Here is a 117,778-nt window from a genome sequence, read left to right as displayed (position 1 = left end):
GTGTACACGATATCTCGAGTTCTGATAAATGAATCAGCTTAAAAATTTAATTATATATTCTCTGTAATAGTGTCTCTCGTCTGACATAGGATTTTTTTGATATCGTTATTTGTTAAATTGTTATAAACAATAGTAACATCAATTTTAGGCAAAAAAAAAGAAAAAAATTTCAAGAATTTTTTTTTCAACGCCAAAATTTTTTATCGACATAATCCTACGTCAGACGAGAGTCAATACTATGTATATAATAACAATATTTTGTTTTTTTTGTTTTAGATCACCGAAACGTAAGATTTCATGTACACCGTTTAGGCACCTAAGAAAAGCGGACCTGCGCTTGCAGAAGTGCCACAGCGGCCATTTTGAATATTTTGACTTAAAATTTTTTTTTCAAAAACTTAAATATATAATAAAGATGAGAGTTTAAATAGATTTTATGTACGAGCAATATTTTGTTAGAAATAAAATCCGGAAAATAAGCCTGTTTTTTCCCTTGTCACAGTAGACTTCCCCCTTAAAGTAAATTATGTTCCTTTATTTTTAAAATTTTTATAATTTTTGTTATTATTTTCTTTTAGCAAGATTTTTTTTAAATATAATTTTTTTGTTAGACATTTTTGGAAAATTTTGTTTGTTTGTTTATAATTTTGAGAATAAAAATATCAAATAGCAAGCATACATATTATAAGGATGCTTTCTGTGACATGAGTAGATGCTGGTGTTCTATAGCTGCAACTTGAGCGTTGGTTAGTTTGGTAGATGGATCTCTCTGTAACACCTTTCTAAACCGTCTCTGCACTTATGGGAACACTTCAAAAAGAATTTTGCATAAAACATACGTATAAAATTACGTTGAAAAGAAAAAAATAAACTCGATAAAATAACACATTAAAGTTCGTATACCCTTTTTGGGGAGTCTGCATTTCATTTCCTTTTTATTCATTGCCAACTTCAACTTTGTGATTTCGAACTATTTGTTTTCTGTAAAAGGCCTCTGAGATTTTCGATGTGGTTCGGTATATCGGTTTCTATACATTGTTTTTTCGCCGCCGTGTGCTACATTTCAGTTCGTTGTCCTGCTTATAAATTTTGCTAGCTAATATATCGTCATCACAATAAGGCGGAAATATTTATGTTGCTGCTGATCTATACCATTCTCAATTTATGTAACGCATCTACTCCAGTAACATGCCTTGCGCTAAATTGAATGAATTTCGATGAACGAACTCAAGATTTTCTTTTCAACGAACGTTTTTTTTTTTCACCAAAAGAAAAAAATTTCATTTTACTTTCTGTTAGAGTCTAGAAACTGTACTTTATTTTAGACTCTAAGTGTTTTTTGTGATTTTCAGAGACTTCTTCCAAGAAATAATTTCCCGCAGTTGTTTTTACGCAATTTCCTTCTGTTTTCACTGCATTGCTCAAAAACACTTTTTTTTAGTTTTCGCACTTTCCGTTAAAAATCAGGACATTGCTGACGATCTTTTTTCCCGGAACAATTTCTGCTCATATAAGTTTTTTTCAGCTACTGCACAGCGCTGAAAATTATCGCCGTTTAGACATAATTTAATTGCATATGGGATTTTGCTTATTGAAAACTCTGAAAAAATATGAAAGTTAACTTCATTGAACTTACTGAAATACAGCTTTTCTCCATTACAATAATTTTCTTCTTTTTTTGTGTGTGCATATTAAGGTTCGCAAGAAAGTAGAGAATCGTATCACTTTTCTTTGGTAACTAATGAAAGGAAAAATCATTGATAAATGGAAAATTTTTTGATATTGACTCTCAATGTTAAGGCGAAACGTATTTTTTTTTATCAGTTTATTAATTTTTCTTCAGAAGTTATTTAAAATTTTTTTTTCCCCCAAAATCAATGGTCGGTCGCAATAAGTTGAGATATGTGGTTTGGATGAAAAAACTGGAACACCAAAACTTATTGAAAAAAAAATTCTGTATAAATCTAACCATACTCAAGAATAAATTTATAGATTTAGTTTTTCATTCTAAGACTCACTTCTTATTTCATTTACTATCCAATTCATAGGTAAAGCTTCGATATATTCGGTTTTACTTTTTGAAAATTTCCAAAGGTGTTATTTAGAAACAAAAACGAGAAATGAAATAAATTTCTACTATTTAGTATAGTTTGTTAGAATTTTCTTCAGTGCCTATACATACATATTTGTTAGTTAGTCAACTGTAGCTATTTATATACCATATTTGTCCACGTATATTCGTTAAACCGTTAAATGTCAGCATATTGAACCCTAATCGATTTCTTATTGTTCAGACTAATAACTGCAAATTATACTTTTGCTTAGTCATTTGTTTTGTTATTGCTTTTATTCATAAGTGAATTTTGACTAATAGTGCATAGTATGCTTTCAGGCGCATTTGAGCACACATTTAATGATTCCAAAAAGTAGTCTTAAACAAAAATTAGCCTGGTGCTTATGAAAGAAAAATACAAAAATAAAATCAAATGTGGGGTGAATAACGGAAAAGTCCAAAGAAACACTAGTATAGGGTAGCCCAAAGAAAATTGTATACATTATTTTCTTTGAACAGATCACTCAATAAATGCATTAGGTCAGCATTTGGATATTCACACGCTGTCATTAAGTTCGAAGGAGGCTAAGCAATTTCTATTTCAATGCACATATATATACACATTGTCAACATTGATAAACATGAAACGACGGGACGCCTGGAGACTAACGGTAATCATAACTGGCTTTTGGTCTGTGGGAAAACAAGCAGCTAAAATGGGCAGCCCTCACAACACATACAGTCACAGTTGTAAACAACCGGAGAAAAAGGAGACAATCTTCCATTTCCTCTGCGAATTCCCTGCCCTATGTAAGGACAGAATGTTAACCCTGGGTAAACCGCTGTTCGAGAGTCTGGAACAGCTGTCTGGCTTAGATGTCAACAACCTGATACGGTTCCTGAACTGCACAGACTGGATATAGTCATGCTGTAAATAACGGGTAAACAAGTTGGTAACGAGGATGTGGCAACAAAATGGTCTACGGCCTAAATTGCCAAGATTCCTTGATAAAAAATAAGAAGCATTGATCCTGCAGAACGCAGCATCGCTCACTTTAGATTTTAGAGTTTCTAAGAGACTGTGAAAGATCTTAGCTTACCTCAACTCAACGAAAAAAACGGCAGTACACGAAAGGATGTTAAAGAGTGCACGGGATGGAAAGTTGAGGAAAATAGTAATTATTCGGCACTATGTACTTTGTATCAATAAGTTTCAGAGTCAGTTTATTGACTCTTCACATTAGGTCGTATAACTAAGAGAAGAGAAGATCAGTACTGGAGAAAATGGATTTACAAGCCATTATTAAGTTACTTACTAAGCAAGAAAAAACAATACAGCTTTTTTTGGAAAAGGAATCATCAGATATACAGGGTTTGATTGAAAAGTACTGAGCCTTCCCGCGCGGAGCGTCTGCCAAGCGATCAACCGAAGCGGCTGGTGGGGGAAAATGATCGTTATCGAGGAAGCGATATTTTTTCCACAGCGCTTTGAGGGAATGGCTTTGGAACTTTGTTAAAGTGGTGCTTATCAGCGTTTCAATCCGAAGGATATCTGTCTGAGACCATTTTATTACTCCAAACGAGTAAGTCAAAAGAGGTATGGCCCAGGTATTAATTGCTTTGCATTTATTTTCACTGTTTAAACTCGTTTTTAATACAGCTTTCAAACGTGCCTCAAATTTGTTAATGAGACTTTCCTTTACTAGCGTGTAGTTGAATCCTTTACCTATGCAAGTTGCCTATAAAAATATTTGTATCTACTGCGTAGTTTTCTTCGGTTTCATCAAGCTGACCTCTAATTAGATGTATTATTTTGCGCTTATCTCTCCCAAATTCCATTCCTACGTCATCACTGAGAGCTTTGGTGACATCTATCAGCTCATGAAGCTTATGCTTTTTGTTTGAGGAACAGTTTCAAGTCGTCGACACACAGAAGGTGATTGAACGTATGCTCTCTTACTTCTATACACTCTTGAGTATAAAGCCGTTTTGTTTATATGTGAGAAGCCTGCTAAGTGGATTGAGACCAATGCAGAACCATAGGGGGCTTAAGGCATCCCCTTGGAATACACCACGTTTGATTGAGATCTTTTTTAAAACAGTTCCATTTAGAACCAGTTTTGTATTGCACTTGCGCATTATGTGGCCCAAGAGGGCAACAGTGACAGCATCGATTTTGTTTATTCTTAATATTTCTAATAGGTAATCATGCGGCATTGAATCAAAAGCTTTTTTGTAGTCAATAAACGTGACGCTTAAATTTCGCCTTCTTCTCAGAGCTACTCCTGTGATTAAAAAATAAATAAATAATTGGCGCGTACACTTCTGTTAGGTGCTTGGCCGAGCTCCTCCTCCTATTTGTGGTTTGCGTGTTGATGTTGTTCCACAAATGGAGGGACCTACAGTTTTAAGCCGACTCCGAACGGCAGATATTTTTATGAGCAGCTTTTTCATGGCAGAAATACACTCGGAGGTTTGCCACTCCTGTGATTACAGTGTCTATAATAAGCTGATCTTTACAGCCCATTGTGCGCTTCCTACAACCTTTCTGTTCTTCGCATAAAATACTTTTAATTTCACAGTGTTCATATAGTCGATTAGCGATAATTTTCGTCAAAAGCTTGTATGTCGTGCTCAAGCAAGTAATTGGGCGCTATTTTGCTGGATCAGCAGATGGTGCGTCCTTTGGTAGAAGATAGATTACTCTGGCAGTGAGAAATTCTGGAATGAAAGCTGTATTTTTCAGTAGCTCGTTGTAGCATCTTTCGAGTGCTTCATGCATTACTGAAAGCTTTTTGAGCCAGATGTTGTGTAGCTGGTCTAGGTCAGGGGATTTCCAGTTAGCTGAAGTACATATATTATTCTTTATTTATTCTGCTGTTATGTCGCAGAAGTGCATTGGTGCTACGTTGCCCGCTTTTTCTTTTTCATTGGCTAACCAATTCGCATCTGCATTGAAGTGTTTTGCTTGTACCCATATATTCTCCCAAAACTGCTCTATATCTTGTTGATGCGGGTGTGATGTCTGAGGTTCTGCATTGCTTTTTTGTTCCATATTTCTATAAAAGCTTCTTTGATTTTTGTGGAAAAGCTGGTTTTCCTTCCGTCTCTGATTGCTTTTGAGGTACCTTCTTAGTCGTTTTGAGTACGCGACAAGTTGTTGTACTTTCCTATCAATTATATCCGATAGTTGGTCAAGATCTACAGTATGAGGTTTAAGCTGCACAATGATCCTAGATATTTGCCTGAACAACCTTTTACATCTAGCCGCATTTTTAAATGAAGTAAGCCTCCCTATACATCTCTTAGACCGGCAATTCGTGTTTCGAATCTTCTTTGCCCCATGGGAACTACTGGTGTTTTTTCGTTGTTGTATTTTTAAATGTTTGTACTTTTGGGTGCTTCCCCAGTGATCGTACAGTAGTGAGAGCGGAAACATAAAAGAGAATGTTAACATATTCCAAGTTCGTGCTATTGGCGACATATGCTGGCAGAATTTTCGAGTTAAATGTTTTTACTACTTCGTTTAACTTTTCCGATTCGTCTTAGCAAAGGATCCAAAGGATTTTATTTTATTTTAATAATGTACAGTACAATTAATCTTACCAACTAGACAAAAAAGTAAAGAAAATCCAGCCAAATTTGCCAACTAAAATATTAGCAGTACCAAGATATCTACAATATTAAACTAACTAAGTTTAAAATGTTTACAACATGAGATAAAGCAAAATCAAGCAGGCTGAAGTTGGATAATAAATTACTTATATTCTCTAATTGCGCGCCGTCGTAGCCGAATGGGTTGGTGCGTGACTACCATTCGGACTTCAAAGAGAGCATAGGTTCGCCTCTCAACAGCCAAAGGCATGCCTCCGAGTGTACCATATTTCTGACATGAAAAAGCTACTCATAAAAAATATTTGCCGTTCGAAGTCGCCTTAAAACTGTAGGTCTCTCTATTTGTGGAACCAGTTGATCAGGACGCACGCCACAAATAGGAGGAGGAATTCGGCCAAACACCCAAAAAAGTATGTACGCGCCAATTATATATATATATATAAATGCAATAGGTGCGTTACTCCAAAAATTTAGTCTATAAGTTTTTCCCATAAAAAGGGGAAAAATTGCGAAGGTTTTTTTTTGTGGAACATTACTGCTTAACTGCTCACCTAGAACTGAACAGTCGACGATGTCATTAACAACACTGAAAATAAATGAAAGTGAAATGACTGGCCTTCTTTTTTCTAGAGATTCTAGGACGGAACTGGGGCCTCAAATCGTAACGCGTAACACAAATCGTCGAAACGCGCCTAATGCTTGCTTAAGAAATACTTTTTGAACGCGCTCAATTCTATTTATCAAAAGTTGGTCGTCGGTAGTGCGATTCGCTAACTTTTAACGATTCGACAATTGTTAAAAAAGTAAAAAAAGTATTCAAAAACAAAATTAGATGGTTAATTTTCCGACAATACTTTTGTACAATACTTGTTACCCAGCTAACGCGACGTAAATATTACGATGAAATTTGAAAGCACAGTTATTTATTGCATCGGTTTGAAGGAACAATGTATGTATGTACTTGTATGTTTACTTAATCTTATATAAAAAAACTTTTACTTCACTTTAATAAGGCTTTCTTTCAGGAATTATGTTTTGATTAGAAAATCCTTTTTTTTTCTTTTTTTGAGGCTTGTAAAGCGTTTTTCAGTAAGAGCGCTTCAACTTTTTTTTTTTGAATAAAACACAAATGGTTTGACTTTTTTAACTAATTTTTTTTTATTATCGAGTTTGAACATATACATTTAAGTATGAAATTCGATTTCTTTTGCATGACCACCGTACGTTGTACGAAATCCAATCGTTGAACCCAATTTTCGCCCACTCTTTTGCATAAATCGGCCGAAATTCCAGCAATTTCGCGTTCAATATTGGCTCTGAGCTCACAAATCGTCGCCGGCTTGTTACAGTAGACCAATGACTTCACACAACCCCAAAGAAAATAGTCTAGAGGCGTCAAATCACACGAGCGCGGCGGCCATTCGACCGGTCCATTTCTGGAAATAATGCGCTCATCGAACTTAGTCTTCAACAAATCAATTGTAGCGTGTGCTGTGTGGCTTGTGGCCCCGTCCTGTTGAAACCACATGTCGTCTAAGTCCATACCATTCAATTGCGGCCAAAAATAATCGTTTATCATGTCGCGGTATCGATTTCCATTCACAGTAACGTGGCGATCGTTCTCGTCAACGAAAAAATATGGGCCAATTACGCCGCCGGCATGTAAACCGCACCAAACAGTGATTTTTTCGAGATGCAACGGTGCCTCATGAATCACGTGTGGATTGCTTTCTGCCCAGTAACGCATATTTTGCTTCTTGACAAAGCCATTGAGCCAAAAGTGAGCTTCATTACTGAAGATGATTTTTTGGAAAATTTATAAATTATTTTCATAAAAAATTTGCACGATTTGCAATCGCTGCTCAAGTGTGTAGCGTTCCATGATGAAATGTATTCTAATGAAGTTTGCAAATGACAAGCGAAAAATAAAAAATATTGCGTCGTTCGCCCTCCCTATCGGAAAAAAGTTGAAGCGTACCTATTGAAAAACGCTTTACATGTACGAAAATTTCGAGTAAGAAACCATGCAAAAAGAGAGTTGGGTGTATAAGGATCAAGAATTTCAGATGAATTACGACGAATGAAGCCTAGAACCGAGTAAGATTTTGAAACAGTTCTTATGCGTACTTTTTTGCCCATCCATAAATTAAATAGTAATAGTGGTTTTGTTAATTCAATTTATTTATCTTCTATATATTCAGACAATAGAAACATTTTCAAGCACAGTGTTTATGCACTATGTTGTATATGTATTTACTTTGCATCTGTATAATTTGTTGATAAAAACTTAAGATCAATTCGAAAGCTATGATTTGTTTAAAATCCTAATGAAAATATCACTACAATAGCGCACAAGCAGTACGAACTAAATACATACAAAACATACTCGTACAATAAATATTCATATGATATGTATGTAAATACGTGTATTATATAAGTATGTATATAAATTAAATACCTATAAATAATTTTCTTTTCGATTTTGGTCACTGTAAACCATACAAAATAGATATTGATGATGGGTACGCGCCAGCTTCATTTGCTTCCTTCATCCGTTGCTAAGTGTATGGGATTGCTAAATTCGATGTGATCGCGCATGAGTAACTCTTCTGAAATGAAATGGAAACAAGAGTGAAAATTACATTTTTATACTATCTTCGATCAGAGAATTTATTGAAAAAAAAAATTATATATACAACGCATCGCTTGCATCATTGTAACATAAAGTTCATACAGTATACAACAGAAGTCTTGACACCATACCGCTACGAAGATGTTTTACAAAAAATATCACGAAGGTTTTTGACTATTTTAATATTTCATTCAAAATTAAATAAATCCAATTATTCCCGTGTAAAATATAAGAAAATATAAAATATAAACTATCTCATTCTCAAATAAGAAGGAAAAAACCATAGAAAATCTGAAAATTCGCACAGCAAAAATGTTGATACTCTTGCAATAAGGTATTTATGTATAAAAAGTTTAATAACAATTTGAGAAAAATTACATTAAATATTTAGTAGGATATTCTGGTAATCGAATAACGTCTTTTAGTCGGTCAAGCAATGAGTGATTCAAATTTTTTGTATAATCCGGATTCAAATTTTGCCATTCGACTTGGAGCAATTTTTTAAGTTGATTTTCGGAAGTTACATGGTGTCTCCTTATTCGTTTTTGCAAAAGATCTCATAAATGCTCTATAGGGCTCATGTTCGGACTCTGTGGATGCGTTGATAACAATTGAGGTACCTTATGTAACGGGTGATTTTTTAGCTATTATCTTTTTAAACAGTTGGTTTTGTTTCACTGTCAAACATCTTCAGTTTGGTCTATAATTTAACCATGAATCGTCTTACAAACTAACAACGTTTGCAAATCATTCAATTTTATTATAAAAATGCGGGTTATGTTAAGAAAGTTCAAGATCCACTTTTTTAGCGAAAAATTGTGTTCAGCAATGAAGCTCATTTTTGGATCAATGGGTACGTAAATAAGCAGAATTGTCGATTTTGAAGTGAAGATTAGCCAGAAGAATTGCAAGAGCTACCAATGTATCCAGAAAAGGTCACAGTTTGGTGCGGTTTATGGACTGGAGGTATCATTGGAACGTACTTCTTCAAAGATGCTGCGAATCGTAACGTAACTGTGAATGGTGAGCCCTACCGTGAAATGATATCCAACTTTGTTTTGCCCCAAATGCAGGAGCTTGACTTGCATGACATGTGGTTTCAGGAAGTCGATGCCACATGCCACACAGCACGCGTAACAATGGACTTGTTGAGAGGCGAGTTCGGAGAACATTTTATTTCACGTTCCGGACCTGTCAATTGGCCACCCAGAACGTGCGATATAACGCCTTTAGATTATTTTTTGTGGGGCTATGTTAAAGCTCATGTCTATTCAGACAAACCTGCTTCAATTAACGCATTTATATGTGAGATACCGGCCGAAACATTGGAAAGAGTATGCCAAAATTGGACTAAGCGGATGGACCATTTGAAGCGCAGTCGCGGGCAACATTTGTATGAAATAATTTTCAAACATTAAATTATATGGACTGTACTATCGATTTAAATAAATTTTAAATTTTAAAACGTTCCTATAGCTCTTAAAAAATCACCCGTTATTAGCCACACCTTCACTATATGCGCGGTGTACTCAGGAGCGTTGTCCTGCTAAAAATAATCCCATTTTTTCAGCGCTTTGTAAGAAGGATTTTTAAATATACTTCTTTTGCCATTATTTCATCAATAAAAACAAGATTTCCAACACCTGATGTGGACATGTAGCCGCAAAATGTGATGCCTTCACCACCATGCCTGACCGTTTAAATTATATTTTCTGGATTTAATTCTTCACTTAGCCTCCTCTACACTTTGAGTCGCCCATCATATCCAATTATATTATATTTAGACTCGTCGGAGAAAATTATTATGTCCCAAAAGTCAAATTAGTCTTTAAGTTGATAAGCTCTGGGCAAATTCGAATCTTTTATTTCTATAAGTATTGCTGACAAAGGGTTTTTTTCTAGCATGCCTTATATCCATTTCTTTTGATTGACTTTCGCACTGTAGCCGATGGAATAATGGTGCTTAGAGATGTTTGCAATACAGTAGCTATATTCGGAACACTTTCGAAAGGATTTTTTTCTATTGTTCGCTTGATAAGGCGCTCATCTCTCTCAGTTAACTTCCTAGCATGGCCTGATCTCTGCTCATTTTCAATCCTTTTCTCATTTTTTAATCTTTGTATTACCTTTGGCACTGTTGTTTTACTCCTGCTAATGGTTTTCCCGATTTCTGCATATGATTTTATGTCTTTATGCATGCGTACAACAATTTTTCTCTCCTCCAATGTCAATTATTTTCGAGACATGAGGACACATACAAAAGTAAACACAGATACGCAAAAATGAACAATGAACTTCATCAGTAATACTGAAAATAGTCTGCCAACAAATATTATTTCGAAGCATCGCAAATCAAAACTAGTGTTATTTCACGCTTTGGCTACTTCAAAAGGCGAGCGTATCAACACTTTTGATGTCCGAATTCTTACTTACAGTTACATTTTTGCTTGCCATTGTTGATGCAGCAGACAAAGTTGGTTCTTCTGTTTTTTGGTTACGAATAAGTACAAAGTGTATTATTCATATATTAATAAAGTTTTTCAAACTCTATAATAATGTGAGAAATTTCTTATAATTATTTTTAGAAATGGTAGGTCATTAAGATTTATGCCATGCACTGTAAGTAGTACTCATATACACACATATGTTAATATTCATTTTATTTTTTATTTTTTATTTAATTTCCGAAATCAATAAATAATTGCAAAAGTAACTTTAAAAAATAAAGTTAAATTACAATACAATCCTTATCAAAAAGTTACATTACAATAGACAGTTTAATTGAGCAGAAAAACATAGTTTAGAATTCGATATCTCACTGAGTTCATGAAGAGAGCGAGCAATAACAGTATTGCAGGCATAATTCGTTCTGAACCTATTCAAATGGAACGCATAATTATTCCATAAAGATCAGGTAGGAGCCGAGAAGTTAATTATTTCTAGAAGAGAGGAACAGTCAATTCCGCCCCTGATAATATTAAGCAAAATAATAATATAATAATATTAAGCAACAAAATCGATCGTCTACAATTTAGTTATTTGAGATTAATTAGAAGTAGACGGAGCTTATATGGTGGGTCAGGATCAGCAAAAGCCCATAGCTTTTAAAGCTCGCTTTTGTCGGTTTTGAGTGGTAAGAGGCTTAATCCAATAAATTCCCTACAAGTAATATATAAGCACATCATTCAAAATTTTCACCTTTGATTTGAACTTTTTTTGTTATTATTTAACCTTTCCATGGCACCATTAATAATTTTTCTTGAATAGTACATACGATATTCAAAAAAAAAATTATTGTATTGTAAATTATAATAAAGTTCTGGGTAATTCAGTAATTTTTCTTATACATTTTTCAAGTTGCTCAGGTTTCTACAAAAACAAACTTTTATAAAAAAAAATTATTTTTTTCTTAATAGTAAAGAAAAAAGAAACAAAAATTTCATAGTCAGCAGCCAGACTCGGAAATCGTGTCGACCTGTATTATACTTGCACTAACCACCCTAGCGACTACAAGAACAAAATGCATTAATAGACGCAGCCGTAGCGGCTATCATCATCTAGTTGTCAGAGTGCTGAACAATCTGAAATAGTCGCGGCGGCGTCGAACAGTTTCAACTATTGTATTGTACAACAAAAACTCATCATCAAATATATATAAGGTATAGCTCTCTCTCTCCTTTTCCTCTACGTTATATCTTTTTTCTCTCTCGCGGAACGAAAATGCCCAAAACGTTGTATGGCCTTGAAATTTTACTCTCCATTTTCGCTCGTCCATCGACGCCTAAGAAGTCTCACTTCAAAAACATTAAAAATACATAAGAATTCAATAAAATGTCAAAGTTGTAAATAAGTCATTCAACGCAGTGTATATACCCAGGTAATATTGAGAAAAAGTGTTCTACATCATCTTCAGTCACGACTTGGGCATCCCCACTTTTGCTGATCGCTCGCCACTCTTTTTTGCACTCTTGTGATTTTAATTTCTGCTCGTATACACCTATTTAGTTGCAAAATTATAAACACACTACTATTTTTTTATAAATTTATATTTCATACAACAGCAAAAACCATATAACATAACCGTACAAGTTGCAAACTTTGTAAAAAATTTAAATTAAAATTTTCAAAAATTTCTCAAATTTTTCTTTATATTTTATCAAAACTTTCAACTTCTTAACCAGAATTCTCAGAATTTTTTTGGGTATGCAGCTTTATAGCCTAATGAGTTTTGGGACTTTCAAGTGGCTATAAAATACCGTTGATTTTTGACAAATTTTCTTCGGTGAGATATCACGCCTATCTTCCATACTTTCAAACATGAAATAATAATATAGAATAAAAAACTCAAATATCACCTTGTATAGTAGTATCATTTATAATAATATAATAATAAATAAATCATCACGTTCACATTCTCTTACCTTCCACATGCTCCTGCTCAAAGTCTATTATACTCCTGACAATATTATTTATAAAATCTTGTGTAATCGTCTCCGTAATATTAACCGGATCAAAGTAGAGATAGCTGCGCCGCTGCCGAGCACTGGATTCCGCCGTCTGCTCATCCAGCACGGTTTGCTGTGCTGGCAAAGAACGTCGACTTCGAAACAAGGCCAAACTGATATGCGACTGCTGCAACGGTATATTGTCTGAGCCAAATTCCAAACACTTGCCATTAACGCAATAACGCTCCTCTATATTCGAACATTTGGTGCCAAGTGGAAAATGGCCATATCGGCCATTGACCAAATAGAAACGATATTTTATAAATTCATCTTGGCAACCAACACGACAACTCCTATCTGGCTCGTCAACACTCGCCGCAATTTGCGTGCCATAGCCGGAGAGGCCACGCACCTTTAGTTTGTAGCGGCCACAAGTGTTTTCCGCGTGTTCGGTGGCCGTCAGCAAACGCTCACAAGGCTGCAATAATTCAACCAAAATTAATTCAACAATATAAAAGAAAATAAATTTGAAAAAAAGGTATGTATGTAAAAGAAGTGAAAATTTAATTTGCACAGAATTTGCGTACCTTGGCGGTGTGCGTGCACAGTTGAATGTTGTTGGCACCAGTACGACGCGAGGTCACCACTTGAATGCCCTTCGATTTGGCCATACAACTCGAGTGACAGCCCGATTTGACAATCCACTCCGACTCCGGCGACGCCGTTGCTGCTGATGCTGCCGGGTTCACGAGTACTAAAGAAGCAGAGACAGGGGGTGGCGGCTTCGGTGGTTGTGGCTGTGCCACAGGTTGGGCTGAGTCGCGTAGCGGATAATTGTATTTATTCCACGGTTGATATGTGTCCGATTTACGTTTGTAAGGCGGTTCCCGCTCCTGTCCATGGAAACTGCGCACCGCCACCTCTAAAATAAATATCGAAATACAAATGGTGCGAGGGAGACAGATATGAATTGAAATTCCACAAACTAATGAACCCACTATAAAATAAAGAAATGCAATGACTCACCGTTCTCGTATTTACTGCGATATGTTGTTGGCGCATAGATGTTATAATTTGGTATGTTGTTGTTGCCACTTAAATTTTTATAATTTACCGTCGGACTGCTAGCAGCAGTAGCATGCACTGTATTGTAGCGGCGACTCTCCGATTCCTCTGCCCGTTTTGGCGGCTTGCGTTGCTGGCAAAAGTTCGGATCCAATTTGTAGTAATTTTGTGTGGAATTATCACAAGAAAATTTCTCGCAACGTCCGGCCACACAATAAGAAATATCTTCGGGTTTGTAAAGTATTGAACGACAGCTGGTGCCTTCTGGGAAAGTCCATCGACGCGTTTTGGTGCCATTTGATTTCGTGCGACAATATACTTTGCACGATTCCTCTGCAATAAAAATTTATGAGCTCATATAAATTGCTCGCATAAATATTCAAAAACTTTTGTTACCTACCAATATCGCCAATTATTTGCATTCCTTCGCCCGTCAATTCCGCGTCCGATTTTTGCGCTCGACTGCATTTGTCATAGGCGAATTCGTCGATTGTCATAACGATTTTCAAGCTGTAGCAATTCTTGTCTTTGCACGTCTCATACTTAGCGTTGCTTCCAAGACAACGCCTACGATGATCAACGCATCTACGCGAGTACGTTCGCAGACCAGTGCTGCCTTCGAGTAAGCGACGAGAGGGTCCATAAAGGCAGCCGGACGCACATTCGCTTGCTTCGCTCCACTCACTCCAACTTAAGGGCTGCGTTTAAAGTGAAATATGGGGAATAAAATGAAATGTATATTTAAATTTAACTTCAAAAATGTTGTCATGAGTAAAAACTATTATTTCGAATACAGATAACAATAAAGGGTGGTTATTTAGGGCCTCAATAAAACGAATGCCAAGCATTAGTGTCAATGTTTGGTAGTTAACTACAAAATTTTTTAACTTCACCTGATCACGATTTTGTTTTTTAAATTGGAATTTAAATTTTTTGTGCTAAGACGGCATTAATTTATTTTAAAAATCTTATATTTACATTAGGGGGCACACAAAAGAAGAGTATACAGTTATTTTATCTGATATTTAAAATTTATTATATTTTAAGACTTCTCTTAAAATATTTCGGAAAATATTATGATTTACGTGGGCTGGGCCGATTTAAAAATACCTTTTTTATAAATAAAATTTGTTTCTAAGCACATTTTTCTCAAATAGTCACCTCAGACGATGGAAAAATTTAAGTTTAAAAGGTCTGCATAAAAATGTTAAAAATTTTTTCAGTGTAATCAAAGGAGCAGTGGTGCGTTGTTATTTTCTACAAAAAAAAAACAATTGAGGCGCGAATCGCTTAATTTTCAAGAGATGAAAAGAGTGAACAAATTTATCCAAAATGATGTCCTAATTGTTATGGTCATTCTACAAATAAGCCAGTATTCAGAAAAACTTAAGACCATCTCCAAAATAATTGGATCACTAAGAATGGAATCACTAAGGTTTGAAAGTTTCAGAGCTTCACTATGTGGGGTTATGGGTAAATTCGTAGGTAGTGGCTGAAGTACCAGTCTAGCACTCCCCAAGTAGCACTAAAGCGCCGTTTTGGTACCATTTAAAATTCTATAATGGACAGATATCTACAGCCAACCAGAGCTGTTAATGTAATGTGATTTAGGTTGGAGCACTGCACAGACTGTCGAAGAAATAAGCACCTTAATCGTCTGGCTGCCAAACCTGTACATTTACAGGGAAAGTGCTCAAATGTCTCCCTCTCTGAAAGGTCCCCACAACCTCGGCAATGGATATTAAATGGTAAACCTACCTTTTCTGCGTGTGTGCCGATCCCCCCATGGCTAGTAAACATAGCTAACAGTTTGGGAATTGAACAGCATGGACTCCACAGAACTTTCGGCGTCCTATTTATTCTATTATACTGGGCCCAAAGGGTTTTCGAAATAGCACACGAAGAAATAGAGCTCTATTTCTTCTGCGCTTTACTGAGAAATAAGTTGTGCAATTCCCCTTTAACCGATGATACCTATGACCGGATGGGAGACCTCTGAAACCAATTCAGTCAGTCCCTTCGTGGCAAGCTCATCAGCAATTTATAGCACAGCAATATTCGGCAGATTAAGCAAATAAAAAGATAAATTGGCTGATTTAGAGAAAACCCTGCTTCGACTCCAGATTCCATCTTGGAGCCGTCAGTGAAGACGTCGATCTAATCCAGCATACTTGGAAAGATTACCATGGCACGACCCTCAAACTCCAATTTGTGGTAAATTTCTACTAATATTGTTTTTTTTTTCGGAAATACAAGGCGAAGTCCAAAATTAACAAAACTGAGCCAAAATAGAAACGGCAGGAGCTTTGTTCTGATAACTTGGAGTTATTTATTCCAAATAGTCCCCTCTGGCCTCGCTACACTATTTTGCACGATGTAAAAGCTTTTCGAAAGAGTGTTTCAGGTCATTGACCAGATTGTTCTTCAGTATGTCGGTACAAGGCCTCGATGGACACAAAACGTTTTTCTTCCATGGCCAAATGCAATTTTCCGAATAAGTAGAAGTCACAGAGAGCCTTATAAGTGAATACGGTGAATGATTGCTGGTTAAAATGCGATTTGTAGTCAAAAAATTAGTCACAAGAGGGGATCGATGAGTTGGTGCAATATCATGCAATAATCGCCAGCTTACACCTTCGCGTTATTCAGACCGAATCAGCATCGACTTGATTTTTGACTCCTCCAAACGCGAGTTGTTGGGTGGTGGCTTTTCTGGGACCTTCCATTTGGCACTTTGACGCTTAGTTTCAGGTTCATGTTGGAAACACCACGTTTCATCACCAGTTACAATGTTTTAAAGGAAGTTCTCGTCTTTTCTCGCCTCTTTAATTAGGTTTTTCGAATGTTGAATTCTGAGCAATTTTTGGTCCTCAGTTAACTTGTGCGCAATGAAACATGCACAGACCTTTCGTGAGCCTCAACGATCAGTTAAAATGCAATAAATCGATGTTTTGGAGATATTCAACTTCGATTCCATGAATTTCTGATACATTTTCATTTTTGATAAATTTACAAACGATTTAGATGGAGTTTTCGATGGTTACTGATTTTGGGCGGCCCGTGTCTTCATTATCATTTATGTACTCACAACCAACTCTGACCCGAGATAGACAATCATCGCCATAGGTTTTTTCATCAATACAAATATTTCGGTAAATATTTTACCGATTTTTAAACAAAATTCGATATTGGATCTTTGTTCGAAACTCATTTTTGTACCGATGACACAAACATACTAATACTTTAGACGGAATAACTTCGCTTCCACTGAACCGAATGTCATCAAGCTTTCAGTGGAAGTCAGCCACGGATATAACTTCCAATGCACTAACCCATTAAAAAGATGGTGCAATCAAAAATATTTTTATGACGGCAGCTTTGGTTATTTTTTACTTCATTTATATGCTAAGCATGTCCACTTTAGATTGCAATACAGTTCTGAGAGATTATAAATGTTTCCAGTAACGACAACAATCCCAGGTTTTTCTTAAGTGCTTTTTCACACTGAATACCTATCTAATATCAAACGGGGCGAATCACGGCAGAATTTTCATCAATTCCAGATCAAATAACCCAGACTTTTTTGTAATAATGTATTGTAATTTTTTCAACAATTTTCGTTTTTCAAAATTGTATCATGTGGTACGTTTCTTAAGGCTTCAGCTTCATATTTAAATGGTGATTTAAAATACTTTCAGAAAAAGTTGTGAATATCTGCCCGTTAAACTTTATAAAATAAAATAAAAAATAACAGATAAAAAACAAAACATTTAACTAACCTTATTGTAATTGTACTCATGCAACAAATGACCCATTTTACTGGACTCCAAGAAATTTGCTTTGTCGTAGCCCCCTTTGCCAGCGTTTGAGACCTGTTTCGGCAGATGATATGGCTCTATAAAAGCGGGACGTACAACACAAGTTCCGCTACGACACCACTAATAACAATAATAATTTATTACTAAAATAAAAATTTCGAAGCAATCTTCATCTACCATATTTTGTCCACACTCAGTGCCCTCCAAAGCCGGATGTGATGTCCAAGTATGACGTTCGCGCTGACAATGCAAATCCGTGCATATATCTGATTGCTTTTGATTTTTGGCACGCATTGAGTTGTGCCCATACTTTAGCATACATTGTTGATCGGCATCGAAACGCTCGCCTGGCAGTATGCCCTCAGCAGAGTGATCTAAATTGTTCGCAAACTGACCGTGATCGAATAGACAGCTGCCCAAACCTTTTCTGGAAAATAAATGGAAATGATTGTATTAAAAATTATTTTCTAACCTTTTTATAAAAAAATTAGTTTATTAAGGTTTTTTATTTTTGTGATTTTTAATATGACTTTTCACTTTCCCACCTCAAGAATATCTCCAAATAATCACGTGAACAATCCGACCATGTGGTCTTTCCACTGCCCAATGTGGGCGACATTATATACCGTGTGGGATCGCAATTCCGTTCGCTTATTGTATCATGACGCATGCCAAGGCTAAAGCAAAAAGAAAATTTAAAAACAAGCAAATCAAAATTTCGCCATAAAAACAATTTTACAGCGCCAAAAGGAATCTCAAACTCTTAAATGCTTTTTGCATTTCATGAAATTACTCACTTATGTCCGATCTCGTGCGCCACAACGAAAACACTTTCGAAATGTTTGCCCTCGTTAATAGTGCATGAAGAAGTGTTCGTGCACATGCCGGACACTGGTGCAAGACCAACCACCTGACTAATCTTCTTGCCGCCTTTATCTACCACATACAAGTCGAGACCTGAAGAAGTTAAAAAGAAGAAGTTAAGCAAATTAAAAAGCAGAAAAGGAATTAAAAAGTGGGAAGGAAATTATTACCGAATTATACAAATACATAGGTAAAAAGCATTTGTTCAATTTTCATGATCAGTAATAAAAGATTAATAGAATTATAATATTAAGTACCCCCTTGAAGAACTGCTCAGATCGCCCATCAAGTACTCAAAGATGGGCAAACGTTTTATTAGTATGTTATTACTATGCAAGCATGAAACATTACAATATTCAGCAAAAAAAAAGCAGTACCCGTATGAGCTGGAATAAAATAAAATTTAAATCTTATCTTTAAGTTAATTTTTACCACTAATCTGAAGGACTTTGCGACCATAGACTTCATAAATGAAAATGAGGAGAAAAAATGAAGACAAAAAAATGTGTAAATGAGCTGAATCTGAATCCGGCTTAATGATTTACATTTAGTTGTAATCCTAAAAAAATACCTCAAATCACTATAATTGTATCTTTATTACTTTTCTGCGTTCTTTGAGCCTAATCAGGCTATGGTAGAAGTCAACCAGGTTATAATTAAATTAATAATTTTAAAAACGACGAACCTACTGAGGTGGATTGTGCTGAGATATCTAAGCAAACTTAGGCACATTTGAGTAGAATCAGTTATTAATGTGGACCTGATCGAACGAATTTTTAAGTGTAGGTCCAGTATGCGAGCTAGATCGGAAAATCAATGGAATCCCTTGACCTCAAAATAAATGAAATAAGACGATCAAAGTTGACATGAATTAATTTCAAACTAAACTTTATTATCATAAAACGTTAACCCTATCAGATTATCTTCACCCGACTCGAAAAAAACTGCACTAAACTCCACTAAAATCCTTAAAACAGAACTCAATTCCACAAAAGGCAGAGACGAAGAGAGAAATGAAGAGCAAGAAAGAAAAAAAACTTTAACTTTACATAGATCTTTAGAATATAAAGACACTTAACCAGTACATGTTAAGCCCCATCGTTTGTAAATTGATTAGGGACCAGTGATCAATCCTATCTAACTAAAGATTTCGTGCCCTTTCTACTGATCGAATAACCAAATAGATTCATCTATCCGCGGCTTGCTATTTCTGTCCAGTATTTAAAGTTTAATAAAAAAATGCTGTACTAAGAATTTAATCAACCAAATAATAGGCGAGAGGGCAAGAGGTGCCCTACTTAGTGTTGCCCTCGAAGCAAAACTTTTTCTGTACTTCAGTAGTAGCTATACACTTGTACAAATACAGGGTTTGATTGAAAAGTAATGAGCCTTCTCGCGCGGAGCGTCTGCCAAGCGATCCACTAGAAATCATCGCTCCGCGCGTGAAAGCTGTTTTAAAAGTGTGTTAGGATTTTGCAGTGGCAAAAATGCAGAGATCGTTGGAGCAACGTTACTCGATCAAATTTTGCGAAAAGCTAAACAAAACGAATACCGAAACCATTGGGCTACTCAAGGAGGCTTAGGGGGGCCAATCTCTGTCCAGTGCCCAGGTGAAACGGCGGCACAAGTTGTTCAAGGAAGGCCGGGAGGACGTCGAAGACGAACAGCGATCTGGAAGGCCTTCGAAGACGCAAACAGACGAAAATGTGAACCGGCGCACACCGCCTTCCTCTACACTTCTGCATTGGCCAAGATGGGGGTTCCGGTGCTTCCCCACCCTGCCTACAGCTCAGACCTGTCCCCTCCGGACTTCTTCTTGTTCCCGCGCCTGAAAAGAAAGCTGAAGGGGAGGCGTTTCGACTCCATCGAGGCGATCCAGAAAACTGTGACAGCCGAATTGAACGCGATTCCGGCGGATGAGTTTAAAAAATGTTTCCTGCAGTGGAAGGACCGCTACCAGCGGTGTATTGATGCTCAAGGGTCCTATTTTGAAGAATATTAGTTGTATAAGCCAAAAGGTTTAATAAAACTGCTTAAAAAAAATAAGGCTCATTACTTTTCAATCAAACTCTGTATGTCGAAAAAAATTGTTTGCTTTCCTGATAATTATAAATGGCAGGTACAATTGGTTCAAAACAAATCAGGCTTCAGAATCCCTGAAATTAACTTCAAGAAAGATTTTGCGGTACGGAAAGAGAAGGAGACTGGTAGATTCGACATTGGAATCTACACTGATGATTCTAAGATGCACAGTGGTGTGGGAGCTGGCCTCTATTCGGAGCGAGTCTACTTATTAAAATCAATTCGACTTTCAGACTATTTCAACACCTTCCAGGCAGAACTATTAGCAATCAGAGAAGCATTCCGATCACTAAAATACTACAAAGAAATTATTGCACCATCTTTTCAGACAGTCAATCAGCTATCAAGGCCTTAGATTCCAATTATATTACAAATCTAAACAAGTTTTACAGTGTGGAGATGAACTAGAATTGCTCGGTCATTGGCTTCAAATTACTCTGATATGGGTTCCTTGTCATAAGAATATAGAGGGTATTTAGATAGTACATGAGCTAGCAAAAAAAGATTCCGCACTACACATAACAGAGGCGGTGCTAGTTGCTACCCCATACAACACAATAAAATTATACATACATTGCTTCACACGACCATGCTTTAGCCGAAAGAAGGCAGAAACAAATAACGAGTTGCACTACAGCAAGGAAAACATGGGCGTCATACAACATCCAGACGACGAATTACCTGTTAAGATGCTCTCTCAGGTATAACTGCAACTCGTATAGGTCACCGGAGGGTATGCGATCTTGCAGCCAGAATGGGGCGAAATAAAGTATTTTCCACTATTTATGCGAATGTCCACAGGAATGTCAGCTAAAGCAAGACTACGGTAAGCCTTCCTCTTTCGGTAAGCCTTCCTACAGCAAATTAATAAAATTTAAGATATCTCTATGTTTGCCGTAAAAATTTGTTGTTACACTTGGATATCACGAAAAGGATCTGACTCAAACAAAACAACAACAAGAACACGACATTACACGAAAGCAGTAGTAGTAAAACGGCGCTAGTGGCTTATTAGGATTATTTTAGTAAAAATACTCAACCATTTCAAAAACAGTAACAACAACAGTTGGTTCAACCTCAAGCTGTTCAAAAAAAGCGAAGAAAAGATGTGTAGCAGAAAATCACAAAATGATTTATACAGCTTATGATAAAAACCAGGATCAGTTGACGACCTTTTGCGGAATTTTCATTTACTAATATACGTTGACCCGCTGACAAACAATCCCAAATACCCTTACTTTCTCCACCGCTACAGGGGCCTAGGTTCCTTGTAGCCGCTAGAGTGTTGAAAGCGAGCAGTAAGGCATAACTCCTATGAGGGACTTTAATTGGAGTTATATAAAAAAATAAGTGTTTTCCAAAGAATACAAAAAAAAGTAGAATAGTACAAAAACTAAAATATAAAGTATAATTTTTTTAAAGTATATTTTATGCTTAAAAAACATAAAAAAAACTCTATAGCATAATTTTTATCATTGCGTAAATCTCAAGCTTATCAAATTATTTTTTTTTTAACTTTTTTCAGTTTATTTCTTATTATACTCAAGCCTGCAAATAAACCGAATACTAGCAAAGAGCAGAAATGTGCTGCTCTGCCGTTACGGTAAAAGTTCGAATTAAAAATAGATGAATGATAAGATGTAAATTTTAAATAAGCATTTATATGATTGGTATGGATTTACATGGTTTTTGTTAGACGAAAAGCTAACACACGTACTGAAAAGTCCCGGGCCTAACAGAGAAAACACTTTTTTTGTTCAAACTTAGCTTTATTCATCAACGTAATTTCCATGAAGAACAACGCAATCATTCCAGCGCTGTTCTAACATTTCAATACCACTTTTGTAGAACGATTTATCTTTTGCCTTAAAATAATCCTCAGTTTCAACGATAATCTCTTCATTCGATCAAAATTTATTACCGGCGAGCATTTTTTAGGACTGCCAGCCAGGACAGTTAGTAGTCGCTGGGAGCCAAATCTGGCGAATACGGTGAATGTGGACGCAATTCGAAGTTCAATTCATGTAGTTTTGCCATTGCTCAGAATCATCAACACGTTCCTGTTTTTGATCAACAGTGAGCAAACACGGCACACACTTTGAACGAGCTTTCTCATAGTCAAATGCTCATGCACAATGAAGCCACTTCACTTTTCGATCATTCGAAACGGTTTTGTGGCTTTTTTTATAATATTTTCTGGTGTTACCGCCTCATTTGGACGTCTACTGCGTTGAAAATCATCGGTGTCGCTACGACCACATTTGAAGTTAGCAAACTATCGTTTTATTGTTGCTTCTGATGGAGCAGAGTACCCATAACACTTTTCAAGTCATTGCTTCGCTTGAACAGTATTTTTTCTCATCAAGAAGAAATGTAAAATTAAAACACGAAATTCTTTTTGATCTATTGTTTTGAAAATAACAAAAGTAGAGTCACTCTTAGCCCGACAACCCACGACCTAATGAATAGAATATCATGAAATTTGAACAGCTGTCCTTTTAAGGTATGAACTAATTGAAACAGAGGTGAATGCAATGAAACTAGTGCCATCTATGTGTTAGGCCCCGAGCTTTTCAGCCCATGTGTTATGCTTTGATAAAAAATAATGTGCATTAAAAACATAACACTAGTCAAAATGTTGAAATGGTATCGTTTTGTCGCGGGGTGTATGTTATATACGAAAGAATACTAAGTTACACAATAAGAAATTGACAGATAACGAAATCAGAGAGTGTGAATTTTTCATCTTTGCTTTGTGTGCTAAGTCCCGCTAATGGAGTTTGACCAACAACAAACATGTCAAATACAGAAACAGCAACTTATAAAAAATTGTTCTTTTGTTTTCAAAACTTTAATAGTAATAAGAAAAATTTGTTTAATATTATTAAAGCAAAGTGATAGGAAACACTTGAAAGTTGTACGGCAAGAAAGCAGTAATCCTATTGAATGATTAGTTTTTGATTTATTGCAGTTTGAAAACCAATTTTATAATGTTTTAACACATTTTGGCTTACATGCACGCTTCTTTTATAATTTAATGCAATTTATGTCGAAAAAACCTTTCAGGAAAAATTATCTCTAAAATATGTATCAAAAAACTCGTGCAATTCAAAGTATTCTGAGCGAAGTTATTAGCACACACACATACATATTTTCGGACTTCACTTTGTAAAGCATGGAGATAAAAAAAAAATATGAAAAGAAAAAGAAATTAAAATAATTTATAGGTTTAAATTTTAAATACGCTCGTAGCCAAAACTTCCCGAAGTCAGAGGTGAAGATTTTAAAACTTACAGCTGAAATTATAAATTTTCATCTCAGAAATTATCGAATTTTCGTTGCATATACTTGTGGTCTTTATATAATCATTTTCCTGCAACAAAGAGCCACTTCAAATCAAAAACAAACAACCCAACTTCATCGCTACTCCTCACTACATCAATTTCACACACCCACCTGTCAAGATTACCGCGTGGTCATAATGCATTGTGTCGGTATCCAGCGGCGGATTTAAGCGTTGTTGCCACTCACAAAAATTACTCAAATACGTATCAATATCATCGGAGCGCCGCAAACTAGCCGGATCGTTGTAAAGTATCTCCAAACGTTTTAATACGAAATTGATGCGACGCCCCAATGAACGATCATGATACAACAGCTGTACGGCATTTATCATTGCTAATACGAAACGTATCATTTGGCTTTCGGTATTATCGGGAAAATTCTTTGACATATGCTTGAAGAGATCACGATCGACAAAGATCGCCGTCTCAATGTACAGATCTTGTGGTATCTTCGAATTGCCAGAGGCAATATAGCGACGGCGGCGACGTCGACGTTTTTGACTGTTTTTATTGGTTTCACGGTCATTTTCATTGTTGTTCTTATTGTTTTTATTGTAAGTTGTATCGTTGTGCTCAAGTGGTGGCAATGTTGCATGCGATTGTGTATGGTGATGTTCTTTTTGTTTTCTTTGGCGTTGTTGCAATTTATCTGACTTCGGTTTATTCATTTGTTGTTGCTGTGAGTGTTGCCGATGCAGATGCTGCAGGTGTTGATGTTGGTGATTATGTTGTTGGCGCCGCTGCCACTGCCACTGCTGCTGTTCTACGCTGTTGTGATGATAGTGTGGCTTGTAGCGTAAATTTAATTCCACATATTTTTTTGATTTATCGCCTTTGCCTATGTGATGGTATGTGTAGTTATGTGTTGCTGCTTGTTCGTTTCCTTGATAGAAATCATAATCGGTATTACGTGGGGGACGTGAAGTGTTTCCCAACACAGTGGACGCTAAATCGAAATCATTAATCTCGTTGAAGTCCTCCTCTTCGGGCTCAAAATATAGACTTGTGTTGAGCGCAGTTGCTGCCAGAGGCATTGAGATGGATTCCCTGAAGTTCTTAGGTGGCAAGTGATAGTTGGACTCGAGTATTACGTGGCTAGAGTTACCAAAACGTGCTGGCAATGGATGTATAATATAGTTGGTGGAATTGTGATGAAAGACACCGCGCTGAAATGTGAAAACGAATTTTTAGAAATGGATCATATTAAGCAACTTATGTATGTATAATTATTTACTAACTCTGTATTGGTGTGACGTATTTGTTCTGTATATATAAAGGCTTTTTAGGTAGTTATAACAAAAAGTTCATTGTAAATATAAAATAAAAAAATAATTGCGCATTTGGTCATGAAAGGCTTAAGTTGAGGGACTCCTATAGCTTTAGGTATTAGTACTGAGCGATTTACAACTGATACCTTGACAAGCCACTTGGCAAACCTACAATTGAAGGTTTAAAATCAGCTGCCGGGAAAATTTTGTATTACTTTAAAAGGTCAGAGAAAAGCTTCTGAGTAGCAAAAAGCTTTTTACAATAATATCACAATTTTATATTAGGACATGAAAAAACGACCACGTGCGAGAAAAAAATTGTAAATAAACAAAAAAAAAATTATAAAAAATTACAACAAAAAATGTGTTTTAAACTTCTTAATTAATGTAGGAAACAATTTTTCAAAGCTAAATCACAAAAAAAATCAAACACACAAATTACCATAAACACATTTTTTTACTTCTTAAATATTATAAGTATATGAATAAAAGTTTCAAACATAATTTGGTATAGGAATAAGTTTCCGTCCTCATAAAAGAGGTGTCCCTACTGATCCTATTTTTATGTTCGCTCTAATAATATACTAATGATTTGTCGGGTCTCGATCGCAGTAGTTGACATTCGTTTGAAGCGTAAAGATCCTTTTTTATCTGACGTCAAAAATGTCTACGTTCATTCCGAAAAAACAGCATTTGCGGGAACTAATGTTTAATTATTGCCTTTTAAAAAATGCAGCTAATCAGACACTCCATTAAATACAACGCGAAGTGAAAAATATGGAAAATACTCAACTACAACAATTATTGGATGAAGACGCATGTCGAACCCTTGATGATATCTCTAAAGAGTTGTATGTTGACAGATCAACCGTCGGTAAAAGTTTTCACGTGATGGGAATGGCAGGTAACTGGGTGCCACATCAATTGAAGGAGAGGGATATCGAGAGACGTTTTGTGACGCATGAAATGCTTCTTGAACGGCAGAAAAAAAGGTGTTCTGCATCGCATGGTCACTGGCGATGAAAAATTGATCTATTATGATAACTATAAGCGTCGAAAATGTTCGAGCCTGCCAGGTGAACCAGGTCCATCGACAGCGAAAAAAAAATTAATGATGCTTCAAAGATTATGTTGTGCATCTGGTGGGATCAGAAGGGTGTCATCTATTATGAACTCCTTAATTCATCTGAGACCATCACTGGCGATCGTTACCAACTGCAGCTAATGCGTTTGAATCGAGCTTTCAAAGAAAAGCAGCCGGAATGGGACGGTAGATATGACAAACTGATTCTGCTGCATAATAGCGCAAGGTCACACGTTGATTAATCGGTCGATAAATATTTAGATGGACTGAATTGGGAAATCTTGCCCCACCCTCCTTATTGCACAGACATTACACCTTCGGATTACCATCTGTGCAGATCAATGGAGAGCGGTTCACTTCTTACGAGAGCATCGCAAACTGGCTCAATGAATGGATCAAGTCAAAAAAAGTCGAATTTTTCGTCAGAGAAATCCGTATGCTGCATGAAAGAAGGAGTAAAGTTGTAGCTTTCAGTGGCATGTACTTCACATAATATCATGTATTATTAAATTGATTAAATAATTCAAAACTTTGGCTAAGAAAGGATGCAAACTTATTTCCGTACCAATAAATTTTTTTTTTTAATTCCTACAAAGAATGCGTTGTGTCAGCTTCTAAAGGGAGGTGTAAGCTTCTTAAGGAGGCAGCTCCTCCATACAACCAGTTTACAGTCATTTTTGCGAAAAACTGAGAGTTTTTATTTTCTGAACATAAATTACATATTAATATTCATGCTTAAATAAACATACAACATTTTTTTTAATAAAAAAAAACTGTAGCGCCCAGCTGCTCAAACGCGGCTCCGTTAATTTGGGCCGTGGAATGTGCAGCCTCTTGTAATCAATTGAAATCAACCAGACAAAAAATTTTCAATAAAATAAGTTATTCTGCTTCGCACATACCTATTTTTAACAAAAAAAAAATACCAGTCTAACGGTTAGACGCGAAAGAAGTGAAACCTTCCGTAAGACAAACTGAGAGAGAATAAGACGAAAGCAGCATTAGGAGCGGGATAATTATAGGTTCATTATAATATTGCTATAAAGTTCATATTTTATTTTCTTCATTTTATATTATTCATCCTCAATGTTTTCAATTTCAACAAATGATACGAGTGGCTTATGATAGATAAAATATGATACAAATGCTTTGGTTTCGATGTTGTCAAAAAAAATACCCAAACGGACCGAAGAAACAGACTTACAAATTTCTTCCATTTTCGTCTACTTGTATTCATATAAAAATTTATGTCTCTTCCCACCAAAGCTAAATGTATTAGTATATTTCTTCTTGTATTCATTCAAGGCCGAAACCCCGGCGGTACTGCAATACCGGGCCAACCCGTGGCAGAGGTGGAGCAAGCCCCTAAAACACTCCGCCCATTTCCAAAAATCAGTTTAACATTTGTTGTCCTCCGACGGAGGATCTATCAGATGTTAAGCTGATAAGAACAGATACCACACTACCTAGTCAATAGATTTTCTAATAAACCTTTTGAGAATTACACGCTCACAAAAATTATTTATATCAACATATAATATAACGCTTCGTAACTAAATAACTTTTAAGCCAGCGCCCACAGCATGGCGCGGTAGCCGAGAGACTAGCAATATGGGGTTCCGATACAAAATCCTTGGTTCGAATCACAAGAAAAAATAAAAGTTATTTTTAGTTCGTCGCTACGTTTATATCAACATATAATATAATGCTTCGTAGCCAAGAGGGTCGCTTTTTCGTTTCACTTTTTCCCAAATCACTCCCAACGATTCTAAAGAAGTTTTCACTTCAAAAAGGAAAGTGAAAACTTGAAATGCAAAAGAAAAAAAAGAATTTTTTTTGTTTTACAAACAAATTAATCAAAACAATACTATTAATGATAACTAATATAAAATTGGAGGTACATGAAAAGGCCAATATATTAAAGAATAGAGTCCTGGGAAATTTTAAGTTGATATCTTGATTACTTTTTGAGTTATATTCGACAGCGCGGAAAAAACCATATTTCGAGAAAAACGCGTTTCTTTTTAAAGTTTTCGCTCTTATTCATCTGTCGTTCCACACTCATCTTTTCACTGACTTTATAAAGCCCATTTAGACTTTCTATTACGCTTAAAAAGATGAAAGATTGAAAAAATGTTCTTTAGATTGTAAATAAATTTTAAAAGTAAAAAAAAAAATGGACAAAAAAATATTACAAAAAAAATTAGAAAAAGAACCATAAACGAGTTCACTTTTAACTTCATAATTACTATAAGAATAAAACTAAAAAAAATAAATTTAATTAAATTCTAAAAAAATTCGATCAAAAAATGTGTTCTCAACTTCTTAATTAATGTAAGACACAAATTTCCAAACATAATTTACAAAAACAAATAAATAAAAAATTACCACAAAAAAATATTTTTAACGTGTGAATGAAAGTTCAAAAATATTTAAAAACAATTTAAATGGCATTTACATAGACATTTTTCTTATTAACTTCGTACTTTTAGGAGAATATTACCTATATTTTACATTATGGGGTTAAAAATAAAACCAAACTTTTTCAAATTCTCAACAAAAATTTTGCAAATAAAAATAAATGCTGAAATTAAACATTTAGGTATATATTAACATGGTATTTATTTTAAATATTTTTTTTATAAATACTCACATAGGAGTCTTTTTAAAACGATAGGACTTCCTTAAACTAAAGTAACATTTTTTTCCATACCGTTTTTTTCTTTTTTTTTACTTATTTTAAAAGGCTCAAAAGTCAAGTCACCGATAAATCCTCTGCTCATGACGAAAAGTTAACTTCAGGATTGCGAAGTATAGAAAATTCAGAAATAATCTTAACAAGAGAAGGTTTTCGCATGGAAATTCACCAGCCTTTTTGGATAATGAAAGTAAATTTGCATAAAGTGTTCCACCTTGAGCCATGGATATATAGAACGCAGGCAAAAAAGTTCAATAAAAAACTCACGGATTTGTATGGAAAACTATCTTCTGAAGTTTCAATAGTCTACCATCACCAGGATCCCAAATACAAATAACTTTCCAAACTCTCATCGATCGTTCTCTCAAAAACGGAAGTTCAGATAGACCCGACTTGTACTGCCAACTCTCAGTGCAGCTATAAGATTTAACATAGCATTTTCATTATTTGCAAAAAAATCGGTACTGTTTTTTCATCGAAATTATAAAATTTATTATATTTTAAGACTTTTATCAAAACCTGCAAAATTGAGCTGGGCTGATTTGAAAATACCTAAAGAACTCCGGTTATGTCGAATGCTTTAAACTTGTTGCAACAGATTCAAAATAATGCAATTTTTTGTTTTTTGTTTTTGGAGCACAAGTTTAAGGAAATCTTATATAACTCAGCGAAATCTCAACCTATCTAAACTTCAAAGGTATCATTGGAAAGGCATTTTTCTACACATTTTATTTCCTGCCCATATATGTCCCAAATTTTGTTTTTTAAACATTTTTGTGTAGACATTTTAAGCATAAACTCTTTTATCATCTGAGGAAAATTTTTTGACAAATTTCTTATAAAAAACTCGATTTTTGAAGGTATTTTCAGATAAATCAAAATATGTTTCTAAAATAAATACAAGTTTGGGGAAAAAGAAATCTATTATTTTTATATTTTATTTTGCGCAAAAGGTTTAAATATAATATGTGTTATGGTCTACCTTTAGCTCCTGGGCTATTAACATTTCGGTCAACTTTGATTGTTTCTGTGATTTTATCGACATTTCCGACCTTATTGACATTTTCTTTCACATCAAAAATGCCTGGATGAAATCGACGAAACCCAATTTGCACATAATTAGTTGTTGCAGTATCGGCACCATAAACACTATTCTCAATTTCAGCGGTCTTGCTTGCATTTTCGCCTTTCTCACAGTTAAACTATAAAATGTACCGAATTTTCTCTTTGTTGACTTCCATTGTAAACGATTTTTTTTTTAGTGTGAAATGTCACCTTAATAACGAGCTTAAACTTAAAATTGTTTGGCCGATACTTTACGAAATATCGAGTACCACAACCATCTATCGAGAAAATAATGGATTTATTTTTCCCCTAACTAATATTTTGGCGGACGTCTTAAACTATTATATAATAAATTGATTCATTTCACTGAAAACCCCCAATTCTGTCAGTGAGGCACCCTGATGTGCATGTATGGTAGGAAAACTAGGCAGCCAATTGATTGCCTAGAAAATTGTTTCAAATTGAATCCCTTACATTTCTAGTATATTTCATTGATATTTTCCTTGTGCTGTGGCAAGTGACCCATTCACTCTACTTTCCACATGCACGCCCAACTGATGTACTATGCAAATTAATATTTGGCCACCTCAGCAACAGTTTACACGCTTGCGGTTTGCACGCCCCTGATCATCTACTCACGCATCACACCACAATTATTCCACCTCTTCGATTGTTGTCCATTCATCCTTTTATTTCTTTTACATTTTTTTGCTTCTGTATTTCATATTTTTTGCTACTTACCACATTTTCATCATCACAAAGGTCAAGTGCTGAATTTTCATTACTGTAAAAGCAACGCTCATACCGCTCTGCTAATTTATGCGAATCCTCAATGAACTGCGTCGAGTTGGCGTAGCGTCGAATGAATACAAATGCATCGTCGATTAGTTTCGGTGTCTGGCGTAGCTGTAGGTGCACCGATTGTTCGTTGTCTGCAACAGCAAGATGAAAAAATATGAAACAATTGTATTGAAAATCCACAAGGTAAGAAATAGAAATCTGCAGTATATAGGTTGGCAAAAAAAAGAAAAATTATGCAAAAAGGGGTTCAGAAGAAATAATGAGGCACATGGACAGAGTCAAATACAACTACGGTCATACAAATGCACTCAGGTGGTAAGCTCGAATTTCAAAGGTAATAGGGTGGCACAATTTGCGTAATCGCCGACGGCCGGATATATCTAGAAGAATCACCAGATAAACAAAGAATGCATTTAGAGACAGCCGAAGGCATTAGCGCAAGGCTGAAAGAGAATGGTACTACCGCAGTTTTAGCAAGAAGAATTAACCAAAGATTAAAGCAACTAATTTAATAGCGCGATATCTTATCAAAAGAGATGGTTGAGAAAGTACGGAAAGTTGCGCGTATCAACTCTTAGTGAATTTAGTAGAATTTAGTAGAATTAACTGTTGAAATGACGTAATTGTGGAGTTTGTTTCTATGCAAACAACTTTTTCCCATCTTCTTTCTTCGCATTGACCTACCTAGCTTTTAAGACTCCAAATGCGAATACCCCATAGAAAAGATTCTCAGACCAGAGTTATAGGGTGACAGTTTTACCATAATTATACTAACGGCTCAAAAATGGAAAATGACACTCGATCGGGAGTGGTCTCGGAACAATTATCCTTAAATTAAAAACAATAAGGCAAATGGACCTACTCCTAGAAAAACTTTACCATTTTCGTTGATAGTCAAGCAGCGATCAAAGCACTGGCTTCAGCGCATATCTATTCAAGATGTGTTAAAGAATGTAGAAGGTCGCTCTCGCTTATCCAACAACACAACATCACTTTTTGTTGGGTCCCCGGCCAATCTGGATTGGAGGGAAATGAAAGAGCGGATGAGTGTGCAGGGAAAGACTCTGAGTTTGATCTTCAGCGAGTGGTAGAGGGCATCCAAAGCGCTCTGGCCAAAACTGAATCTTAAAAGGACAAAATGTCTGTTTGGATGCAACAGATCAACTATCAGCGTCCTCAGGAGTGTTATAACGGGGCCCTACACTATTGACACACTAGCCAGTAGAATGATTGTACCTAACAATTACGTCTGCAGGAGTTGGGGAGATGAAGAAGGAATTGAGTCGGTGCAACACTTCCTATGCAAAAGCACCTCCAAGAAGCCGTGCAAAATATTTTGGGAATGGGAAATTTGCAAAATATGGAGGGACTAGTTACCTCTTAAAAGGATCTAAGTGGCTTAAGCAACTTAGTTCTTCTTCTTAATTGTCGCGTTAATCGCTTAAACCATTTTAGCCGAGTTTAAATAAGCGCGCCAGTCGTTTCTTGCTCGTGCTAATCGGCGCCAGTTGGACACACCAAGTGAAGCCAAGTCGTTCTCCACCTGATCTTTCCAACGCAGAGGAGGCTTTCCTCTTCCTCTGCTACCACAAACTGGTACCGCATCGAATACCTTCAAGGCCGGAGCGTTTGTATTCATTCGGACGACATCCCGACTAGAATTACAGTGAGGCATGTCGAAGAAGCAGTTAGGCACGCCTCACTATTACCTTACCAGGCCCACGTCAGGCAAGGCAAAGATTGGCATGCCAGAACAATACCAAATTTGGTTGTGGTCACGAAAATCTGTGGCAGTGTCGCACTTAGGCATAAATTGGAATCCCTAACTGATTTGTAGAAGGGCATCCGAAGTATTACCAAAGTTCGGTTTTTCGAACCTGCGCCTAATGAGGCAGATGTGTGGCGAAACCTTTCGGGACTTGAGCCTAGTTTGGCTGCCTTATTTGCGCCTAATCACCGCCTTACCAAAATTTATGTCTATGTCATCGTAAAGCTCATACAGCTCATCGTTTCGTCGCCTGCGATATTCGCCGTTGCCAACGTGCAAAGGTCCAAAAATCTTTCGCAAAAACTTTCTCTCATACACTCCAAGCGTCACTTCATTGGATGTTGTTATCGTGCACGCTTCTACGCCATACGTTACCAACTTAGTTAGAGGATAGAAATTTAATGCAGGTATCACAATGGGACATATAGTATGTTAGACAAGGTGTGTTTTGTCTTAAACAAGCAACCTGGCTAACCTAGTCTAGCTTTTCATTTGTGTTTAAAAGTCTTCGCTATTTCGATACTCTCTTATTAATTCTTTCACATGCCACATCAAATATTATGCCAGGACAATTTGGCTTTTAACCCGGGCTTTATTTGGCTATTTATTGGGCTATAAAACTGCATACTTAGAAAAATTCTGATAATTCTGGTTAAACAGTTTAAAGTTTTTATGAAATTTTCTTACAAATCTTCAAACATTGCGTTTCATTGTTTTTTTTATAGTAAGAACTAAATTTATTAAATTTTTTTAGAAAGTTTGAAACGTTGCGTTCCATGGTTTTTGATGTAGGATGAACTATATTAATATAAAAAAATGGTGTTTTTACAATTTTGAAACGGGGTGTATATGAGAAGAAAATGTAAGTGTGCTAATTATTAGGCGCAAATTTATTGAAAAGGAAAGAAACGGATTTATTTTTATTGTGAAATCGTGGAATTTTAATAGATGTGCTATTTTAAGGTTTCTCATGTACATATATGTTATGAAAAAGTTATTTTTAAAATATCTGAAAATTGTATTTTTCACTGGTAAACCGTATTTCTCTTCAGAGATGATCAATATATGAAATCCGAATAATTATTTTTTAATGATAAAATGTATTGACGACTTTTTACAGGCACTCAAAATGTGCTAATAAATGAATGAAAAATATTGAGCGATTTTTATTTTTTTATTGCGATTTTTTGTAGTCCACCCTATGATTTGCCTTACATTGGAACCTAGTATATATATGTATATGTATATATAAAAGATGCACTGTGAGTAATAGCCCTTGTTGCATACCACACTGTATACTCTTCAATCAATGCTGCACTACATCTACATCTCCTAATACATTGCTTTTTCCCTCGTCTCACACGCACCATAATTCAGTTGCATTGACCGGAATAATAAGTTTTGCTTCAGAAGCCGCATACAATAAAATCAAAGAATGCATTAAATCATTTGCGGTAATGAGCCAAGTGCAAAATATAGATAAAAAGTAGCGCCATATTCAGAGTATTTGAAATGAAAGGCTATGCAGCCAGCCGTAGTTTCGGCAACAAAATAAAAATATTCAAAAGATTTGAAAAGCAATGTGAACCAAAAAACGGGGATCATGGCCTTTAGGTAGTGGATAAATGTATTTGTGAGTTAAAATAGAATTACTGTAGTAGCCTACAAAGCTTCAGACAAAAATATTTATATATTTCGCGTGTTTGCTAAAAACTCCTCTACGTAAATCAATGGCCAACGCTTTTGAAAAAAAAAAATATGTACATTAGGATGGTTCATATTTAAATTTTATATAAAATCGTTAAAATATAACACTTAAATAAGGTTATTTATATGTGAACCTTTAAAAAAAAGTTAAAATAAATATTTAAACAATAATTATTAAGACTATAGACTATCGCAAATATCTCTTCTTGAAAAATATTAATTTCAATGATTCTCTATGAAGTTTTTTCCCATATATTTATGTAGATTAGGATGGCCCAAACAATTTTTTTTCTTGATGATCACACCTTAATATGATATATAGCCAAAACACTGAGATATCTATTTTTTTTATATTTTTTTATTTAATATTTACCCGTGCCGCCCCGCTTTAAAAATTAGTATTGAACTCCATGGGAAAATACTTTTTCCATTAATTAGGTTTAAATTTTTACAGATCTCCTTTAATTAACTTCGTTTACTTTACGATCTTTATACTTAAAAAAATTAAACTATAAATACAGGGATTCTGAAATCGCCCCGAGTTGAAGAAAAACTAAAAATTAAAAGTAATAGAATAAAAATTAAAAACAAAAAACACATTTTTAATTAACAAAAAAATAAAAAAACAAACAAAATTAAAAAAAAAAAATTTTTTAATTTTAACCTAATAAATTATGTTCCGAAATTGTTTACGCAATTTATTTGTTGACATTTGATAACTTTTTTCCTACCTCAGGGTTCCAATAAAAACAGTTTAATTTTATTATTATTGATTGGTTGTTTGTGCACTGCGACCTGAATAGATCTATTGTGCAGCCATGTAGCCTACTCGAACAGTTTTAGGCTATTAATAAATCCTAAAGTTGCTGTAGGCTTAATTTCTACCAGGAGGTTTGGATTTATAGCCCCATTTCTCAGGTAATTTAATCTGCGTCGTGCCACTGCTGGGCAGTCGCATAGAACATGTTCTGCTGTTTCTTGTGCCTCTTTGCAGAGTATACAAGAATCGTTTTCTATCATACCTATCTTTTTCATGTGAGAATTAAGTTTACAGTGTCCTGTTAGTAGGTGGGTAGGTAGATAAAATGGCAAGAGTACCACAGGCACACTTCAAGAAGCACTTACTTGCCGTTTTTATACCATAATGTGGACCACTCACTACCTATGCAAGGAAAAATTGTTTGGGAAGAGAAACCTTCTACAGCCATGAGGCAAACCTCCATCTGTCTTGCGCTTTTTTAGAAAGAAATTGTGTAGTTTCCCTTTAGCAGCGGACAAAGGGACACCGATGTCTGAGTAGTAGTTCAGTGTACAGTTTTATGTCCTTTCTGCTTATGTTAAGGATTGCTTCTGCCTTTATCCGTTCTGGATCTATGAGTCTTTACGATTGCCGCATGTCCGATTAGGCTCTCCAGTAATCGATTAGGCCTCGTTGTTCTTGCTCACGTAGAAAGGCGCTTTTGAAGCTGTTATTTACCCCGCAGAAAGGTTCAGGACCTATGAAGGGAGAGTTTGCCCCCTTTTTCGCTAAGGTATCCGCAATTTCATTTCCTTCATGCCCCTCATGTTCCGGAACCCACATCAAGGCAACAAAGTTTCTTGATGCCAGGGTGTTGAGGATTTTAAGACATTCCCAAGCCAACCTTGATTGAAATGAGAAGCTATCCAGCGATTTTAGAGCTGTTTAACTGTCAGAGAGAATGTTAATATTGGCACCGCGCGTGCCTCTCCGTAGACAGTTTAATTGTTATTATTGTTATTTTGGCCTGGTGTACAATATTTGCACATTGAAGAGAGGATAATAATAGGACTATGAATAAGTTCGTTACGGTTTTACAACAGATGGCGTAACTTGATTATTATTCCATCGATCCACATTTCCAAACATTCATTGGAGAGCTACTGTCGTAAGGCACAAACGTCAGTATAAGTTTTTTATTTGAAGCGTAAACAACAATATTTTTACCACACTTGAAAATGTCGAATTTCGTGCCAAATAATGTGTTTTTGCGGGGAATTCTTCTTCATTATTTTAATATGAAGAAAAAAGCAGCCGAAAGTCATCGTATCTTGGTGGAAGTTTATGGTGAGCATGCTCTATCTGAGCGAACGTGCCAGAAGTGGTTTGCACGCTTTAAAAGTGGTGATTTTGGCTTGGAAGACGAAGAACGCGAGGGTGCGCCGCCAAAGTTCATGGATACCGAATTGGAGGAATTGCTCGATCAAGATCCGGCTCAAACGCAAGAAGAGGTTGCAAAAACTTTGGGAGTTGATCAATCAACCATTTCCAAACGTTTAAAAGCCATGGGAATGATCCGAAAGGTAGGCCATTGGGTGCCGTATGAATTGAAGCCAAGAGACGTTGAACGCCGTTTTATGGCATGCGAACAACTGCTTCAACGGCACAAAAGAAAGGGTTTTTTGCATCGAATTGTGACTGGCGATGAAAAGTGGGTCCATTACGACAATCCAAAACGTCGGGCAACGTATGGATACCCTGGCCATGCTTCCACATCGACGTCGGCGCAGAATATTCATGGCCTGAAGGTTATGCTGTGTATCTTGTGGGACCAGCTGGGTGTTGTGTATTATGAGCTACTGAAACCGAATGAAACGATTACGGGGGATGTCTACCGACGACAATTGATGCGTTTGAGCCGAGCACTGCGAGAAAAACGGCCGCAATACGCCGATAGACACGACAAAGTTATTTTGCAACATGACAATGCTCGGCCACATGTTGCACAAGTGGTCAAAACATACTTAGAAACGCTCAAATGGGATGTCCTACCCCACCCGCCGTATAGTCCAGACCTTGCGCCATCCGATTACTATCTCTTCCGATCGATGCAACATGGCCTGGCTGACCAGCACTTCCGTAATTACGATGAAGTCAAAAAATGGATCGATTCGTGGATTGCGGCAAAACCGACCGAATTTTTCACAAAGGGAATCCGTGAATTGCCAGAAAGATGGGAAAAAGTAGTAGTAAGCGATGGACAATATTTTGAATATTAAATTTGTAACCATTTTACGTCAATAAAGTTTCAAATTTCGAAAAAAACCGCACGAACTTATTCATATTATATCACATAGATAATCTCGATCTTTAAACATTTCATACCAAATTTACGGAAAAGTCCATTTTCCCGTGGGTATTCAATAATAATTTTCAAAGCGATGGCGGTAAGGATAAATACCAAATAAAAAAAAGGTGGTGCTATTAGCCTAATTTTTTTTGTTACATTGGTACACTCTTGTTAGACATATGAACGTATATGAAGTTGCATTTCAATCTACCCATTCATTCTTTATTTACAAGACATTTAGTATCGACGTGTCACAATATTTGTAATTTAGAAAGTTTAACAACAAAGCAAATTTGTGAACGAATGTTGAAAGTGTCTAAAGTTGAAAGTGAAAGGGGGTTTCTGAATATAAACGGCCGTAAAAGCCTTGAAGACGATCCACGTCAAAGACGTCCAAAAACAGCAACAACACCAGAAATCATAGAAAAAATACAGGATATCGTATAGGAAAATTGTCAAGTGACTGAAAGAGATTGAGTAGAAGCACTAGGCATCTCACTGGGTAATGCAAGATATATTTTGACTGAAGTATTGGGGTTCAGAAAGCTGTGTGCATAATGCCGCATTCGCTAATAATGAAACCAAAACACATTCAAATGCGACTTTGTCAGCAACATTTAGAGCGTTTTCAAAAGGGCGAAATGAGTTTTGTACATCGATTCATCAGATGGATAAGACTTAGGTCTATCGCCATGATCCTAAATCAAAAGATTAGGCTAAAGAGACGTGTGAGCCTGGTCCTTCGTCTCCGAAACGAGTTCGTGTCCAGAAATCGGTCAAAAAGGTGAAAGCATCCGTTTTTGTGGGATGCGAAATGAATTTTGGTTGTGGATTACTTACAAACTGGTATACTTGCAATCAATTTTGAATATTATTGTAACCTTTTAGATCAGCTGAAGGAAAAAAATCGTGAAGAAAGGCTCAGTTTGTAAAAGAAACAAATTCCTTTTCATCAGGACAATGCACCGTGTCACAAGAGCATTTTGACAATGGCTAGAATCCATGAATTAAAATTCGGATTGTTGGAGCATCCACCGTATTCACCAGATTTAGCCCCTGTCGACTTCCATCTGTTTCCAGACCGAAAAAAATGCAAGCGTTTTTCATCAAATGATGAGGTCATAACAGCTGTGGAAGCGTATTTTGCAGCCCTTCTAGATTTTCACATCAGGGATGGAATTCATAAATTGGAATCTCGTTGGAACAAGTGTCTTGATGTTCAGGGAGACTATATTGAATAATAAAGTGTATTTTAAACCATTAAATTTTATTTTTCTTATCGAACCACATAACTTATTGAACAACGTAGTATGTATATTCAAGGTTTAGCTTTTTGTGGAACACCCTATAGGACTATGAATAAGTTCGTGCGGTTTTTTTTCGAAATTTGAAACTTTATTGACGTAAAATGGTTACAAATTTAATATTCGAAATATTGTCCATCGCTTACTACTACTTTTTCCCATCTTTCTGGCAATTCACGGATTCCCTTTGTGAAAAATTCGGTCGGTTTTGCCGCAATCCACGAATCGATCCATTTTTTGACTTCATCGTAATTACGGAAGTGCTGGTCAGCCAGGCCATGTTGCATCGATCGGAAGAGATAGTAATCGGATGGCGCAAGGTCTGGACTATACGGCGGGTGGGGTAGGACATCCCATTTGAGCGTTTCTAAGTATGTTTTGACCACTTGTGCAACATGTGGCCGAGCATTGTCATGTTGCAAAATAACTTTGTCGTGTCTATCGGCGTATTGCGGCCGTTTTTCTCGCAGTGCTCGGCTCAAACGCATCAATTGTCGTCGGTAGACATCCCCCGTAATCGTTTCATTCGGTTTCAGTAGCTCATAATACACAACACCCAGCTGGTCCCACCAGATACACAGCATAACCTTCAGGCCATGAATATTCTGCGCCGACGTCGATGTTGAAGCATGGCCAGGGTATCCATACGTTGCCCGACGTTTTGGATTGTCGTAATGGACCCACTTTTCATCGCCAGTCACAATTCGATGCAAAAAACCCTTTCTTTTGTGCCGTTGAAGCAGTTGTTCGCATGCCATAAAACGGCGTTCAACGTCTCTTGGCTTCAATTCATACGGCACCCAATGGCCTACCTTTCGGATCATTCCCATGGCTTTTAAACGTTTGGAAATGGTTGATTGATCAACTCCCAAAGTTTTTGCAACCTCTTCTTGCGTTTGAGCCGGATCTTGATCGAGCAATTCCTCCAATTCGGTATCCATGAACTTTGGCGGCGCACCCTCGCGTTCTTCGTCTTCCAAGCCAAAATCACCACTTTTAAAGCGTGCAAACCACTTCTGGCACGTTCGCTCAGATAGAGCATGCTCACCATAAACTTCCACCAAGATACGATGACTTTCGGCTGCTTTTTTCTTCATATTAAAATAATGAAGAAGAATTCCCCGCAAAAACACATTATTTGGCACGAAATTCGACATTTTCAAGTGTGGTAAAAATATTGTTGTTTACGCTTCAAATAAAAAACTTATACTGACGTTTGTGCCTTACGACAGTAGCTCTCCAATGAATGTTTGGAAATGTGGATCGATGGAATAATAATCAAGTTACGCCATCTGTTGTAAAACCGCACGAACTTATTCATAGTCCTATAAATTACTACTAAGAATTGTGAACGCTGGTTAAAAAATATCTACTATAGAAGCATAATAATTAAATATTTAATTGCAATGAAAAAACTTATTTTAGTAAATATTCTATTCATACTCCACATTTGCTCACCAACAGAGTCGAATGGCAGCAGTCGAATTTCCACAGTTTCCACAAAAAGGGAAAACTTATTAGTACAACTCTACTAAATCGAATGTAATATTCCAATTTGACTTGCTTTCTGATATTTGCAATTCCAAGTTTTCTTAAAAATTTTTGTTTGGTCAAAAAGTTAAACAGAAGTTCCGCTAACTATTTTTTGGCAGAGTAAAAAATGTGTACGGCAAAAACTGTGAATTGAAAAGTCATTTCGCTAGCAATTTCTGATCGCACCTTTACTGTGGCTTTTACATACAGTTTCAATCCAATAACACTTATCAGTAGATCCATACATTTGTAAATACATATATTATGTAAGTGCTCACTAAACCACTCCAGCACACACCCCAACTAACCTTAAACTCTCATTTTTATTCACGAACCTACGAATGCATTCACGCAAAAGCACATTCCAATTGGAGCAAATAATGCAATGTGATTGCCGTCGGTTTACCTTTTATTTGTACAGAAACAATCTCTTCACTTTGGCTTGCCGTTTGCGCTTGGGCGCCACTTTGACGTTCTGCGGTGGCGCTGGTGTCAGAACGTTTGACACGATGCCAGGTTTTGTGCGCTTTTTCTTGTTGCTCATATTGTTGTTTTTGTTTTGCCTGTGTTGAAACAGCAGCACCAGCACTGGTTGCTCCATCGACTGCATTGGCATCTGTTAGATGTTGCAAATGCACCAATTTCAGTGGACGCCCTGCAAGCAAAGATCAATGTTGTAATTATTGTCACGCACAAACATGTGTATACTTTCATGTGATAAAATATAAATAAAATACAAACATGTATTTAGTAATAAATCCCCATGGAAGCAGAGGTGTGTCCACTGTCTGTCGGTATTTGCTCTATTTCAGCTTCTATCTATTCTACGTACTCATACCTACATATATGTCTATGTACTTGTCTGCCTTTCTGTCGTTTTTTTTTATCCGTTTGTCTATTCGAGTGTACCGCCTTTAGCAGCTTGAAGTGTTGTTAGTGATTGCTCGCAGCCACTGTTATTGATTCCACTTGGAATTCATAGTCAGTAGTGCAAATTGCGATGCTGTCGATATCGAAGATCAGATATTTTAAGATTTATTATAAATGTTTATGTACGATTATTATAGAGTGCATTAGGGTGCCACACAAAACCAAGTTTCGGTTTTCCACCGGAATTATAAAATTTATTATCTTAAACCAAAATATGTCGTGAAAAATTAAGCTTTTTGTTGAGCTGGACCGATTTGAAAGTACCTTCAAAAATAATTTTTCAAAAATAAAATTGGTTTCTAAAAACATATTTTTTAAAACAAATGCTATGTGTACTTTATTACATCCAAATTCAATGGAATATAAAACGGCGAACTCGAACTGTAAATTCTAATGGAATTCTGATGGAAAGTTCTTAATTTTTTTTTCCTATTTGCACAAAGTTTGAAATTTTGATTTATATAAATGGTCAAAACTTGTCAATAAGACCATGAGCTATAGATATAAAGTGCATTTCATGTATACCTATGTATTTATATGTATGGATAAGTTCAGTTGAGTTGGGTAATTTGAGATTGAGGTGAGTGCGTTTAGTGCATTCAGGTGAGGTGTGGCGTTCTGTGTTTTCCGATTTGCCAAAACAAAAAAAAATTAACTCACAAACAAATCTTTATTTCTTGTCAGAAAAATCTTATGTAAGTAAATTACGTATGTACGAGTCATGTCAGTAATGCACTTCTCTGCACATGCAAATAAAAAAAAATCAAACATTTTAGTACCAAATTTGAGTTAGAAATGCCTTTTGATTTGGGCTCGTGTCATATCTTATAGCTTAGACAGACGGCGGTATTAATCGGGTGCATCGGCGCAGTTAAATCAGATTAAAGTTGTAGTGTGACAGACAGCTGTTGCGGATTGGTAAACAGGTGATTTGCTTATTGGATAGTTTTGCCAGTAAAAGACGGGAACAAATACGGATATTAGGTGCCCTGATAATAAAAAATAATTATTTATTTAAAAGAAATCTTAAATTGCAATTTCTCAAACTGCTCCGAAATATCAAAACAATTAATCTAATTTGAAACGTATTAGTGCAAACTAGCATTGCATCTAGTCTTTCTTGTTATTCTCTTTGAAAGCTTCATTATTTTTCATTCACAATAGACATGAACTGCCGTTTTTCGGCAATACTTCCATCGAAAACTCCCCTAATCTGCTTAAAGCTTTTAAGAAAAACGTTTTCTTCACACACCAACTAGTTGCACTTTCTTTCTGACTTAATTCCGAATTAAGTCCTTTTGTCCAAGCCATTAAAAAAGTACCTAGAGTACATAATCTACAAAGGCATTCAAACTTTTCACTGTTTACTGGTATCCAGAGGATTACCTAAAGCCCTGGGCTCTTACGTTGTAATACAAGGCAAGGAAGGCACCCTTTAATACGACAACCGCACAAAAATTTTCAAATTTCGCACCTTATATCTCCCTTTCGCAAATGTGGCGCTATGTTATGCGAATGTAGCTGTTAAATGACTGCAATATTTGCAATTTTTCATCTACAATTGAAAAGCAAACGGACATGTGGCAGTGGCAGACGTTCTTTAAATCAACTCTCTTAGACCGTTGCCGATCCTGTGTGATAATATACAAATATAAGTAAAATGCAAAATATTAATTATAAATCGTTTATATTAAGCCCTTGCTCCTAGCCTAGAAGAGCGCCTATCTAACAGCCAATGATCGGTGACACAAGCCACGACCTTCGAGATGTTTTCTCCTGAGAGGTTGATCAATTCTGCTGACCTTTTTTTATCTCTTTGCGGTCAAATTAGGTTGCTTTTTAACACAAGTATTTTCTTCTCTCCATGACCTATCCGCCTTCTGGGGAATTTTATTTTTTATCCTTAATTTGCATGTTGCCTTAGAAATTCCAACATCGCCTCTGTTTTCAAACAATGGAAGATTAGTACTCTTTCTGATTAGCCCAGCGGACTTGCAATTTTCTTCAATATTTCTATGTAAAGGAACCCATTTAAGACTAGCCTTGAAGACGGTGCTAAAATCATTTAAAGCTGCCAGGCATTATTGAGCAACCTTACTCCTTCAAAGAAATCTTCACACTCTTGAAAATTAGCGGGAGACTGTAGGCAGTCTTTGTCTCCTTGTAAAGAGAATTAGTTCAGTTTTATCGGGGTTTACATATTATACTAAGTGTGACCAAATTAGAGCGCAGAATATACGTGAGTGTGTTGGGGTACTTGCCTTTAACCGCGATTGCCAAATCGGGAGGGTAAGCTGTGACGTGGCAACACCCTCTCTCTAAGATCAGCAACAAGGAGTTCACTGGCAAAATCTAGAGGAGAGGGGAGACCTCTTCCTGAAGAGTTCCTCTGAAGACCTGTATACTTATTATTGTTTTACCCAATCTGGCAATTAACCTTTCTTCTGACAAATATAGTCTCGATCAGAGTGGCAAGAGCACCCGTTATGGCGTATTTATTAATATTATTAAAGGCTCCTTCAATGCCTATAAAAGCTTCCAACACAAACTCTTTTTCTGCAAGGCTTTTTTCCACGAACCCAACAAGCTAGTTTAAAGGCGTTTCTGTAGATATGCCTTTTATGTAGGCATGGAGAACCTGCTGATTCGTAAAAGGACCCGTAAATATTCATCGACAATCCTTTTTAGAGTTTTGAGGAGGAAAGACGTGAGCCTTATAGTTATTAATTCTTTAGGATTAGTGTGTGAGAACCTGTCTGACTTTAGTATGAAGAAGACTTTCGTCTCCATCCAATACTAAAACTAAACCAGAATCAGTCCATAACGTTACAAACTTCTGAAATATAGCTTGGTATGGCTTGTTGCACTGGCCATGCATGCCGATCATGTCCAATAAATTGTTGATATACACCTTAGGTAAGAAATTTTAAGGTGGTAAAAAGTTACACCATATCAGAGACTGCGATATTCGACTGTAGATCTTTGAGAGCATTTTAATTCACTTTGCATGCAGTCCAGCAGGTACTTAAATGCTTCTTTACTCAACCGAACATTTTTTGCACAAAACTGAGGTTTGTTTTTAAATTTGTATGCAGAGTAAAAAACGCCAACATTGGGGCACACCTTTTATCACCTGGGGTCATTATATTCGAGTTATCTCGCATAGTTCTCTTCTCAACCCTCTCCTGTCTCAGAAAATCATCCCATGAAGCAAGGGATTTCATATGTACATAATCAATCTGATTAAATGTTTTTATTACATTCGTTTTGTTTCTATTTCTTTGACGTTTCTCTCAGTAATACCAATTTGAGGAAGAATTAAGCGAAAAAGTAAAGTGGGCCATATTGATAGAGATTCGAAAGCAATAAAGAGTGCGAAGTGTCTCCCACATCGCATTTAGTTTTCGAATTGCATTGCTTTGCGTATGGAATTACAGAGTAACCCCTCAAAGCAAAAGCATACAAAAAAATTTACAAATGTGTTTACAATTTGATGGCAAAAATGCAGTGGCTTATTTAGCCTCTTTAGAGCAGTAAAACCAAATTAAGTGAATAGTCAATAAAATCAGGCATTACTTTTGAAAACAAATGTAGTATACTAGGGAAATACCCTTTTTACACATAGATTTAATCAGTTATCTGTTCATGGCAAAGTTGAATGAAACTTGCGTTACCAACGTCATTCACATCAAGTGATTGGCAGGCTTTTAATTTTTAATAAACATTTTGTAATTCAAATCATAAAATCAGCAAAATCATCATTTTCACTTTTAGACTAAAAAAGCACGATTAAAATTATTCACAAATGTATGTACGTAAATAAGTATGATTACAATAAATCAATATTAGAAATTTTTACTTTTTTATTTTTTTGTATTATTTTTTTTTTTCATTTCTATTTATTATTTTAAATATTTCTACGTCTATAAACGTGTTTAAATTTTTGCTGATAAAAACAAAAATTTCATCAAACACACAAATGATTCCGTTCAAGATTGAAGTTTTTAATAAGCAATTCTACTATAAGCAAATATGATGTTCAAGTGGCGCAAAATTAATAATTTGGTTTTGAAACACTTTTCACTAAATAAAAAAGTTTTTTTGAGTGATGGAAATATTTATTTTGACCTTTATGCGCTCCCTTGCTTGTCGGTTTATAGACTGCAACTATCTAATATAGTTCACAAGAGTCAAATATGATTGATGTGTGAATCTAATTGTGGAGCTGTAAAAAGTGGGTGTAGGAGGAAATATAAGATATAAGTAGATAATTTCTCTAATACTCTGCAGGAAAACATTTCCTAGTGAAATAAATTCCAGGCTCAATAATATTATTATGTTCATTATTCCATAAATCATCCGCTGAAACTTATTGTCAAACACTCTAAGGGCTACCTAATCAATCGTCCAACTCTCTGTGTAGGTATAATGAGGTGTGATTTTGATAGGATAAGAGTAGCATTTATGTTAATAGTCAATTGTATACTCAGTCTAAAGGAGCATTTTTTGGCAAGAGAGACTCCCTATTTGCAGTTTGCTATTTTTAACAGTGTTAACGCTGATTCTCAAATAAATTAATAATGCAAAATTATAACAATCAATAGGTGATGTGAAAGCTGAGCTGTGACAATTTGTTTTTTTTTTTTTTTGTTTTGGTACAGGAAGACTTCGCAGTATCCGCATTCCCCAATACGTTGCTTCTTTATCCAGTTAAGGAAAGGCAAATGTAACGGCATGGTTAGAGAGACCGATTATGTCAATATTGTCGACAAGCGCCATTTAAAAAAAAATATGTTTCAACTATACAGTTTGTGCAATCATTCCCATCGTCAGTTTATAGAATGCACACGATAAGAGGGGAACTCTGTCTACGAATTTGTTGGGTGTCGTATGGCTTGAAGAGGTCGTTCTCAATTTGGAAGGAACTAGGAGTACTGCTCAACACTCTTTTACACAGCCAGAATTTGTTTTTTTTTTTACTGACTACAATATTTATTGCTCAGTTCAGTAACATTTACAATATTTGAAAACTTACTTAAAAAAAATTAATTCAATCGTAACATAAATACACAAAAGTCATGCGATTACCAACAAAATTATAAGCTCAATAGAGTAATTCGGGTGGGGTTTTTCTTTTAAACCTCTTATGACGACTGTGTTCTCTCATTAGACAGGATGTCGAAGAATTTGGCTGCAAGAATAATCTCTTTTCTTATAGCGGGCTGGTGTGTTTTTGTTTCCCCTATAACTGTCGGTTGTTGGAAATCCCAGTAGATTTGAACATTAGAGACTTACCACTGGCAATTTATTATCATTCTGAGTACTTTAGACTGAAATCTCTGTAGTATTTCGACATTTGAATTGGTTGCTGTAGCTCATAGCTGGATGCCATTTGTACAAAAGGGGTTTGAGAATGGTCTTATATGATACAAAAAATTGTATTATGTAGTGGCAATTGGGATTTTTTCTTTAGTAACCAGTCGAGAGAAGTAAGTTTTAAATAAAATGCTGTTTTTTTGGTGGGGATGTGAGCTTTCCAAGTGAATTTTGAGCCCATATGGATGTCTAAAAGGATTTTCCAATAACAGGTGTTATTGGTGAATGCATTGCGCTATCAAGAGATGATTAACGATTTTTTATGGCCGGAGTTGGATGGTATTGATCTGGACAACGTTTATTTTCAACAAGACAGCGCTACGTGCCACACAAGCAACGAAACTATTGATATTGTGATTTAACACCTTGTGACTTTTTTCTTTGGGCCACGTGAAAGAGAAGGCCTACGCCAACAGCCCAGGATTGATCCAAGACCTCAAAGATGGAATTCGTGAGGCTATCGCGGACATAGGGCAGCCACTTTGCAATTCGGTTATGGAAAATTTCATGAAAAGGATATTGTCCTGTAAGCGTAGTCGTGGTGGTCATTTGCCTGATGTTATTTTCCACTATTAATGGCATACCTTCCCCTTTATGATGAAATGAACATCCGATCATTTATATTAAAAAATATAATTTTTCTTTGAATATCAAAATAACACCTCTTATTGGAAAACCCTATATTAAGTTTCATTGAATTGTGTGAACTCGATGCCTTTAAGCTTTAAGGGAGGGGAGTGTATCACGTCTGGTTCTAAATGTCACCGATTTGGTCTCATTCGCTTTAATATGCCAGTTTTGTAGCCATTGGGCAATGTCATCGTATAATATGGAACCTAGGACAGAGCCTTGAGGTACACCAGCATTTATTTTGTGGAGATTGGTTACTTCATCGCCTTGTTTGACAAAAAATACTCTATCAGCTAGATACGAGTTTATAAAGGTAGGAAAATTTATTGGGAGCATTTTTTTACTTTGCGAAGTAGGCTCTTGAGGCACAATCTCTCAAAAGTTTGAGAGATATTGAGAAAAGCTGATGTGCTAAATTCTTTGCGTTAGCCAGAAGATGAATAGGAAACATTTCATGTTGCAGGAACTAACCGTTTTATGAATTAAAAAAATAGAAACTTTTGATCGATTCTTATACAGCTTCCCTCTCAGACTACCAATAATAAATAAATTATATATCAATAAAGTAGAGACGCCTAGATGTCAATGGTGAATAATTTGACATTTGGCAAGTAGACAGATGTAAATTTTTTACGTTAGAATAACACGTTAAAATTATTGATTGATCTTTAAGAACAACATAGCGCAAAATCCGTAATTTTTTAATGGAAATAATCATCCGAATGAGTCGGCACTTCAACGGTTGGAGAAAAATTTCAAGAAATTTGATCTGTCGTGGATAGAAAAAGGGCTGGTAGACCAAAAACTGGACGTTCCGTAGAGACTATTGCGGCTATAGCGCAAAGTGCAGCTGGACGAACTTTAACAACAACTTCTCGAAGTTCTCAACAATTAGGCATTCATGAATCGACTGTTTACGAATTTTACCTGTAGACAATCTTATGGTGAATATTTAAATAATTTAATTTTTTACATATAACTGTTAACTGCCGTATTTTGAATAAAAGTAGGTAAACCTGAAAGAATCTACATTTGTGCATATCTTTTAAAAGGCCCTTTATTTAATTCGTCTAATTTTATTTTTATTATTGGTAAAATTATTATTTTTGAATAATTTTTTAGACTTACTTGTTTTTACTTTACCGAAAATTAATTCCTTTTCATGCTCTGCCAAATGATCTGCGAGTGATTGTTCGTCAATCTAAAATGAAAGGAAAAGTTACAAAACAAGTTATTGATAAATTTTGACAACTTATTTATTTCTATTCTTCTAGTTTTATTATTATTCTTATTTTTTGTGCAAATTTAACATAATAAAAGCAGTTTCAAATTTGAATAAAAAATTTCACACTTTTTAATCAGAATTTTTACTAACAATTTGCAGTATGCAGTTTTTTAACCCATTGAAGTTTGGTATAATAAAGTGCAAGTTTGAAGTGGCAGCCAGCCAGATGAGACAACCACTTTTTTGAACTTTAAAAAAGACGTCACTACCACTATATGCGACACCCTGTATTTGAATTAAATAATAATAGTCTTGATAAGAAAAAAATATCACCGCAATGCACTAATTATCGTAGCGCACCTTTTTAATACTAAAGTATATAGTAATATAACACCGCGTTACACACATTCTGTCCTATGAACCAAATATACTTTTTCGGAAAGGGGATAAAAAATAAAAATACACGTGTATCGGCGATTTTCATGTACACGTCACAATTTTTTTTTTTTTTTTGTATTTTATAACTTTAAACGAGCAATTCTTGTATGCATATCTGTATAGCCACACGATCTCAGGATTAGCTTAACGGATTTGAATGAAATTGGGCACACAGATAGTGTATTATATTTCTAGACTTTTCACCTAGGTTTTGCCACTGACAATGTTTCACAGGGTTGCCACCTGTTCGAAATTAAAAAAGATTGCATGAGATATGCCGATGTGGGTATCAAAAAAAAGGTATTTCACTCCGCATTACAATAGAGATATAAAACCCCGAATTTTTTTTATTAATTTTATTGTATTAAAATTAAAAATTTTTACATTAAAAATTTTAATGATTTTAAAGAAACTTAGGCCTTTTATTTTTGCGTTTGTAAGCATTTGAGTCAGTATCGCGACAAATAGACCAACAGTATTCGCCAAGCATATGCGTAATGTATTGTCCTTTCAAGCGCTTTTCAATAGCCGCAATGTCCTGATGGAACCTTTCGCCATGTTCATCGCTACAAGCTCCTAAATCACCAGGGAAACAATCTAAATGATTGTGAAGGAAATGGATCTTTAGCGACATTAATATGCCCATTTCGCCATATGCCGAAATCATTTCTGCAACAATATTTTTATAATTGTCAGCACGTTTGTTGCCAAGAAACTGCTCAATAACGGGAACTGTGCCTTTCTAATGCACATTGTTCGATAGCATTCAATTTTGATGAAAATTCATAACTTGCAACTATTTTTTTTATCTGCGAACCTTCCATCAGTAAACTTGCATAAATTTCTATAGCCATAGTCGCACACGACTTCCGGAGTATACCACAAGTAAGGAACATAAGCAGTCTTGAATGTTTTCTGAAACGAATTAACCACTGTTTTCGTAATATTTTTAAAATTTTTACTTGGTGCGAATAAGCCACAAACGTAACAAAAGTTATTTCGAGTCGGGCGCTGCATTTTTCGTAAGATGAAATATACAGAAAGACGTTTTCGCGCAACAGACCTTAAAACAATTGTCAAAGTATACGTCTCCTAGTAGCGCAACTGTCAGATGATCGGAACTTCCGGAACTGTAACAAACACACAAACGGCACAGAGTGTGTTGCATGAAACAATAAATCAAAGGTTAATAGGTTGTTTAAAAATTTGGAGTCCCTTCAAGTTATGCCGAAAATTTAGAAAAAAAATTTTTTTTTTAGAAAAAAAATTCAAGAAAATCTGAGAATTGATAAATTTTTTTTTTTTAATTTTACATATTGTAATAAAAACATTTCCACGAGTCTGCCTGCAGAAATTCAGCGCGATTGGATCACGGAAAAAAGGTTAAAAATTGATCCAAAGTTTTACACACAGGCGGACTACGAGCTCTTTATTTTATACATAAAAAAAAAAATTCTGACGTATACATGAAAATTGCCGATACACGTGTATTTTATTTTTTCTCCCCTTTCCGAAAAAGTATATTTGGTTCATAGGACAGAAAAAAAGTTCGTTTTTGTAACGCAGTGTAATATTCAAATTTTTACGCAAGGGCAGGGCAAGAACATAGAAGGCGTTCTAGCGTTTCCCTCTCTTTCAGTTCATAGCAAAATCTGCAGTTATCGTCGTTTGTAATTCCTCTCTTGTATGCGTGTGGCCCTAACAAATTGTAGCCTGTCAGCCACGATAGTTCTGCTTTCCTATCTAGGGCGGGCTAGTACGAATCTGGCGTATTTATCTGCACTCTGTGCACACATGATTTTCGTGGTTTTACAAGTGGCTAGATTATTCCATCTCCTGTCTATACGTGTTTTCATGTCCACAGTGATGCCATTGTATACCATATTTAAAGGTTTCAGTATGTCGTTTTCTTGTTCAAATTGCATGTAAACAGCGCTTTTGGCAATCTCATCTCAATTTCATCACAATTTCGTTTCCTGTAATGCCCTTATGTCCGGGTACCCAATAGATGTGTAACAGTCTGTCTGCGGCTAGGCTCTCTATGGATTTCCTGGTCCTAAGAACGTTTTTAGATGAAATGTCATATGAGTTTATTGCCTTTATTGCCGCTTGACTGTCAACGTATATAAAGAGTTTTCCAATAAGAGGTATTCTTTTGATATTCAAAGAAATTTGCTATTTTGTAATATAAATAATCGGATGTTTATTTCATTATAAAGAGGAAGGTATGCCGTTAATAGTGGAAAATAACATCAGGTAAATGACCACCACGACCACGCTTACAGGATAATATCCTTTTCATGAAATTTTCCATAACCGAATTGCAAAGTGGCTGGGCTGTTGCCCCAAAGAAAAAAGGCACAAGGTGTTAAATCACAAGATCTCGGTGGCCACCTCTTCGAGAGATAGTCCGGAAATTTTTCCCGTGAAATATCAATGGTTTCGTTGCTTCGGTTCACCCAATCGTATTTCAGAGTCATATAGTCCGTATTGGTCAGATAACTCATACCTATCGAGCTATGTCCGGATATTTTACACGTAAATTTACCCGTTGCATTAAGTCTTGTGGCAGTTCAAGCTGCTAGACCTTCTGCCGCAATGTCAATCGGTGGTAGGTTGAGTATTCTTTCAAGTGCTACCGTATGAGTAGTTTTAATTGCCCCTATCGTACAAAGTGCACCAAGACGTTGAATACTTTCAAAGGTGTTTTGTGTGCGTTTTTCTCAATGCAGTCCACCCCACTAGAGCACTCTAGAGTAAAATTGGCCTTACTACAATGGAGTAGCACCAATCCATTATTGAAGGAGATAGACCCCACTTAACTTCCAGCATTCTTTTATATGCACATAGTGCGTTACTGGCCTTTTTCTTCCCCTCCAATATATTGTGCTTCCATGATAGTTTGCTATCCAAAATTACTCCAAGGTACTTTACGTGGTCTTTAAGAGTCAGTTCTACGCCGTTTAGCTCGGAGGGTGTCTGTGTGCCATGAATGTGAACAAAATTTGGCGTTTATATTCAACAGCACTAGTATTAGAATTATCATTTAAGATTTTTGGCGGTAAAAAAGCCAAAAGAATATCATTTGAGAAAAATTATCTAATGTTCCGAATATATTTAGGAATTTTGGAGATTTTAAGAGCTTTAGCGATAACGAAGGCTGGAATCTGGCCTCAGGTCGTTCACAAAGTGAATTATTTAAAGTAAAATATGATTTCATAAAAAAAAGAAAAGTCGCAGCAGCAGCGGAAATTTCTTATTTAGCTGTGTATCGCACTTTGACTGAGTTATTCAGTCGTAACTGCTTAACTATCAAAACACTAGCAGCTGACCTTAGCGGCCTTAAAGAACATTCCTGAAAAGGTGCAGCATTCGCTAACAACGGAACAAAAACACATTCGAATGCGACTTTCTCAGCAACATTTAAAGTGATTTCAAAAGTGATCCTTAATCAAAACAAGAGACTAAAGAGTGGTGTGAACCGGTTCTTTGGCTCCGAAACATGTTCTTATTCAGAAACCGGTCAAGAAGGTTTTAATATCATTTTTTTAGAATGCAAAAGGAAATTATGTTTGTGGATTACTTGCAAACTGGTAAAACAATAAACCCTGAATATTAAAAGATTCGTGAAAAAAGACTCAGTTTGCAAGAGAAAAAAATTCTTTTTCATCAGGACAATACACTGTGTCTCAAGAGCATTTTGACAATGGCTGAAATCCATGAATTAAAATTCGAATTGTTGGCGCATCCACCGTACTCACCAGATTTAGCCCCTGTCGACTTCCATCTGTTTCTAAACCTAAAAAGTGCATGCATGGAAAGCGTTTTTCAGCGTACTTTGCAGCCCTTCCCGATTCTCACTTCAGGGATGGAATTCATAAATTGGAATCTCGTTGGAACAAGTGCATTTTTGTTCAAGGAGACTATACTGAATAATGGAGTGTATTTCAAACCATACAACTGTGTTTTTCTATTCGAAACGCAAAACTTATTGAGAACTCTACACTGTCTATGCCACACATTATTACATTTTTAAAATTTACTTTTTTTATAATTGATTTACAAAACTATTGCATGACATTTTCCATTTAATTGCCCACTACAAGATTGGGAAAGTTGATTCTTGACGTAGTTTCAGATCACCAAGCTATTCTGCAAGTCTGCTGATTCAAAATATCTGCCTCTCTGGGCTTCATCGTCAAAGATTACATACATTTTATGTTTATAGAAGTACACATTTATACTTGCATACATATATATTTTTTTTGTTACTTAAATATATATATTTTTTTTGGAATTTATTTTTTTTTTTTACTTGCAATATTTTTTTTACATTTAAATATAATTTGTTTTTATTTTAATATTTCCTTTATTTAAATTTGAAATACAAGCTTTCGCTAACACTCTATAGATGAGGTTCCATTCGGCGTCATTAACACCCACGTACAAAAAATTGCTTTGAAATTTTACAAGTTTGCTTTTAATTTATTTTGCTTTTGTTTTTTTTTTATGGCAAATGAAATTGACAACAGCTGCCTGAAATGCCAAGTAAATGACGGAATAAGCAACTAATGACTGACTAGAAGAGTGACAAGCCACCAACCAGCAATTTTGGCGGTGATGCACAGAATTTCGGCAACATTTGAAGATATTTTGAAACTTCCGCACATCAAAACAAAAAAGAAGAAATTAAATGAAATAAGTTGCAATTTAACGCAAATATGCGCTCCAACTAGTTATAGCAGAAAATTTGCCACATAATTTGAAAATTGCTGAAAAACTGTAATAGCTGCACAAAGCAACGAAAGCAGTGGGCAAAATATATGCAACAACTGTGTTAACACTTTGACTGCCACACAGAAATTGGTAAAAAAAATTCGCGCTGTTGGAGCAAGTAGTGATGTGAAGAATAAAACTCGTGCACGTCGCTCAAGAACAGCCCAAAATATTGCTGTTGTAACCGAAAGTGTGGAAGAAACCCAGGTTTGTCCATTCCTCGTCGTTCTTTGGATGTTGGCATTCCACAAACGTCATTACATCGTATTTTGCATAAAGATTTGGGTCTTAAGGCTTACAAAGTCCAGTTAACACAAGAACTCAAGCCGGCCGATCATCAACAACGGCGTATCTTTGCTGATTGGGTCGTTAAAATGCATGAAAATGTTCCGAAATTTCACCGAAACCCCATCTTGAGTTTTGAGGCTCATTTTCACCTCGGTGGCTTCGTCAACAAGCAAAATTGTAATAGGACTATCAATAAGTTCGTGCGGTTTTTTTTCGAAATTTGAAACTTTATTGACGTAAAATGGTTACAAATTTAATATTCAAAATATTGTCCATCGCTTACTACTACTTTTTCCCATCTTTCTGGCAATTCACGGATTCCCTTTGTGAAAAATTCGGTCGGTTTTGCCGCAATCCACGAATCGATCCATTTTTTGACTTCATCGTAATTACGGAAGTGCTGGTCAGCCAGGCCATGTTGCATCGATCGGAAGAGATAGTAATCGGATGGCGCAAGGTCTGGACTATACGGCGGGTGGGGTAGGACATCCCATTTGAGCGTTTCTAAGTATGTTTTGACCACTTGTGCAACATGTGGCCGAGCATTGTCATGTTGCAAAATAACTTTGTCGTGTCTATCGGCGTATTGCGGCCGTTTTTCTCGCAGTGCTCGGCTCAAACGCATCAATTGTCGTCGGTAGACATCCCCCGTAATCGTTTCATTCGGTTTGAGTAGCTCATAATACACAACACCCAGCTGGTCCCACCAGATACACAGCATAACCTTCAGGCCATGAATATTCTGCGCCGACGTCGATGTTGAAGCATGGCCAGGGTGTCCATACGTTGCCCGACGTTTTGGATTGTCGTAATGGACCCACTTTTCATCGCCAGTCACAATTCGATGCAAAAAACCCTTTCTTTTGTGCCGTTGAAGCAGTTGTTCGCATGCCATAAAACGGCGTTCAACGTCTCTTGGCTTCAATTCATACGGCACCCAATGGCCTACCTTTCGGATCATTCCCATGGCTTTTAAACGTTTGGAAATGGTTGATTGATCAACTCCCAAAGTTTTTGCAACCTCTTCTTGCGTTTGAGCCGGATCTTGATCGAGCAATTCCTCCAATTCGGTATCCATGAACTTTGGCGGCGCACCCTCGCGTTCTTCGTCTTCCAAGCCAAAATCACCACTTTTAAAGCGTGCAAACCACTTCTGGCACGTTCGCTCAGATAGAGCATGCTCACCATAAACTTCCACCAAGATACGATGACTTTCGGCTGCTTTTTTCTTCATATTAAAATAATGAAGAAGAATTCCCCGCAAAAACACATTATTTGGCACGAAATTCGACATTTTCAAGTGTGGTAAAAATATTGTTGTTTACGCTTCAAATAAAAAACTTATACTGACGTTTGTGCCTTACGACAGTAGCTCTCCAATGAATGTTTGGAAATGTGGATCGATGGAATAATAATCAAGTTACGCCATCTGTTGTAAAACCGCACGAACTTATTGATAGTCCTATTAGGATCTGAGGCTCCGAAAATCCATGAGTTATTGTCGAAAAGCCTCTCTATTCTCAACCTGTGACTGTTTGGTGCGGTTTATGTATGGTCCGGCGGAGTCATTGGACCTTACTTTTTCGAAAACGAAACTGGAGCAACAGTTACGATGAATGGATTGCGCTATCGAGAGATGATTAAAGATTTTTTATGGCCGAAATTGGATGGTATTGATCTGAACAACGTTTATTTTCAAACAGACGGCGCTACGTGCCACACAGGCAACGAAACAATTGATCTTTTACGGGAAAAGGCCTTCAATAACACCTCTTATTGGAAAACCCTTTACAAGAATTTGCCGAATTGAAGAGAAAAAGTGAGAGCAGACGCAAGTCTAGTTGAAGTGCGAAAGTGATTGAAAAAGGATATGTCACAATAGCGAAGGTTGGTAAACAAAAATGGAAAGTCAAGTTAGGCTAACTTAAACGTAAAAGAGAACAGAAAAGCGAATAGTTAGAAAAAAGTTGTTTGCATAGAAAATAACTATAAAGAATCCTGCTGAAGAAACGGACTTTTGCTCAAAAGCTGAGACTGTTGTGCGCAACTTTCTGTATTCCTGTATGACTGTAGCACTATCCGATGATTACCCAATAAGGAAGCATTTTTGAGCAAAATATAGGCGTTCGGTTGAGGTCACGACATATCCCTCATTTTCTGTAAAAGCGTCATAATAAAAACAATTCTTAGCAAAAAAATGTGTTTTCCATAAGTGCTGAAGCTTCCGGATTTATGTGCTCTTTTAGCCTTTTTCATGCTTTGATAAATATGCCGAAATGGCCACAAGCCATGGTGGAAAGATTTTTTGAGGTGTTCTCTTTATTTATAAAAAAACTGAGCTTGTGTTGTGAAACAAAAAGCAGCCAATGGCACCTTGTTGCCGTATTTACGAGTATGAGAATACATGTGAAATGATCGGGCGAAATTCGGCTAAATCTCCCAAGTAACGTGGCAAGCAAAGTTCCCCTCACAATTTTCTGTTTCACCATAGTTAAAGAGCAAAGAGAATTGAGTACTGAAGGTGGAGCCATAAAAAAAACACTTACTTCTACTACTCTGACGTCAGCTCCTTTCGCTATACAAAACAACAAAAGTAAGAGAAATTGCATGTTTGTGAAAATTCAGTGAAAGGCTTGGTTATATTGAGATCAGTTAGATTAATCTAAACAAAGTAATGCAAATGAAGTGCTATCTTAAAAGAACAAATTCAGTTCTTTGCGTTCTTGTGCGGAAGGCGTCGTGGCAAGAAAGTATGTGTTTGGTTGTTTCCACTGTTTTTTCGCCTACTCTTCTTCTTCACAAACAATTAATTCCCCTTTCCTATTGTTAGTTTATTGATGGACTCTTACGACACGGCGAATTCGGAAGGTGCAATCTCTTTCTCTATCATTCGTGGTTCTTTAACCAGCCTGGTAAATCTCTCATCCCTTACCGTAAGTACTTCCTTGCGCATTCAGAGCGATAGCAATTCTATATCTCGTTAGATGATATATATCATTGATTTTTAACATTTTTTTTTCTGTGTATGATCTTGAGAATGTTCTACATATGAATTAATTACCTGCTAAGCTACGTAGAGTTATTGAAGGCGAGTCCACAACACTCACCAACAGTGAAATCTGACGATGAGAAAGAAACAAACGCATTAAATGCATTGGATGAGTACCGTAGTTTGCTCTACCGAATTACTATTAGAATCTTAATATCTTTGAAATACGGGGGTTGGCCTTTATATTTAGTAAATAAATAAAGAAAATGGCTTTATTGTTTTCCAAAATATTCTCCTTGAAAGTCAATACACTTTTGTATTTGCTTGAACCAATTTTCAAAACACTTTTGCCACTCAGAAGTGTATAACTTCAAATCGAGCTGCTTAAAGGCTTCAACCGCCTATACAGGCGCTGAAAAACGTTGACGCTGAAAAACTTTATTGCTCGCATTGTCTAAGAGCTCGCATTGTCTTGGTGAAGGATGATTCGTCTCCAGCAGCAACCACCACTCAGAATTGAATTTTTAAAGTTTCTCTGGTAGTACAGTTGCGATATGACCAGATTTTCCAAAAAAAACACATGCGGCTTTGAGGTGCTTCTTCAGCGAACAAATTTTGTTGAATTAAGGTCGACTTGAAGCACTCATACTGAAGATAGTTGTTTCCGGCTCGTATGCATAGATCTAAGATTCGTCACGGAAGTGCTTTGAACCAACGCGGCTGAATTTTTTCAACATTTTTCTGCACCAATCGACTTGAGTCATTTTTTGGGCTTATTGCCAAATCAGCCTGGATTCAAAGAGAAATTTTCATGCAGTATTGAATGTATGCAAACCCCGCCAGTCATTTCTTTCTCCTAACACACCAAGTGAAGCCAAGTCCTTCTCCAACTGATATTTCCAACGCATTGAAGGTCTTCCTCTTCCTCTGCTACCACCAGCTGGTACGACATCGAATACTTTCAGAGCCGGAGCGTTTGTATTCATTCGAACGACATGGATCTGCCAACGAAGTCACTGGATCTTTATTCACTGCGCTATGTCTATGGTGTCGTAAGGCTCATACAACTCTCGAGTATCCTCTCCAGCTCTTTTTGGAGCATCTGCCTTAAGTAAATTGAACTGAGTTCGGATCATCATTTTGTAGCCAATTATCAGCAAAGTTCAAGCCGTACAATTATGATTACAATGCAGGAAAAAAGCTTCTTTAGTCCACTTTGGCGGTCAAAGTGTTAAGAATACATAGTCTTGCGGCTTTCGGAAGTCTATCTAAGTTCAAAGTTAAAGTTAAGTTGTATACCACAGCTAAATAGCTGTTAACTACGACACACCACCAGCGATAACAACAACACGAAGAAGAAGTTCAGCGACATACTAGCGAAGCGACTTATTTTAAATGCATGCAACGGACCGTGAAGCACACAGCAGCAATATTTACTGACGCTCTGCAACAACTGTTGTGGTAAATAGCACTGATAGCCGGCAAGGGCATTGAGGGCTAGCAGCAGTAGTAACCAACAACAACAGCAACGTTAAAACACTAAATATACACACAAAACAAATCCAAAAAAATAGCAAATAATCTCTATTAAAATAGTCCAAATCAAAGTCAAATTAACCAAAAATTGTTCACTCACACACACTCACATGCGCATAATAAGTGGCGTTGAAAATAGCCGGAAAGGCACGCACTATTTTGACGCACTTGAATTGAATGATTGTGCATAAAAAACAACAATAATGTTTTCAACAAAGATAGCTGAACAGAAAAACAAAAAAAATTAAAATAAAGGGCACAATAATCAGCGAACCGAAAGAATAGAATCAGCAATGTTGATTTGCGGTAGTGCTCACATCGGAGGTATGAATCTTCCGCAGTTGGCAAAAAGAGGCGGCAGGCATCCATAATGGCCATTTGTGTATTTATTTATTACTTACATACCTATATGTATATATGACATATATGTCACAGCACAACTACAATCGTACACGAATACGCATGTGCGGCATCCCTGCAGGGAAATGCAGAACTAGTGAAACTACTTGAACTGATTCGGCACTAGTCTGATTTTGCTAAATGCAAACCACTTCACTATCTTAACTAACTCACTGTTGGCAATTAAAAGTAGAGTGTGACAGTGCCAAAGCAGCAGAATAGTGTGCTCAACAATCATTGGAGTGTAATAAATACAGCTTCTAACACATTAATTTTTCTTTTTCATATACAGGGTGAACGATAAGAAGTGTTACCAACTTCACACTGTAAAACAGCTCATGACATCAACATCAAAATTGTTCTAATGACAGTTCAATACATTGTTTATAAGCCATCAAAAGCATTTGCGCCTCAGTTTTGTTGAATTTTTTATTCTGTGACTCAAACGTAATAGTGTGATTGCATTATATTTGGCTGCCATTGTTCGTGAGCTCAGTCACCTCAAAGTGAATAAAATGTTTGCGTATCGCACTATAAAACGTTACAATGATACTGGTAGCATTGCAAAACGCCATGGAGGTGGACCAAAAAGAACCGCAACAACACCAGAAATGGTTCGGAAAATGAAGGCTCGACTTGAACGAAATCCACGTCGAAGTGGAAGAAAAATGGTCAAAGAACTGAAAATATCGCAAGACAGTATTCGGCGTATATTGAAAAATGAGCTCAAGATCAAGGCTTACAAGTTCCAAAAAGCACACGATCTTTCACCCCAGCAAAAAAAAGTTCGGTGCGAAAGAGCAAAGGAGTTGTTGCGCTTGCACGAACGTGGCGAATTTCCTAACATTGTGTTTTCTGATGAAAAAAATGTCCCAATTGAGCAGTTCATAAACACTCAAAACGATCGTGTTTACTTGAACGAACGCTCATACGAGAATTTGAGCCTACATATGGCCACTCGAAGAAAATTCCCATCGCAAGTAATGGTCTGGGCCGCAGTGACCGCTGATGAAGGCTCTCCAATCGTTTTTATCGAGCCTGATGTCAAAAAGAATGCGACTTATTATTAAAATCATGTTCCACACTTCATTTCGTCCACACAATGGCTTTCGAATTCGCCAGACGCAAATCCGGTGGACTATTCCATCTGGTCCATTTTGGAGAGCAAGGTGAGGACTAAAAAATATGCCAGTATGGATGCGCTGAAAAAAGCGATTATACGAGAATGGGCCAAAATACCTCAAGATCACATTCGTGCAGCATGCAACTCATTTTTTGACCGTTTGAAAGCCAAAAGTGGTCATATAGAACTAAAGTGAATATATTGTATGTCAAAATTGTAATCATTTTTGAACAATTTTGTCTTTAAAATCAATAAAAATTAATTTCACACAAAAAAGTTATGATGTTTTGAATAGGTAACACTTCATATCGTATATTAACACATTAACGAATGAGGCCTATAGACCCTTCAAAGAAGAACGAACCACCACTAGAGATTATAGATTTTGAAATTGAATCTCTTTAAATTAGTTTTAACTTATTTCCAATAAAAATGGAGTTAGTTTCACAAAATCTATATAAATCATAGTTACAAATTTTGAACGAAACTCAGAAAAATGCATCAAATTTTCATCAAAATGTCCAACTTTTTAATGCGAATTTTCCTTTGAGTAAGCAGTTTTAATCGGCAATTTTATCTTTTATTATAGATAAGTTTGAAGTCGCTCAAAAAGCGCGTTGAATTTTGATAGTTTTTTGCAAACGATGCTGAGCATTTTCTTCCACATAAAAAGCTTTCGAACATGTGGCTAATATATCCATGAGTGTTCGAATTGCTATTCATGAAGGCGGACTCTCCCAAAAAGCATACACCACTTCAGAACATATGACTTGATGCAAAAATTCGTTTAGAGTAACAATCGTGTTTTGGTGCAAACTTTTTTTTTGGCTCATCGTCGCATGTTTGAAATGCTATCGATTTAAATTTACTTTGGACTCATTCGTAAAGATCCATCAGTTCCAATAATTTTGAATCCAGCTTTGGTGTCCTCTTGCAAATTTCAGCCTGTCTAGGTGTTTCACTGCAGACTGTCGATTTAGCTGTAGAAGTTCTAGCTTATAATTATTCAGAATCAAGACGTTTGTGTTTATTATTGTGTTATATTTAATTCCAAATATAGTTTCCATCTCTTCACTAACTAACTATTTTAGGAATGTAAATCTCTTCCGAAAACACAAGTTCTTTAAATATCTTTCTACTACACCAAAATTAAGCGAGTATTAAAATTTTTTCTAAAAGTAAGTACAGTGAATGTAGTTTTTCGCTTATGATAACATTTCTTCAAATTATTTTCTTTCTCAAAGAACTAAGCATAGGATCTGCAGAATATTGCGTCCATGCCCTATCCTATTCGAATGTTCGAAGGGATTAGAAAGCTTGAAAGTAATCGCATTTTATAATTTTCTCAGATTTTTGTAGACACAAACAGCTGGTTCTACCATTAGTAGTAATGCAAGTGATTAAAGCGGCCGCCGTAGCCGATTGGGTTGGTGCGTGACTACCATTCGGAAGTCACTGATGATGAGTGCTCTGATACGCTATCAGCTACAACAGAATGGTTTGAAAAATGGGGCATTGAGGTCAATAAAGATAAAACACAACATGTAATATACGTGAAGAGAAAATCTGCAAGACATCCAATTCAAATTAACGAAGAAGACATAAAAATACACTAAAGTGCAAAATATTTAGGCGTAATGATTGACTCATAACTCACGTGGAAAAAACACATACTGAGCAAGAGAAACGAGATGAAAAACAAATTTCGACAACTCTATTGGCTACTAGGAAAACAATCAACCCTAAGCTTATTTAAAAACAAATGATATACCTACAAATCAATAATCAGACCGACAGGGACCTACGGCCTAGAAATTCGGGGGACTGCCAGTAAATCAAATCTACAAATCATACAAATAAGTCAATCTAAAATGCTAAGAACAATCACAAACGCAAATTGGTACATCAGAAATTACGATATTCACCGCGACCTCGGCATAGACACTGTCACTGAAACAGTAAAAAGAAGCAGCAGTAAGCATATCTTGCGACTAGTAGAGCACAAAAACTATGAAATGAGACTGATACCGGAAATAAAACTTGAACAAAGAAGAGTAAAGCGCAAAACACCCACAGATCTTGCTCGTACTGTATTATAAATAAAATTATAGAAAACTATGTTATGCTAGTAAAATTGTAACTAAATGCTACCGAAAACAATAATGTTCTCTTCCAAAGGGAAGGGAAATTTAAATTCCAAGCCCTAACACCAATTACTTATTTTTGATATTAACAGATTGTAATTTATAATGGATATAAAAAAAAATTAAAAAATAAAAAGAAATGAAAAATTTCACATGGGGTAGGAACTATCGAAAAAATATTGTAGCAAGGGATAATTCATAAATATACTTATATATTATATATAATTGGCGCTTACAGCTTTTATTGGATGTTTAGCCAAGCTCCTCCTCCAATTTATCGTTTGCATCTTCATGTTGTTCCACAAATGGCAGTCCGGTACTAGATTAGATTTTCCTGCAGATCAGGTGATTTTATACACTCACATCTATCAACGGCTGCATAATTACTAACTAAATAGAGTCGCCTTGGGCTCCAGTTTGTCTTTGCATTTGTTGTTTTTTTTTTTTTTATTTAATTCGCAAAAATGTTTTGGCTAAACATAAGGTACAAGTACTGAGCTATTGCGTGACATATACACAGAGTTATCAAAGCACTCTTTAATGTACTATTTTTGTCCAACGACGTTAATTCATTTTTGTAATATTTTTTTTTTTGATTTATTTTTTGTAATATTTTTTGTTCATTAAACTTTTCTAGTCATTACGAACTTTGTTTTCATTATTCATGTGACTACACGCAAATATCTCTTTTTCACACGCTTGTAATCACTGTGAAAAAGTTATCATGCGCATGCGCAGCTTCTTAATGCTCATTAACAGCATGATGCAATTATGCAAGTGCATACAAATGTATGTGTGTATGAATATGTTGTACATTGTGACAGGCTTGTTTTGACACTCTCTTATCTGGATGCCGTACTCGTGGAGGTATGTGAAAAATCAAGAAAAAGAAATTAAAAATTACTAAATTTAGTACACTTTTTTCGTGCTCATAATCTAATCACAAATAATAAATAGACTTCACATACAATCGATACTCCTAATGCTCATAGTTGTATGTGTTTACAATGTTTCTATACCAAATGGGCAGTCAGAAGGCAAAATGGGAGGAACTTCGAAGGGATCTAAATAGCAACCCTTGGGGTCTGGGCTATACAATTGTAACGAGGAAGCTAAACGCCAACTCCACAGCCGTACAGCTAGACAGTGATGCTATCAGCGAAATAGTGGACAGACGGTTCCCAAGCACCCTACACTGTGTACACCGAGATTCCCAAGGTGACGAGATGCTCCCACCTTTCACTGCGAAAGAGCTTAAAAACGCGGCAAGAAGCCTCAAAAGCAACAAAGCTCCAGGCACAACCCAGGTGCAACGGCTTGCGGCTCCCAAAGCAGCAGTGGTCATGGGTATGCTAAGTAGATTAATGGCAAACATCGGTGGGCTAACACAGACCAAAAGAAATCTAATTATGGCGGCCACAAACTCAATTCTCCTGTACGGCAGCGAAGTATGGGGAATTGTGCTAAATTGTAAAACCAAGCGCAAAGCACTGGAGGCTGTGCAACGAACAGCGGCACTTAGAGTTGCCTCAGCCTACCGCACTGTCTCAGGTGCAGCAATTTTCGTGATCAGCGGGCAGATACCCGTCAACCTCATGGTCCGGAAGCGAATGGATGCGTGGGACTCCAAGAAGAAACATGTCATGACTAGCTTCTCAGAACGGAGATGCCAAACCATGCTGCGGTGGCAAAACCAATGGGACACTGAACCGAGCGGCAGATGTACAGCGAAACTTATTCCATCAATTGACAAATGGGTCCAAAGGAACTTCGGGGAAGTGGACTACTTCTTAACTCAGTTCCTCTCGGGCCACGGATACTTCCGGAGATACCTATACCGCATGGGCAAGGTAACCAATTCCTGGTGCATATACTGCAAAGCGCTGAGCGATGACGCTGAACACACGTTTTTTAGTTGTAAAAGATAGCTCGCGGAAAGAAATGCTCTGAGGGAGCAGATTGGCGACATCGCACCGAGCAACATAATCAGCGAAATGCTCAAACGCGAGGGCAGCTGGAACGCGGTAAAGAAATACATCGGGAACATACTACGAGAAAAACAGATTGACACAGTGCAACAAAACCAAGCCGCACAGATAGAGACAGAAGAAGACGAGCCTATAGCATGAAAGATGGGTGAATAGAATTGGTCCTTTATGGATGCCGTTCTGGACCCTCCCAAAGTAATATAGAAAGCAGTTCCGGCAAGAGTGTCTCCCCAGAAGGAGAAGAGGGATCGTTTTAGTGGCCACACCACACAACGCAGTAAACGACGATCGCTGTAGATGCGAATCACTGAATCCTACCTCACCCACCAACAAAAAAAAAATACCAAATGGGAAAAGATTAGCTTGGACAAAGCTTTCTTGCGCACTCATCTGCAGTAGAAGGCAGTTTGAGGACAGAAATTATATTTGAGATTGTTTTATATATAATATTTGCGATAAACTATTCACAATTTCGCCAAAAATTTTAAAACTTTATGCCTTCATAAAAAAACTCAAACTCTTTCGATTTGTACAGTCTTCGACAAAGTTTATTCTGAAAGCATTATTGAAAATTAACTTCTTCTATCAGATAAGCTTTGTAAGCTGAATAGTTTTCTCCCACCGAAATAGTCGGGATAACCATTTGCACAATGCAGTTTGGATAACACGAACTTGGTAAAAAATTCTTTGCACTCTTTCTATTCTATATAAATGAATTTTGTAGTAAGGGCTCCAAGTTATGCAACAATAATCTAGGAGACTGCGTATCAACGAAACATTCAGCTCTTTTAAAGTCATTGGATCAGAAAAATCTTCGGAGTTCCTACAAATAAATCCAATCATTGAAAATGCTTTAGACCCAAGAAGGTCCATATGCTCCACAAAAGTTAGTTTCGATTCCACAATCAGGCCCAAGTATTTTATCTTATTATTACTATTTTTTTTCAATATCTTGCAATCGAAATTGGAATTGAAAGTATAAGGACTAGTCCTCGTAGAATATGACGCAACGCAACATTTTTGAACATTTAGATGTAAATTTTGTCACTGTGACCCACGTATGAAAATTTCAAAGCCAACTTGAAGAATTAAGACCTTAAGAATTAAGATTTGATAAAAATAATAAATAAATAATAATAAAATAATTAATAAAAGTGGGAAACAATAGTGAGCTGCACTGTGTCCCCTAAGATATATCAGATCACGCGTTTACTATTACGGACGACTTGACCTTACCCATTTTTACAAAAAGCTTCCTCTAGGTTAAAAAACTACTAAGAAATTTGGAAAGCGCTCCTTTAATTCCGAAGGCAGAGAGTTTATTCATAAGAATAGTATAATTTACTCTGTTGAAGGTTTTTAAAAAATATGTATAAATATAATCAAGATGAGCTATATTTTAGTCGCATATATAAATAAATATGTGCTAAAATACTACACTCACATAGGTGCGTGAGATGTAGTAATCATATAATTTTCATAATTTTCCTTTTGCCTACTCTCAATTCAGGTTATTAATTTTACCATTTTCCTGTCCAAGCTCATCTTAGTAACCGATTATAATGTTCTATACCGGAACGAACTTCACTTCTCTGATATGCTTTACTTGCAATTACTTTTCTTTAGGGTGCTTCATTTGAGCATGCGGTCATTCAATTATTTTGCTTATTACTTTGTTGCTGTGTATCTACTTGCGCATATGAACTTCTTTTTACTTATTTATTTAATGAGATTCCTTAACCAAGGTCAATAACTTGAAGCTCAAAGTAGTTTGCTTCATGTAACGAGTCTGCTCGATTTTCACTTATGCATAGGAATATAAGATTGCATACATACATACACACATACATGTAATTACTTGGGGCATATGATAAAAGTTTGTGAGTTATATATGAATACAAAAATGTATAGTATAATAGGAAATAGGTATGAATGAAATTGAAAATATCTGCTACTAAGCAATACATCACATGAAAATCATAGGGCTTAATTGCAAATATTACTAAATTACAATTTAAAATAAGAGATGGGCAAAATAAAATAAGTAAAGGTAGGAAGGTAAGTACGGCATTATACAGCCTAATAAAACAAGAGCACAATGCACTTAGGGAATTATAACAGGACAATCCACCAAGTTTGAAGCCCTCACGAGCACTTTTCAAATGTAACAACCAAAGAAACTTAAGAACTATAACGTTAATTCTGAAATGGCATTATAGGCTGAACTATCCGAAATATCCGTTATACAATTGTACCTGTTAAATGTAAAATGATACTGATAAGGAATTTTGACATCATTTTTTAGTAGCTGTTTATGAGCTATGGTAAATTGCTTCCACAGTTGGTATGCCAAGATCACGATAGTATGTATGTATATAATATGACGCGTTTACTATTCTGGGCAGGATTTTGTATTGCAGACAATGGGTAGAGGTGATGAACTTTGGCTAGCGCCCCAAAATTGTATACCGTAAGTCCAAACCAGTTTTAGTGTTAATTGTAAATAAGTAGTTTGTTGTGGATTGATAAGCTTGACTGCCTACCAATGAAATAATACAGCTTATTAAATATTAAGGGGTTATATACCTTGTGTTGGACTAAAAAATCGAAACATTTTTTATGGCATATTCTAAAAGTACATCATCTTAAAAATATAAATTCAAAAATATAATTTCAACGAAAGTTACAGACCGTGGAAGCACGCAAATTATCCATAATTGAAGTGCACGCAAAACTTTAGACGCGATTGTATCGAAGTCGTGTTTTTTGAAAATTACCGTCACGGTGATCATTATTTATCAAAAACTATTTGACCGATTTGCATAAACTTTTTTATTTAATTATTCGAAGTTACAACCTCGTGAATCTGAATGGTTCACTTTTTGTAAATATTTGCTGGAATTAATTTTTTTTTTAATTTTTCAACCTCAACCTCAACCTCAAAAATCGTTTTTTTTTTGGTGCAAAGTGGTTTTCATATCGAGAAAAATTTTGTTTGGGTAAATAAACCGTTCAGATTCACTAAAAAACATTTTTCTACAATAATCATTTAATTTTTTTGATTTCAGTTGAGCTGCTCATGCACTACCGTGATCACCGCAAGCCTATTCTAAAAAAAAGCGTTTCGGGGGAGGAGCGATATCAACAATAAATGATAACATTTTTTAATATAAAAACACCAAAATGTATTCTTCGAGAGTTACCCTTCAGTATGATATATGCCTCATTTGAATAAAAGTTCTAAAACATATTTAAAAAAAGTATGACAATCGTCCATTTTTTCGGGCTCACAAGCTATATAACCCCTTAAGTCAAGCTCTTCTCGTTTAAAAAAAAAATTTAGTCGCCTTCCACCTGCTTTTATCAGCTGTGAGCCCAGTCAGAAATCGATTAAATGCATAGATTTTAAATGTCTTCATCGCTGCATGTAGCTGTTGATTCTTTAAGTTCAAATTCGTTTTAATTTCTATACAACTGGTTTGCTGCTAGAGTCTCTATAGTTTCCGTTGTTCTGCTACTAAGTTTCTGATAAAGGGTGGATATTTTTTCTCATCAGATGCCTGGGGTTAGTGTACTGTTCCACGCTGCCAACTGAAGTTGTTGCATAAAATGAGCGCAAGTCAAAACCTTCAGTAACCGCCAAATGGGCTGTCTGAATATTTTTGTAGACGAACATATTTTCCATGTATCCGATGACCAATAAGCCGGTTTAAAAGTTAAAATTGAATTACAGCCTACACGCTGTAAACCCTTATCCAATTATCGTCCTTTGGTCGTACTAAGCCTTCAGTCCGTACTGTGTGCTTTATGTTAAAGTCCCCATCAATTATAAAGCAACCTTGAAAGCAGTAACTGAAGAAGGTATCTTATGAAATTAAATTTGAATTATCGATTTTGTTCACAGGACCAGAGCTCTATATATATATATATATATATACTCTTTATATACCCGGGGGGCGACCGCTAATATCTAACGAGTACAGAGACATACAGACATACAGAATGGGTCATCTACAGAATCGCCCCACAACTCTTGTCGGCTCACAAAATCTCTGCTTAACCAAAATAAGCTAAGTCTTTGCATACCGATTTCTGTGAAGGATGATATATTACTAGGCTTCACCATCAGTTATGGTAAAAAAACAAAATTGTCCGAGTAACCTCCGCTGCCACCCAGGATGATAGCTTATCACGTTATCCTCATACTAGTCCAACCAATTGCTATTCAGACGGCAGCGTAGTAACTTGGTCGAAAATTGTGTCGATTTTTTTCGTATATCACCAAAACGATTTCATAAACAACCCGTTGTCATGACCCTTGTGACGTCAGCTAAGCAGCTGATTCTTTTAAATTCGCTGTGTGCCGATTAACGGTTTGATACCGGTCACACCTCTGAAATATTTTCGCCATGGATTTTTGTTATAGCGGAACACTTCCTAATAGGTAAACATGTCTGGAGACTTCTGCGGAAGTTGTCTAGCTGAATAAGAAGAAAAGCGATTTTTACACTCCCACCACAGTAGGTTTTACGTTACCGAAATGACTCGGATTTATATCCGGCCAAGGACTGTCATTGTAGCAGCATTCCGCCTACATGTATGGGGAATATCTATGATGCTACAACAATAAGAATAATGATTTTACACCATTTGTGCCACTATCCTGTTATATCCGAACGAAGATTCACCTCTGTAAGTAGACAATTCTTTAATGAATTAAAAGATTTCAAAACAGTGGAAATCGGGGAACAGATTAGATGAGAGATCAAGAAAGTTTCTCATATCACAGAGAGCTACGAGCCTGAGTATATCCCATAATAGGCAAGCGCTACAACTTAATTAAGCCTAACCTATTATTTTCGAAGGTTTCACTCCAAAGTCAATTGTAATTTTGCTAATCATCACAATTAAGTTAATGCTGGTACTGATTATTTACACACTAACAGCGAATTAGATTTAAAATATTTTTCTACAGAGATTTAGCACCAGGTCCTTAGACCCAGAGAAATTAAGTTGTTTGTGTATACAAAATTTTGGGTTATCTAAATGGAAAATAGTTTGCAGTCGGAGCCGCTGGCGTCATCTAGTAATTACATACGAATATGTATGAAATCAATACAAAATGCTTAACGACGTTTATCTCCTTGAGCCTTGAGTTTCCAATTAACCCGATTCTCAACCAGTTACCCTGAGAATAATTAGAGTGCACATAGAGGAACGAGTTAATACATTGTACGAACGGGTATAAAAAATCAATAGCTAAGCGAACGAGCATCATATTAATTATAGTGGATGAGATTACTGATTGAATGAACTGTGCCAGTAAAAAAACAAATCTTGATAATTAACAACTGCGGTGTCAGAATTACTTCGCATTCATTAAATTGAACTGTGACACATACTTAGCACGTAATCAGTGACAATTAATTAACAGACATAAAATACAACAAAAATATACTCGTAAATGTAAGTGTGTAAGTACATATGAACATATGACTATGCACTTCAAAGCACGATTGGCCGACGATTACACATAGCAACTAATTCAAAGTAACATCTGAGGAGCATCTGGTAATTAATATGTTGAGAACTGCACCCACATACGCATATACATACATACATATACGTATATGTATGATATTATGCATGCAAGAATTTGCGAATACAAAATAAATTATTTTGAGAAAAAAATTTTTCATCAACAATAACGACAATATATGATTAGTTCTTGTGAAATATAAGACTAAACCATGCAGCTGTGTATTTTTTGTTTATTTAATTTTTTTTTGTTTTGTTTGTGAAGCAAAAAATGTGCAACAACTATGCCGACAATTAAGCGCGCTAGATTTTCACAAGAAAGAATGTATCTATGAAGTAACTATTTAAAAATGCCACAAAAAAGGAACAACAACAAAAAGTAACAAACTGTCTATGACAAGTGTGAATGCACCGCTCAAATTATTTGCTGATTATGCGATTTTGCTTTTGGCGTCAAAACGATGACATGCCGAAAGCAAAACAAGAGACGTCCAATGGAAAAAATTAGAGACAGAAAGACATGAAAACGGCTAGATTCAGCTTACAGAAATATACTATCAATTATATTGCTAGTAGACACGTTTGATCAAAAATATAACAAATATATATAAAAATATAAAAATTAAAAAAACTACAAAAAAAAAGCTTCTCGCCAAGTTAGATAGAGGGTTTTTCGAAAGGTAAAATTACAGCTGCGCGTTTCCATGTCGAATGATTGAAGTATTTTGAACATAATCTAAAATTGTTCTTCAAATTCGTGTATGTGAAGAACTGAGTATAATAAGAAATAAACTAAAAAATTAAAAAAAAAGTAATAATTTTGAGATTTATGCAAAGTTCAAAATTTTTGTTTGGAGTTTTTTAAAGTCAAATATATTCAATTATTGTCAATGCTTTAAGAATTTGAGTTAATTTTTTTTTTTTTGTATTTTAGCATAAAATATACTTTTTTATAAAAAACTCTTTTTCCTTTCTTATTTTTTTCTTTACTGACACGATGAAATTATTTTTTTTTTTAGATTTTCACAAGCCTTTTCTTAATTTTTTAAGGTAAAATATAATTAAAAAGAAAAAAAAATTGCAAAATAGCAAATATTGCAAAATAGCAAGTATTTTTTTGTTTACAATTCGAGGATTTTTATTTTTATCTTCATATTTTCTTTTCCATTTTTTTTTATGTTTAAAATTTTAGTGAAACGTTTTTTTTTTGGTAATTTTGGAAAAACACCCCCTTTTAGATTTGCTTCTTACTTATATTCTTTAATTAGGTAAAAATCTGGCGGGTGCATTTCACAAATAACACAAACAAAATTTCACAAAAATTTTAAACAAATAGACAAAAAATGTTGTTCGAATTTTGAACAAAAAAATAAAAAAACAATTTCAAACAAATTTTTTTAAACGTATATTTGATCCTTGAGAATTAAATAAAAAATTGTAAAAGTGTAATAAAATGCTTAAAAAACGCACAATATTTTCAATATTGAAAGAATCTCAAAATTATTAAATTTTTCAATTTTGTTCTCTATTTACTTCTTATTACGTAAATAAATCCGTTCGTAAAAAAATTATATTAAGACTAAATCCAAAATACTTAGATCACTTGACGTGGAAGCGCTGGGCTATCAAATTCTAGCAAAAAGAATTCAAATTTAATATTAAAGTCAGTGCTCAGTTCACCAAACTTTTGGCAAGAAAATCAGCTTCAGTGTAGCGGCTCATTTCTGATGAACAAGTAAAATTTCCTGATGTAGAGCAACGAAAATATACCAGAAATTCGCCAGGTATCCCTACTTTGTGAAAAAGCTACCTTTGGTGCGGATTTTGGTTCGACGATATTATCGGTTTTATTTCTTCAAAGATTCAAAAAATGTGTTCCCTAGTTCCCTGGCAATACCAACCGATATCAGACCATGATAACAAACTTTTGCGCGATCTAAATATATGGTTCGTACAGCATGACGCCACTTACCAGCTTGCTCGGGAAGCATTGAATTTATTACATGAGAAGTTCCAAGGCTTCGTCAGCTCGAGTGGCGGCGGCAATTACTGACCGCTAAGATGGTGTGATCTAGTGCCGCTCGGCCATTTTTTATGGAACTACGTGAAATCTCTATCCAATGTAGCTAAACCACCTGCAATACATAACTCACGTTCTTCATGAACCTTATCAGCCCCATTTAGGCAAGATGGCATTCAAAAGTGGTCCGCTAGGAGAAAATGAACCGCATATTGCGAAGGCATATCTGTCGTTTGCTAGAAATTATATTCCACAGTCAACGTCATCGAATGCATACCACTTAAATTATTTGCATAATTTAATTTTAAAGTTCAAGCACGCTGAATAGAAGAGCCCTTTATACCTATATATTCGCGTGGTAAGTGTGTAGCACACAACTCGCCAAGTGTCAATTGCTGCCATAAGTGTGGCTATTGCTGTTATTTTTAGCATTGTTAGCACTAATTGCAGCTGGATTAAGCATTTGTGTTGGTATTTGTGCGCAATCGGTAAAGTTCATTAGACGCGAAAAATATTTTTATATTCAATTTTTGTTTTAATTAAAACCAGGTGGGATACATGTGACTTTCCTCATTTGGTTTGATATTCGATGGGGTTTTGAGTTACTAAATGCTAGAAAAAGTATTTTGTAAAAGCGATCGCCGGCAAACCTCCGAGCGCACTTCTATATGAAAAAGTTGCATATGATATAAAATCTAGAAAATCATTAGCGCCATTTTTCTAATGGAGATTTACACATTCGAAATGCATGGTAGCGAATGCCTCGAATATTCTAATCCAGGTAGTTTTATTTGTTAAACGAAGCAAATTATGAACTATGCTTCAATAATAAGCTCCTTCTCCCCAGAAGGAGAGGAGGGATCGTTTTAGTGGCCACACCACACGACACAGTAGATGACGGTCGCTGTAAGTGCGAAGGCATTTTGAACCCTACCTCACCCACCAAAAAAAAAAAAACAATGCTTCAATAATAAATAATAAAGTCAATAAATAATAAAGTCAATAAATAATAAAGTCAACACCCAAAAAGTTTGTGAAACTCATAGTTGCCCCGACAAGAGGGCAAAACTATTTGCTTTCCTCTAAAATTTCAGCATAATGCCACACCAAGTCGTACGGCTCTTCAAGCAGTCGATCTTTTGTGCCTTTGGTTCTATAATCTTAGACTTTCTGTATTGCGTTAAAGATTGGACTTATCTGAATCCGTACTTTGCTTATCAGTCAAACCATTCCCGAGATCGTGAAAAATTTAGATGAATTGATAACTTGAATAAAATGCCAAATCGAGTAAACTCAACCAGAATTAAAAGAGGTGTACGAACCCCAGCATTCAAAGGCCAACTACAAAATATTTGTAAATTATACTCGTATATTCCTGAGCGGAGGGATCGTATGCAGGTCCACCTTGACGCAGATATCTAAGAAGATTTGTATAAATTGGCAATCTGAATGTCATTCACGACCTAATCTTAATTATGGGTAGTGTTTGGAGTGTTTGAGAGAAAGATGCTGGGGAAAATGTTTGACCCTTGGCACGTATAACTGGCAATGGAACAATGTGCTATATGAGCTTTACGACGACATCGACAGAGTGCAGCGAATAAAGATCAAGTGGCTTAGATGGTTGAAAGTATTCGAAGCGGTACCAGCAGCCGGTTAGTAAGCGCTTTGTTAAACTCGATCAAAATCGCTTGAGTGATTAACGCGCCATCAAAAAGAAGAAGAAGAAATTAGGTAGAAAATTTTAATGTAAGGAGCCTTCAGGCTTTCTTAAGAGATACTGCCAGAAGTATTTCGGAGAATGTGAACTCGGAAAATCGAAGCTAAACAAACAAACCTACATATCTAAGGTTTCTATTATCACAAGTGGAAAAAACGCTAGAAAAACCGCTAATAACAGGTGTACTCATCTGGACAACTACAGAATGTCGTGTTCTCTTTAGCCATCGCTCGATGAGCAGGAAACACTTACACCGCCTGAGAGCTTCCTGAGCATATGACGGCAATACTGACGGAGAATCGGTCTGCTAGCTGCAAAAGCTATAGGGATGAGAAAAAGGTAGGATCCATACAGCATTTCCCATTTATGAAGAGGCTGATTGGAATCGCCAAAAAATAGAGATAGCTCAAGTATATATGGATATGACTTCAAGTGAACTTTTGATTAAACGGCCGCCGATATAATCATCTAATTTTTTTTTTTAATTAGCATGTAATTTTATGTATAAAATTCTTCATATTTATACAAACTGTGTTGAAAACATTGCACTCGCTTCCCTCCTAAATACTTTTAATTTTGATTTTGGGTAGTTTAGAGGTTGACGTGCAATATTTGTAATAAACTCGTAAAAAGCCCGTTTACGATCAGCAATTTTTTGCGTCGTTAAGGTCATTAATTTCTTATATGCTCGTGTATATGTATATATGATTTCATTTTACTACTTCATACTACATATGTGCATATACATGTATGTGTGTATGCATGCATATATACAGAATTTTTTCGAAGAAGTGGCTTGCGTATTTTTGTTTACGTTTTGAGTGCAACAACTGTAATTGCATGACTCAACATGTTGACATTAGGCCATCCATCCGTCTTAAGCCAATTTTTTCTGCCGATTTTTTTTTTGTCAACCTAGCATTTTTGCTAACTAAACAAAAAAATGTAAAATGCCCAAGTAATAAATACATGTAAACATGCATATCGCCTGATACTCACCTGTTCGATTATAAAGAGTAACTGAGATATAGTACGTTTGTATGTATGTAAATACTGCATATGTATAGGTGCATGTAAGAGGTCATTTACTTGTAAGAAATAAGAAAACGGGGCGTATCAATATTCTGAGTAAGCTTGGCAGCTTATTTGTTTACAATTGCCTAAAAGTATGTATGTATGTATGTATGCAAACATGGTTAAGGTATGGCAATTGCATTTTAGTGAAAAGATAAACTACTCAGCAAATATTCTAGTCCATAAGCTAGTATTTAAAAGAAGAAGTTGTACTCGTTTGAGAGTCACTAAATTTGTACCAGTTGCAAACTTACCAATTAGAGCTGCATAAAGAAATACATTCTTCTAATACTACAAATAGAGAATGTTTCAATGATTAAGGATGCACGAAATGAGCATTAGACGAATATAAATTCTGATGGCGTCAAACAGCTGTTTCTCTTGTCTATATTGAACTTCTATAGTTTCTTAACTGGTTTAGAGTTGGCAGTTGCTGACCAAGCTGGCTGAAGCAGCGGCTGGCAATTTACATTTCAGACCTTGTCGAATATGAAAAAAACTTTGGATATTTATTTATTTTCTTTTTTATTTCAGTTTTTTTCTATAAAAATATAATTAATTCTGGAAGAATGTCCATGTTCAAACTTTGTAAAAGATTTATAAAAATTCGATAAATGTTCAACAAAATTTCAAAATTTTTAATCTGAGTTTAAACCACAATTTATAGTCCATGCAATTATACATAGTCTCATGAAATTCAAATTTGGAGTGACTCAAAATTCTCGTTGTTCATTCTAAACAATTATTAAGGAATAATCCAAGTTGCAAACTTTTTACAAGATTTATAAAACTTCAATAAAGTTTCAACAAAATTTCAAACCTTTTCTTTTTCTTAATTGGCGCGATAACTGCTCGTGCTAACCGGCGCCAGTTGGACACACCAAGTGAAGCCAAATCCTTCTCCACCGGATCTTTCCAACGCAGAAGAGGTCTTCCTCTTCCTCTGCTACCACCAGCTGGTATCGCATCGAATACTTTCAGAGTCGGAGCATTTGTATCCATTAAGCTCATATAGCTCATTGTTCCAACGCCTACGATACTCGCCGTCATTAAACTGTCTCGTTCATAATTGTCAAATATAACTGACGTAAGACCACTTGCAAAAATTTTCAATCTTTTGATAGGGTAATTCATTTTTCGCCCCCCTGTATAAGTCTTACTCGATTTCTGATAGAAATATTATTTTCGATATTCCACTTATTTGTGATGTAGAATTTCACGACGATAATTTTTGTGGAATAGCCTAACCCTCCCGCCTTCCTTTCGGCTGGTCAATTCGACCGATTTTTTAAGACAAGTTCACATAGGAATTTTAAGATCATTTGTTCACAAATTTATATTTTTTTAGTGATCCGCTTACCACCATTCAATTCTTATGTAGAATCGCTCGCTGATTTCCGAAATCGAGTTAATTTTTTATGGATGGATATAAAGTCATTAAGAAGGCTATAACAGATCGTGTATTCCTTTCCCAGATAGTCTATTTTTCGTTGCGTAGAACCCAAATATTTAATTTTCACAACAGCTGCGAGAACTTTATACAAAAAGTTCAAATGTTCGAGTGCGCAAAGCGCAAAAGAACTTTTTGGATTGAGTGTTGCATGCACTTTTTTGCTAAAAGGTAACTGATTCGAGTCATTCTTGAGGTTGATGATAACTGGCGTTGAAAATGAGTTACTACGGAAACAATAGCTGAAAAAATCGTAATCGATTCGTGGTTAGCCTTCGCAAATCAGCACGAAAATTACCCACTTTTTTCTATAAAGAAATGTCTAGATTGATCAAAAGAGTCCAGAATTGGTGAATTTGAAGAGTGTTGATTTATATATATGTATATAAATTTCATATAGTATGGATACCAATGTGAATTTAATTATTTGCGTATATCAGTCAAATAAATAACCTATTAAAGAAATAACTATTTACATTTTTTCTTCGACAATTAAACTTAAACAAATATGCTAATGATATGCAACAGCTGTCAAAGTATCGCAATGCAGGCATCACAGATATGAATAGCAATCTATCACGTGCCAAATGTACAGATGGAAATACGAAATTCATATATGTACATACATACATACAAATACATAGATCTCTTATAAATAGTTCTTAGTGCATGTGCAGGCGAGTCAACCAATTTAGTAATTCTCTGTATTGCATTTATTATTACATTAAATTGTCAGTCTCGCCTGTCGGTCGCTCAACTTTTGAATGGCAAATTTTGTCGTTAAATCGCTGCAAAGTTGATTAATTTGCGACACTTTTATTCAATGCTGGCATGCGTAATTTTTCATGCATACCAATGCCAGACTGAGCCGCCGTATAGGTGTGTAAATGTGCTCGGCATTTTGATCAAACGGAAGTTGTGAGTTCGCGCCCAAACTTCGGGAGATTAAAAAGCTTATCATAGCAAAGATCAGCTGTTAAAAATCAAAGATGCCACTAGAAATGCCAATTGAAAAAGATAAGGTGCACACAACTATCAGCAAAAGTGAGAAAATTTAACTTCCCTATTACCTACACATTGCTCAGTGAAACTTGAACACTAACACTATTGAGATGTTTCTAAACATTAAAGGTCACTTCATGCCATTAGTTATTACGAATTTCGACGTGGATTATCGAGACAGGAGTGCATTTAACAACTTACTTTGACTTTTAACGTTAAAGCACCACACTAAGCCACTACGAAATGCTGAAACAATGAGCTCCAAAGTGGCTGCTGATCCTTGCAGGATGAATTTCGTGAAGATCGTCCAAAAACGGCTGTTGTGCCAGAAACAATCAATGCTATGCATCAATTGATAATACAAGATCTTCATGTGACATATGGCAAGAGAAAGGCATCTTTGGTCATAAGGGGGACTAGCATTTGTTCTCGTCGTATCCCGCCCAGTTTGACAATTACCCAAAAAAGACTAATGTCGAATGGTGTAAAGAAATGTTGAAGAAATTCAGCTGCTTTGATTTGAAGCCCGTCCGTGACATAACGTAACAGGTGACGAGTCTTGGACCAGTATGGGTGTTCTAAGGCGAGCTTAATCCAACAAAATTTATCCGCGGAGGAAGCACCTCAAAGCAAATGGTCGCCGGTTTTATCGGAAAACTGAAAACAATAGATTTCGGAGAATAAAGGAAAATCAACCGTGACTACCATTCGGAATTCAGAGAGAACGTAGTTTTGAATCTCGGTGAAAGATCAAAATTAAGAAAAAAAATGTTCTAATAGTGGTCGCCCCTCGGCAGACAATGGCAAACATCCGAGTGCATTTCTGTCATGAAAAAGCTCCTCATATAAAAATATCTGCCGTTCGGAGTCGGCTTGAAAATGTAGGTCCCTCCATTTGTGGGACAACATCAAGACGCACATCATAAATAGGAGGAGGAGCTCGGCCAAACACCCAAAAAAGAGTGTACACGCAGTTATATATATATATAAATATATAGCGAATCATCCTTCATCAAGACAATTTGAGTTCTCACAATATTCAATGAATATTGAGTTAATGAATCATTCTCCTTACAATCCCGATTTGGTACCTAATGGTTTTTTGTTTTTGTTACCGAACATAAAACAAAACGAAGTCAACGTTTTTCAAGGCCTAAAGAAGCTGTTTGTTTTGGAGGTATTTCCTTCTTAGTGCTTTAAAAATTGGTTCAGAATAATTTCCAAAACACAGCTCTTACGATATTCCAACCACTTTAAATTAAGGAAAATTATCGAGAATCAGCATTTTTAGCCCTTCTCTCTTATGTACACTCCTTTATATTATGCTTATATGTACATATCCCCCATTTTCATCTTTTCCAAAAAACCGTTCCAGCCACTTAGCGGTTTGCCCAATCGCAACGATGTTAAAAAGGTTTTATCCGTCAGAAAGCATTTTTAGTTTCTCCCGGAAGGAAATGCATCAGCCGGAACTAGAGCTTCTGAAAAAATGATCTAAAACGGAATCTGAGTCCCAGCTATAGAAGATGCAGTAAGAAAAATTTTACATGCTGTTTCTCCAGTCCAATATACACCGTAATCTCTTACTTCACTTAAAATTGAAATAACGAAGATTCTATATGAGGGGAAAAATTTCATTCAATTTATTTTTCACCTTAGTCCCTATTCAACTCACTTCATCCAACATTTCTTCAATTGTGCTGTGTTCTTCAGAAAGTTCGATTTCTTCAGACTCTCTCATCTCTTTTCAGCGATGATCTCTTCATTCTACACAAATATCTTACCGCCGAGCTAATTGTTGCTTGTTTGAAAACAGGAAATAGTCGTGCTAAATCTGCAGAATATGCTATTTTGAAGCACACTGCCTCTACTGTTTCTTATTCTCTGATGTGTTGTGAAAAGTCCATGTTTCGTTCCCCATTACGACGGCATACATGTATTCTTCATAACCAAAAATTTACGCAATACTGAAACAACTGATTCAAGTTCGCGCACCTTTTTTCACCGATTGTTCCCTCATACTGTAAATTAATCACCTGTTTCTTATATAGCAGCTTGAATTTGGTAAACGATTTCACATGCGCTGACACGACGCTCTTTCGATGTTGAAGCGTCTCCACACTATAAGCTGGGATCTTTCCCGACAAAAATAATGGTTAATGAGTACAAAAAATTGAAAAATCTGTGCGTCTCCCTAATATCAGCAGTGTCTTCCAGGCGGGAGTACTGGCAATTGGGGAAGCTTGTACTACTACTGGCTGCTACTCGTAGATTTCTCTTTTAAGGGAGATATCACTATTCTTTCGGATAGCCAAGTTGTAATTCAGGCACTGGATTCGGCTACAACAACTTCTGATTTGGTAGAACAAAGTAGGAATAGCCTTACCAACTTGAGTGAAAACCGTAAAGTTACTTAAATCTGGGTCTGCGATGAATAACGCTCTTGCAGAATCGGTAGTTACACCATTAAGTGCAGTCAAGAATACAATTTCCCTAAAATACCTCCGAATCGCGGAGGTAGATGGAGAGACCAGACGAAGTGCAAAATTAGCAGAACGTTATTGCCCACTTACAACCTCAAGCAATCGTTGACATTGATAAACATAAAACGACGGGACGCCTGGAGACTAACGGCAGTCACAACTGGCTTTTGGTCTGTCGGAGAACAAGCAGCCAAAATGGGCATCCCTCACAATACATACTGTCACAGTTGTAAACAACCGGAGAAAAAGGAAACAATCTTCCACTTCCTCTGTGAAGGCCTTGCCCTATGGAAGGACAGAATATTAACCCTGGGCCAACCGCTGTCCAACCGCTGTCCAACCGAGAGTCTCGAACAACTGTCTGGCTTGGATCTCAACATTCTAATAAGGTTCTTAAACCGCACAGACTAGATATAATCTTGCTGTAAATAGCCGTTAAACATGTTGGTAACGAGAATGTGGCAACAAAATTGTGCGGAAGCGCTAGTTGGATTCTGGAGGAATCCCCACTTGAACCAACCAACCAACCAAAAATTCACATTTCCATTTTTACAGACCAGTCAGAAAATTAATGTGCTATTTTTTTAAGATTTTTGATGGGGTATAATTCACAAGAACTTATTATCCCAGGCTATGAATCGTAGGTATTTCTGCCAGTCGCATCCTGAACAAGAAGATGGATCCTTCGTTAATGAAAACAGCTGAGTACATTCTTTCCAATATACACCTGACAATTTGGGTGTCCAAGTTGAAATCGTATGTAGGCTCTATTACGTTTTCTAAGCATGGTTTCATGACACATAATTGCTTATTCTGTGTAAGATTGTGGAAGCGTTGATAGATCAATGGATTGGAGAGTCAGAAGTAAAAAATATCGATTTTTTTCTATTTTACATTTTCTTATAGCAAAATAGTTATAACTACTATAGCAAGGGTGTCCAAACTCCTTGATAGTCCAGGCCATTTTTCAAAATTTTAAATTTTTCGCCAGCCGCAATTAAATACGTATTTTAAATGTATGCAAAAAAGGTATAACAAAAACTTGTACAGAAACTATTGTATATTTATTGAAAACATTTAAATAAAAGTACATATACATATTGCATTGAGTTTAAATATTAAACATTAATTAAATTTTTTTAATTCAGGATACTTCGTTCCGGCACAAAATTTCCAAAATTCAGTGATCGACGTCGACTTATATTTTAACTGTAGAGCTTGCTCTTCTTCCATCTCTATTAATTCAAATTATTCATATGTTTTTTGAATCATAATTATTTTGGAAATGAAAAACTCACCTTGAACTAAGTTAATTTCAAATGGATTCAGAAAAAATATAAACAAAACGTTCTTAGAGCCGCGTGTGGCTCGCGAGTCACTATAGTATAATGCATATTCTCTTGATGCCCAAGAGGAAAACTTTAAACGCGTTTTTCTCGAAACTAAGTATTCAAGTTCGGCAACTATTGTAACTGATGAATTTGATGGATTTTATTCTTAGGTGCGCAACTAGGTTATCGCTGTTTTTTTGATGAATATACAACTTAATTCTGAAAAAATGGTTACTAGTGAATCATTGAAGGTATTGCCCATCGCTGGCTACTACTTTTTCACATTTTTCTGGTAAATCTCGTATACCGTCGCAGTAAAACTGTTCATCTTTTGAGGCTATCCACGGATCAAGCCATTTTTTAATGTCTTCATATGAATGGAACTGCTGGGCAGCTAGACCATGTGCAATCGATCGGAACAGGTGATAATCGGACGACGCAATATCAGGAAAATAAGGCGGGTGGGATAGGATTTCCCATAGCAGTGTTTCCAGGTAGGTTTTAACGGGTTTGGCAATGTGAGGCCGACCGTTGTCATGATGTAGAATCACTTTTTCATGCCTCTCCGCGTATTGCGGCCGCTTCTCAGTGCGACCGCGCAGTGCTCGGCTCAATCACATCAATTGAAGTCGATACCGATCCCCAGTGATGGTTTCGCTTGGTTTTAACAGTTGATAATAAATAATACCTAATTGGTCCCACCAAATACATAGCATAACCTTCGCAGCGTGAATATTCGGCCGAGACGACGACGCAGAAGCATGACCGGGCATGACCAAATTGGAAAATACGAGGCACTCCTCATAAAATTATTTATTACCATTTTTTATCCTTACCTATTTGAATAATAAATATTTAATTCAGAGCTTCTTAAGTGTAAGTAAATATGCAGCAGCTCAAGAAATTTACACAATTCCATATATTTATATGTATGTGCACATATAATACAATATATTCGCATATTTTTATTTATGTATGTATGTATGCGTCTACAAATGTGAATTAACATAATCCTATTTATTATTAATAATAACAAAATTCAAATAAATCTGCAGATACTTTTGAATTATCATAACTTTGCTGGGATATGATTTAATAAATGCATGCATACATACATACATACACAGAATTAAATTTGTCCTCCATTAAATAGGTTGGTATATAGCCATTATAAGTCAACGTTCAACCTTCGTCAACTCCAGCAGAGGTTTTGTTCCATTTCTGTTCACATTTAGTTCACGTTTTCAACTTTTTTATTTGAGAAAACCGAGAACAATTCTTTAATCCAATTTTTCTAACATTTTTTCATATGACGCTTTTCATTAAATTGTTCATGACGCGTGCGCACGTTTGCTATGCTTCAGAGATTCGCTGTATGCAGAGGAATTTTACTAATTTAAACTAACGACAAGAAAAAAGGTTTATACAGGTGTATCTGTATGATTCCAAATTTCTTTGCTTTTTTGGAAAATTCCATTGTAGCAATTGAAAGAATTCATAAATGGTTAGGCTGTAGTGCTCAATTGATGAAAAGAAAAAGTAGGCTCCAAATAACTTTTTTGTAGTAATAAATTCTTGAGTTTCGTGCAAAGAGCGAACTATGCTACGTAAGATCTATGGTTCTGTTCACATGGACGGCGAGTACTAAAGAAAATGGAATAGTAAAATATATGAGCTCGAGTTTTGGCGATGTAATGGTTTCGCGATGCTGTACACCTAGATGAGGATACTCCGTTGAAAAGACACTTCGAAACGAAAAGCAAAGATTGTATAAGTTCAGAAGGGATCACCTGCACAACTTCACTGAGGAGAAAGTAAGCTCTCTCTTCTCTGCCCCCAATCAAAAGAGATTCGATACCTTCAAAACAGTCATCGCAAAGGTCCGAGAATGGCTACAACCAAGGCCGCTAAGTATCATACTTAAAAAAGTCAAGTCACTTTGTAAGAAAGTGAAATCATAAATTCAAGGTTGATGGCAACGTCGACGATAAGCCCAGCAGAGGTTTCACCAAAGCAACCTCAGGAAGCGATGGCAAAGCCATTGCAAGTTTATTCGTATAAAATCCTAACTCAAGTCTAAGGCAAGCGAAGCAAAAGCTTTCGTCAAAAAGAAAATATTTTTTGACTGAAGCGCATATTCAAAAACGATTAGTATGGACAAACGAAAATTTTAATCGTGATTGGACCAAGGTTATGTTCACAGACGAATGATATTTTGCTGTTTAGAATTTCTGTTAGACATCCAGTTGCTTATTTTTGAATAAAGTTTTTACTAAATAAACAAAAATGATTTTGATTTCTGGTCCCTTATTTGGTCCTTTCCAATTTCTTTTGTTCAGTGGAACGATAATATCCGTCATGTCGATACATATGTGTGCCCGTTTTATCGCATTTTTCAAAACATTCCGCAAGATGTTCGGTAATAAATGTTAGCATTAAGGACTGCGATTGTCTGAGGCTTGTCAGCATAAGCCCACGACTTCAAGTAGCCCAAAGTGAGAAGAATCACATAATTAAATCGGGCGATCTTGCTGGTCATATCAAATCGCCAGAACGGCCCCGCTCATCCACTTTCCGCAGTAAGAAGTAGCATTCGCCCCAGTAATAACAGTGACCGTATGGCCGATGACGTCGTCAGAAAAATACGATACAATCCTGCCGCGTAAACGCAGCACCACACAGTGACAATGAGAGGATGTAATGGTTCTTCCTACATCACACATGGACTTTCAAGGCCCCAAAAACAAAGATTTTACTCAAGTGGAAGTACGCCTCATGTCAATTGTCGACACAAAATTGTTTTCTTCGTTATTGAAGTTAAGGATGACTTGAGAGTAATTTACAAAATTGGATTTTCTTTTTTTACATTTTCTTAAAGTATAATATCTTAATTGATATTGTGAGAAAATTTGAAGTAAATTCGACAAATACTCTTCGAGTTATTAAACAATTAACAATGGCAATTAACGGCGCTCGGACGCTCCGGAGCGTTCGTATGCTAAAAAAATGGATGCTGCACATACGAAAGTGGTAGATAAGCGCGCTAACGATAACACTCGAGAAGGTAGAACGTTACCTAGGCAACAGCAAATCGTTATTTTTATTTAATTTATTTATTTAATTCAATGAATAGTCTAAAAATACAGTATTTCTTACAGACTATGAAAACAGATTAATGCTAAATCATTAATCAAAGTAAATTTTGGAAGCTGCTATGACGGCTGAAGAACTATTATATGGCCCAGGGATAGATGGCACAGCGTAAGTAATTAAATAATTTGTATAACTCTACACAAATCGATAGCAAAACTTTGTTTTTTGAACTGGTGATCACTGTAACTTAAAAACCGCTTGGTAGGTTTCAATCAAATGTGTACTGCTTTTGAGAAACATAAAAAAACTCGTGCCTGATCGAAGAATTTTTTTGTTTTAATTTCGATTTTTTTTAAACAATTAATGGTCGGTTTTTTCTCGAAAGTCTGACAAATATTTCCTGAGGCCGCCATATTGTTAATTTTGAAAAAGCTTCGATCAGACACAAGATTATCTATTAATAAAACTAATTTATTTTGTCCAATTGATTTTAGATGATTCTCGAGGGATTATGATAATCACCGCAAGGGACCTCTAGAGAAACGAACTCCACACAAACAGTGATAACTTCTCCAATTTTTTTGGAAATTGCTGTATTAACGTTTTGTTTTTATTTTTGTAAAATAAAGAAACTGACTAGCAAAACAAAAATTATTGAAAATCATCACCTAACCCCATACAGATTTAAAAAAAAAAGAATAAGCGCCAATTTATATTTCCTAATGTATGTATATTAAGTCCGCCGTAGCCGATGGGTTGGCGCGTGACTACCATTCGATGGTGCGTAGGTTCGAAAGATTTGCATCACTGAGAATATTGTTGTTCTCATGTCGTAAAAAAAAAAATATATTAATTTAAATTAGTTAGTTTTGCTTTTCATTATTTTGTATTAAGAGTAAACGGAAAGATGCAGGTTTATTTGAAATGTGGATCAGTTGTCTGCAAGTTCGCGTGATTTGGACAACACTTGATTTGATAATATAAAACTCTCATCTGCGCTACGCTCTTAAGAAAATAGTTGTAATCATGAGGCCTGACTCGAATGACACACATGAGAACAAACGAGCTGTCAAATTGAGTGTTACTGTAAGTAATGTTTCCAAGTCGAAAGCCAAAATTTGATTCAAAAGCTATCTGCAAATATATTTTTTCATTTAAGATGGGATGAAGAAAGTCACGGATTTTTTTTTTTGGTTTCTGCAACTAGCTAGGGAAAATATTTAAGCGCATGAATCAAAGCATGAAAACTAATATCTCAAAAAACAAAAGCATATGTTTCTCAAAAGAAAAACACCCAAATTCGCTTTTATTAAGTGATATAAAAATTAATTAATTGCTCCCCTCACTTTATATAACTGAAGCCATAAACGTTTATATGCTTTCATAACATCGTAAATATGATTTCATTTATTCAAAAAGCACCTTTCATACATCAACCACTGTTTCTGCTGGAGTTTTTTTTTTTTGTTTTGTTATTTTTCCAAACTTATTGCAAACTTTGTTATAGCACAATGCACCCATTTTTTCGCTACTCATTTTTTGGGAAGATGTTACCCAACACAAGAAATAATAACAATCATTAATAAAAGGGAAACAAAAGAAAAAATCATTTTATTGCATTTTTTTAATTTTCTCTGCTAGTATTTACATAAATTACGTCAGTTCGGTCGAAAAGCGTGAAAATTTGTGCAGAGCCGCCAAGAAAACAAACAAACAAACAGAAACCGCTGCTTGTGGGTGAGCTAGAAATGATTAAAAAATTTCAAATGACTTCACAGAGGCATTTCATTTTATGCAGAGTGCAATACACAAATACATGCGTGCATACATACGTACACATCTAAGTGTATGTCTTGCAAGTTTTCATTGTATAGGGCTAATAAAGAAAAGCGCAAGTAATTAAGCGATTGTAAAAAGCGAAGTAACTGTTACTTTCATAACGAAATAATCCTCACAGTAAAACGTTAGGCAATCTACAAAAGTGGATGTATTTTTTTTTTAAACTTCGTTTTATAAGCAACAGAACCTAGAAATTACTTTTTGGACATTAAAATATTTTCAAGACATTTCCAGCATGTTTTTTTTTAATAGTATTCACGGACTTCATTCCTCTAAATTTTTGTAGAAAGCTGAAAATTCTTTCTACATGAAATCAAATATCAGGACAGTGGCGGAGAAAGCACAGTAGAGAGAATTCGGTAGGTGTGGCTCTCAGCAATTTTGAAGGGATACGCTGATTTGCTGACGTAATCGGTGTTATAAAAACGGTTTGTTTATAACAAAGGTTGACAAAATCTGAAAAAAAAGTATACTTCGTAAGATACGTGTGAAATTAGTGGGGATGTGAATTTTGATGCCGAATATCTGAAGTCATGACAGCCGAAGCTAATCTCACAATTTTGCTTCGAATGGGCAACGCCTTGTAATCCATCATCTTTCTGCAATGTAGCTTCTTGAGTCTCTTCCGCCTTTTCCAAAGACACAAATTCGGCGGTCGAAATAGAAGTTTGGTCAAAATAAATGTAAATGAACCCGAAAACGAAATTGCGTCCATTGTAGGAACCTATCGACGACCGGCTGGAATTAGTTTTGTATTATGTGGTTGTGCAGAGGCTACTGAGACGCTAGAAAAATATACCTATGAAAAGAGGAATCTTTGAAGTCAATCCCTTCACAGTCAATTTTTTCTCAGCGGCGGTGTAGTCTTGGCAGAATTTTTGATCAATCAGGAAAGGTATCACCATTTATATATATTATATATATATAATTGGCGCGTACACCCTTTTTAGATGTTTGGCCGAGCTCCTCCGGCCGCTATTAGAAAACTTTTTTCTTCATTTTGGTCTTTCACTACGTCCTCTCTGAATTCCGAATGATAGTCACGCACCAATCCATTCGGCTACGGCGGCCGCCATTTACTTGTTTGACTTTAGCTCGAACAACCCGAGAGTGTGAATTAATGTGTAAATAAGGACTCGGGACTGAATACGCGCACAAAATTTTGGAACATTAAGTCAAACATGAGTCTCTTTCAAACTATGTTCATATATTTTGAAAAATAAGACGTCTCTTACTCTGATCATAATTAAAGAAAGTTAACTTCAAAATAAACTAAACCGATGGCCTTAAGGCAGGCAATGGTAAGCCACCGGGAGCTCTTGGCTCTATGAATAATTTTTACTTTCGAAGGTGGGATTCTCTAAATTTATTCTGTGAACAAAAATTAATGGGGCACCTGAGCTATTCCATGTCAAGAGATTCAAGTATTTTGGACATGGTTTTAATTTTTTTTTTTTTTTGCATACAGGCAAACACTAAAATCGTTAATAGAGTTGTTTGTTAGCCAAATTCCAGAAGCGACCTATTCTGAAGGGGACACGTTTATTGATCAACTTCAAGGACTTTTTTGATAAAGTTTATGTACTTGTACGAATACTTACTGATTCCTCAGAATCAACAAGAGCTACAAAATTTGCAAATTTGGTGCATAGTTGAGGTCCTCTCACCTAATTCAACCATTTAGAAGGTATACTAAAAAATTTACTCCAATGGTGATTCCGTGAGGGCGATATCTGCTTTAAAGTATTCACAGATTATTCAAATTTACGTCTATGACGTCTTCGCACAGTATTTATTATTGGGATATGCGTACAGTCATAAATGATTGAGTTGTCCCTTTGATGGAAGAGTTTACTTCACAGTTAGCAGTTAGTTCGATCACTGAGACCAATTCAATTAACCCCTTCCTGGCAAGCTCATCAGTAATGTCAACTTCATCTATATTGTCATGTCCTGAAATCCAGATAAGAGAAATGCTACCTGCACACCTAAAAGATTTGATCTCCTCCTTACTAAAGGAGTTTGGATCTTCCCAGCTGCCACGTTCCCTAAGTGTTATGCATAATTACAGGATCGCAAAGGCTTCTGCCTGAAACACACTAGCGGGAGTTTTAAGGAAATATAAGTAGATAAAGTGACTAATTTAAGGAAACCCCCTGCTTCCCTCTTGGATCCGTCAGTGAAGACAGAGGTACCAGTATCGGTACATACTTTCCTTTCATTCCAATCCTGCCTACTTGGAGCGATTGCCCAGGTACGCCCCTCAAACTCCAATTTGCAAATAGAAAGATCTGTACGAAGTTCAGAGAAATGCGGTGTTAACTGCCTGAAAATACTACCATGTCCCTTGAGACATTGCCTCTGAGCAGCGATGGAAATAACGTAGAAATTGATAAGAAGTAAGTGTAAGACGACATTCAAGTTATAAATGCTCCGGAGATGCCAATACAGCCAGTCCTTTGCACGCAAACCAGTTTAGTGATATTATAGCCCTTCCGAAAAGCTTCTCACCAAACTAGGCATTCGAACGTTAAAATTGGCAGAACCACTACGTTGTACATCCAAAGAACGATCCTTGGCCTTCAGTCTCCATTTTTTGCCAAATATAGATTTGCAGGAGTAGAAAGCTATATTGGCCTTGCTTACCCTCTTTTCAATGCGTAGATTCCAATGGAGTTAATTAAAAAGTATAGTGCCACAACTACTTGACCTATTTGGACCACTTTTCTTCGGCTTTTTAATATATTTATAAAAATAAAATTTATTTTGAAATAAATGTCATATAAATCAAAATTTCAAACTTTGTACCTGATTTATAAAAATTCTACAAATCTCCATTAAAAATAAGTCGAATGAACGTAGCCCGCGAAATTTGAAAATTCACCTTATTTTTTGAACACACCTCGTACATACATGCATATGTGCAAAAAATAAGACAATATGATATAAGTATATATACCAAATTTTTAAAACTTATAGCATTACACTGACTACAATACCATTCATAATTACATAGAATAAAACTAAGAAATCAGAAGAGTTCATATGTATAAGTATGTATGTATGTATGCACTTGATACTGACCTATTTTGAGTACGACTATCGTATGAGATTCAGAGATATGCCATTCTTTTGCATTTCCATTGACCTCAAAGCGAAACAAGACAAAACTATATTGCCCACAGTTGTTCTTATTGTTTTACCAAAATAAACTGCTGACCCACAAAAGTACAAATCAGGAAACAATCAGAACTTACCTCGACACCGTTCAGATGAACGCTATGCTTCCGCGTGATATCAATGTGCAAGCGGCGACCGCCAACAGCGGCATTGTTGTTGGGATTAGTAGCCGCATTGCCGCCGCTGGAAAAGTGGTAGGTGCTCGTACTACTGTTGCTACTGTTTCTACTGCTGCTACTACTCCCACTATCATTTACATCAAGACCATCTGCAAAGCGACGATCGGCCGCATCATGATTGTGGCTCGCTGTGCTAATGTACGAACCACTGTAATTGCTGGTGGTTTCGTTTTTATTGCTGTTGGCGTTGTCGTTGTGATTGCGCACTGCACAACCAAAATGCAAACAATTCCAAATTAAAGTTGTAATTAAAATCAAAACGAAGCCACTAGGTGAGCACATCATCATCTTCGTCGTCGTCGTCGTCGTCGTCGACGCTCTAAACAGCGGCTGTGATGGCTCTGTAACTGTGGCTATGGCTATGGCTATTGCCGCCGTACAAAACGCGTTGGTGTTGAAAATTCTCAGCAAAACAAAACTCACAAAAAGGGAATTTAAATAGAAATTGAAAACACAAAGCGTGGAAAAACGAAAGCCACGCAATAAAATCAAAATCTGATGTCAACGAAAGGGGTTCGGAGTTGGAAACGCGTGCGCTCAGCGTGACGTATTTTGTGAGTTGGGCATAAATGGGGGCAACATAGCCGCCAACTATATTATAAAAAAGCGAGCTGTTAGCCACGCGATCGAAACGCTGCTGGAACAGTGTTGAAGTCAAGCTGACAGAGGCAAACACTTCTGCAATGAAACCACACTTAAGACAATTGTTGTTGAGGCTCTCTGTGTTGTTGCCTGAGCATAGCAGGGTTAGCGTTTGTTTACACTGGTTAGCCTGCTAGATGGGCGTGCGCGCGCACACAAACACCAGTTGTATTGTGACTGGCGGTATTTTAGCTATTTTGTTTTTTTATTACTTTTCATACGCTTTTCCACAGCGCAGCTAAAACTTTTTGCAGAGTCTTGAATTTTTTGCGTTTTGTGATTTTCGGTTTTTGTTTCTTTGCTTTTGTGTATTTTATATTGTAAAATGTCGGCTGATTTTGCTATGTTCAACGTGTTGTTTAATTGCTACTTTTATGGTGGCCGAAGTTGATAATTTGCGTTTTCTTTATGATTGAATTTGTTGTTTTTGCTACTAGTGCTGTTTTTGTTTTTAATTTTGTGAATGTTACTGTTGTAAAGTTTCCTTTCTTTTTAGTAATTTTTCACTTATATTGCTCTTTTTTATTATTATTGTTGTTGTCATTTTAATAATTGTTGCTTTATTTTAATATAATTGTTGCATAAATTTGAGTGTTTGCTGCAATATTATTACTTCTAACGCTGCTTCTTTTTTGGCTGCAATAGACCAAAATATTATGTCAATTCGGTTTCGATAAAACCTCCATATGAGAAGTTTCGAAATCATATTTAAAGAAAAACGTATTTTTGATATAAGGATTTATTTTTTATTGCTATTTTTTTTTAACTATTTAACTTGACCTTTTGTTTTGTAATGGTAAACTTTAATAAAATTTATTAAAAAAAATTGTTATCATTTTTTTAATGTTATTACAGGTATCTCTTGTATAACGCGGTCTTATACAACGCGGTTTCGATATAACGCGATTTGGAAAAATTAGGTTTCAGTACAACGGGAAATTTAGGCTTATATAATGCGAAGGGGAAAATACATAATTATAAAATCTGGTAAACACATATTTATAATATGTAATGTATTTTTAATGTAAACCGGGAATTACCCTTTTTTGCCTTAGATAGATAGAATAGATATTAATCTAGCACCTTATTACGAAATTGAAAAGGAGCTTAAAAAAACCACCCACCAAAAACTGATAACAGATTTTGCAATTATAGAACCACAAGGTCCCAGAACGAGTTCCTTATCCAATAGTGAAAACTATGTTGAAGAAATATCTTCTGATGAAGCTATTGCTCCCCCAAAACGCCCACGTGCAAATATCTTTGAAGACAGTGAAACAGATTAATTACCATATGAAGTTTGAAGAATAACAATAAAGTTTTTAATAAACCTTTAATTTGTTTTAGTTTGTTTTCAAATTTTTTGTTTTGTGTTTTTAATTGTATTATAAAGTCTGAACTTTAGTATTGAGTTGAAATATATGTGCATCTGTTATTTTGTATGTATTTTATTTAAAAAAAAAAACCTATTGGAACATAACCCCCAAATTTATATGAAAACTATGTTTTAGATAACGCGGAATTACATAACGCGCAATTCTTCTGGAACGTAACTATCGCGTTATACGAGGGATACCTGTATTAAATTTCTTTAGAAAAACTACTTTGTTTTGCAAAGCTTTTATTTTTATTATCATATTCTTTTTTGATAAACTACTTTACTTTATAATTTTTTTTTATTTTTTTTAATATATTTTTAAAGAAAAATATAAAATTTCATTATTTGTATTATTATAATTTTTTTTTTAACTAATCTACTTTATAATTTTATTATTTTTATTGTTATCTTTTTTAAACTAATTCGTTTTATAATTTTTTTATTTTTACTATTAATTTTTTTATTAATTTTATTTTACAATTTTTTTATCATTTCTTCTTATTATTAATAAATTTTTTTTAGAAAAACTACTTTGCTTTATAATACTTTTATTTTTATTATAATGTTATTTTAGATAAACTACTTATTTTATATTTTTTATTTTTATTGCTATATTTTTATAGAAAAACTTTTTTATGTAATTTTATTATTTTTACTACCGTATTTCTTTTTTTTTTGTTTTAATAACTATTTTATTTTGCTTCTTATTCAATTTTTTATCATTTTTATATTGTTACTATTAATTTTTTTAGAAAAACTACTTTAAATTATAATTTTTTATTTTTATTATTATTTTTTTTTTTATATAATGCCAATAGTTTATAATTTTTTTATTTTTATTGTTATATTACAATATATTTTAGAAAAACTACCCCTTCATAATTTTTAATTTTTGATACCAACTTTTTTTTTAAACTTACTTTTTAATATAATTTTGTTATTCTTTTTTTTTAAAGCTGCTTTTCTTTATAACTTGTATTTGTTTATTTTTGTTATTAAATGTATTTAGAAAAACTATTTTATTTTATAATCTTCTATTTTTATTATTATATTGTTTTTTAAAAACAACTCCCTTCAAAATTATTTTCATTTTTATTACTACATTTCTTTAGAAAAATTTATTTTTAATATTATGTTTTATAATAGTCTAATTTTTATTATTCTTTTGTTCAGAAACCCCCTTTTTCTATACATATATATATATTTTTTTTTTCTCAATTTATAATTTTGTTTTATTTTTACTATTAAATTTTGTAGAAAAGCTCTGCGCTTAGGTACTAAAATCATAATTTAATTTATATTAATAAATATTTAGTCAAAGTTAGCAAGCTGTAAATTTTTTTGTAATTCTATACAAAAAATATATTTAATTTAATTAATATTAATTTAATAACTGATTCGCCACACCGCGAGAAATTTCTAACATATTTTAAATATGCATAAAAAATATTTTTTTTAGGATAGATAAAAGTAGAATAGAATAAATAAAACAAATAGGAAATTCCAAAAATTGGCTCTAAACACATTTTATGAGTTTACTTCTGGCATAGAATTACTCCCACAAACAACACTTTCAAATATATTAAGCGAATATATGAAAGCATCTTATTTGCTCTTCTCATGCATTAAGGAGGAGCGATTTGTAAGAAATTTGTTTAGGCTAAGCGAGTAAGGCACAAAATTAGAAGAACCAAGAGACTAAAATCACTTTCGTGCTTTCCAAAATTAGTAGTTATTTTTTCCTTTGGAAAAAAATTTAACTTTCTTATATTAAAAGAGACGGAACTAAATTTTTTTTATTTTTTTTTTTTTATATAAGAAATATTTCTTTTTACAATTTTCCACATCAATTTCATTGATCATACACTTAATTGCGCAATTTTTTTTCTTTTTCCCAAAAATTTTACCGTTGCTAATACAAATAAAGGGAGGTTAAAAAAAATTACAAAAACTAGGTTTTTTTTCGGTATATTATTGAAGAAAGAAGAAATCTAAAGGCGTAAAATCGCAGCTCCGAGGTGATCAATTGACAGCACCGGGCAGGTGATAACACGATTACTGATTGTGGAAGGCAATATATCGATTGTGGCATGGTGCATCATCCCGTTGAAACCAAAGATTGTCCAAGTCCATGCCATTTCGATACGCGAAGATAAGATATGACACTTACAAGTGCGAATGAAAAGAGTGGCCGGGCTCTCTCTATGACATTAAAGTCGAAGTTGGTACACTGGAGTTTACGACACAGTGTCCCAGCCCTTGGTGAGCATTTTAAGCCGACATGTTCTACGGTGCTTATGTGTAATAGATGGAGTAGAACAGGTCAACGCAGTTATTGTATAGTACTCTGTTTTACACAGGCACAAGGCAGTTTTCTAAGAGATGAATAATCGTATCCCCCGCTTGATAGACCAAACAACTCTCGTAGCTTCTTTTGGAAGGCACGCCCAGCTTATAGTTTAAAGGAAACATTTTTCTACAGTTTTCCATATAGTGCGCGGCAGACTGGGAACAGTTGTGATACAATTGAAAATATAAAAAAATAGAAGTACATTGGAATGGCGATAACACGTTATTCAAGGGCCCAAAATATTACGAGTAATCACCATTTTGGAATTAGTGGAACTACGAGTTGAGAATTGGAGTTAAAAGTAATTTGGTAGCCCCAAAAGCTAAAGTCACTTTGCGATTTTTTCGTCTATTTCGTCAATTACGATATATAGAGCAACAACAGAGTTACAAAGCATTTTATAAGAAGCGAATCATAGAGGGGATCAAATGACATACATTTTTTATGAGTTATCCAAGGCATCGAACGTTGCCACGAATTAACGCGATTTTTAAATTATCAAGCTTGCGAGTTACCGCGATTCCACTGAATGCATTTAAATATTTTTTCCACCTTAATGCGTTGAGTATGCCACTTTTAAAGTATTCGAGTATCTTTTAAGCAAAAAACGTTGCTCCTTAACCCCTTAAGTTAAGACTTCGAATGTTAGGTGCTACTTTTGAAAAAATATTTTGCGCTTCGCTCTAATATGCGTATTTTTATTATTGTTATTACTGGTAATAAAATTTCTATTGTTCAAAATTGCTAAAAAAATTTTTTTGTTTTTTTGCATTTAAAAATAGAAAATTTTTGCAACAGATTTTTTTTAATTTTTCTTTATAGCTACATTGATGGCATTTAACTACGTATTTTTACATTTAAGAAAGCTATTTGAAATTAGAAAAATAAACATTTTAATTTATTCAAAAATCACTCTGTTTCAGACACGCACATTATTCAATGAAATAAAGATGGATTATCGTGGCACATGTTTGTATTAGTTAATTGTTAACTGTTTGAAAGCGAATTGCCATAGCTTAACTGCAGCTAATCACATGTGAGTGCACTGAGAGAAATTTACTGTAGCACTCCACAAACTCGCACACACAAAAACATGCACATGCATGGGCATACACAATTTGAATGATATTATTCTTTATTTATTTGCTAGTTGGTTGTAAATATTATTGTGTTATAATATAAGACAGTTATATGTATGTGCACACACACACACATATGTGTATGTACAAATGTATGGCTCGTGTGTTTTAGTTTTTCTTTTCTCATTTAACGGCAATCTCAATTATTTATGCGCACTTTATGCACTAATTAATCGTCTTGATTGCTTGTTGTTTGTTGTACTGTTGCTTTCTTATTACACTTGCATATGCATAAACGTGTATGTATGCATGTGTATTTTGCCGTTGGCTTGCTGTTATTACACATGTTATTGCTGTTACTATCTGGCTCTGACTTCGCTTAAGCTTTGCTGAATGGCAGCGCATTAAATTTCCTTTAAAGCTTTTCTTTAAATTATGTTTTAGTTAGCTTGTTTTTCATTTTCCATCTACCTTTCACATTTAAACATTTTTTCTTTAGTTTCTCATATTAAGTTTTCATTCTTTTGCAATTGTGGTGTTAAGGTGTTAAAATACCCTACATTAACAAATGGGTATAGTCTACTGGAGAACTAGTGCCGTGCTCCATGTACATATATAAGGTGGGGCAAAATTAACCACCCTGTCGAAAGATTCATAATTTTTGCGAGTGGCGGCGTTGTACGTCAATCATTTTGGCACTTGAAGGCAGAGAATCTACAATGGGCCAGATATTTACAATACGCCATGTCGTGGAAAATACCCATGAAAATAGAATCGACTTACACCATACATTTGACGAGTTTAAAGCGGCCTTAAACAGCACGAAATGCAGTTGCCTACATCCCGAATTGTCTGAATTCGGTATCCCCGCAAAACTAATGCGGCTTTGCAAAATGACGTCGTTCAATACTTCTTTAACCAAAGACATCTTTAACCTAATGCTGAAAAAGATCGTTCTAGCCACAGAACTTAATCGCTCAGGCACAATTTTTTATAAGAGCGTACAATTGTTACATATGCCAGTGATATTGATATCATCGGCCTTAACAACCGCGCTGTTAGTTCTGACTTTTCCAAACTGGATAATGAAGTAAAGCGGATGAGTCTGCTGGTGAACGAGGGCAAAACGAAGTACCTCCTCTCATCAAGCAAACGGTCGGCGTACCCGCCTATCGACCCACACGTAACTATGGACAATTATAATTTCGAAGTTATAAGAGACTTAGTTTATCTAGGAACCAGCATTTACACCGATAACAATGTCAGCCTTGAAATCCAACGGTAAACCTCTCATCATGCCTCTGCGAACGTATAATGCATAAGCATGGACGATGACAACATCCGGTGAGGCGTCCCTTGCAGTATTTGGGAGAAGAATTCTGCGGAAGATTTTTGAACCTTTGCACGTACGTGATGGCGAGACTCGTTGGCGATGAAACAATAAGCTTTATGAGCTTTACGACGTTCATAAACGTAGCACAGCGAATAAACATCCAGCGGCTTCAGGAGGTGGGCCATGTCGTCCAAATAGGTATATACAAACGCTTCAGCTCTGAAAGTATTCGATGTGGTACCAGCTGGTGGTAATTGAGAAGGCTTCCTCTGCGTTGAAAAGATCAGGTGGAGAAGGGCTTGGCTTTACTTGGTGTGCAACTGGCACCGGTTAGCACGAGAAAGAAACGACTGGAGCACTTTTTTACGCTCGGCTAAAGTCGTTTAAGCGACTATCGCGACTATCGCGCGAATCAAAAAGAAAGGAGAATACACTAGACAGCTGCATTATACAAACGGACCAGCAATGGAGCACGTAAAGGCAAAAATATAGATTTGAATCAATAAAAATAATTCGTTTATTATTATTATTCTAAAACCAAATTGGATGATTAATTTTGCGCCAAAAAACTTAAAAAAAAATTTCTTTTAAATAGGAAAAAAAAAATGTTTTAACTCCATTCAAAAATGGCAAAAAACAATTTCTCATTTTTCAAAATTAAAACAAAACAATGGTTTTAAAAAAAATTGTTAAACAATTTTAAAAACAAAAAAGTAAGTTTTTTTAATAATTTTTTTTATCTTTAGGTTTTTTTCTCCTAAGTTTTTCTAGAAAAAATTTCTTTCTGCCATTATTGGAACACATCTCCCTTCAGATTTTTTCGAATTTATTCAGTTACGTAAAGTGAAACCGTAAATACATTAACATCTTCGGTAGGTTTTGAGCGTCGAATGTTGCATTTTTTAAAGTAAAATTTATTGTAGTTATCATTTCATGTCAACTTCAATACAAAAATATAAAATATCAATTTTTAGTTTGCTCATTTTTATGCCATCCTGTGGTTAATAGCCATGTTATAATAGAAATATTTAGAGTTATACGATGATTCATCTCGATTGAGGTTACTTCAAATATATAATACAGTTTGCTTCTTAACCGTTTACGTATAAAAAAGAGACGATATTTTATTTGTCTTATAATTTAATTTTTTTCATCTTTATTTTTGGAAAATGTGCGTGTCGCCGTTTATTTTTCGAGTTAATACTCGTAGTGTGCTTATGAAACTTAGTATAAGCGCTGTAATTGACCTTTGAGGCATGATTTTGAAAATTTTTGAAATCGAACAAAGAATGCACCCACGCAACGCAATTAAAATTTTGTCGAATAATACTCGTAGAGTAAAACTTCTGGCATCTTACATTTTTTTAATGCAGTGGTACATAAGTTTCAGTTCAAACACATTCTTACGTTTGTTGAACAAAACAAATCTTTACGTGTTTCTATACCTTCTGCTCAAATATGAACGAGACGTTATCAATAAAACGGTCCGCGGATGATATATGGCAAAAATAAATTTTTTGTTTTTTGGTAGGACTGTTATAAGCTTACATTGCAAATTTCGGCGTAATATGGCACATACCTAGTTTGTTTTCTGTGCTACTGTAAACAAGTCAAGATCGAGTGTGTTTTTCGAATTTAACGATGGAAATTCAAGTTGAACAAAGAATTTGTTTGAAATTGTGTTATTCCAACAAAATTTCGGCTTCAGACGCCTTAAAAATGTAGCAGACAACCAATGGGGACTCTGCTCTATCGCGTGCACGTGATTTTCAGTGGTACAAATCGTTCAAAGAGGGCCGTACATCGGTTGAAAACTTGCCTCATGAACCAAAAACCAAAAAATTTATTTTTGCCATATGTCATCCGCGGACCGTTTTATTAATAACGTCTCGTTCATATTTGAGCAGAAGTTATAAATTATTAGAACTCTTAGTTGAGTAATTGTTTATTGTAATGTAAAAGTAACTTATAAAGCATTTTTCTTAATTTGTATGACGCCTCTTAATGAAAGAAAATGTTTCCTTAATTGCATTATCCAAATTTTAGGCACTGAAAACTTCCTACAATAAATCCTTTGATGGCGTAGTATTTTTTTACACTATACATTAAGCGAACTCATAAAAGAAGGTTGAAGTTTTTTCTACAGGTATTACAAATTAAATGTATTCTATGACTTTTGAAAAAATATTTCGAAAAATGGTAAGATTTACGTGAGCTACACCGATTTGAAAGTAACTCGAAAAGTCAAGTTTTTTAATAATGAAATTAGTTTTTAAAAATATTTGTTCCAAGAAATCATCGAGGGTAATAGAAAAGGTTATGCTTAAAAGATTTGCATAAAACTGTTTAAAACTTAATCAATTTAATCAAAATAATGAGAATTTTGAAGGTACTTTTGATTTACCCTACATAAATCTTAATATTTTTCTAGTATATTTTGGCGGATGTTTAAAATACAATAAATTTTATAGTTCCGACTGAAAACAGTACCATTGTTCTTTAGTGATGCAGTATGTATACGAGTAGAGTGTTCTTTATTTTGTGAATTTATGAAGAAAAAACAGTATACTGAATTTTTGAAATTAAATTTTGTAAATTTACGAAATTCGTTTTTGTCAATTTTTGGAACTAATTTTTGGTTTAATTTTTGATATATACTTTTTTGAATTTTGGAAAATAATATTTGTAAATAAAGGAGAAGACCAGGCGAAAAGTCGAAGCAGGTGGCCTAAAAACAAATTCATTAATGAGATTAAACTATTGCGTTGCACTCTTCGTAAAATAAAAACGGGCAAGAATCCAAACTATGTTTTGGAGCATTAGAACCTAACTACAATTTTTTTTGGGTGTCTATTTATGATTTTATAAAAACAAAAATTTGACATTTTCTTGTTTTTCTTATTGACGTAAGCTGCAATACCACATTTTTTTAATTTTTAATTTTTAATGGCAAATAATTAATAAAGTTCTAGATTACATAAAAAGTTTATAAATGTACACAAATATGTGGCAGAAAATTAAATTTCGTGGAAACACATAACTTTCAACAAAAAAACAACAAAGAGACTCAGAACTTAAAGAAGCAAAATCTTAAGAGAATATATGCCGGTATTACATTTATTGGCGGAAATAAAAAGTACATATAAAAATGAATCAAGTAATTTACCTTTAATTACTTTAATGCTTCCAAAACTTCCACAAAAAGTGAAAAAGGATGTTCACAAAAATAGGAAATAGAAATAGAAGTAGTCCAAGAATTCAAGTGCGAGGCGGAATAAGCTTGTACTTATGTATATGGGTTCCAGGACACCGCATTGCTCAAGGAAATGAAGTTGCCGATGAATTGGGCAACTGCGGATCAGCGAGTACCCCACCGGGACCAGAGCCAGTAATAGGAAACAGTTCTGTAAGAATCATAAATTTGATCAGCAAATATGTATGCAATTTTCATAAAAAGCAATGGTCCGGTGTAGGACTCTACAGAACTGCAAAGTGTTTTGTGACAAGCCCGAACAGAAAACAGTGGAACTTGCTTCTAAAGCTTGGAAGAAAATAAGTTCACTTGATGGCCGGTATTATTACAGGACACAACCCATGAGGACCCGATTTGGCTGTCTTGCTTAGAGAAAGCGAATAGCACTGAGCATTCTCTTTATGTGTGTCCTCACTTTGCTAGAGCAAGGCTACGAATTTTGGGTTCCGATGTCATGAGAATGAGTAGTATTCGTTCTCCCAGTAGGATATTTCAGATTTTTGAAAGTACCTGAAAGTTCTCACAGGACTCTGCCTCTATTCTATCCGATATTTTTATTTCTGTTACTGCTCTCTTTTTCTCCTTGACTATCTATTATTTTACTTTCCTAAGCTTTGTGCTTTTTAGCCAGAGCCTTTTCGAAGTTACCAATAACTCGATGCTTCTTGGCTCGCCTTTTTCAAATTTGAAATTTCAGTCGAAGTATCTCTAGATGCCTTTATTTAATCACATTTTCCGTTATATTAATATACATTTCATCAGGTCGGTGACTTAAAAGTGTAGTATGACCTGATGATTCCCCTCTTGTCGTGATGAGGAGGATCAGTAAGTACAATGGCCTCCGTGAGCGATTCCTGCCAAGCCGATAAGGTCGAGGGTGAGCACCGAAGCTAAGAATAATCCTCAAAACACAATTATACGGCAAGGCAGAATGTAGCGTCTGTCCACAGGCTGGTGGTGGATACAACGGGGGTCTGCCTTGTATCAAGCGGCTCATGCCCATAGGCCAAGTATGCTATCAAAGGTAGCAGCCCTCCCATTGGTCTAAGAATCCTGGGCTAATCCCCCATAATTTCGAAATAAATTGATTACCGAAACCAGATGCTGGCCCTACGCTCCAACCGGAGTTAAAGGAAATTATATATTTGCTTAGGGAAAAAGAAATCCATTATTTTCTCGGTAGATGGCTGTATTGATCTCGTAAAATATCGCTCAAACAATTTAAAGTTTATGCTCGTTGTCCAGGTGACTTTTCACACTAAAAATATTATTTTGCTGTTTTTTGTTTGTTCCATTCAGTTGTGAGTTACAGGGTGTTAACAATGGAAGTCAAGCAAGAGAAAATTCGGTACATTTTAAAGTTTTTCTTTGAAGCCAGGCCGCTGAAATTGTGAATGGTGTTTATGATGCCGCTACTGCAACAACTAATTACAAGCAAATATGGTTTCGTCGATTCCGTTTAGGCATTTTTGATGTTAAAAAAATTTCGATCATGTCCAAAAAGTCAATAAACTTACAGAAACAATCGAAGTTGACTGGCAAGTCAGCAGTCGCAGCATCGCCCAGCAGCAAAAGATCGACCACAAAAGAATTTAAAGCCATTTGTGCAAATATTTCACGCAAAAATAATTGATTTCTTTTTTCCCAAACTAATTAATATATACTTATACATATATATTGTATATATACATATTTCCCTTTAAAAAACTTCTTTCGGCAGTTTGTGTTTGGGGCGCAAGCAACTTTTCGAACAGCATTCAGCGTTCCAAAATGAAAGTAAAAAAAGAGAGACTTCGATACATTTTTTAGTACCACCAAAACTGAAGAAGGCTACGTAAAAGGTCAGTGCTGTTTATAGACACAAAATATTCTAATTTCGAATGCATTAGCAAAACTGTGATTCCCTTGACTCCGTTCCATTAATGCCCATCGAGGATGAGCCACGCTCTGGTAAGCGGCCAATCGTTGAAAATGTCAATAAAATCATGGAAATCAAGTAAATCGGATAATTCTAATTATATTAGTTTCATCAACGAAATAAAGCGAAGAAGCGCTCTGAGCACTTGATTTCGCCTAATATTCTTATTATAGGTATATAATATACTCGTATATACTTATTATACATATATTATATGAAATAATTTTACATTTTCGGACAACACATTCACTTTCAATAGTTTTGCACAAAACTATGTACACTGGCACGAAAACACCGAAGAGAAACCCAAAATCAAATTTAGCGGTTAAAAATTTAATTTTGGAAATAATTTTGTATTTCAAGCATATAAAATATTCTTCTTGCGGCCCTCAAGCGTAACGATTTCCATATGTGTGTACTTGTTTTTTGTTTTTCTTTATATTACTATTTATTTTCCATGTAGCGCTGCGGAGAAAACTAGCAGTGAGGCTACTATTTCAAAAGTAAAAACCTAATTCAGCATTTTACGTTCAATACAAAATATTTTTTCAACATTCTTGGTTACACATTTTTTATGCATCGTTTTTTAATCATTTTTTATTTTTCAAAAAAAATATGTATATATAATATATACATTAAAAAACACTATTATCGCTACACTTTTTACACTTGGCAGGCGCACGCGCAGCCACTTTTTGCACTCAATCACAATCCTAGGCGCCACGCCACGTTCACTCATTCACTCCCTTCAACATGAGGCCTGCAATTTTAATTCACCTTAATTCAATTAACAATATATGCACATTCTATCTGCACATTTATTTATACATATACATATGTATATATGTTTGTATGGATGTACATTTGCTTGTAGTGCATCACTTAAGTTAGCAATTCGATCAGCATTCAGCGCGCGCGATGAGTGCTTTTCCGCGTGTGCTATATGCCACTTCGGTGGCTCGTTGGCGAATGAATGAAAAGCGCAAAATCACAGCTGGAAAATTGTAAAGTAAAATACCGCAGCGCCATACAGAGCAGCAGCGTTAACACACGACCATTGCACGATCAGCAAGCACTTTGGGCTCGAATTGCTCTACATATCATACACATACATACATACCCGTATGTATATGTGCTCGTCGTGCGCCTCACCATTAACCAGCCATGGCGAGCACCACTAGGCCAGCCAACCAACCATCTATCCATCCACATATCCATTCGTTTGGAGCCGCAATCAGTCAGCGGCACACGAATGCGAATGATGAGGGAGTGCGAATGCAGTAGAAAAGTTTACCCTCGGGCAATGATCGCCAGTTTGTCTGTCGAATTCGTCGATTGTCGGCTGAGTGGCTCACTCAACCTTTGTGAAGACACTTGCGCATAGCTGTATGAACGATGGGCGATGGATGATGGGTGATGGGTGATGGACGATGAGCCGTAAAGGAATGCAAAATTGCGCGCTTTTCGGATACATATGCATGTGTAGGTGTGTGTATATGTGCAATCGATTAAAACTGATCGTGTTAACACCGAGATGTTTGCTTAAGGAAAATCTTGGCATTTACATAAGTATGGTATATGTATGCACATGTGAGTGAATTTTTAGGTTTTTTGTTTTTTGTAAATAAGAACATCGACTGAGTTTTTTTTGCGCTTCTTTGTTGATGACGATGCACTTTAAATGTTTTATTCTGATACATACAAACCATGTACAGTAGACCAAATGTCCTCTTAATTTTGGGACGAACCCTTGCGTATGTACCCTTCGAAAAATTATGCGACTGGTTCTAAAGCGAGCATATACATACGGACTAGTCTGCATGGCACACAATTGGCAACTAATTCGAAAATTTCGAAACACTTCTTCATAATTTGAAAATAAGAAAGCTGAGAAAAAAGGTAAATAACAACTCTTTCGACGTATGACGACAATGGCATAATGTGTAGACTACTTCTTGCAATTCTGAAGGTGTTGTCTCGAATTCAATGTCAGGCATGTGAATTTCTCAAATTGAATAGATATTAGGTGTGGTAGGTATATGCAATACTGTTCTCTATCCCCTATTGCATTGAAAATAGCCGAGTGAGTCAAATCTGAATATTGTTTCGCAGAGATATGAATTTCGAAAATTGCAAACCTCACTTCGTACCCGTTTGGCAGCAAAAGGTTACAATTAGTCTCTTCATAGGACAGGATCAAACAAAAAGAACAGTTCGTTCGATAGTCGCATTTTTCTTTGCAACTAGTCCCAAACTTATTTTGAACTAATCGCAGTTTTTGCAGAGTATACGATATATGTATATGTGAAAGTATTGGCAATTTTTTGTTAGCGTTTGTTTTGTTAAAAATAAATGAAAAAATAAAAATATCTTGACCTAAACAATCATTACTCAACCATCGTGTTCGTCGAACTAGGTTGCCTGCGACTTTTTCCTGTTATCAAACTGTTCACTGAAAAGAGCCATGAGAAATCAAGCATTTGCCTCGATTGAAATTGGAAGAAGTTAAGGCTATTGCCCGCCAGTGGCAACCACTATTAGAAAATTGTTTTTCTGTCATATGGATATTCGTTACACATATTCATACCCGGATATTCGAACCTAGCTACTTCCAAATGGTAATCACGCACCAACCCATTTGGCTACGATGGCCGCTATTTTCTTTTATCTATAGCTTTGAAACAACAAAATTATATAAATTTTGATTTCTTTCATTGCCTAGCTGAAAAAAAACACAATTAAATTTTTCACGCCTCATCAGTGGACTTATTCCTTAAGGGGTCCCGGCGGTCTAGAGCTCGAAAATTTAGGGTATTTTCAGGAAATTTTTTACAATAAAAAAATGAGAAACGATATTTAAATTTTGTAGGCTTTTTATTTAACTTCTTTTACATACACAAATGAAAAAACAATTTTTTTTAATTTTAATAATTTTAAAAATTACGCTGAAGTTGACCCTCCCGAAAAATTTTACCTGAACAGTGTTGTCCATTTTGGCTCTTCCATTTATCTGAAACATAAAAACCAAAAAAAATAAAAATCAGCATGACTGTAGCTATGTCCCGTACTAGAATAAAAAATAAAAATTTTACAAAATGGCGGGGTTTTTAATTTGACACTCTAAAAATCGGGGTATTTTTGAGTTTTTCAATCAAAAAATATGAAATAAATGAAATAATATTATGATTCTAGTACGGGCAATAGCCATTGGTGTTGTGAACAACATATTAAAATTTCAGACGATTCGGTTAAATAGTTTTTGTTTTTTTTTTTGACAACACCAGGCCGAAAAATGTGGGTTCGAGATAAATGAGTTTAAAGTTTGAGGTACATGAGCGCGCGAACCGCTCTCTACTTAGTTAATGGGCTGTAGAAGCTATAATATTGGGAATTTCCGCATGAGTATATTCTTAAGATACTTAAAATTAAGTTATAAGTTATAGCGGCAGGCTAATCATCTACCCTGTCAGAAATCAAATAGATTAACGATAGATTAACGAAACCAATGCAAGAGAAGTCTTGTCGAGGCCCTATGCTCCCGAAAGGAGTGAACAAGGAAAAAAACAAATACTTAAGATACAATACTTTCGAAATATCGAAAAAAAACAATCGATTTTTTGAAATTTCTTGACTACCTGGTCCCCTTAAGACTTTCTATAAAGAGCGAAATATGTATATAATTCATATTGTATAGCACACAAAAAGCTTGGACGAATGCACCAAGCGTCAGGAATTTTTTGGGGAATAAGCTTTATGAAAGATTTATAGAACGCAGTGAATATCACTTGTGGTGTATTGATGACCAGCTACCAGCTTTGTAGAAAACTTTCTGTAGTCAAGCGAATTAAGAAAAGCGGCTCTTTGTGTGATAAAGTGTTTTACTTTAATAAAATTTTAGATTATATGTTTTCCATTTTATTTTTTAGATCAAATAATAAATAAATTAAAAAAAAATTTTAGAAAAAAATTAAATTTTTAATTAAAAATTTTTGGGAAATTTTTTTCTTTGTCATTTGTGGAAATTACCCCCTCAGATTTTAGCTTTTTGTTGTCATGAAGTTTCATAATGAGGTTCGATTAACTTTACGAGTTATGTAAATTCAGTTAAAACCAGTTAAAAGTAACGTGCATTACGGTACTGTTAAACGGGAGAGATGATTAATTATTTTTTATGGCCGGAATTGGATAGTAATGATCTGGAAAACGTTTATTTTCAACAAGACGGCACTACGTGCCATACAAGCACCAAAACCATTGATCTTTTACGGGAAAAGTTTCTGGCCACCGAGATCTTGTGTTTTAACATCTTGTGACTTTTTTCTTTGGGGCCACGTGAAAGAGAAGGTCTACGCCAACAGCCGAGGGTCGATTCAAGACCTTAAAGATGGAATTCGTGAGGGTATCGGGGGCACATAGGGCAGCCACTTTGCAATTTGGTTATGGAAAACTTCATGAAAAGGATATTGTCCTGTAAGCGTAGTCGTGGTGGTCATTGGCCAGATGTTATTTTCCACTATTAACGGCATACCTTCCTCTTTATAATGAAATCCGACCATTTATATTAAAAAAATAGCATTTTTCTTTCAGTATCAAAATAACACTTCTTATTAGGAAACCCTTTATTTCGCAATGAGTCATCACCTATTAATGAAGACAAAAATTAGAAAAAGATCTGAGGGGGGTATTTTTCACAAATGACTAAAAACAATTTAGCAAAATTAAAAATTATAAAATTATTTCCGAAAAAAATGTTTAAATATTATATATATATTTGACCCCAAAAAATACAAACAGCTTCACCGCTTTTCGACCACGACCGTTTACGCTTCACGTTGTCGTAGTTGACACACTTTTCATCGCCAGTCACCATCCGCTTCAAAAACGGGTCGATTTTGTTGCGATTCAGAAGCGATACGCATGCATCCATACGGGCAAAAATGTTTTTTTGCGTCAAGTCGTGTGGCACCCATACATCGAGCTTCTTTTTGAATCCAAGCTTCTTCAAATGGTTTAAAACGGTTTGATGGCTCATGCCCAGCTCTTGGCCGGCTGCTACTATGCCGGTCTCTTTCGATCAATTCAGCGATTTTATCGCAATTTTCGACGACAGGCCTTCCGGACCGTGGCGCATCTTCGATCACCTCTGCACCAGAACGAAAACGTTGATACCATCGTTGTGCGGTGGAAATGGAAACTGTATCGGGTCCATAAACTGCACAAATTTTATTGGCAGCATGAGATGCATTTTTGCCTTTATCGTAGTAGTACTGTAAAATATGTCGTATTTTCTCTTTATTTTGCTCCGTGTTTGCGACGCTATAACTCACGAACGACTAAAAGCAAACAACAATTAATCAAACACGTGTTAGCACGTGAAAAGAGCTTTCCAAAAAGCTTAGCGTGAACCGATGCGACGAATACAACTAGAACTACGCGCTTGCAAAGACAAGCTTGCGGAAATACCCCAAGACTTTTTTGACAACCTTATATTTGACCCCAAAAAATACAAAAATTATAAAAATTTTAAAAAGAACCGAGAATATTTAACTTTAAGAAACTCCATCCAAAATTTTCAACATTCAATAAATCGAAAAATTAACAAATTGTTTTTTTTTATCAATTTAATTCAAGCTTACAAACAAATTGATTTTCAGGAAAATTTAAAACTATGTCCATTTCAAAATACTTTAATCATTTGACACGACATCGCTCACCTGTATAATATGTTTTTTGTTTAAGTAATCTGAGTACATGAAGCATGAATATCAGATTTGTCATATCTGCTCCATGGACCAGAGCTTACCAAAGATCTTCTTCTTGATTGGCGCGATAACAACTTGTGCAAATTTAGCCGAGTTTAGCAAAGCGTGCCAGTCGTTTCTTTCTCATGCTAACCGGCGCCAGTTGGACATACCAAGTGAAGCCAAGTCCAACTCGGCCTCGTCTGTTACCACCAGCTGGTACCGCATTGAATATTTTCAGAGCCGGTGAGTTTGTATCTATTCTGTCGACATGATACGGTAGATCGAATCTATGTACAGAACACACATCATTCCTTCTAGAGGAGCATCAACGACACACTTAAATCTAGGCGAACTCACACTGGATACTAATACGAGTGTGCAACTCTCGAATAACGAAAACTCACTCATCTAGTTGGTATGACTCTGATCCATTGGTGATATGGAACAAAAAGCACGAGGAAGAGTTCAATTCGTTAGATGGCTCAAATATAGGTTCGCGGTGAAGCACAATAGACCACATCATGGTTTGTAAAACACTATGTCCCAATAAAACTATCTAACTATAGCTTAGACGCCAGCTGAGATAATCAAAACGATGCCTATGGAACATGCTAAGTTAATTTATTCTTTATTGTACTGAATAATATTGAATCATTAAAAAGCCGACACGAGTATTAAAAACATATTTTTCCACTTAATTTCTCCATTGTTTTCGATAACTGCTGACACTCCAGTAGAAATAACTTCATGATTTATCAATGTATTTTTTTTTTATTTGATCTGATAAAAATGAATAAAAATAGTACACTTTAAATTATACAATGAATTGCCGAGGAATCCGTATGCATTCGAGGGTTTCAATATTTATATTTATTACACTTGTTAAATATAGTTAGGGTTGGCGAATGCCGTAACCGAATGAGTAGATATGTGACTAATATTCGGAAACTCACACGTTCGAAAAGCCGGGCATGAAGCACCAAATGATAGAAGTTATTTCTAATAGCGGTCGCCCATCGGCAAGCAAAGGCAAACTTCCGAGCGTATTTCTGTCATAAAAAAAACTCTTTATAAAAAACCATCTGCCGTTCAGAGGCGGCAGGGAACTGTATGTCCCTTCATTAGTGGAAAGTGGTGCGAACCACTTAATAAAGAAAATACAAATATTTACGTAAATACCATAGTACAAAAACCGAACTATTAGCTTTTAAACTTTGTGTAGCCACCGCTTTAATTGGTAAAAAAAGAATATTTAAGTGCATACCTATGGTATGTATTTACTCTACAAATCCAGAAATCAGCAAGGACTCGGTATGTTGAACGGTAATCTTAATGGCGAATTGTCATTAGTAAACATTTATTGGTATTTGCATGTATACTTGTATGTACAATATGTACTTTCATCCACATGCAGCTTAAGTTAAACTACTAGCGAGCAAATCCATTTCACAAAGATTAAAAATGTTTACTTTTGCAGAGAAACAAGTTCACGGTGAAGTACTGCCACCATCCACTTACCACCGACTGATTGTAAAACGAGCAAAAATAAACATTTATGACTTCCTTTTTTACAAAAGATAGATTAACATAAAAGTTAAAAAAAGCACGCAAATGCACACACATACATGCACCATCAATTAGCCCATCTTGACTTATGCTATTGCAATGAATGAGATCTTGGTGATTGGCAGAGAATGCCACAGTGGAGGTGATGGAGTCGCATTTGCGGCGAAAGTGACACCAATCACCATAAAGAATCAATTTTAAAAGTGAAGCACATATGGCTGGCCATCATTCTCAATCAACGTAAATTAAACGAATAGGAAAGTACAGATCCTTCTATTTTCTCTACTGAAGGGAAGGAGGGAGAAAGAGAGTGCATGTATATTGGTATGTGTATGTACAATCAAGAATGGAATTTCAAATATCAGAGGAAATGAAAAATAAATAAATTTAATGAGCGATGCAAGATGAGTATATCTATACTAGGTGGGAGCACGGTGAAGAGAATTCAGATGGTGTGGGCAAGATCAGACCGTTAACCGGCTCTCAGTGAATTTGAAAGAGTCAGGTGATTGGCTGACGTCATCGGGTTGATGACAGCGGTTTGTTTAGCGTCCTTAAGTGGTAGCACAAGCAGTAGTACAATGTCCATGTATTTTTTTTTCGAATTTGGTGGGGTGAATCACGGATGATAGATTATGCGAGCAATTTCGGCTGCCACGTTACTGGCTACTCTGCTGCCGAATTCAACTCGGGAATTTCTCACGTATTCACACATTCGTCCAATCAGCAACAAAGCGAAATGGGCGAAGACAGGGATGATTTTTTCATATATCACCAATACAATCTTAGTTTTTCGTAAAAAAACATATGTCATGGTCCATGTGAGGTAGCCAATCAGTTAACGGTCTGATCTTGGCCACATCTTCTGAATTTTTCACACCATGGCGTAAATGTCAAAATCAGTCCAATACTTACCACAGATTCCATGCAAATTTTCTACGAATTTCACTCAGAATGTAAGCTGAAAAGATCACTTTGCCATTCCTCCAAATCTAAAAAAAAACAAAACAAAACAAAGCAGGTGTTCACTTCATATGAGTTCGACTTGAGGCAATGTATATTATTAGAGACCGGATACTTTCGACAACGAAAACTATCGAAAGTAGTCGAAACGGTATTTCATCGCCAAAAGCCGAAAAGATTTAGTCGGCTCATGGCTAGAAAGGAAAAAAAAGTCATCTCACAAACGATTACCCTAGAAGATTTTAAACTTTATGGTGACCACACTGTCATTCCTTAAAAGTCTGATAGCCACCTACGTGATTATATAATATTGAAAACATTTGTACCTGTTTCAAAAAAGTGTCCTGAACTCGTCAATAAAACGAAGGCGGTTAATTATTCATTGATATTTATGTATATACTTCATTATCTCAAAAGTAATATCCATGGTAACCAATACGCGCAATCCTTTTCTTCTAATTTTCAACACCTTTTTTTCCTTCATCGTCCCAATTATCTTAAAATACCCTCCGCGAAGTGCATTCTGCCAAAAAAATTTCGGGAATTGTTCCTTTAAAAAGCGCGCGGTACACGTAACACAAATTTTTTTTGCTGGAATGTTTACAGAGTTTGAATGTTGTCGCAGAGTTTGAGCGTGATCTGTCAATTAGCTTATTTTTGGTATTTAATTATATCAGTCAACCGCAGGTGTGCTCTGCGATTTTCACTATGGGTAAAAATATCGAACAAAGAATTTGTCTTAAATTATGTGTTTTGAATAGGATTTCTTATGCGAATCATTGAAAATGTTGCAGAAAGCCTATTGCGTGTGTGCTTTATCAAAAACACGGGTCTACGAGTGGTATAACATAAGCTTTTACAGATGCCCGAGAAGTCGTGGAAGATTTGCCCCGATGCTAGGAAAACATCATTTAAGTTTGAGCGGTGTAGCTCGTGACTTTAGTGTGTCTCACGAACCAATTCGCAACATTTTACACCATCAATTGGGCATGAGATGCCAAGACACGTGGCTGCCCGACTCGTTCCAAGAGAGTTGAATTTCTTTAAAAAAATTCATCGGAAGAAGGTGGCTGGAGACATGCTTGAGCAAGTGCCTTCGGACCCAAAGTTTATCCAGCGCATCATAACAGGTGATGAGACGTGGATATATGAGTTTGACATGCAAACCAGTCAACAAGCGGTGGGATGGCGTCATCCACGTGAGCTGAACCCAAAAAAACGACGTCAAAGTCTGTCAAAAGTGAAAGACACTCATGCTACTCGTTTTCTTTGATTATCGTGGTGTTGTGCATTCGGAATTCATTCCAAATGGTTCTACAGTAAATAAAGAATATTATGTTAATGTGCGTAGAAAACGACCCAATTTGTGGAAACAAAACTCATAGATCTTGCACCATAATAACGTACCGTCTCATAAGACTCATGTTGTGAACCTCTTTTTGACCAAAAATTCGGCAAATATCATCGAACAACCATCGTTTTCACCAAATTTAGCTCCCTGTGACTTTTTGATTTTCTCAAAACTTAAATTGCCACTCCGCGGACGCCGCTTTGAGTCGATAAAGGCCATTAAGAGAATTCGCTGAAGAACCTGAAGAAGGTGCGTTTAAAAGGTGCTATGATGGCTGGACTAATCGTTGGCATATGTGTATTGCTTCGAATGAAGCCTATTTCGAAGGCAACAAAATAAATTTTGATGATTAAACAACTATTTTGCGTTTTATTAAACAATTCCCGGTACTTTTTTGACAGAATGTAATAACCTGCGCAATGGAAACAAAAATAAAATTACAGGGTTAAACTGATATACTAAGATGAATTTCGGTTAAGAACTACCATTAGTTACCTAATATTTAATTCTATAGCACTTAATATTTACTGTGTCCATCAATCAATAAATTGAACACATATCGGAATGCTTTCATAATTTTTGCACTTTCATTTCATACAGCAACATCGAAATGTATTGTATATTCTTTTGTTGTAATAAATTAATCAAAAAAATATTACAATTGCTTGACAAATTAAATACAAGTGACTCTCAACGGAAATATAAAAAATATACAATCATATATTTATTAAGCATACAAGAGATGGAAAATCCGGAAATCGGGATCCCGCAGGCAACGCAACATCGGCATAAGACAGATTGAGATAAGCGGAATTAGAGACCCCTTTTCAAATTTTGCGTTCGGAGAAGGACATTGCTGAAATATCTCGTCATGCTCAGTAGTTTTGGTATAAAAAGTTTAAACAAAAAAAAAAAAACAATGTAAAAAAAATGTTTTAAATAAAAAAAAAAAAATACAATAATTAAAAAAACTGTTTGGTAAAGAAAATAGAAATTAAAAAATAAATTACAAAAAAAATGTTTGAAATAAAAATTTTATTTAAAAAAATGCGTATTATTTTCTTATATTTTTTCAAATTTTGACATTTCTTTTTTTTTATTTCATGAATTTTGATTTTGAACGCGCTTTTCCGCCATGTTGCACAGTATGACGTTTTACTACTTTCGTATAGCCACATCACAGAAGAAGACACGATGCTGAAATTTTGGAGAGAATAAATAATGTTAAGAGGTTTTTTTTCGGGATAGACTAGCAAGTACAGCACTCAGACACAATTAGGTCCATTGTACTGCACTCGAGTACACCTAATTCTGTTTTTACACGGCAGATTGGTCACAGAAAACCGTGTAAAAAAAGACGTACGATGAAAACTTAACAGATAGTTTCGTTCCAGATCATCCGATTGCCTAATTAAATTTAATTTTTTTTTAAGTTCTTATTGTGGCTTCAATTAAACCGAACATTTTGCCAAGAAATTTTGAGCCTTCTCCATTTAGAAGGCGATCTAAAATTACAATTTTGCTTTCCAAAGAAATTGCTTAACGTTTTAGTATTATATTTGACATTTTCTTTTAGGGATACATAAAATATTTAACAAAATTAAAAAATATAAATAACTGAATAAATATAAAATATGTTTTGACTTACCTTTTAACTTAATGCGTTAAATTTAATGTAACGTAGGAAAAACTAATTTGCCAATAAAAATGGTTAAGACACCAAACACGTCAGATTGCATTAATAATTCACAAAATATTAACACATTTCAATTGCTCTAACCGACAAATTTGCTTGTATGCACAAAAAGGGAGTTCCCCTAAATTTGTGATATAAACATATTTCGCAAAAATTAAATTTGACAAAAACAGAGTGCACTGTCTGAGATGCCTACCTTTTCCATGTGCTTCGCCCATAGAAAGTGGCACGTCATCAGTCCAACCAGTTGCCTGCAGTTCCTTCTGCTTAGGAAAGGTAACATCAGTCTTATCCATCTGCAGCCTCTCTCAGCCTGCCAGGCTTGCTTGTGGGTTAGAGTAACCCTTTTACTAACCGTGACTTTGAAGGCTGCAGAAGGGAGTGGCAGAACGGGCTCCGGGCCAAAAGTTTTACTAGTATATTTTAACGCCATTTTTATGTAGCAGGAAAAAACAATTTAAACACTGCATCCTAAAGGACATTTTGGTGGTAAAGACTGCACAGAACTCGATGGAGCTATATGAGTTTTTCGCAATAACGGATCAAACATTATATTAATTTACAATAGGTAGGTAGGTAAAAAGATGGAAGTGGCAGTCTGTCTTAAACCAACTCTCTTAGACCGTTGCCGAACCATTTTGATAGCACAGTAGCAGTTTACCTGCTACTCCTCATTCAAGCGATAAGCCAAAGTATCCAAACAAAGTGGCATGCCACGCGAGACTATGGCAAAGAAGATGTCTGACAGGCTCCTCCTCTCCTCTTTCATGCAGTTTCTTTTGAACATGTCGACCTAGGATTCAGCAACTAACTGTGACTAAAGCAACTAACATAAATGTCTTTTTCTTTGACCGATGAAGTGGCGCCTGACGTTCCATTCTGGACAAATTCACATTTTTGTCTAACCAGACGGCCACCTCATTGATGGCTAGAATTTCAGATGGAGTACGCTACAGTAATTGGGAAGATGGATCGAAACGTTTACTTTTTGCTTCTTGCAATAGACGCCGAAGTCCAACTTTGAGCCATTTGTGACGAACCGTAAGCAGTTTTTCCGACCAGGTATATTGTCAAGCCACTCACTTCTAACTGGAATTCTAGTACTAAATAACCTATTAAAATATGTATGGTTGATCTGAACAATAGTCAACAGGATTAGTTGGACGCAGACAGAGTGCTATGGCCGAGTATCCGACACCTAAATCACGCCGTGGCAAAAAAATTACTTGGATTCTGTTTGCCAATCAAGTCTAGCCAATCATCTCGAGGCAAGAAGAAAAGCAATGAAGTTACATAAATTTTAGGGATTTTTTACTGCACGGTATCCCAAAGTAACATACTACAATTATAATTTAAAAACTGTAAAATACATTTGGAGTATATTTTCATACTAAAAAACGGTCATTATCGGAGAAATTTCTTTCTTTTCATCTTGGCATCGTAAAAGAGTAAAAAATCCCACAGTGCATCGCTTTGCAATTGGTCAGCGGTACATGTACAGTTGCTAGAATAAACTAAGTTGTGTGTTGCAAATTTATAAATTTTTTCTAACAACTGTACTTTGCGTGCTTCCTGCTTATGGGGCATGTACCTCTCAAAGCATTTTTGTATAAAAAACAACTGTCCGTAAGTGAGGAATATGTTTGTTGGGCGTCAAGTGAGAACTGGGTGTTTGTCCTCTGTGAATGCTCGATCTACTCAAACATTAGGAATCTTGGGAGTGTGGGGCTTAGGTAGACTGATGGACCATATGATGAGGGTAGTGTAGTATCCAACCGTCGGAATGCCTAAATGTTAGGTCAGTATGCGCGTGAAGTCCGAAGATATTTTGTGCTTTCAAGTAAGTTGCTCGGAGATTGTGTATGTGTTTGTTTTTTTGTGGGATATAGCATATTTTTACCAAGACCGCTAATCCAGAGCTGTATGGAAGCTCAACCGGTTGTAGTTTCGGCTACGAAGTCCGACCGGAAACTGAAATCTGGTGCCACAGGGAATAGAAGCGCTTGTTGTTTTCTCCGACCTGTTTGTGAGAACGGCCCGCCCCTCAGGAAGTGTCCTGGTGGTTGTGGGCTGATACCCAAATGCGGGTAGATCCTTTTTGGTTGGATGTGGAGTTATACTGGCACCAAATGCCAGCCCCAAAGCACGGCAGAGGTTTACCTAGAACCCCGCTAAGGAGCCTACACTACCAATTGGTATTGTAAATGCTTTTAGGCTCTTCGCGATTTGGGGCGCTGATCAAGGCATTCATTTGATCCACTATGCTTTTGAGCACCGTGGAGTTAGGGCGACGTTGGCAGGTACCCACTTAAATGTTGGTTAACATGTACTACAAAATAAAAGTAGCGCTGAAATGGATTTAGTCAACGTTTGCTTTTCTTTGGATGAGATTTCTCACTTAAAAATGTATGAATGTAATATATGTACATCGGAATGAATTGGATCGGATTTTTTTTTTTAAGAGGAGGAAACATCGAAAGTCTAACCCCGTCAGTATGCGACTTTAACTCGAACTAAGCGTCTTACCGTCAGAGTACCGATCCCCTCGGTACTGCCATCAAATCACATCTCTAATACACACGTATGTGCATTTGTATGTACGTTTGTATTTATGTAATGCAACATGTCTTTGCTTTTATCTGTGCAACAAGTGTGAAACTAAAACTATTGTTGGAATTGTTTTAAAAATTCAGTATGCATAGGTGTATGCATGTGTGTATGCTTATGAGTGTGCCATATAAGAAAATTAAAAGCAGTACTTAAGTGTTATGCTGTGCACTGAAGTATGGCAATTAATAAGTAACCGTTGTTATTATACAACAAAGCGACATGCCACTTGACAGCTTAGAATGGCAATTTAAGGCAGCGAACATAAAATATAAAAGAAAAAAAACCAATAAATTAAATATGCGATTCTTACACCAGAAATTTCATTGATAAAAAGAACAATTCTCTTGTTCCTGTTCGAAACGATTTATGTTTTCCGCTGCTCATTATTATGCGATAACAAAAAAAAATATTTTTTCTCCGTGATCTTTCCATCACTTCTACCACTGCAACACTGACAAGATCAATCCAACCGTTAGACACTTACATGCATATCAATCTTCCAACAACCGAAATGGTCAAGTGGTTCTAGATGTAGTGGCGATAACTAATATTGGTAGATACATACATATGTACTTATTTACACCAGTGTTCACAAAAATCGCAGCGTGACATATTTATGATAAGGTTTTGGAAATTTATTTATTTTTTTATATAATTTGTTTATGTACAATTGTAGTTTGTACTACATTTAAGCATTTAACTTAAGGTTTCAAAATCTTGTAAATAAAAAATTAAGAAGGTTTTCTTCAAAATTTTAAAACTTTTAGTACTAGTGTTAGATACTAGAATTTTTAGAAAAATTCAGCGTATGCGGTTTTATATATTAGCCTATAGAATTTTGGCATCATAAAGTGTAAGTTAAATTGCCTCAAAAATCGCTTTGATTTCTGACAATTTTTTTGCGGTCTCCATAAAAAAAAAAATTAACAAAAATCAACCCAAATTTTGAGCATTTTTAAATAAGCATCATACCAAGATCAAGAGGTTACAAAATTGCATTCCTAGAATTTTTTTTTTAATTCTAAATAAAATATGTGAAACTATAATGAAAATTTGGTGATTTTTTTAATTTTGCACGCAGAATAAAGCTTTGAGTTGGTTTTTTTGTTTTTGTAGTATGAGCTGTATTTTTATTAAATAAATTAAAAAAGAAAAAAATCATAAAATAAAAATGGTCAAAACTTTGCAATTCGTCGCGCTGCTATTATTGTGAGCACTGGTGTAAATATGTATGTATATGGGTAAGTATTTATGTACGTATATACATATGTATGTATGCAAATATTCATCTGCGGTTCTTGACGAACAACGCAGGAAATCCTTAAGCTTTTTATAAAAATTTTACTGCTTCTTGCTTCTTTTTCATGTTCGTTGGTTGGTTCAACCTTCAACCTCACAAGTCACCTAGTCAAATATTCGCCGCTCGTGCTGTACTGTATCACTGATCAGCATTTAGAACAATTGCAGTAGCTGCACCAGTAGCGGTAGATGCCATTATATGTATGTAGGTATGTGCATAGGTATGTAAGTATTTATTTTTTGTTTGTTTGATCAACGCGAAGATTTGACATAAAAGCTACTTCAGGTATGCATAAGTACGTATGTATGTAGATACACCCCGCGACAAAACGATAGCAACTAAATATTTTGGACAGTTTTGATAACATTTTTTTATTTTTTTATTTATTTATTTATTCTAATTGCCCAACAAAAACCATATAAATCCAATTTCCAAACCTGGTACAAAAATTAAAATTCCACAAACTTTTCATTACATGGTTTTAACAGAATATCTAGAAAAATATTTGGTATGCAGTTTTATAGGTTAAGGTACTTGACCACCTTGGAAAGCTAAAAAGTACAACATATTCAATAATTTTTTTTTCATGTTCTGTATAATATATTAAAATAAATTTTTTTTTTAATTTTTATTTAGAGCTTATATAATACAAAAAAAAATTGATTTATTAAAATTTCTTTTTTTAACATATATCCAGGAGGCGCCAAAGTCGAGGCCTGAAGAAAATCATGTCTTGCGGCGGACAGTTAATCTTAGAAATGGTAATTCTAAAACAAAAGAGAGAAACAAAATTTTCAAAAGGAAGGTTCCTTGCGTGAGAATTTACCACAAACTGACAAAAAAAAAATTAATAAAAAAATGGCGGATGTTTGAAAAAAAGTTAAGAAAACACCCCTGTTTTTCACAATGTTATGCTTAAAAAGCAATACTTTATTAACTTTTTTTTTGCAAAATGTGGTAAATTGGCATACAAAACATCTTAACAAATAAAACAAGACCAAAATCATTAAAATCGGCTAAGCAGTTTCGGAGATAAAGTGTCCGCCATTCGAAAAAAAGTAATATAATTTCTGGAAAAACGCGTTTAAAGTTAAAACTTGCTATTTTCTTTCAGCTGAGTCAGCAAGTAATGAGTGCAGGATGCGCCTGCACATTTTCACTGATTTCACTTTGTTAGAATTCGAATTTAAAAAAACAGTTTCAGGTGATGATTTTTAAAAGTATAAGGATTGAAAAAATGTAAAAAAAAAAAATTTAATTTTTTGAAACTTATAAGGTGGTCAAGTACCTTAATAAATTTTAGTCTAAATTGCTGAAAAGCCTGACTGATTTTTAAATAATTTTTTTCTTGTCGGTGTTACGCATTTTCTTCTTATAAAATAAAAGTTTAGTGCATTCGCGCATGCCCAACACCGTCATTATAAAAAATATAAAAACTCAACGGGGTTTTTCAGCAACTTCAAACTTACACTTTATTATATTAAAATTGAATAAGCAATAAAACTGCGTACCAAAAATTGTTCAACAAATTCTCCTAAAAATCGTGCCATTGAATTAAAATTTCTGGAATGTTTCCAAATTTTGAATAAAATTTGAAAATCGGATTTGC

General features: G+C 35.5%; 1 protein-coding gene and 1 non-coding gene across 2 annotated transcripts; both read right to left on the bottom strand.

Annotated features, from left to right (window-relative positions):
• Nucleotides 1–7,831: 7,831 nt before the first annotated feature.
• On the bottom strand, nt 7,832–101,889 carry LOC128866853 (uncharacterized). The gene is made up of 15 exons (XM_054107867.1): nt 101,717–101,889; nt 88,885–90,264; nt 48,300–48,372; nt 40,642–40,890; nt 30,775–30,965; nt 24,031–25,084; nt 18,426–18,585; nt 18,174–18,305; nt 17,806–18,055; nt 17,590–17,748; nt 14,211–14,508; nt 13,772–14,143; nt 13,333–13,667; nt 12,722–13,223; nt 7,832–8,277 (listed from the first exon to the last, which is right to left on the bottom strand). The coding sequence occupies exons 2-15, from the start codon at nt 89,272–89,274 to the stop codon at nt 8,204–8,206; spliced, it is 4,239 nt and encodes a 1,412-aa protein (XP_053963842.1). The 5' UTR covers nt 89,275–90,264; nt 101,717–101,889; the 3' UTR covers nt 7,832–8,203.
• Nucleotides 27,567–27,760, bottom strand: LOC128868971 (U2 spliceosomal RNA). Its single transcript, XR_008455187.1, has one exon. It is a non-coding gene; the product is annotated as a U2 spliceosomal RNA (small nuclear RNA).
• Nucleotides 101,890–117,778: the final 15,889 nt, after the last annotated feature.

Source organism: Anastrepha ludens, chromosome 6, assembly GCF_028408465.1.
Source record: "Anastrepha ludens isolate Willacy chromosome 6, idAnaLude1.1, whole genome shotgun sequence".
NCBI lineage: Eukaryota > Metazoa > Arthropoda > Insecta > Diptera > Tephritidae > Anastrepha > Anastrepha ludens.
Note: the sequence above shows the minus strand (reverse complement) of the source record. Positions and strands in the feature narration are given on the sequence as shown.

What these genes read in the sequence shown, in the direction of transcription:
- LOC128866853 (XM_054107867.1), bottom strand. Translation starts at nt 89,274, where the DNA reads ATGATGATGTGCTCACCTAGTGGCTTCGTTTTGATTTTAATTACAACT. An exon ending in ATGAGTACAATTACAATAAG is followed by an intron (nt 14,509 to 17,589) that starts GTTAGTTAAATG and finishes CTTTAAACGCAG; the next exon opens with CCCTTAAGTTGGAGTGAGTG. An exon ending in TGTGCACGCACACCGCCAAG is followed by an intron (nt 13,224 to 13,332) that starts GTACGCAAATTC and finishes GAATTATTGCAG; the next exon opens with CCTTGTGAGCGTTTGCTGAC.